This window comes from Dryobates pubescens, chromosome 36 (genome assembly GCF_014839835.1).
Source record: "Dryobates pubescens isolate bDryPub1 chromosome 36, bDryPub1.pri, whole genome shotgun sequence".
Lineage (NCBI taxonomy): Eukaryota > Metazoa > Chordata > Aves > Piciformes > Picidae > Dryobates > Dryobates pubescens.
In genome coordinates this window covers 3,138-141,823 of record NC_071647.1, presented here as the reverse complement: position 1 = coordinate 141,823, position 138,686 = coordinate 3,138, and the positions used below count along the sequence as shown (strand labels likewise).

Here is a 138,686-nt window from a genome sequence, read left to right as displayed (position 1 = left end):
TCCGTGAACAGCAAAGGTGAGCTGCTGCTTTACCGAACTGAAATCAGTAAATGAACCCCAACTGCTGTTTGTGGGTTTGGAGAAGCAGTTGAGAATGCTTGCTCTTTGATCACTCTGGATTTTGTGTGATTTGGCATAAATTCTCCCCAAAGGAAAGAGTTGTTTGATCCCTTGGAACAAACTGGGAAAGACTGTATTAATGGGATGTTGAGTCTGGGCTGTGAGAACATGTTTGCCTGTAGCCATATATACACCTGCTGCTTACAGTAGCACTGGTTTAAAAGAGTTAACAGAAAGTATGGGAGATGGCCCTTGGTTTAAGGGCCTGTAAGTACTGTGTGCTGAACTTAAATTTGCTGTTTGAGACAGGGAAAATTCACATTTCTTTCCCTTTCTCTTTAGAAGAATATGAAGAAGCTCTAAAGGTAAATGCTGTCTTTGAATTTTTTTTTGATGTATTTGTCCTTCACTGGTTCAAATTGGTATAGCTGAGAAAAAAATCAGCATTACCTGGCCCAAGGCAGTCAGACTAGCTTAGTTTTCTAGTTTTGGACACTAGATTGAATGTTCTGCTGCTTTTTCTCTTTCCATCCAGGCTGATCTTGATTTGTATAAATGAGTTCATTAGGCAGCTGTGATTCAGGGCCCTGAGCTGCCAGCTCCTTGGTTAAACAAGTGGCTTTCTCCAGCACATGAGCCTGGAGATGCTGGGCTCTAATGGGGTGCCTTTACAAACCTTTGTTTACAAAGAGTTGGCTGCCAGAGCACAGAACACTAAACCTGTGATTGGTATCGATGCTTACTTTATAAGCAGTTAATTTTGCTTAGACAAACTTGGAATTGAATTCCTTTAAACTTCAGTTGTATTAATGTTTCGAGACTTTTTGCTTTTGTAGACTGCATTTCATACTTGATAGTTTGATAACCATGTGTGTATCAACTGCTTAGTAAGCATGCTGGCAGCCTTTGAGAAAGGCAGATTGGAATGTCAGCTGGCTGCACCTTGCCGCTTCACTCAGTCTGGCTTTTGGTGCTGTTTAGCCTTCCCCCAAGCACTCCAGTGCAGCTGTGCAGGATTTTGTGTTGGTTGTAAGTAAACATGGTGTACAGATGTACTGTTTCTTTAGATTGCAGTTAAGCAAGGAAATCAACTTCAGATGAATGTGTATGAAGAAGACTCTTGTCTGAAGGAAACTTCAAGACCTTGTTCCTCTCAACTCCATGAGAAAACTGGGACAGAAAAGTTGATGCTTCTTGAAGAGAAGAAACTGCTTGTGCAGTCTACCATGCTAGCTCAGGGTTTAGAAGACGACTTAAAAAATGGGAAGCAGCTGACATTCCAGGTAGGATGCAGAGCTGGATTCTACATTAATTAAAGCAATTCATCGTTGTAATTCACTTTATAGACTGGTCACCATCTTTGCTTATACATAAACTATGGAGTTCAGAAGCTGGGTTTAAATTTCAGCTACCTGCACATGTTGAAGCTTGCAAAATTATTTGAATGTCTTCAAGAGGATATTTTGATGCTGCATTTAGAAATAGTTTTTCATGTTGACTATCCTTAAGTAGTCTGATAAATAAGCTGGTCTCCTGGAGCCCTGATTGCCACCTGGGAACTTTGACTAGATTTCCTTGGCTTTGTGTGATTACACCCAGATAGGCTGGCAAGGCAGAAATCTTTCAGGAAATGTCAGTGACTTCCATGTGCTGCTTTTCCACTGTTTGCCAAAGAACTTGAAATCTCTTCTTTGTAAAGACACTTGAGGGGAGAGCTGTTTGAACGTGATCAGCTTGCTCTGTTGAGGGTTTTTGGGTTGGGTTTTTTGCAGCTTTTCATGCTTAACATCTGTGACTTATTTCTGTGATGTGGTTTTGGTTTGGCTTTTTTCTTCAGCAAAAGTTAAATTGCACTAGAGAAGGAAGAACAAATGAAAACCCTCCAGAATGGTTTACAAGCTACTTGGAAACAGTAAGTGTATTTTCTATCTGAATTTTAGTGTTCTTAAAGGAATACGTAAGAGGCTGTGTAAGAAGAGGAGGCCTGTGATGTCAGACTCTATACATCTGATTATAGTTGCTGTCAGTAGTTGGGGCCAGGGTCTTAAATGCAGGGATCTGATTACTCTGTGGTAAATGAAAGCCAGATGTTGAACTGAGAGTGAACAGTGTAGATGTTAACTGAAGAAAAGAAGAGGAGGAGGTTTGGTACATGTTGCTTTCTTGTGAAAAGTGGATTGTTTGGCTTATGCACTTGATTGGTTTGAGTGCATTTTTAAGTAGCTCCTATGCCAGAATCCCTGTGGCACTCCAGATGGTTGCAGGAACTGCAGGGCACTCACCAGAGAGGGAGCATGAACTGTGGTTTCAGCAGGGTAATGCTTCAGATTTCCTGAGATTTCAGGTGTGGCACTCGATGACTTGCTTTTATTGACTGTTCAGTTTAAGAGAATGCTTTCAGGAGACCATTGAGTGTAACCTGTAGGTCAACAGGATGCGGGTGTTAGCTTGTTTTGCACCGCTAATAAACATCACAAGAAGCAGCTAGATGTGAATGCTAAGAGCTAACCAGCTAGTCGGTCCTTAAAAAGGACAAGGTGCAGTGCACAGCAGCAGATGTGTTTAAGTTTTCTAGAGTCTCCCTTCATTTTCCATTTCTTCGTGCAAACTAAAGGTAAGGGAGCTTGCTGGTTGTGTTGAAAACATCCCTAATGGACAAAATTGGGACTTAATGATAGAGACACCAGAGGGGTTTCTTGGGAAGCTTCTTAGTGCAGGCTAATATAAGAGCAACCTTAATATTGTAAGCATGAGTAAATGGTTTTTAACTTCTTGTTAAAAGCCATGGGCTGGCATTTTGTGCACTACACATCCTCTGAGGAGTGTGATACTTGTTTAATTTCATCTGGAAGGGACTTGAGAGATGGGAATTGGATTCTGATCTGCTTAAGGACCAATGGACTGGGAGTCTTGGGAGAAAGCAATCCGGCTTTTGAAGCTGCATTAGTGGGTCTCATCCATGACTACGTTAATTTTTTTCCAGTTCAGAGAACAAGTCGTTAAGGAAACTGTTGAGAAACTGGAGCAGAAGCTGTATGAGAAGCTTGTTCATTGCAGTCAGCCTCCAGAGCTCTCAGAAGCATCTGTCACAGCAGTACTGTCAGAGAGCCGGCTGGGGAATGGCAGCCAGTGTGACTGGCTGATCTCCTGCTGCAGCTGCCAGGCCAGGATTGTTGGAGTTCGCTACCAGTGCAGGTAGAGTGTGACGAGAGGTGGTAGTGTGGCAACGCTCCTCTGCAGGGCAGGGAGTGAGCAACTGTTCCAGTGATGTGTGCTGCTGGTTTCCAAACCTGCAGCCTGCTGTATGCCTCAGTGTCTGGTGTGTCTTGACAGCTTCTGTTCTCTGCTGTGGTGAAAGGTCCTCGTCTGCATAAGAGCAAGACTAAAGCTGTCTGCAGAAAGTGTGACTGTTAAAACAGTGAGAACTTTCTGACACTTGCTGTGTTCTCAAGCACTCTTTGCCTGTCTTGCATATAGCAGGCAGTAACTGTCAAGGTTCAGTTAAAAAGCAAAACTTCTAACTACCAGTCCTCTGCTTAGTTCTGGCAGTCAGTGAGACTAAAGCTGGCCATGCTTTTATTAATAATCTTCCTGTTGTCAGTTTAATTATGAAATAGATTGACAAGTGCCTAAAACGAGGTGCCAGATGTGAGGTTTTTATCTGATGGCGGCAGTTGCTGTGTATTTTTGGGGCTAGGCAGTGCCAATGGAGTTCTTTCTTTGGATGTTTCTTTTTCTTGCTGGGAAATGACAGACCTTTTCAGGACCAATCTGCTTTGCATCCCTCCATACTTCAGTTGACTCAGTATCATACTTGAGAAAATACAGAGGATGTATTTTCAGTGTAGTGTTTTATCCTTCATAGCAACAGTTGTGAGTCACTTGTGCTTGAGGACACAGCAGGTTTTTTCCCCATGGCTGCAAATACTGATGTAGAAGTGAGAGAAGCGGCTTTCACGTAGGCACTTCTTACAGTGGTAGCATGACACAGTTGCTTCTCTGCAGAAATATTAGGATTAATTGTGCTTCAGTGTCTCTTCCTAGTGCATTACTTCTTTGCCTCTTGGTAACCTTTTGCCTTTCCTGCTTCACAGCGTCTGCCCAGCTTACAATATCTGTGAGCGGTGTGAGGCGGGGACATACGCTCACGACCCCAACCACGTCCTGCTCAAGCTGCGCAGACCTGTGCTGGGCCCTGCTGACAGCCATGGCCCTGCCGAGGGCACTCCTCGCCTGCCTGCCACCCTGGAGCAAGTCAGGTAACTGCTAACACCTGTCATTGTCTGGTACCATTATCCTCTAGCAAAGTGGCAGCACCTGTGCTGGCTTTTGGTTTAGATTTAGAGATCAGAAATGGAAATGGTACTTGAACTTCATTGTGAGTAGCTAAAAACAACCACATGCAGTCAAGACTTGGAGCATTTTCAGTGCAGTGGAAAGGACCAAATGTCCTTGGTGCATAACAGGCTGAGAGCTCACTTGCTCTTTGAGCATGCTCTACTCTGTGAGTTAGTTCTTTAGCTGAGGCCATTCAAAATGCCCTAACAAGCAGCTCTGAAGATGTTTTTAAACTCATCTGGTATCTAGCCTGGAAGTAATGTGTTACAACAATGTGACCTGTTCTCTCTGCAGGCTTCAGAAACAGATGGACAAAAGGTTTCTGAAGGCAGAAAAGCAAAGACTGCGAGCAGAGAAGAAGCAGAGAAAAGCAGAAGTCCGAGAGCTCAAAAAGCAGCTGAAATTGAACAGGAAAATTCATCTGTGGAACTCCATCCATGTGTTGGAAGCCAGTGGCTCACCTGCTCTGAAATCTGACAGTCTCCAACCTAATGCTTTCCTGTAAGAGATGCTGTTAGTTGAGCGTTGTTCAGTTTGCTGTCCGACCTTTTGTGATGAGACCTAGTTAAACCAACAGGAGGAAGGTTATGAAATTGTTCATGTAAAGTATCATTTGCATTGGATGCTGTGGGAAACTTGTCCAAATGGAGTTTGTGAGGTGGGATGATTTTTACCCTTTTTCACAGAATCACCAAGGTTGGAAGAGACCTCAAGGATCATCAAGTCCAACCTGTCACCACAGACCTCATGACTAAACCATGGCACCAAGTGCCACATCCAATCCCCTCTTGAACACCTCTGGGGATGGTGACTCCACCACCTCCCTGGGCAGCCCATTCCAATGGCTAGTGACTCTCTCAGTGAAGAACTTTCTCCTCACCTCAAGCCTAAACTTCCCCTGGCACAGCTTGAGACTTTTAACTCAGGAGGAGAGTAAGAAAAGAAAAACAGCAACTCATGGTTGTTGTCAGTAGAAGCTTAAGAGGAAGGGCATTGCCTGCAGTGATGTCCAAGTGCAGGCATGTGCAGCCTCAGCTGGCATTGCTGCTAGCTCTGAACAAGGCTCCATCTACTTGCTGTGTTAAGGTACTCTGCAGAAAGTCAAGTACATCCTGTGCTCTTTCCTCATCTACCTTTTTTGTGGTCAGAGGCTCATTAGACAGCCTTTGCAGGCAACAGTCTGCATTTTGCATTCTCTTTGGTTTTGTGAATGTACAGGTATAAAACTTGTTCTGGTTTCTTTTAACTCATCCTACCTAGGGCTGTTAAGCAAGCATGAATCAGTTGCACTCATGGGAAACTTGAAGTGGCTGTCTTTGCTCCTTTTAGGCTGAACAGGCATACTACAGGAACAAAACCAATGCTAATTCAGGTCCAATTCTTTCTCTTCTAAAGCTGGCCTCGGTGCGAGCTGATTCACTAGTTCTGTCTGTGCACTCACATTAACAATAAAGCCTTGGATTATTTCTAGTTTTAAGCCTTTTTCAGACAAAACCTTACCTTCTGAAAAACGTTGCTTGTGAAGCCAAACTCATTGGTGTTTCCAATAGCATAATCTCCTTGATTTGGTATCACAAAGATAATGTCTTGCAGAAGAGCCTGAAGTTCTGTCAGATCAACTCAAGTGATTAGTGGCCTGAGTTCCATAGTTGTCAATAATACTCTAACTAAGCAGATCTTGTTTAGCTACATAAGTGGATCGGCTGAAGTAGCAGCTGAATATCTTCCTCAGTTTTGGTGTATTTGTTTCCTCTCCCAGTCAACCCTTCCAAGCAATTGTCCCAACCCTGAGTGCGGTGTTTGTGGATGAGAACTTGCCTGATGGGACTCACCTGCAACCAGGAACAAAGTTCATCAAACACTGGTGGATGAAGAACACTGGCAATGTGGAGTGGGGCTCAGACACAAAGGTACCTTGCCTTGGTCATTACTTCTACACACCAAGAGTTCTGGCAGGTGTCAGTTCTGGGCACTAGGAATCTGACTGCTTTGTCAGACCTGGGTTGTTATTTCCTAAGCTGGGTATTCCAGGAGTATGAGCTGTCTGGGTGCTCTTGCTGCAGACTGCAGAAGGACAGCAATTGACATCACTGAACATCTCTTCCTGTTCTGTTGCAGTTCAGCCTTGTTTACAGTAGGTGTGTTGCTCCAGAATGCCTTTCGTTGAGTGGCTGCCTTGATGTTGAAAGATAGGGATGGATAGTGATGAATGTGAAAATGTTTACTAGCAGCTTTTCTTCTCGCTGCCTCCTGCAAAGCCTTACAGCAGAGGGAGGTAGTGCTCCTTACTGCCCACACTTTGCAAAGAAGCTGGTCAAGTGAACTACCGCCTGTTTGTTTATATTTCAGCTGAAACTGATGTGGGGAAACCTGACCTTGGCATCTTCTGGAAAAAAGGATGTGTTAGTGCCATCCCTTCCCTCAGGACATGTAGGAACTGTTTCAGTTGAGTTTGTAGCTCCTAATATAGAAGGAACTTACACCTCTCACTGGAGACTGTCACACAGAGGGGAACAGTTTGGGCCCAGGATCTGGTGCAGTATTATTGTGGATCCCTCCCCACCTACTGACTCTACAGAACACAATTGGAAGGATTCTGACTCGTGTCAGAAGGAAAAAAATTCCAGCACCAAACAGGCAAGTAACTCACCTGGTGTTTGGGGCAGTTCTGAAGTGCCTGGTAGAAGGAGCAATGTAAATTGTTCAGTGCTGTGGCATGGTCTCCTTAATTACATTGATCTATTGTTTTCTTCTAGTTTTCATATTGAATAGGAAAGAAACAACTTTCATTTCACTTGTAAGTTGCTTTATTTATTGCCTGCCTAAGAGGATTCTGGGACATTACTTCTTTGCTTTTGCAGGATGCTTCCTTAAAGACAGAAGCAGGTACTCAAGTGATAGGTGAAGTCATGGAGCAGGCTGAAATACCTTTGCCACCTATTCCTTTAAATATCAAAACTCTGCCAAATGAGAGAGAATATTATATCCCATCTGTTGATCTTCTCACTGCACAGGTAAAGAGCTAAAATGCAGGTCAAGAAACCACCATCTGGGCTTGATCAGACCCTGGGTCTGGTATTGAGGCGCACCGTTTTCTGTAAAGATAAAGCTGCTTCTTTCCAGGAAGGGTGGGCTGTGTTTTGTATGGCAGCACTCTTCTTGAATTAATGTGGGGAGCTATTACTGTGTGGAAGAGTATCAAAGAAGACTTGGGTCTGTCTCTGGCCCCTAACAAGGACATAATTAGCTTTGCCTCTTGCCGCCCTAATTTGCGTGTCTCATTCTGTGATGTGGATGTTCATGATGGGGAAACTGCTCTCTAAGATCTTGCTGAGAGCAAACAAAGTAGAGTTGGTGGGGTGGATTGAAAGTCCCTCCCCCAACATTAAATTTTGCCAGACCAGCTCAGTTGGAAGCAAATGAAAGCTGTGTTTACAAGCAAAACTACCATCTGCAACAAATGTACAAACATACAATATTTACACATAAACAACAGCACAAGGACCCCCCTGGCCAAGGACCAGGGGAAGCCACTTGTCCCCTGTAGAAAAGGGGACGAGAGGCGGAAGCAGAGAAGTTAATACAGTCACAACAAACGCAGTGCAGTCAAGGTCAAGCAGAAGCAAGTTAGTATCTCCCAGCCTGAGGAAGGGAGAAGAGAGAGAAATTGCTTACATTACTATCTTAAGTCCATTCTCTTTCCAGTGGGATTGTTTAGAATTGTCATTCTTGTCCTTTTTGTACCCAATAGTGAGTTACTTACATTTTACTACTTTCTGCTCAAAATCTCTGAAAAATTTTTAGAGGCATAGCCTAAAACTACCACAGTTGGTTCATGGGATCTGATGCTGGGAAGCACAGCATAGGAGTCAACTTCAGGGTTTGCTGACGAAAGGTGTGTGCTCTTTTCTTGTAGGACTTGCTGTCTTTTGAGCTGTTGGATATCAATATTGTGCAGGAGTTAGAGCGAGTGCCACACAACACTCCTGTTGGTAAGGGTCTCCTTCTCTCTGCTGCCTTTATCCTTTGTAATTTTCAGTCTTGGCTTCCTTTCAGCTTCCCATCCCCAAGATTCTAGAAGCTCAAGCAAGCTGCCATTTTCTTAGGCGGTGTAATGCAAAGACAGTTGATTATTTCACCAGATTATCTTGTAAGATACTTGAGTTTCTTCAGTCTTGGAAGAACATCCCTTAAAAGGGTAACTCTTGAAAGATTGCCTGCTGGAGGAAGGAAGGTTCCTCTTTTCCTCAGTGACAATTATCTTTGCTACCTTTTGTTTTTCAGACATGACTCCATGCATGTCCCCTTTGCCACATGATAGCCCCTTGCTGGAGAAACCTGGCCTGGGTCAGATAGAGGAGGAGAATGAGGGGAGTGGATTTAAACCAGTGCCTGGTAAGCAGTAGTCATGGGGAGTTCGTGGCTGAGGGAAGGAGGAAGTTGTCATTTCTTCCCTGGGAAACCAAATAGTGTTTGGCTTGTAAACATGGGGTCTGATGCTGCTCTCTGTAGAGGCTGCAGTGTATCTATGGCTTGGAAACACAATTGCCTCTCTTGGTTGGTCTGGCCACTAGAATTGCCCTTTATAGACCGAGTTATACTCGGAACAGTCCAGGTGTGGCCACCATACTTCTCAATCACTTTTGCATTCAACGTGGACTGAACACCACAGTCTTTGTTTTCAAAGCTTTAACACCGTCATTATTAGCCCTGACTAGCCTGAAAAAAAACTTAGTTGTACACTTCTGGTGCTGTTTATAACCTGTTCTGTTTCCCTTCCAAAGGAGTGACAGAAGCCTGTTCTCCTGCAGATGCTCGTGTAGTGAAAGTGAAAGCTGAGCATCTACTAACCCAGGAGGAAGGAGAAGAAGATATGAGTGGGACTCAATTTGTCTGTGAAACTGTAATTCGCTCTCTAACCCTGGATGCTGCACCTGATCATAAGCCTCCACAAAAAAAGATCCCCCAGAGTAAGTGCTGCCTTTAGCTGGCTGCTGTGGCTTTACTGTTTGCAGTTAGACTGGTCACAAATGGCCCTGGGCTGCAGTTGATAATTGTCTTTCCTGATTGTTTTATCAGACTCTCTGCAAGCACTGCAAGACACCTTCAGTTGCAATGTGATAAATGAAGAATCTACTAGGATAAAAACTAATTCCACTTCCAGAAAGGAAGCAAATATTCATCAGTCAGAGCCAATGATAGAAAATGACTGTGGTAAGTAATATAGGGTTTAAATTCCACCATAAAGCCGTAATAAGGGCTATGAAACCAAAACAAAACCAACCAAACCAAAGTCCCCCAGAAAACCAGGACACAAAAAGATGTGGCACTCTTGTGGAAAACTGATCCTCATTAGATCAGGAGAGTCTTATCACATGTGAAGATTTGTCAGTACTCTGAATGAACAGGGAGATAATTTAACAGCTGCTTTGAAGTGCAATTGAGCCAAACATACCGGTGGAGAGTTCAAATAAGAACTGGTTACACCTGGCTGGTGCTTCCATGTTTTATGCATGAAGATCGAAGTTAGTGCTTTGAGCTGCCTGGTGCTTGTCACTTAGCTGAATGCTGCTGTTTAAGTTCTGTAGCTCTTGTTCCTGTGTTTTGTTAAGCAATGTACAGGCACACACCCCGGTGCCATGTCTGCGTGGATAACAGCATCTGCACCCTGACCCCCAGCAAAGAAAATGGCTCCTTTAATGCCAACACCAGAGGCCTGGTTGTTTCTGGATACTTGCCTTGCACTTGTGACAGTCCTGCCTCCTCTGGTACCTGCACAACACAGACAGTTGTTAATGCTTTGCTCTTTTTCCTGTTAGGGGACCTTCTGCTATCTGACAGAGCAAGCCCCTGCACTGATACTGGCAATTCTGATGAAGATAAAGATGATGTTCAAAGTCAAGGCTCTTCTGCCTCATCAGAGGATTATATCATTATTCTCCCTGAGTGCTTTGACACCAGTCGTCCTTTAGGAGAGTCTATGTATAGCTCAGCTCTTTCTCAGCCCAGTTTGGAAAAGAGAGGAGAGCCTGAAACGAGAGGAGAAACTCCAGAAGGGGGAAGCCAGCCACAGATCCACAGTATCAGTGATACTTTAACTTCACAGGCACTGGCTGTAGTCCCACTTGCCCCAGGGGCTACAGACACCTTACCGCAGATGCAAAGGTAAGCTTCTTGGACTAGAACCAAATGGTGGTTAGTGTTGCCATAGCATCTGCCCCCTTGCCTGACCAACCTGATCTCCTTCTATGATCAGGTGACTGCCTGGTGGATGTGGGGCAGGCTGTGGGTGGAGTCTGCCTGGACTTCAGCAAGGCCTTTGACACTGTCCCCCACAGCAAACTCCTGGCCAAGCTGTCAGCCCATGGCTTGGACAGGAGCACACTGTGCTGGGTTAGGAACTGGCTGGAGGGCTGAGCCCAAAGAGTGGTGGTGAATGGTGCCACATCCAGCTGGCAGCCAGTCACTAGTGGTGTCCCCCAGGAATCAGTGCTGGGCCCCATGCTCTTTAACATCTTTATTGATGATCTGGCTGAGGGCATTGAGTCCATCATCAGTAAACTTGCAGATGACACCAAGCTGGGGGCAGGAGTTGATCTGCTGGACAGATGGGCAGAATCCAAGGGCGTAAGATTGAACACATCTAAGTGCCAGGTTCTACACATTTGCCACAACAACCCCAGGCAGTGCTACAGGCTGGGGTCAGAGTGGCTGAGAGCAGCCAGGCAGAGAGGGACCTGGGGGTACTGGTTGATAGCTGCAGAACATGAGCCAGCAGCGTGCCCAGGCCAAGAAGGCCAATGGCATCCTGGCCTGTATCAGCAATAGTGTGGCCAGCAGGAGCAGGGAGGTCATTCTGCCCTGTGCTCAGCACTGGTTAGGCCTCATCTTGAGTACTGTGTCCAGTTCTGGGCTCCTCAGTTTAGGAAAGATGTTGAGATGCTGGAAGGTGTCCAGAGAAGGACAGCAAAGCTGGGGAGGGGTCTGGAGCACAGCCCTGTGAGGAGGGGCTGAGGCAGCTGGGGTTGCTTAGCCTGGAGAAGAGGATGCTCAGAGGAGACCTTCTTGCACTCTACAACTACCTGAAGCCAGGTGGGGGTTGGTCTCTTGTCCCAGGCAAGCAGCACCAGAACAAGAGGACACAGTCTCAAGCTGCACCAGGGGAAGTTTAGGCTGGATGTTAGGAAGAAGTTCTTCCTAGAAAGAGAGATTGCCCGTTGCGATGTGCTGCCCAGGGAGGTGGTGGAGTCACCATCACTGGAGATGTTTGAGGAGGCTGGATGGGGTGCTTGGTGCCATGGTTCAGTTGATCAGATGGTGGTGGGTGATAAGTTGGACTCGGTGATCTTGGAGGTCTTTTCTAACCTGGTTTGTTCTGTTCTATTCTGCTGAAATTCCATGTCCACACAAACTGTTGCCACAGAAGTTTTGTCATGGAATGAAGTGAATGTCCTAAACCCTGCAACTTTTAGTAAAGGCTCTGCTCACTGTTAGGTGATGGCAAAAGAGGGAGGGAAAGCAGCCTGTGAAGCTTTTTCTTTTGGTTCTTAGTCTTGACTGACTTGTGTACATGTAATCACAAATAGTCAAAGTAATTGCTTTGCTTTGCATTCTCAGCAATCTTGCATCTCTTCAGAATCCTGTCCTTCAAGAGCCAAACACTCCATCTGCAGAGACTCTCTCTTCCATTCGTAATCAGCTAAGAGAAGGTATTCACAGTGCATAATGAAGGGTGCATCCTATTGTTACCTCTTACTCTTATGCCTGGTATTGAATTTAGTGTCTTGCTCACGAGGAGAGCAGAAATCTACCAAGATTTCCCTTCCCCCCACCCCACAGGTGTTTGAAATTTTGCTGTATAGAAGATTTGAATAAAAAATAATTTGGGTTATGGCTAAGAGCATCTGTTCATTAGAAATGGTAGAAGGGCACAGCTCTGGAACTGAGCTGTGTATTCAGACAGCATTTCATCCTATGGTAAGCTGAACGCCCACTGACTAGCTGGCCGACTGACTTCTGAAATGGTTTTGATTTGTTTTGACCATAGTGAGAATCCTCTGGACCTGGTTTGTGTCTGGATAACTCAGCTCCAAAGTGTTTGCTTTGAAATGAATCCTGCTCCTTTCCATTCATGTACGAGTTGCATTTACCCAGCTTCTCGTGAACTGGATGTGAGGATATGATATTTGTCATTCATCTTTCAGAACCCAGTGGTGAAGACAGCTGTGGACCAGGGTCTTCTGGATTTGTAGCTAGTAAACAGAAGTGCTCAGAATACGCAAGGTAAGGAAGCTGTAGCTGTGACTTCCCAAGTGCTGTTCTAAACTGAGAACTGCTAAATTAGGCACCTAGGAGAAAGTTCTGTCTTACAGATTTCATGTAGTCAGTATGTTGGAGAAAGGCCTCCCCTCTGAAAGCAAACATGCTGAATTCTCTGTTTTCATCATGTGGGTTTCTACTTGGACATAAATATGAAGGGTGCAGAATTGGCAAGAGAATGTGTATGGAACAGCTCAAGCTGAATCCTTCTGAAATTCTGTGGTTCAATTGCTGCAATGATTCCTTTTGGATCATAGGTTGTTCTCCCCAGCTAGAACCAAATCTTAGCTGGGTCATCAGCAGGGAGAGACTTGTTTCATGTGCAGCAAGCACTCAGCTTTACTTACACCTGACTTTTCTGCAGATACTCTCAAGGAAGCAGCATTGCAGGAGAACTGGTTAAAGGAGCTTTGTCAGTTGCTGCTTCAGCCTACAAAGCATTGTTTGCTGGACCACCCATTATAGAACAGGTAAATGTCTTTTCTGTGAGCTTCATAGAATGCCAACCTTAAAATCGGAGCTGTATGCTTCATAAATGTATCACCGGTTGCTATGGGACTGCCTGCAACAGTAGATTAAGCTCATGGGCATCCCTTCTGCTGCTCTGCCAGCAGAGATCCATACCTTGAGGACAGCAACACATCTGTTAGTGTCATGTAAGAGCAGTAATTTCACTTTAAGTGAACAATTAAAGTGGATATAAACAGCTTAATTGTGGACAAAATAGTGTCTCTGCCTTAACATTCCAGAAAAGGGCAAGAATATGTGAAAAATAAGTGATATAGCTTCTCTTACTGTCTCTCTTCCAGCAGCCTGCAGCTGCAGAAGAGCACACAGCCACTCTTCTGTCCAGTCTGGGTGAGATGGGGTTCTGTGACAGGCAGTTAAACTTGCAGCTGCTGAAGAAACACAACAATAACATGGTTCAAGTGGTAACTGAGTTGCTTCAGATCAGTAATGGTGACTGGTACAGCAGCAGATGCTGAACCTTCCTGGTGGAAGGAGGAATCCTCTTCATTTAGTAACCTTTCTTTAAACATGGCAACAGCAGCAGATTGCTCCTCAGCTGCTTTCTTTTTGGAGGCGTGACTCCAATTTTGGCTTTTCTTTGAGCTTTTGACTTTTTTCTCATGGAAATGTCAAACAGTGCTTGTCACAGCATCTTACAGAGACCAGAATTTCAACTGCTATTTGGACCTCATAGCTAAATGAGTAGTCTTTAAGTCTCTAATTTCATACCGAATCCTTTCATCAGGGAATCCTGTAGAATTCCTTCAGCTTCCAGCCAGACAAGAACTTCCCATTTATTATGTGTAAGACTATTTTATTATTTTAGGCAGCTGGAAACTTGTTTACTTTAACAAGCTTTGGAATAGGAGCTGATGTGAAATGCTGCTGTAAAAGAGAGTGTTGCTTATGTACAAGAGATGCCCACAGTGAGCAGGTTATTTCTTCTGGTGTGGTTTAGCAATTGATTTGTCCAGTGCATGGTAGCAATATAATAGACTTAGACCTTTGCTGGAAGAAATAAAAAAGCTGTCTTGAAGTGTCAAGCTACTCCTGGAAAGTCTGAAAATGCAACCTCTGTGAAAGTGTTGAAAAGCAGGAAAGTAACTACCTGTTGTAGCTGAATGAAGCAGGAGAATGAACGTGCCAGTAAGAATTGATCCAGCTTTAGCAATGATAGGGGGATACTGTCTACAGAAAGTGTGTTGTTAGAGAGGCCTTCCTGAGAACCTTCACAGGCTCTTTGTAAAAATGTTAAATTCAATCACTATCTCTTCAGTGTAGTGAAAACCTCTTAACCTGTTTATACCACACAGAGGAACTGAAGAATGTGTTAGAAACCTGGAGTACAAATCCTGGTTGTGTGTAGGAATGGGAAGAGTGCTCGAGGTAGAGGTGGTGACTTAGGTGATAGAGAAAGTCATTAACTGAAACGCTAAGTGTAGAGTCTCCTGCGGTGGTTCTAGCTGCTCCTGCATTTCCATAGACACTTCTGTAGGATTAATTTTCCTCACAAGATTTTGCTTTAGGTGCCCATGTTGAATTTGTAAATCTAAGAATTCCTGGCTAAATGTGCTGAGAGATTTGATTCTGAAGAATCACAAGAAAAGAGCAATGTACACTGCTGTGCAGTGGGGTGTCCATAGATAACTTCTCAGAGTCCAGTCCCTCTGAAGGTGACCACAGTACCAGCAAACTTGTTGCAGTAAGAGACCATTGATCCTGAAATATTTTGTTATTGCTGCTTCATTAGAGGGTGTTCCTGTGCTGTCCCAAGGTAGCTGAAGCAGTATCAGTATTGTGACTGGCTGGGTGATCAGTGGTAATTTTTTAAAAAGGTGTGGTACCCTTAGAGATAGTTTAAAACTCAAGAAAAACATGTATCATACCACTTTTGTTCTGAACCTATTTTTATAGTGTGGGAGATTATACTCTTAAATGTTTATTTTGAAATACAGTGGAAGTATTTTGCAGTGCTTTCCATCTCCCTGTACACCAGTACAACTGTCTGCTGTGGACCACAAAGTTCTTTGTCATGTGAAGCCACTTTTTTTTTTTTTTTCCTACCTTAACTTACACATCTGTTTTGGGTAGTACTGGCTTGTGCCTGCTCTGGAATGAAGAGGAGAGGACATGGGTGAAGTGAAATGTGAGCACTGTCTGGTTATCTGCTTTGATCTGGAATGCCCATTCAGGCCACATCTTCTTTCGGAGTGTTACCCCCATACTTAGACTGTTAATGTTCTATGAATTAACAAAACACTAAAACGTTTGAGGAACACTTCATTCTAGATTGAAATGTCAAGTGCAAAATGATGTTTTCTGTAGGCTACTTTTTACTAGGGTTTAGATTGGACATACAGTAAGAGAAATATTTCTTCTGGCTTTGTATATTTTGTTAATGGATGCATGGTATAATTTATAATATATTCTATAGTGCAGATATGAGCTCTGTATCTTGTTTAGGGTGAGCACTTTAAACTCGGCTGGTGGGGAAGGAGGACCACCTCTGCCTCCACTGTTACAATAAAATTGTTGATCCCTCTGCCTCATCCTCGTGTTCTTCACACCGCGGGGCCATCCTTCCAGCAGGGTCTGTTGTGACAGGACAAGGAGTGATGGTTTTAAAGCAGAAGAGCGAGATGTTAACGCTGAGGGGGGTGAGACCCTGGCCTAGGCTGCCCGGAGCGCTGGGAGCTGCCGCTGGCCGTGCAGACTGCGGGGGTGGGGCGGGACGGGGCGGGACCGGTGCTTCCCGTGGCGCCTCCGCCTCGGCAGGCGGGCCGGGCGGCGCCTCGGGCCCTTCCCACTGCGAGCCCCGCCCCCGATGCGGATGTGACGCCGCGCGTGCGCGTGCGCGGCGCAGTCATGGCGGACCTGGCAGCGGTGGAGGAGCTTGCGAAGCTCGAGTACTTGTCGCTGGTCTCCAAGGTGTGCACCGAGCTGGACAATCACCTGGGCATCAACGATAAGGACCTGGGTGAGTGAGATGGGGTCCGGCCCCAACTGCTGGGGGTCTCTGGGGCGCCCTTGGGGTGTTCTGGGCCTGACGGCCGCTGTGGCACGGGTTGTTGTAGCCGTTTCCGTCGGCCAGGACGCATCTTGCCAAGCAGCTGTTCAAATTCAGAAAATCCCGTGGTTTTTCTGCCAAAAAGCTTGTGAGCGAGAGAACGCCTCGGTCTCGGCTCGCGCGAAAGGACTTGGAAGCGAAGCCGCTGCAGTGCTGCAGCTTTTTCTTGGGTAGCTTGCTGGGCACGGTGCTGCGGGGGAGAACAGCTTTTATCTAAATGTTAAGTACTTACACGACCTTTTCTTTGTCCTAGTTTACTTTGTTGTTGTTTGTTTGTTTTTTTTTTTTTCCTGTAGCTGAATTTGTGATAAATCTTGCTGAGAAAAATACTACGTTTGACACGTTTAAAGCAGTTCTTCTAAAGAATGGTGCTGAGTTCACTGTAAGTGAGATCTGAACGTTATTTATGTATTCTTTTTATAGCGATACATTTTATAGATCTTTTAAGAGAGAAGTGCAAGTGCTACTGCTTTTCTTCAACTGGAAAGCTATGCACTGATTAGTCTTTGAGTATTTCTTCTTCTCTCTTTTTCAAAATCTTTGTATTATATAGTTTTTGTGAAGCTTTCTTTTGGGGACTTGAACTGCTTATTTTCTTGTTGAGCAAATAACATATAGAATAAACAACCTTTATGAAAGCAAATATTATTGCAGGTCTGTTTGTGATCCCTGTATGTTGGGTTCATGAGTTCCTCAAGTGGCTGTGGTTGGGTTAAATGGCAATTTAAAATAAGTTGAAAAGTCATTTAAACAATTATCCTAATTTTCAGGTTCAACTTACTGTATTTTTTTAGGGTGTGTATGAAGTCTAGTAATACTTCATAAAAGCGGGCTTGCATTTTCAGAACTGAGGTGCTTTTGTCTGTCCAATAAACCTTCACAAGTTCTTTCTAATAATAAAAAAGTTATGCAGCTATTTCCTCTATTAAAATGTTCTTTTATTTTTTTTCAGGATTCCCTTATTAGCAATTTGCTGCGTCTCATACAGACCATGCGGCCTCCCCCAAAGCCATCCACGAGCAGAGGTACACTCCATGCTCCTACCTTTTCAGTACCGAAAGGAAGACAAAATCCTTGGTCTTTGGTAGTCTTGGGCCATGCTTATTGGTACCCATGCAGTTAATGTTCGTTCTTAGAAGGCAGGACTTTGTATGCTGTTGTTGCACTGGGAGCCTGGTGGTGGTGCTAGACCTGCTAGGCTGTTCAGGCACTAAAAGTGTACTGAGTACACTGGGTAGCCAACTATTGAGTAGCTATGTATTTTTCACAGACTTACTCAGAAGTTTATTTGTAGGAGGATAAAATTGTAATCTTTGAGTTGTGTCAAGTCTCTGTAAAATCTGTATCAACCTTTTCATTCGCGTGAAAGTTAAACTTCATATTCAGAATGTTCTCTCTCCTAAGTTTTGGGGGTTGTTTGTTGTTTGTTTTAAATTGCAAAAGCAGAGACTGTTGTCAAGCCCAAATCGGAGAAGGAAAAGCTGAAGGAATTGTTTCCAGCCCTTTGTAGGCCAGACAACCCCAACATTAGGGTAAGGTCATAATTTATCTTGTATGCCTTCTAAATAGATAAGCGGATGATTGTCCGTTCTGTGGCAGATGCTTTATCAGCCTTCTAACAGAGTGGTTCTCTTGCAGAACATGCTGGATGAAGATGATGTGAAAGTGGCAGCTGATGCACTTAAAGAACTGGAAGCTCTGATGCCTAGTGCAGACAGGCAAGACAAGCAAAGAAGCAGCGACCACCGGTAGGTTCTGCAGCATGGGTCCTGCAGTTGCTGTTGCCCTCTCACTCTGCTCTCCTGCGGGAGTTCACTGCAGGTGTGTGATGCTTGCTTGTTAGGGTAAAGAAGAAGAGGAGGAGCCGAAGTCGTAGCAGGGACAGGAAACGAAGGCACAGGTCTCGCTCCAGGTCTCATTCTAGAACGTGGGACAGGAACAGGGGCAAGTGCAGATACCGGTCACGGAGCAGAAGTCGGAGTCGCAGTAGGGACCGCAAGGATCGAGAGAAGCACCCTGAGAAGAGCAGTGAGAGGTGGAGAGACAAGCACATAGACCGTCCACCACCCGAGGAGCCTTCCATTGGAGACATCTACAATGGCAAAGTCACCAGCATCATGCAGTTTGGGTGCTTTGTACAGCTGGAGGGACTGAGGTATGTTCTGCTGTTCACAGTAAGCCTGGGAATATCTTAAAAGAGGTTGAGGCTGCAAGAAACTGTACCGGGCTCTGTTTCAGAAAAATTAATTCCACATTCCTGGAGAAAAGCAGTTTGTGGATGTACACAAGCAAGAGTTGATAAAGTATTGTTGGACCAATGATGACTTAAAACATCTCCTGCCCCTCTTCCATCTGCAGGAAGCGTTGGGAGGGCCTGGTCCACATCTCGGAGCTTCGGAGAGAGGGACGGGTTGCCAATGTTGCTGATGTTGTGAGCAAAGGACAGAGAGTCAAAGTCAAAGTGCTATCCTTTACTGGATCCAAAACCAGCCTGAGCATGAAGGTATGGAAGATGTTGTGTAGCACTTGTAGAGATTTTGGTGCATTTTTAATTGGCTGCTCCTCTCTTTTGCTCTTTTTGATGGCAACCGGTACCTAACTGTTCCAGCGGGAGTTAAACGCTCAACAGTAATTCTTAAGTGGCTTGTTGCCTTTTGTTTATTTTCCAAAGGCTCCTAGGTTTTTGGTTTTGATGTAATGTTCCTAACAGCGATCTGACCAGTCATGCTAGCTTAGTAACAAGGCAAGCCTCAAGCTCTTGCTGCTCATCTTCGCCAGTGTGAGAGGAGCACTTACAGGAAACGACTGCCAGCACCGCAGCAGAGCAGAGTGTTCCAGGCCTTGTGGTGTGCTTTCCTCACGTACCAGGCCTGCAGAATCCCATTTTTTGTGTTTGGATGTTGTCAGCAGTGGTCTCTCTGAGAAATGTACTTTGCTGTGCTCTTGTGTTATCATTCTGCCAGTGCTGATTGGTAAGAAGTACGTACAACATGGGTAGAACTGATGATTCAATTGATGAATCCAATCTGATATAGGATGTTGATCAAGACACTGGGGAAGACTTGAATCCAAACCGGAGGAGAAACTTGGTTGGAGAAACCAATGAAGAAACCTCTATGAGAAACCCAGACAGACCCAGTCACCTGTCCCTTGTGAATGCCCCGGAGGTGGAGGATGACAGCCTGGAGCGGAAGCGCCTGACTCGAATTTCAGACCCAGAGAAATGGGAGATTAAACAGGTGTGGCTTTGTGTTCAGGGCAGTGGGGAGGGGAGATCCTAGACTAGGATACAGCTCCTTATTTGTGTAACTTATTCCTTATCTCTAAATTGCTGCCTTTGTGTGAGCTGGGACTTCTGCCTTGGTTTTAACTATGAGGTTAGCCCTGCTTTGAGCAGAAGCTTGGACCAGGTAATTTCCAGAAGTACTCGGACCTGGGGGGTCATGATCCTGATCTGGTGCCATTTGGGTGACACCTGATAATCAGTGCAGTCCTGCCTTTCTTAAGCCAGCTGTCTCACTGACAGCATTTAGAAGGCCTAGAAGACTAGAGACTGGATGACCTGCAAAGAGCTGTGCCAGGATGTAGGACTAGTCCTTTGTTCTGACACCATAAAACTCCATCCACATGGTGTTCATTCTCTTCCCAGATGATTGCAGCTAATGTACTTTCCAAGGAAGAATTTCCTGACTTTGATGAAGAGACTGGGATCCTTCCTAAAGTTGATGATGAAGAAGGTAGTGTTTACAAGTAGTCTTACTATTGTAAACTCCTTGTTTCTGGATGCATTTTGATTCAAACCCAAGTGATAATGCAAGGGCACATGAAGGATTTCACAATTTGCTGTTGTCTGAAACATTTGGAACTAGGGTTCCTCTAGCCTTGTTGTCCCTTGGTTATGTCTTTGTTTGTGGTGTTTTGCTTTTAAAACTGAAGTACATCATTATCAGGAATGCCCAGAAAGCACATGGAAGATGTTTAACTTTTTTATTAAAATTGTGTTTTGTGGACTTTAGACGAGGACCTTGAGATTGAGTTAGTTGAAGAAGAGCCACCGTTCCTTCGAGGGCACACTAAACAGAGCATGGATATGAGTCCCATCAAAATAGTAAAGGTACGAGATTTCCAGGACTAAACCAAGTGTACTTGATTAATTTGATATTTGACAGTTTGCCAGGCAGCTTTCCACCCAGACATTACTGAGAGCATGAAAGGCCACCACTGAATTAAAGATCCTTTCTGTACTTCTAAAGGTCGGTTCTCGCTTAGTTGTGACAGTAAAGTGGAATAATGGAACCAGAACATACATTAGCCTACAGCCGCATCCACGTCACGTAGGTTTGTTAGAACATGCCTTCTCTGTTCTGCTTTTTCCTACCTTTTGAAAGTGGAAAGTGGTAGAGAAATACTTCTCAGGGTGTGTGACTGTAATCCTTCTGAGTGGAGAATGTAGGGGTGACCCATGCTGGTTATGACCATGGAAGTTCATGAGGTTAGGCTAAGGGAAGTATCAGGTAGATAAAAGGTGAGCATCTTTTAAAGACCCTTCTAAAGACACTTACAAAGGCCTGATGACAGAGTGATAACTGAAGGACTGGAGTGCTTGAAATCTTAGCTCTTTTCTTACTTCCCAGAATCCAGATGGTTCCTTGTCCCAGGCTGCAATGATGCAGAGTGCTTTAGCTAAAGAAAGACGAGAACTTAAACAAGCCCAGAGAGAAGCAGAGATGGATTCTATCCCCATGGGACTCAACACACACTGGGTGGATCCTCTCCCTGATGGTATGTTCAAGCACATCTCGCTGTGATCTGTGCCTTGAGATAGCTGAGCCACCCAGGAGAAATGTCTTGATACCATTTGTGTACTTGTTTTAAATGGGCAAAGGAAAAGTGCTTTGCCACTGATGTGTCAATGGGAATGTCCAGGGAACTGTGCGGGATATCCTGCTGTCCATCCAGGATCCATTGCTGAAGGTGTGATGGATGGTGAAGCAATTTTGTTTACATGGAATTGATGCCATGGTGGGGCTGTACATGTAGGAATTTAAAATACTTCACCACTCAAGTACAGAGTGCATAGCCGATGGAGCAGGAGGAGTGGGATCGTGGGGATTGAGGCTGTGTGAACCCAGCTGCAGCAGTGAAATGATTTCTCTTGTAGTGGATGGAAGACAAATAGCTGCAAACATGCGAGGAATTGGGATGATGCCCAATGATATCCCAGAGTGGAAGAAGCATGCATTTGGTGGCAACAAAGCTTCTTATGGTAAGAAGACTCAGCTTTCCATCATTGAGCAGAGAGAGAGTCTGCCAATCTTCAGACTGAAGGAGCAGCTGATACAAGTAAGACTCTTGAAACGGGGCTCTTGTTTGAGCAAGTGGGCATTCACGATAAAGATTGTTGGTTCAGCTTGCCGACAGGTGAACAGCTGTGTGATAAGTGCAGACCTGTAGCTTGGAATAATTCATTATAAAGGATTAGGTATATGCACGTTAATAAATATCCAGGTATTGATTGATGTGAGTCAGAACTGCAGCTAGGCTTGTGTTGGTAAGGGATGAGTCAGTTAAGGGATTAAGCAGTTTTGACTTGCTGAGTTAAGAGCACTGGCCTGCGTCAGCTAGGCCTCAGTCTGGTCCTGGATACACTGTAGTGATTTTGTTTGTTTGCTTTTTGGTTTTCAATTTTTACAAGTTTATCTGTTATACCCTTTTCTAGGCTGTGCATGACAACCAGATCCTGATTGTTATTGGAGAGACGGGATCTGGGAAGACAACACAGATTACCCAGTACCTGGCTGAGGCAGGGTATACGTCAAGAGGCAAGATTGGATGCACTCAGCCTCGCAGAGTGGCTGCCATGTCTGTGGCGAAGAGGGTGTCAGAGGAATTTGGTTGCTGCTTGGGACAAGAGGTGAATTTCTTTGCTGAAGAATGTGCCAAAATAAACATGAGGAAAAAGTAGGGAAGATCAGTACTGGAGCTAGCACGTTGTGTGTCTGTCTGCTCCCTCATAGTCTATAAAATGAACATATAGAGCAGTCAGACTGGGAGTTAATGGTGCTGGTAACTTAATTCTGCAGCCTCAGTTTCTGTTCAACTCCTCTGTCTAGGTTGGCTACACCATTCGGTTTGAAGACTGCACCAGCCCCGAGACTGTCATCAAATACATGACAGATGGGATGTTGTTGAGGGAGTGTCTCATAGATCCTGATCTGACCCAGTATGCCATTATCATGCTGGATGAAGCCCACGAGAGGACCATACATACAGATGTGCTCTTTGGACTGTTGAAGAAGGTAATGTAGCAGCTGATGCTTGTTGCTCCAGTGTCTCCACTGTGTGCAGAGCAATGCAGGGTCACACATGTTCATCCCTGTGCTCCTGGAGCCTTTTCTGAAGCAAAGCAAGTGCTTGTAAGGGATTGTCATCCAGATTTTCATAAAATGAGCCTCTCTATGAAGACAGGGAAGGCAAAATTCAGCAGAGACCGTAAGAATTCGCAGTCCAGGTCGATTGCAATGACAGATGAGCAGAGTTTTCATGCTTAGTTCTTCCTTCTCTCTAAGGCTTTCTGGGGTGGTACTGCTAAAAAGGGCTCAAAATGTGGCCTCAGTAGTCAATGTTTTTGAGTTTCTGGCTACTGGGGTGAGCTGCTTCTCCACTCTGATATAAAAACACATAGTACTATTGGCTGTATTTCTCTGGCTTAAGTGCCAGGTGCTAATAGTCCCAGAGACAGTAAATGACCTGAGCTTTCCATCCTGCTGCAGACGGTGCAGAAGCGGCAGGACATGAAGCTGATCGTGACGTCGGCGACCCTGGATGCTGTGAAGTTCTCTCAGTATTTCTATGAAGCACCAATCTTCACAATTCCTGGCAGAACGTACCCAGTAGAAATTCTGTACACAAAAGAGCCAGAGACAGATTATTTGGATGCCAGTCTGATTACAGTAATGCAGATCCACTTAACGGAGCCACCAGGTGAGTGGGGGGTGATCTGGGATTATTGGTGATCCAAGGGCTCCAGGACCTGCAGATGAGATCTTTCTGTAAGTCATGGATTGTGCATTAAAGCAAAACACTCTCAGCACTGTTCTCCATTGTTTGCGAGTACAGTAAGCCAAATGCTGAAAAAGTTGGGAGTAAGTGGAGTGTGATTCTTCTGGCTAAGAGTTGTTGCTTAGGGGCTAGCAAAAGTTTGAGATCCCCTCTTTAAGTAGAAAAGGTGGTGTATGGAAACATTGTAATGTAGGAGTTGTACTCAACAGAATTGATTCTGAGAGTGACTTTATTTTCTTCCTGTGTAGGTGACATTCTGGTGTTTCTGACTGGCCAGGAAGAGATTGACACTGCCTGCGAAATCCTCTATGAGAGGATGAAATCTCTAGGACCTGATGTTCCAGAGTTAATTATCCTACCAGTATATTCAGCTTTACCCAGTGAAATGCAGACCAGAATCTTTGACCCAGCCCCACCAGGGAGCAGAAAGGTAATTGCAGCTAAGTGTGGCTTCATCTTCTGCTGAGCCATTTTGCTAGTGGGTGTATTGCTTTGTGGTTCTTTATCAGTTCTGATTGTCAATTACAACTTGAGGGAAAATGATGTAGTTTTGGAGAAAAGGTGCCTTATCTGTAGCTCAGAGCACGTTTTTGGTTGTGTACACAGCTGCAGGTGATGTGTAGACAAACATCTGGTGTAGCAGACCTCTCTATGAGATGTTCTCAGTGTGTATTCAAATGCTGCCTTTAAAGGATATTAACTTCAGTGAAATCTAAATGCAGTTGTTGTTGTTGGGTGGATGAATGGACATTTCCTACCAAACAGCAGATAAATAGATTCTCTGGAAGACTATTTCTAAATATGGACTGTGAGTGATAGGCTGAAATCTTCACTGAAGTCAGTGTAGTCTGCTGTGAAACGTAGTGTTTATCTTTCACTTGCTTTTAATTACGGATTTTTATCATGCTCTTTTCCCATGATGCTCAAACCTAGCCCAAATGTAGATACTTCAAACCTGTCCATCACTGACTGCAGCTAACAGTTGTTTTGGTTCCTTTGTGAACACATTTCTCCTTTTGATGCTAATTTGATAGCAGCATTGATAACAGACTGCCTGTGTCATGTAGCATGCATCGTCTGGCTTGGCAGCCAGACACAGCTGGTGCTGAATCAGTCTCCTTTGCAGGTTGTCATTGCCACGAACATCGCTGAGACCTCTCTGACTATTGATGGGATCTATTATGTGGTGGATCCTGGCTTTGTGAAGCAGAAAGTTTATAACTCCAAGACTGGGATTGACCAGCTGGTTGTGACCCCGATTTCACAGGTAGGCGTTCTGGGTTTAACTTCTTACCTTTCTGCTGGTACTGTGTCTTGGCCATCTGGTGTCCCAAGTGCACAGAAGCAGAGGCAGATGATGATAAAACCACACTGAGAGCTTGCTGAGGTTGCTGCAGGCTGCCCTGTACTTCCCTGTCTCGTGCTGGAAATCTTTCTGTTGGTGCAAGAGAGATAGTGAATGGTTTAATCGTTTGGATGTGCTTGTTTGCACCTGGTCACCGAGGTGCCTCCTTGCCTTTAGGCTCAAGCGAAGCAGCGAGCAGGAAGGGCTGGGAGGACAGGACCAGGAAAATGCTACAGGCTGTACACAGAGCGTGCTTACCGTGATGAAATGCTGACCACCAACGTGCCTGAAATCCAGAGGACAAATCTGGCCAGTACAGTGCTTTCCCTGAAGGTGAGCATTTCATCAACTTGTAGCAAGCCCCCATGATCTCAAGAGTTTCAGTAAATGAGTCTCCAGCTTTACGAGCCTATTAACTACTACTTCTGAAATTTCAGATCTCTCTAGTGGGCAGAGGTGTTTTGGGAGGGAAACTGCCCCAAATGCAATTCTTGGGTGCTGAGTTGCTCCTCCATTTTTCTGTTGAGGGTTATAGTGTTAAATATCCAACTAAATAACAAGTCTCGGCTGCACAGAACAGGTGCTTGCAGGAGACTTGAGGAACAGGAGTCTGTGGGCAGTACACTCTTGCTACATGATGTGTGTTTCTGTTCTGAACAGATAAAGAACACTGCTTTAGAGTGGATTTTTGATCTCCGAACACACCTGTCTTCTAAGGAAGCGCTATCCCTCTGGGAGTCCACAAACGAATCTAACCCAGCACGTTACAGCTGGGGAAGCTGCTGCCTTTCCCCCTTTTTGGGAATGGGGAGAGGTGGAAATGTATTAGGTCTGTGTATTCAGACCATTTGAGCTGTTCACAAGGCAGGAAGTCCTCAAACCCAGCGTTCAGCCTGTGTGTCTGCTTGCCTGAATAATCTTGCTTGAAAGATGTGTGTGACAGTACCAAAGAAACAGGCTGGGAAACTTGCTGGTGGGTGAAAGCCATGGGCCAGTGCAGAGTATCTCGAGAGCAGAAACACAGCCATGTGTTCTGGCTGTGGTTACAGCCAGGGTTAAGGACATGAGGCTCTGGGGTTGCTTAGAGTTCTGCAGTGCCTCATTGATGGTGTTAAGTTGGACTTTCTCCCTCCCTCTGTTCAGGCCATGGGCATCAATGATCTGCTCTCCTTTGACTTTATGGATGCTCCCCCAATGGAAACTCTTATAACTGCCATGGAGCAGCTGTACACTCTGGGGGCTCTGGATGATGAGGGGCTGCTCACTCGACTTGGGCGCAGGGTAAGCAAACCAGAACACTACTTAGTGCTGGCTGGGCTGCAGGCACTGACATGAGAGCAGCTGCACAAGGTCTCGCCCAGCACTGCTGGGTTTCTGTTCCTGTTCGCGGTGTTACTGGTAGCTCTTCACTTACGGCGGTTATGTACCTTCTGTGTTGCAAGGAGCAGCTGCTATTTCCCCTTATAAAGTTACTTTTTAATGGTTTAAAACTTTTCTCTAAGTATTGGGATATTGTTGTGATAGTGAATACAGACAATTTGTTTCACATGGAGTAAAGTTATCCTGGGCACAGCACACTGCTCTGGAAAGGAAGAAAGGGCATTGCTCTCTTTTGCTCTGAGAGAACTCAAGAATGTTTTCCAAAAGATGGTGCAGAATGCCCTGAAACAGATTTCTTGCAGATGGCAGAATTCCCTTTGGAGCCAATGTTGTGTAAGATGCTGATCATGTCTGTACACCTGGGATGCAGCGAGGAAATGCTGACCATAGTCTCCATGTTGTCTGTGCAGAATGTGTTCTACAGGCCAAAGGTAAGGGATGCAGCAAGCTGCAGCGGGGTCACAGTTGGAGTGCCTGCCTCAGGTGCTTGAAAGTCAGCATGTTTGCCAAAAGAAGCTTGGAGCTTGGTTAGACTCCTTGTTCATGTATTTCTGATGGTAACTTTTGGTCCCAGTGACCTTTAGAGTCTCATTGCTTGGACCTCACTGCTCAGAATTTGGTGTCTGTTTCTTGGTAGACTTCAAGGGTCAGGGAGTGAGTGAGAAGCAGCTCACATCCTTCCTGTTGTGTGAGGATTGTTTCTACAACATAAATACCTGGTGATACATGTTTCTGTGTTAGGATAAACAAGCACTTGCTGATCAAAAGAAGGCCAAGTTCCATCAGACAGAAGGTGACCACCTCACTCTGCTGGCCGTTTACAACTCCTGGAAGAATAACAAGTTTTCAAATCCTTGGTGCTATGAAAACTTCATCCAGGCCCGATCCTTACGCAGGGCTCAGGACATCCGCAAGCAGATGCTGGGCATCATGGACAGGTGAGCACACTGAGAGGCTAGCAGTGGCTTTTGGCAGTGTCCTGACACGACAGCAGCTAAACTGTTTGCTACTCTGATGTTGGTAGCCGCACCCAAATGTGGGGGTCTGTCGTTTATTTTTCCACTCTCACTGCTGTCTGGCAGGCACAAGCTGGATGTGGTCTCCTGCGGGAAGGCAACAGTGCGAGTCCAGAAAGCCATCTGCAGCGGCTTCTTCCGAAATGCAGCAAAGAAGGATCCCCAGGAGGGTTATCGGACACTCATCGATCAACAGGTGGTCTACATCCACCCCTCCAGTGCTCTCTTCAACAGGCAGCCAGAGTGGTAAGGAAGGCAACGTTCTGTGCTTTTGTTCCAGTTCTGACTTGACAACTGAAAGGGTTGTGGTGTGCACTCCTTGTGCAGCACAGATTGAAGTATAGCTGCTGATTTCTTAATGAGCAGAATGAGAGGTTTCAAGTCTGCTTTTGCCTGTTCAGAGATGAGCCTGATCTCTGAGCCAAGACCTGGCCTGAAGCCTGCAGCTCTGCGTTTCTGTGTTGTGGAAGTTAGTTAAAACTGTGAGAGTTCCTGGGGATGGGAGAGGAGAGAGTGAGACATTGTTTTAAATGGAATGAAGCCATTCTGAAGAGGAGTTAGAATAGTTGTGAAGTAGGAGAGGAAAAGGAGGATAGCTCTTCTGGGGGGGTGGTTTGGAGCACGTCTTGGAGGTCTCGTGTGGAAAACCATCCCCCAAAGCTGTTGTCCTCTTTCGCAGGGTGGTATACCACGAGCTGGTGCTGACCACCAAGGAGTACATGCGTGAAGTGACCACTATTGATCCTCGCTGGCTGGTGGAGTTTGCTCCAGCTTTCTTCAAGGTTTCTGACCCAACCAAGCTGAGCAAACAGAAGAAGCAGCAGCGGCTGGAGCCTCTGTACAATCGCTACGAGGAGCCCAACGCCTGGAGGATCTCACGAGCCTTCAGGCGGCGCTGAGCCTGCTTCTTACCCTGATTTCTGCACTGTTGAAAGTGCTTCCTCGAAGGACTCTGTCGAAGGTGTCTACCCAAGGAACAAGCAGGTGCTCTCAAGCAAAAGCACAGGGGGGCGATGCCTGGTCATGTCTGCTGCCTCTTGGATTCCACAGCTGCCTGACAAATGTCCTGGGTCTCCTGGCCACTGTCCTGGGTTTCCTCCATGTATTGCATCATTTTGTAGGTGGTTCTTGAAGTGCTTCTTTAGTCATTCCGCTCTTAAGAGACAAAACCAAAGACTCAGAAATCTGAGCACTGAGCTGAACAACAGAAAGATAATGAATAAAAAATGGTTATCAGTTTAACCATGTTCTGAATTACCAGACAAATAGGGGATGGAATAGTTTGTTTCTTTACCTTGCTAAAAGGGGACTGTTTCTATTTATACTCTTGAACAGTGGCTGGGTTTTGGGAGCTGCTTGTTCTCCATTTTTCCTATTTCATGCATTTTCCTGCTTAGTGTAGCTACTTTGTCTTTTCTGTGAGTCATCTGTGGTTAGATGTTTAGTATCTGGGGCTTTGTATAAGGCAGGAGAGCCTTACTGGGCAATAGCACAGGTCAGACTGCAAGTCCTGTCCTTCCTCACCATCTCCTGTGTGCTGAAGGCTCCTGGATCAAACGGTAATTAACCACATTGAGGCTCTGGCATGGCTCTCTCTCTGGACACAAGTGGGTGCAGATGTTTAGACTTCCTGTGCACTGTCTTTTGTTTTATTTCCATTCAGGATGCTTGGTCACATCCCAGCTGGTGAAGGTTTTTGTTTTTTTAATAGATCATGCTCCTACAGCTGAAATGTCTGTAAAGCATTGTCTAAGAGTTCTTTGACCAGACAGTCTGTGCTATGTCATGCTGCAGCTATCTGTAAATGAGTTGTTTTCTGCTGCAAACAGATGAAACTAACTTGACTCCATAGCAGTAGATACATATTTATTTTTTCCCCTCAAAGCTGAGGCATTTGTTGGAGTTGTTGAGGAGAATAGAGTGGGATGCTTGGTCTGTGGAGGAGCTATAGTGGAAATATGGCTGTGTACAGAGGTTGGCAGGGCTGTTGTATATATTGGTTTATTATGTTCTATAAGTGCTCTGAGCTGTCCCCTGGCTTCCTATCTTCAGAGTTAAATAGAACTAGAAAGTTTCTGAGTTTGAAGCTGTGGGGTTTTTTATGGCATTAGAGAAGGTTGTCCTGCTGATTACTTTTCCAGGCACACAAACTTTTCCTTCCACAAACTCTGCAGATGTATCTGTTACTATTTTCTATGAAAATTTGCACTTGACTTTGAAAGGTCAGATGAAGATGTGGGATGTGGACAGTGGAAGTCCCAGCTGTACAGCACCTTGAGATATTTCTGCTTGAAATTAATTTTGGTTTTACATCTCCAGTGTAGCCTTTTTCTCATTTGTGGTAGGGGAAAATGCATCAACAGAGAGGATTTTCTTTAAGTGACTTCTTTGGTGTGTGTTTCTTTCCTTGGTAGTGTTTTTCAGTAATATCCTTTAATTTGCAGAGACTTTCCCCTGTCCCCCTCAGCTGCTTGCTTTGGGAATGCCCCCATCCAAAACCAGCCTGCGGAAGGAGGAGATGGGTATGGCAAGCTCAGAAGGTAGAAAGGAGCAGCCAGGGGCTGAATGAAGATGCACTGTCCAAAGACATAGACCAATTTATTAAAGATACTGTTTTTACACTCATAAATAGTAAAGGCAGCTTATAGTAATGGGTGAGTTCCCCACCACCCTCACTTCTGGGACACCAAAGGAAGTGTGCTAGCTGCCAAGGGAGCAGGGCAAAGCAGGAGGGGCTGCCAGAACACCAAGTCTCTGGACCACACAGGGCATGCACAGGCATCGGCAGAGCAGGCTGCTCTCAATATCTGGCCTCTCCTCAGGCAGGGAGAGCTCATGCCTCGGGCCAAGGGTGGGAGGGTTGGCATTAGCCATGCAGGGGAGAGTCAACAGAGGAAATCAGACTTTCACTCAGCAGGTACAGAATTTCCTCTCCAGCCTGCCACATTGGTTTGAGCTGCTGGTTGAAAATGTTAACTATTGTAGAAAAGCAGTCAAAGTCTAGTTAAGTTGCACTGGGCTGCAGAGGTGGCTGTAGAGAGAGCTGCCTTTCCCTCAACCATGCAGGTAGCAGGGGAGGTTAAGGCTAAATTCAGATATCAAGAACCATATATAGTTTAGATAATTCTGTAAAGCATTTCCTTAACACACCTCCACCAGGTTCTATTCTTGCCTCAGATCATTTTCTAGTGAAGCCCAGAATGGGAACATTAAAGTGCCTGACAGGTCTTGAGATCCCAAGGGTGTTGAAGAAGCTGTTCAGTGCAGAAAAGCCACACTACTATGACCTACTGGCTCAGGCCTTGCTCCCTCCTGCAATCCTCCTTCCTCAAGGGGATAATTGCTTTGACCTGTGTCCCAGATCAATGCAGTCAGGCAGCTCTCCTAAATTATGTCTTGGGCCATGTACTCCAGGACTGCTCTAATCCTGGCCCATCCCTCCAGCTACCCTGCTCAGACAGAATGCCTAAATACCAGATGTCTCTGGCACACTGTTACAAACAGGAGATAGGACAGGAGCATGCACATACAAGTATTCCCTGTTCACAGGGAAGGTGGATGATCTGTGGCCACTGTTCCAGCAGTTCTGGGAATAAGGCACAACTGGCCTTGCAGAGGTGGTCCATGTGGGTTAGAGGCATCCCTTGCTGAGAGCAGGCTGCACAGAGGTTCAGTACATGTGTTGGAGAAATGGAGCCAGCAGCAGCATTGTAGCATCCTCACACCTGGACAAAAGCCCAGTAGGACAGCATGTCCATCGCCACAGAGGGGGACTGGGACAGGCCCATCTGTGGTGACTGGAGGCAGCATTGCCTGATGTGCTGCTGGAGCTGCAGCAGTGGTGCCCAGATGTCTGCATTGCTGAGAACAAGTCCTACCCTTATCACAAGCACATGCAAGCCTTGTCAACTGTCAGGTGATTATCCAGATGTGTACCTGAGCACTTCTGATCAGAGCAGTCAGCTGTAGTTCAGTGCTGCTCTAGGCTGTCCTGGATCAATGCTTGCCCTGAGCAGACTCAGCAGAGTCCAGGCACAGTCTGCTCCCAGCACTGCTAGTACATGTAGCCTTTGCTGTAAAGCTGTGGAGGAAGGCTCCTGGGGTCCATCTGGTAAGTGGCACTCTCATCCAGGTGAGAAAGAGGCACTGTGTCCTCCTCGCTGAGCTGGCAGTCGGGGTCTGCCCTCGGCGCCAGCCGCTCGGGGCAGGCCAGGGAGAACAAGGCCTGGGGCTCGCAGACGAACTTGTACACGTAACGCTCACCGGCCACCTGCAGGAAGAGGGGAGAGGAGTGCTGCAGCCACATGAGCACCACCGGGCCTTGCTGCAGCCTGCAAAAGCATCTGCTGCTCTAGCCCTGAGACACGTCTGAGCTGTAAACTACTTGAGCTGTCCTCCTGTTGCTGTACTGCCCTGCTTTTCCCTGGAACCACTCCTGGGAAATGGGATGCTGCCAGCTGACTCTTTGACCAGGTAGCAACAGCATCAACGGTCCCTGACCAACCTCTACTGTGAAATAATCACGGTGAACTTTTCCAGAGCCCTGGACTTGGAAGAGACTGCCCCTGCCCCATAGTACCAGCTCCCAGGTAGCCTTTCTCTCACCAACAGCAAGTCTGGACTGATTACATACTCTTGCATAAATTCCTACTCTCCTGTCTGCAGACATAAACATAAAAAGAAAGAAAGAGATCACAATTCCTTTTGGTTTAGATTCAGCTCCTTTACAGCTTCCTCGTGTTACTGCTGCAAAGAGCAGGTATGGGGAAAGCAATCTCAGGAGGCCTGGCTCACTCAAGTACATTCTGCACCTGTAAGACTTCCTGTCTCAAACAAGAGAAGCATCACCACAGGCATAAAAAACTCCATCTGCTTTACAAACTGACCTTCTGCATGATGCCTTTCTCATAATAGTAGCGAAGAGAGCGGCTCAGCTTGTCATAGTTCATGGCTGGACGGTTCTTTTGGATGCCCCACAGCCTGGCCACCTGTAGAATGAAGCATTGAAGTATGAATGCCTGTGAACCCAACCCAAGGGCAAAGCAGCATTCTCCAGCCCATTCTCTTCTGAGGAATGGTGCCACAACGTACAGACACCGTGCTGAAGCAACAAACCCAAGCAGTAGTACAGCTTTTCAGCAGAGTAGAACCTAAGCTGCAGCACCTCTGTCACAGACAGGCCTTCTCCTTGCCTCTGCAGAGCTCATTTGCTGTCACTTCTCACTCTGCAGTACTCAGAGCTTGAGGATGCTAAAGGACTGCTTCATTCTTTGCTCCACTTTATCTTCAAGGATCACACATCTGCCAGGAGTCCGAGTATGAGGGAACCTCCCTCTTCCTATTACATGCTTTTCATCTCTCTGTGATGCAGAAGTCTGTTGTAAGCAGATGCCAGCCCACCAAAACAACTCCTCTGTGCCACAACTGCTGGTAAAGGTTTGATGTATAGCCAGAACAGTGCTAAATGGAGCTCTACGTGGAGCAAGATAAGAACTGGACTTACAGACATGTCAAGGAATATTGTCAAGTGTCACTGGGGTTTTTGGAGTAGGGCAGCATTAGAAATTACACCTTAGTTATGTCATTTTGCTATCAAAATGGATTCAGTCTAGGACATACTTTCTTCTAGATTTTTATGAAAGCTTCTACAATCAGTAGGGTTCAAAACTCCAGACCTCACTGTCAGCCTCAAGCAATGAGTATGACAAGACAGCACAGGTCACGGCCAGCTTGAGTGTGAAGCAGGGAAGAGGATAAATGGAGGCAGTGGGTAATGTGACTCTGTGGGAAATGTGCTCTGATGAGACTTTACACTTGCAAGCAGCCTTTCTTAAACCTGATATTTGTGCCACCCAAGTGTTTTGACCTCTTCTAAAACTTTGACTTGATGCAGGGTCTAGCAAGTACCACTGGCAGGCAGGAGCCTTCACAGGACAGAGGAAAATCCGCTTGGGACTTTGTGGCCTCAGAAACAGTGACTGCTCCTTCTGAGCCTGTAGAGAAGCTAAATGGTTTCACCTCTTCTGGCTCAATGAGCTTGAACTCCATCCCTCTACCAGTCCAGGCAATGAAGTGGGAATTGGTCGGATTGTCCAATAAAGCCACAAGGAATTGCCAGAGCTGGAGAGATCCTCGTCTCTGGTATGGAGGCCCTTCCCGGTACCCTCCAGCTTCTTGTTTGATGTCTTCTGCTGACAAGAAGAAACAAGGCAACAGTGCAAAAACAGTTGCAAAAGAAGACCACATTTCATAAGTTTACCTGGAATGTTTCAGTTCACATAAAACCAAGCAGCCAGTTCACCAGTAGCTCTTCCAAGAGGAGCTCTCATGAACCTCACAGTTATGCCTTTTATGCTAGAGGGCTGTTTGCTGCTAAAAGACCATAAGAAATAGGATACCAAAAAGCTAGACATGAACCACAGCTAAGACATCCCCAAGAACACAGTGCAACAAACTATGCAGACAGTGCTCAAGTGGCTAGCAGAGGTTCTGGATAACCTCATTTTACACTCAACCTCTGAACCCTTCGTTCTCCCACCTTCACATTTTTCTGGAACAACACAGATGTCATCAGTAAAGGACCTCAGCTGTTTCTCATAGCTGCAGCCTGGAAGGGAACAACACAGGCAGTCATAAAAAAGGACAGGAATGTGCTAGAGGGCTAAGCAGGGAGGAGTCGCTGAGATTCTTACCTAATGTATCTTCTGTATTGGAATGGCTTGGATAACTCTCAACATTTATGTACATGGAAGGACATCCAGGAACATCTACAGAACAATTAACAAACTCATGGAATCAAAAGTTACAGGAGTTAGAATGGTCTTGCTCTCCAGAGGTGAATGCAGCTGTCTAACTAATGTCCACTTAGGGCTCCCTAAAGGGTTAGCGGCAGACTGAGAACTTTTTAGGTCTCCCACCCTAACTTTGTCTTCATGCTTCCAGTCATGAATTAAACTCAAACTTTTGTGGTCCCATCACAGGGCATCCCCAAGAGGAGCCAGGATAGCAAAGCAATTGCCTGTGCACCACTCAGTACAGAATCTTGGATAGCAGGCTCTTTTTGTGTGACAGCTCTCCCTCAGGTTAAGCTCGCCAGGTGCTGTGCGCCTGTTTGCACAGGGCAGAAGGCATTGTGGCTTTCTAGGGGGACTGTGACGGAGAGCAGCAGCATCTGAATGTTTACTACAGACCGGATCTCACAAATGTCACAGCAGGTGCCTGGCATCTCCCTGGCTTTCTCACAGGATAGCGCACTCTCACAAACAGTTGAGAAACACAAAGAAGAAAACAGCCTGAGTTTAGAAACAAGCATATCTTCCGTTCTCTCTGTGCAGCCTGGGAACTGCAGCTTCTATCTTTTCTATCTTGTGTTTTCTGAATCTTCCTTCCACAGTTGCAATGGAAACTGTACCTGGAAGCTTTGGAAATATTTCTCTCCCGTTTCCTTACATCCCTGTGTTCAGCCCTTGCTTTCAGCAGATGTTCTGCTGATGCTAAGGGCAGAAGGGTTCTCTGAGCTGACAGGCTGTGCGTTATGACAGTCACAAACTACTCACAAAAAGCATTCTTTTGGCTTTGCACATTTGTTTTCTCCAACTGCACCCAATGAAACGAACATCAGCACAGTCAACAGCAGTGGATTCTACACCCTTACAGAAGCCTTTTCTGTATTTGTTTCTGCTGAGGAAACAATTCAGAATGGCCACTAAAATATCTGAATAGTGAGAAGAAACATTCCTCCTAGAAGAGAACGTTGTGATGTCAGAGGAGCAAGTCTTTGGACAGGTCTGCTGAAAAAATAAGATCTATGCCTTGGGGAAAAATGAGAGGATTTGCTGGCATCTAGAGAATTTTTTCTCTTGTGATGCTCTGGAATCCCTATCTGCTGAGTGCCCCTTTCCATGGGAAGTAGCAGGTGGAGGTTGACATGAGATGCTGAGCAGCACACTTGACCAAGTCAGCCCAGACTTCACTCTCTGCTCATGCTTGTCCTTGGGGTTGGCCAGTTTATTTCTAGCCACCCAAGTCTCTTGGACCATTTTGATATTAGACTTTCAGAACTGTTTTGTCAGAACAAAGCTGGTTTATCCTGCACAGTAAGCTCCAAAATGGGGCATCAGTGCCCTCTGTGACCTGGAGCAGTGAGATTCTGGTAGGTGGCAGCTGCTGGTGAGAGGTCCCAGCAGCAAGAGCTGACCCCCACCAGCTGAGCGAGAAGAGCTCTGTCTTGTCTCCATTTTGTGAATGAAATATTTCAGGGCAAGGGCACAGGGCCAGCACTGTAAGGGGCAGCTCAGGGTTGCGCAGGGCAGACCCTGCACCCAGAGCAGTTTTCCTCTTGCTGGCGCTTGAAGGTCCCTTTCTGCTGCAGGGATCTGAGATGGTTTTTCTGTCTCCAGGTTAATTGAGTCCTTCCTTTCTGCTGCCATTTGCAGAACATTTCCTGTATAATTTCTTCTTTCCCTTTCTTCAACCTACCAGTTCACACATCCTCATGAAGACAAGAACGCCCTGTGATACTGGGAACAACCTTTTTCTATTTCTGATGGTGTAAGTTGGTTAATTACAAACCTTGAGTCTCCCCCAAGACTATGTATACCCCCTGGAAAAAAACAGCACACCTTCAATCTAGTCTGATGGGGTTTAACATCACTGTCTAGGTCCTGTATCTTGTTAGCTTTCCATTATCTACCATAAAGCCCTTCTCAGACCATGATACAGATGGTGAACGTCCCAGCCTTCTCTTGGATGCAGTTAACAGACAGAAGTCTTTGCACTGCCTGCTGCACAGCCGGTTTCCCAAACCACACATGCTCCTGAGGATGAAGTAGTACCACTTCAAAGCCAAAAGACCCACAGTGGTGGATGTTCACCCAGGAGCTTGCTCACTCCCACTGAAGCCTAGCTCTGCCCACCTGAATCATACATGTAGTCCACCTGCTCCTGCTTGATCACTGCAGCTCCTGGGTACTGGTGCCTTGCTTGCTCATACTGTGGGTCATGGCACTCCTGTTTGAATCCCTGAGGAGGGTACTGGAGGCAGGACTTGGACATCTGGTGCTGGTAGGCAGGGGGGTCTTCCTGGGCCATGCTCTGGGAGGAGAGGAAAGAAGGGCCGATCCCCACAGCTGGCTGGTACAAAGAGCTAGAAGAGGGAAGAGGACACAGGCTGGCTGCTTTCTTGGCTTTCTGATCTTGGCCACTGATGCAGGACTAGGCTGAGGGCCAGAAAGATCTTTGTCTTGAGCCTGTTACTAGGGCTGTAGAAGCTACATATGTAGGGACCCCAAGGAAAGATGTTTTCAAGGGCAGTTACACAGCTCATCATTCCTAGAATCTGGCAGTCTTAAGGTTATAGACTTCTTCAGCAGTGGTGGGTCCTATGTACTTTGGGTGGGGAAATGCTGTTATTGCTGGAAACTGAGCACTGTGACTGTATCAGGGTTCCTGGGCTGGGGGACTTGATTCCAACTTTTCTGGGGTGTTCATAGGCACTTGGGCAGTCAAACAGATATTGGAGCATTACAGTTCTCTGAGGACTTGTGGCAGCATGTGGAAAGAACATTCCCCAGGTGGAGATGCTACCCTCTGTGCAGCTCCCTAGGCCCAGTACAAACTCCTTCCTTTCTGACCACTGGTTCCCCCCATGCACAATAACCCTTGAAGCAGGGAACTGGAGGTGTCTGTACTGAGGAAGCCATACATCAGCAAGCAGCTAGGGACAGATATTTGAGAAGCATAAGACAGAAGTCAAGACTGCTCTCAGCATCAGGACAGCTGAAGAACAGCACAAGTGAAAAGAGACAAGACCAGATCTGCTCCATGCAGGTCTGAGCTCTAGTGCAATAAATGCTGGCCTGAACAGCTGCCAGGAGCTGCCCCAGGCGTTAATTTGTGTGGCAGCACTGCCCTTGGCCAGCAGGCAGAGGCTGCTGCCCTAACACTTTGTTACCGGACAGCATAGCAGCCTTGCTCCTGTCCCATCCCATCCCCCTGCCCTGGGAGCCGTTACCTGCCATAAAGGCCCTGCTGGCCATTGTGGTACTGGAAGGGCTGCTTGTGGATGCAGGACAGCACGGGGTCCGAGGAGGGACTCTCTGGCTCCTTTTTAACCTTAGCAGGACTGTGAAAAGCTACTGTGGGAGAGAAAGGAAAGGTCGAGCTGACACACGTGTTTATGGAGAGATACTTTCAGTCAGTTGTCCTTGTCTGGCTTGCTCCAAGAGAAACAGCGCTCTGGTATGCACAGCTGTTCCCTGGAGGCCCCTGAGCTCTGTCTTTGGTTCAGTTAGGTCTGTGTGATACATCAGCCTTAGACAAGCAAATCTAACAGTTATGATATTCCAGAGCACTTTGGAAAGGATTTGGAATGGGTATTTCCTAAGATATTCAGGGCTAGGAGAAACATTTTCTACTGTGTCCTAAGGGGGAACAGGCACATACTCTTATTTTCCAACACTTGGAAGCAAAGTTTTGATTTGCACCATGCAAAATGCATTTCCACTGGCACTCCAGGTGAGCATCCTGTGAGACAGGACAGCATAGTGCTGAGGTCAGTGGTAACCCACTTCCAGCATGGCACACTGGGGATTTCCTGACAGCATCATTTGTCCTGTAGGACAAAAAATGTAAATGGTTTGTAGTCACAGCTACAAAGCCTGAAGGTTTTCTGTGAGAAAACAGTGTTAGAGGTACTGCATGCAGGCTCTCACTAGGCTAAGTTGCTCACAGACACCTTAGGCAAGTAATGTGTTCAGAAGCACCTAACCAGTTTAGAGAGCTAAAATTATTATTCCAAAGGAATGGCATCAATGCCAGGGCAGAGTACAAACCAGAAATCTGACTTCCAAGTCTTTGAATTCACTGTAATATATCTCAAAGTTTGGAGAGCAGCTCCCAGTCCTCTCAGTAGCTTCCCTTTGAAACCTCTACCTTAAGAAATGGTATCAGCACTCAGGAAAGAGGCCAGGCCTTTCTACAGCATACCGGGACTCCTGGGCAGGAGGTGCTGCGCTGGCACTCAGCAGCTACCCATACAATTCCCAAATGAAGGTTTCCATTGTTGAATCTCTTCTGTGCTAATAGTCCAAGGTGGCTGAATGTAGCACTGGGGCCTCTCATACCTGTGCTGCTTACCCAGAACAGCAGTGGCAGCCCAGGAAAAAAGTAAAAAGGTTCCTTTTCATTTTCAGTGTGCTGCTCTGTGGTCATGGCCTGATGCAGATGAGGAGGGATATTTCTGGGCTGGTTAGAATTTAATGAATAACAAATGTGGTTTGCAGTTTACAGCACCAGGAAGTAGGATGTGGCTATTGTTACTTCTTATGCTTAATTAAATCCAGCAAGAGCATAACTTCCTTCAGTAGCTCCTCAGGAAAACCTTATCCTGGCTGAAAACCTTATCCTTTGGCCTCTACTGCTGCCGTTAGGAGGTCACTGGCACTTAGAAAGGAAAGAAAAGTAACTGCCAAAAGGTACACAGGTTTGTTTTCCAACAAGGGGAAGATCTGCCCTCCAAATGGAAACTGTAGGCTTGTAGTAAGGCTGGCTCCAGTCCTTCTTCATGAGCTTACTCCCAATGTTTCAAGCTGACATGATGCTGCTTACAAAGCCTAACGTGTCCAGAGCTGTGATTACAATCTTAAGGATGGAAAGTAACATCCTGAGCCCCTATTTTTGCTGAGTTTATTTCAGGGCTGATTTGAACTGCGTAACACCGGTTACCCTCAAGCCAGTTTTCCTTCACATGAAGGACTAATTGTCCTTTGGGAAGGACTGAGTGCCCTGTCAAAAGGGCTGGAGAAAGGGCTGCTACTGTCTCTCTTAGCACAAGCCATTAGGGCTATTTTATATTGTGAACATCCTTCCCTAAAATTACCCAAACCTGAATCCTTTTACCTTCCTTTGGTTTCAGCCTACAACAGAAAAGTCCAGGCTTACATTTTACATTACACCAGCACCCAAAGGGATCCAAACAGCTTGACACAATCAATATAAATAAATAAATCTGTGAGATACCAGGGCCTTATACCGTTTCTGGCTCCTCTTCCTTCAGGGAGGCCTGGCTCCCACAGCCAATGCTAGGACTGCCATCAAGCATAGTCGAGGGGCCTGTTCACAGCCAGCTCTTGGCACAGCCCCAGCTGAGCCAGCAGGCCTGCCCCACACCTGGGATGGATTCAGTATCCTGAGCATGACACTCCTGCATCTGTACAAATGCCCCCAGAAAGCTTTTGAAAGAGAAAAGGGCCTTTCTATGCCTGGGGCATCCATTTCCCTTTTGTCTGCAGCAGCTGGAGTAAATCCAGAGAACCCATCTGAACATGCCGAGGCATCAGCTGAGTCTCGAGCAGGGCAGGTAATTGCTCTGTCCTGGACACAGAACTCCACTGAAATTTCAAGCAGCTAGATGCACTAAAGCAGTCAATTCTTTCTGGCCTCTCGTAGCTGGAACAGGCTATTGCATTACAAATGACTCATTCATTCACTCAGTGAAATATGGGACCAGCCCTCTCCTCAGTTCTAGGTCAGTAAGAGGAAGAAACAAGATCTACGACTCAGAGCAAGCCCAGCTATGCTGCAGGGCCAAGTCCAGGGAAAACAGGTAGACAAAAACAAGCAGCAAAAGTGCTTCATTTTAATTTTCATGAGGAAAACTGTCCTGGGCAGAGAGGGGCATGAGCATACCAAAGCTTACTGCCTCAGATTTAAATGGACATTGCTGCTCTTGTTGGCAGCCAACGTGCCTGTGCTCAGGGAGTGGCAAGGAAGCTTCTGGGAGCCCTGCTGTGCCTGTCAGAAGTCAAGCTGTGGTTCCCATGGCTGCTTGCAGCACAGCTACTCATCATCCTCTGTATTCGCTTCAGGCAGGCAGCCTTAGCCCAGCATCAGCTTCTTGTGGCACACTGTGAGGAGCAGCTGAGCAGGCCAGATGCTGGAAGAGCAGGAGGAGTTGCACGGACATTGTGTGGAAGGTTCCTATAGGTACAGTTGTACCTGTGCCGCATCCGGCAGCTCTGTAAGGGGAAGTGCTTTGGCCAGCTCTCAGAGCAAACATCTGTGGTGCAGTTTGTGGCCTCCTCTGCAAACAGGTGCAGTCTGTTCAGTGGACAGTTCCTAAGAGCAGAGCAGGCAAGCTAGTGAGCATCTCTTCAGGGATACAATGCCCTCAAGCTGTGCAGACAGCAGACAGTGCCATCGTCTCACAGAGGCCATGCTGGCACCAGATGATCAACCAGAGGCCACGAGGGGAGCAGAGTCCCAAAAAACACCTGCAGGATACAGCAGCCATAATTCCATGTACAGCCAAATTTCTTTTGCTTTCAGAGGAGCAACAGAACAAATTGATTGTCACATACATTTTCTCATCAGCTAAGGAATGCTAAATTACACATAGACCAACTAGAATACACATCTGCTGAAACTGCTCAGCATAAGGGACTATGGAAGTCACCATCACAGAAAGATACTTTTGCATTGCCCAAATGTGGACACTTAGCCTCTTTTTGCTTTCTTCTTCTTCCCTACCCCCCACCCCGTCACAACAGCACAGAACCAAACCCAGGATGTTGCATTCATGTATGTGTTTGGGTTAAGTGCGTTCTGCCCTTCCCTGAGATGTGTGATTGTCCCCACGCTACTTACAGTTTTCTGAATGAAAGTCAGGCACAAATTGCTCATCACTGTCTGGAACCTGAGCTGCCGAGGGAGGAAGGGAGGGAAGGAAGGACAGAGTGGGTAGGAGAGGGAAGAGAGAGAGAGAATTAGAGTTGGCACTTTGTGTGGTATAATTAACAGTAAGGCAGAAATAAGTCTGTGCAGGAAAGATCTCTACTGGGATGCACTTTAGTGACTAAAGATAGTTTCCCTTTGGATTACTGAATACTCTTCTGCCTGTAGATTTAGCCATTTAATAGTCTGCCAGTTTCTTTCTCCCTTGCCCTAGAAATAGGACAGTACCACATTTATTAGCTCAGGATTCACAGGTTTCCTTAGAAACAGCATGCAGAGGTTTTTAAGCATTTAGCATAGGAAAAACAACTACCAACTGATAAATTTGGAAAGGCTATGCCAAAGTGATGAGCAGAACAGGAAACTTCAATGTTTTCAGTAGCTCCAGCAGCAGTGGATAGCTCAGCATGACTCGAATTGGCTACAACCTCTAACAGTTACTTTTGTGTTCCTTTTACTGCAGGGAAGGGAGAGCTTGCAGCAGATTGTTATTTCACAAAATCTCTTGCTACTTTATCCTCCTGCTAGGAGTTTTTGTAATTGCAGAGTGGTCAAAAGATTGCATTCTCTCAGCTCTAAAGCAAAGGTGATGTAGTCAAAGTAAATGGAGATGAGGAATGAAAGTCTGCTAATTGTAAACCTTTGGGAATAACACTGTGTCAACAACAGGCAGCAGATTAGAATGGAACTGCAATCACTGTCCCTTAAAACAATCCATGTGACATCAAACTGGAAATACAAATGACAAAAGATGGAAACAAACAAACAAACAAATCTACAAAATAAATGTTATGAATTATCTTTTAAAAGCAACACTGTAACAGGAGAAGTAGGAAGGATCACGTTTTATGAACTGAGTGTGGATTTCAGACTACTGCCTTGACAGGGGTGGCAATCTTGCTAAGACAACTGCGTACTAAAACAGACCACAGAAAGATGTGAAATGAAGGGCATGGCTGGAGTGAGATCAGGTATCATCACTGTCCAGACAGCTACAGTCTTGTATTTGGAGGCTAAAGTGCCAGTTTCCAAAAGGGAAAAAAAAACAACCACAAAACCAAAACAAAAAACCCTCAACAAGCACTTTTTAATATTCATTGTCTACTTCATTGTAGCTGCAATACAGACAGGCACTTTCTTGTTCTTCCCAAACCAGCATTTCTACTTAAAATAACTAGGATAGCTAATCAGACATTGAAAGCCCAACCCCAGGCTTATTTCAGTCACTCCAACAGCATGCATCAACACGTGCCTCACATCTCCCACACAGCTTTCAAGATCTGGAGCACCGTAACTAAAACTTCCTGGCTAAAGATACACAAAGAAGTGCTTTTCTCTCCTACTTGTAGTCAGCACAACCACCATTACCTGTGAGACTTTTCTCCAAAGAAGATTTTTTGCATTCAGAAAAAAAAATAAGTAAGTGAATTTAAATCATTCTGTACAGTTCTGCCAGCTTCACATCACTTCATTCTAACAGATCCTGACAAAGATGGCACTGAGGAAAACTTCAGATTGAAAGTCTACCATAATTCAATGCTGAGCTAAACTTCTCTTCTCGGCAGCTCAGTGTTTTTGAAGATGTAAGAGGAACTGGTCTCCAGCATGTGTGGACATCCAGCAAGTCTATTAGATGACCAGATATTAACACCTATTTTCTGCTCCGAGGTAAGTTGAGTGAGTGTTTAATCCTGGAGCAGCCTCCAGGCAATTCCTTTTGTATCCTCACAATCCTCACACTCCTGATCAGTGACGTTTCAGCTTGAAATGCACATGAAATATTTGATTTTTTTTTACCCTTAATCTTACTTGGCTAACACCTTTTTGGTGGCTTAACAAGAGAAAGAACTGTTTGACAGAGTTGTGCTTCACTTGTGGCAATATCAGGGGAAATAACCCTGCTTAAGATGCCATGCATATTTTTATATTCTTAAATATGTATTAAGCATCTATTATCAGAGTAAGTAGTTTTCTATTTGTCAGGAGTCTGTATTTGAGGATGTTTTGAATATTCTAGAAAATGGATAATTTGTAGTACTGGAATTAGAACAAATTCACCACACTGTTTAAAACTAGTTTCACTTGGAATTAATGGGACTCCATGAGATTTGAAATTGCTCTTCCTCGAAGTCAAAGGGCAAAACAATGTAGGCAGTAATGGAACAGTGTTTAAATGCCAGTAAGGTCACTTCAAATAATTATCTTAGAAAGGAAACATAAATAGTTAAGAGGAGCACTTGTTCTGCAGATTAGAAGAATAGTTTGCTTATAAAAAGCACCAAGGTTCTGGCAACCAATAAAGATAAGTGGCAAATTAGCATAAAATCGATGCAGCTACAAGTAGCCTGTAACAAAACTCCCAACTCCATTCATAGCAAACACCCAGCACAGCAGCGCGGTTCAGGGACACGAACAAAACACTGAATGCTTGCAGCCAGGTAAAGAAAGCGAAGGAGCAGCTCAACAATCAAAGGACAAACAACTGAAAGACGAACATAGTCAAAGAGAGCAAGAGAAAGGAGCCTACCTTCCGTCAGCCAAGTTTCCTGGAACTGGCTCAAGTCCTGGAAGAGGTCTGCAAGAAAAGTGAGAGGGTTCCTCAGTGGAGCTCTGGGGAGGGACGGCGGGATGCTCCAGCGACAGATACCGGGCGGAACAAGGAGGTGTGGGGCGAAAGGCGCAGGGGGAGGACCTGGTCCCTGCCCAGCGGCCTTTCCTGTCTCCATCCATCTCCCTCACCCCCCAGCTGCCCTTTACCTTCAGAGTGTTGCGCCGGCTGCAAGCCCGAGTCCCCAGCTCCCTTCCTGGAGCCCAGCACAGCTCCGGCAGCCGGAGCCGTCTGGCTTGAAGGCTGCTGCGGAAGGAGTAGATCAACGCGAGTTACCCCCGGGAGCGGACTCCGTCCCAGAGCCCCCCGCCCGGCACTCACCCGCGGGAGGGTGAACGGCACCTGCTGATCTGGGTACCCCTTCATCTCACCGACCGTGCGTTACCTCCGCGGACGCGGGGATGTCGGCACTAGGCGCACACCTGCGGAAGGCACAGAGAGAGCTTCGCGGCGGGCCGAGACGGCTCTCACAGGAAGGGAAGCGAAGCGAAGCACCAGCGGAGCGGCAATCCCGCCGCGGCTTCCGAAACTTGGAAGACGAGGCGGGACCGAGCCCCACCCCTCGGCAGGTCCTGTTCTGTCGCAGTTCGTGAGTCCCGTTCGCGGCCCCAGAGCCTTGCCTTGCCTCCCCCTTCCTTCCCTTCCCTTCCCCTCCCCTGCCCTCCCCTCACACCCGTCCGGGCCCAGTAACGGCCTCCCATTGGCGCAGCGCTGCGCGCACAAACCCAGCTCACGCGCGCTCCTTTGTTTCACCGAATTTGTGAATGAGGCTCTGGGCTAGGGTGCGCCCACCAATCCCAGCTCGATCTGGCTCCTTCCCGGTGGAAGTGGGCGTAGCTTTAGCTTTCAGAGCCAATCAGATCGCAGCACCGTGGCATTCATTCAGAAGTTGAGCTCCCATTCACTAAATGGGAGTTCATTCACGAGGGGAAGCTGCGGGCTCAGCCCGGCTCCCCGAGAGGTGGCACCCGGCCGTGCCGGCCTCTTCCCACGCGCGCTTCAGCCTTTAGGCCTAGGTCTCTGCTGAGAAATTTAATTACATTTCAACAATACTTGGAGAAAATTTCATTCATGCATCTGCAGTGAAAAGAATTCAAGCCCTGGCTGCCGAAATCGATTTGCTCTTCCAAAAGTTAGGGGTAAAGAACGTAAAATATAAACCTAGTCCTGACAATTGCACAGAAAAGTGCTCGCGTGTGCTTTTGTGCATATCATGTTCTGTCTCCTGGGCCAGGTGCATGCATCCTGATATCCGCCCCCCCCCCCCCCCCGATTTCTCCTTTAAAGTTCCATGACCTATTTAACACTTACTGATCCTATTTATCCTATCAAAACTGTCAGTAACTTCTGGAGCATAAACAAACCCGCAGGGTTGTTTTTTGGTTGTTGGTTTTTTTTTTTTTAATTTAATTTTAAAAAATTAATAATAAAGAAATAGCTGGATGAAGAGCTCAGGCTTTGTAACGTAAGGTACGAAGTCAGCCTAGCCATTCTTCAGTGCCCTGGGGTCCCTTCTACCCGAATATCATGAACAAGGTTCTGAGTCTAGTCATTGCCTAATGATATCAGGCATCTTTACCCACTCAGATGAAGCAATACCTAAGAAAGTCCAGAAATCCTGACCCTTGAGATGCCTGCCAAACAACTGCGCTCAGTTCCAACTCCATCTCACGAATGACAGTATACAAAGCGACTAAGGAGAAAGAGCATGTTTCCTGTCCTAGTCCTCTTCTGCTGGTCACTGCTTCTCTCTCTCTTGCTGACTGGCATGAGAAACATCAAGCTGGTTTTGTGCTGTAGAGTAACAAAATACAAAATGCTGCTAACTGAAGGAAACATCATTTAAAGAATGCTCTTAGGGAGAATGTAGCTGCTTGTGTTTTAATAAACAGCCAGCCAGCCAGGCACTACATGTACAGATTCTGTTGCTGGTTGTTTCACTGGGGGAAAATACCTTGTCTGTATTTCTCGCTACTTTTCTCCTGTAGCATGCATTTTGATGTGAAAGGTCTGAGGGTCAAGCTCTTGCAAGCTACTAATCACAATCTTGTTGCGTTCTGCTGTCACTACAGCAGCCTCTTGTTAATGCTGTTCAGGCTATGGAAGTCTGAGCCTATGCAGCTGATGAGTCTGCAGGCAAAGACATTTACTTCTGGAGCATATGTGACCTTCCCTCCAGTCAGAATGACTTAGGCCAGAATCTTAATGAGGATTTCCCAACTAACATATTTGGCAAGGAACTGGTAAAAAACATTACTTTTGTTCAGTCTCTTTTTGCAGTCTGCAAGACGATCTATGGTAGCATGAGTTGTTTACATATAACTAGAAAGTCAGGTTTTAATTTCAGGGTGTCATAGGAGGACCATAAGACAGGAGGTCTCTGCAAGAACTTCTCTTATGGGCCATGCCTTGCTTTTCATCTCTAGATGACATACTATAGTGAGGGTAGTCCCAATGTATAAGGAAGAGTCTGGGTAGGTTTCTTGCACCTTTCTGGTTGTCTTAGGCACAGCATAGAGTGAAAAATATACCCCTTTTAAGTATTCATGGCAGCAACTTTTTATAATGTTCTGAATGAGAGAAGATGGTTCAGACACTTTGTCTGCAGGAAGGAAGCAATTAAATTATTAGCACTTTTGAGAAATTAAATGATGTAAGTTATGGCAGAGTGAGTTTAGCAAAATGTTATAAGGTAAGAAAACAATTAAAAAGAGTTATGTAAGGTTGGGTGGCTTCTTTATTGTGATAGAGTGAGCAGCTAATTGATTGTCATATTGCTATAATGTATCAGGGCACCCATGAGAGCAAATAGAGAATTCTGTGCTCAGGATGTATGGAGATAAAGTGCAGAGCAAGGGATATATATTGTAGGTGAATGGGAGTGAGCAGCAGTCAATATGCTGCTCAAGTCCTTTTCCCTGTGTCCTGTGAAGAGACATGATGTACAGAGATAGTCTCTATCGTTCTCTTCAGCTTTCAAGGCCTGAAGCTCTCCCCACAACAGTTATGTGGGAAGCAGAAGTGTTTCAGAACTGAATCTGAAAAATGGGGGAAGCACAGAGATTGCTCTATCAGCACTGGCAATGGAGCCACTGGCCCTGCTGCCAGCATCCTGCTCCTTTCTGAGAGTATTCATGAATCTGCAAATCTAGGCTGTTAGTCAGATGTTTTGTGGAAGAAGCTGGAAGAAAATTGTATCATTTCTTATCAGCCCTTTGCACTTTGTTTAGCACAAAGAGAAGCATGTAGATTCTGGACAGGAAAACAGCTCTATTAGACTTAAGGAAATTAAGCTGGAAGTAGGAAAGTTGCAAATCATTCATATTGTTGCTCTGAAGAATCAGTTTCTTATTGCATATAATTCCATGGGTTTTTGCACAGAGTTTTTACACTGCACAGGCAGTACCATCTGCTCTGTTTCCTTTTTTTTCCAGCACAGCTCATAAATCTGCTGTGGTCCTTTGTAAAGCTCGGAAAAAAAAGTGAAAAACCCAACCTAGTATCAGGTCATAGATGACATCTGCCAGGGCCTCTGAGGAGCATGCATACATTCAGGCAAACCACCACCCTAGTCGTTGCTTTCTTATAACACAGTCTGGCATGTTGTACTGGAATGAAAAAGGAAAAAAGTAACTCAGGTAGTCAGGAGGTAAAGAAGGTGCTAGTAATTACCAAGCACTCAAGGCAGATGAGAGGAACCCAGGCTTCACTTGTAGATGTACAGAGTCTGGGTAGCAAAGCAAAACAACAGCCGTTAGCAGGTACCAGCAACTTAGTCCATTATGGTTGAAGTAACCACCAATAAAACCTAATCAATGAAATCCCTTTTAAGCTGGTTGGATCAGTGACCCAGAAAATAGCTCCCCTGCAGAAAAGGAAATGATAGTCTATAAAGTGAGGAGTCAATAGGAAAAATCTATTAAAGAAAGTAAGCTGTAAGGAGACCTTTGGTGTTAACGGAAACCTTTTGGAAAGAAGCCACAAAAAGACCAGACTTTTAACCCCCCAAACGCCGTCACGCCAGAACGGGGACGTCTGTCCTGCTGCAGCCCAGCAGAGGGCCCCGCAGGCAGCTCTTACCTGGGGGAGCCGCACAAGGGCGAGGAGACGCCTTCGGGTGTAGAGAGATGCAGAAGAAATACCGGGGCAGTCAGGCAAGTTCACAACACGGAATTGCAGAGTACCCAGTAGTGGGGATGGTGATAACGTTGATCGCTGTTACAGTGATAGGTTTTTCACGCAGGACTTTGTACTACTTCTTCCCCTGCCGCCGCACGGTCAGCTATCACTCAGCCTTTTTTGTACTACAGAAGTCAGCCAGAAGCCTAGCAATCAGCATGGCATTTTGGGCCTGGGACAGTAGAAAAGATGAATCTAATGGACTCGAGAGTGCATGATGAAGGAAGGGGATTTTTAGCACTCAAATTCAAAATAACTCACCTAACAAAAGAATTTTAAAAAATAAATCATTTCTCATAGAATTCTCCTTTCAGTCCCAAGAGCAGCTTTCTGTTGTCTGGCTTTAGACAGTATTGATTGATTGTTAAGGACAGAAGACAAAAAGCAGAGTTTCAGCCTTGCTACTGCCTCTTCTCAGGAAATTGCTCTGTTATGTCAGAAACTGAAAAGGGATCCAACAGGCATGGGAACATAATTAAATCACAACAAAACTAGGAAAAGCATCTTTAAAGAAGTTATTGGCACAGACCTCCTGAAAAATCTAGCAGTTCAGGCTATGCTATGAATTCAATTACAGCTAAGCTCAATTTGGCTCAGTTAACTTGTAAAATATTTTCACAAAGTGCTAGATCATCTTTCATTCCCACTCACTGCATAAAATGAAAATACCGGCAGCAGCCCTGACCACTCCAGTACCAACACATCTTAGGCAGCCAACACAGCAGCTGAGACTCAAAAGCTTTGTGGTTCTCTCCCAGCTTGTGGCATCCATGTTGGTCTGACAAGTGAAGTTATAGTATGCCTGAGATCTGAAAAACAATACAGTCCTCGCCTCAGTGTGTCAGAGGCCTTCATGGAAAGGGGCACTCACTGCTTTGTGCTTAGAGACAGAAATAAAATCCTCACCCAAATCCCTGGGCAATCCCTTGCTCCTCTGACATAAATCAGACAGGAACAGGACACAGCTGATCCACACTCTGTATGATAGGAAACACTTCCCATGTTGCGTGCAGCACACGGTATATCAGTCAAGACACTGCTTGATCTGTTGGGAGGGACAGAAGCAGTTGTTTGGATGATTGCTTAATCCTGTTTTGCATTGCCTTTGTCATCTGTAGCTCATCTTTCCCTCCTTTCAGTGAAGGAACTTTGTGCTCTTTTAGTGAGGGTATCTCTTTCAACAAACTCTATGCATAGCAGAACCTCCTGAGCAAAGACAACCCCCCGTGGCTCCTCCCATTGACTCCATCAAAGTATGAGGTGATTAATGAGGCCAGAATATATCTTTTCTCCCCAGGATCCACAAGAGAAACACAGCTGAATAAATACCCCATGTTATTGCAGTCTGCTTGGTTGGGAATTAAACTGCAAGTAGCAAAGAGCACTGCCAAATGTACCTGTTGCCACACTGCATCCACCCATAATCTTGCAGAGGAGAATGAGTCAGAAAGATTTATAAGGACAAAGTTATGTTCCTAGCTCTTCCTGGAGCACTCTGGGCTTCCACTGCTGACCAGGCTCACGTTCTTACACTCTTTCAGCATGTGCTTTGAGATGAAGTCTCTGAGATACAGCATTCATTGTAGGCTAGTTTTCATGTTGTTTGCCATCTCTGACCTTATACATCATTTCTCACCCCTCTGTGGTGATAATGAATTTTTCTAAGAAGCTTTATGTGTTTGGAACTCGTATCTCTGCAGAACAGTATACAAAGACTCTCTTAGGGCACAGGAAGGTAAAGTGTTAATGCACTCTCCACTCAGCCAGCAGGTGAAGCTATATGCAAGCAAGATTGGGTTCCATAAGAAACACAAGGTTCTAGGAGAATTCCTGTTAACACCGGGCCTGGGCTTGGAATTACGTTACTTTTTTCCCCTTCTCTTTCCCTTCCTTTGCCTATTTTGATAGACATTAGCACTTTTATTTAAATAACACCAAAAGAGGCAAAGATAACTACAAAATCCACAGTATGACATCTTATTTCTGCTGGCTGGGAGGTATGCGATTGTTGGAAGGAACATGAAAGCATTGTCTGTGGTATTCTGAGTCTTAGTGCTCCGAACAACCTCCACAGGTTGTTTTATAGACTTCCATGTGAATGCCAACAAAATATGGATGTTAAAAAAACTAAACCAAACCAAAGGAACAAACCAATGCTTTCAGGATGTGTACAGAGAACAGTAATAACATTATCAGGAGACAACTGCTTCCTCTTTGGTCTTTTAGAAAAGCGGAACACAGAAGGCTGATTCCTGCTGGTTGCAGTCTTGATGCACCACATGTTGGCAAACTTTCACAGACTCCATTAAGGCTAAGCTTGCAATAAGGTCTGGAGGAATCTAGGGGAGCAGATGGAGCAATCTGAACAACGCCCCTGGCTGTTTACAGAATCCAATCATTGTCAGTCTTACACAGACCTTTCTTCTGGCACATGTCAAGGCATAGCTGTTTGTAGGTGCTCTAGTGGCAAGGTTGTGTGTTTGCTGAAGTAAGATATTTTCAGAATTGATTGTAACACTTGGGCTCCTTGCTGGGCTTTCCAGTCTTGTGACGTACTCCTTGGTATTGGAGTCCAAAAAGGTATGCCTAGCTTTTGTGTTCAGTCTCTGGTTTCACTGGGCTCCTGAATGGCTGTATCTTGTTTAATTAAGAACAGGGTGTAAAGTTAGCAACAATGGAGGTGTAGAGGCATAACTAGGAAAGACAAGGCCAGTGGATTGTGTTGGGTTTTTTCCCCTCTGAAGAAAATCAGTATTGAATGAATTAATTTTCATGTTGTACTTAATTTATGAAGTGTGTTGATGTCCTGGAACTTGAAAATAGATTAATTCTTTGTGATAGTTTTAGGCTGTGCCTTTAAGGAAAAGACAGAATACTCTAGTGAATGTTTTGGTGTAAAAAGGAAAGCAAAGATAATTCTAAACGAATGTCATTGGTAGATCAGTAGGAAGGTAACTTTAAGCATTTAGTCTGAGTTCAGTCTGTTCAGCTGTGTCTGTCTGTGCAGCTGCTTGCTTTCTTCTGTTCTTGGCAGTGCTGACCTTGGACTTCTGAGATAAGAAAACTAACTTTCCCCCCCCTTAACAGCTGCTTTGAACTAACAAAATTTCCTTTAATATCCATTTTCTCTCCTTAGTCCTCTTTGGGAAAAGGGGAGGAAGGGGGAAAAGGGGTTTTGGGGGGAGCCCTCTTCCGGAGGGAGTTTTCTGTGTTACATTCTTTCTTGTATATTTTTGTATACACTGTATATTTTGAATATATTCATTGCATTTCAGTCTGCTTGTAAAATACAGCCTTTTTCATGCACTTCTCTGAGTTAGCTGTGGTTTGTGTGTGGTGGAGGATTGCCCTTCCACACTACCACATTCTTCCATAATCCTTTACTCATCAAGAGAAGAAAGCTCATCAAGAAAAGAAAGATGTTGGTTTAAGATACATAGCAAACAGCATGGGGGAAACTGCTGGAGGCACCTGCTGTTTAGGGTCATGGGTTACAGTGCACAGCTCACTGACTTGGGTTCAAGCGCAAGGTTCTCAAGTGGTGGGCAAACATTTGACACTGTTTCAGTGAGCCTAACTGGCTAACACCAGCTGGCTGAGTGAACACGGAGACATTAAAAGTAAGACAAGTCCCACCTTCCTCTGAATTTTGTTTTTCTTGTCACATTCCAGACAGATGAAGTTTTCTTGGCATAGACCCATTCTTGGCAATCTCTCCTCTGAATTATGATACATCAGGACTTCAAGATTAACAGTGTGGGAAGAGAAGATGCCTGAATTTGTAGATCAAATATGGCCTCATCTGCCCAGTACTCTGCTTTCTCCCTCAAGTCTTCCATGTGCTATTTCTAAATTTCTGGAAAATCATGATTTTAGTTTGAATCTAAAGGTTGCTGAGCCCAGGTGATACTGTTGTCTGTATGATAGTGTCAAGAGTACATTCCTCAGATCATAAATCATCTCAACCTGACCCCAATTATCTACAGACTTTGGATTTAGTTTCTCTCAGCTCTTACCAGCCGTAACAAATTAGGTCATTTCATGTCAGTAAGACATTGGAGCAGACACTACTGGGAAAGTCACAGTGGACTCTGTGATCCCTTTATGTTGCAGAAAGAGTCAAGGAGATAGAATGGGTAATATCGTCTTAGAGTTTCCTAAATAGGAGCCGCGGGATAACTGGCTGCATAGTGATACAGCCAAACCAGGTGTCTGTAAGTGTTATTTAAATTTTGGTCATCTTTGACACCTCTGGCTACCTATCTTACATGAAATTACTTAGTTGTATCTGTTCAGGCTCTTGGGCAAAAGTCCATCCAGCTGTTCAGATGTCCATTATAGACATTGGAATGTTCTTTGTTGAAGACACCATCATTTTGATGCAGCATGATGCAAAGCTTGCATGGGGCTTGTACCAGAGACTGCACCTTTCAGTTTCTTAGAAAATGCACTGTTGGAGAGCTGATGGTTGATAGATCTCTGAGCTTTGAGAGATGCTTCTGAACTAGTACAGCACCCTTGAGAAGGATTCATTGTTCTGTGGAATAAAAGCTTTTTGAGCTCAGTGCAACAAAGAAATCAACAAGGTGTGACAGAAAGAATTGCGAATAATTATCAAGGAGAGTGATACTTCTTTTCCCTGGAAAATAACTTCCTGGCCAGGTTTTTTACTGACACTGGCAGTGGGACCAGAGGACTGTCTTCCTCCTTCCCTGCAGCTAAGGAAAGTGGATGGAACAATGAAATGAGATCTGACAGAGTGTTTTGTTTTCTTTTCTTTCCTTCCTCCCCCCACCCCGGAATTAGAAACTGTGCACCAATCCTCATCAGATCTTTTCTTGATCATCTCTTATGAGAGAAAAGTGGAAGGGCTGAAGGGACAAAATGCAGCTATATAGAAAAGGGTCAAAATATAGAATGAAAAGTAGATGAAAATATGAAACCGTAAGGATATTTGTGGTGAGCATGGAAAGGAAGAAACAATCCTTTTGTTCTGCTGTCTCTCCCGTCATTGACGTCACTGTGGCATTGCCGGGCTAATGTCACTTGGTGATCAATTTCCACACGTAGGAAATACTCTGCAAGTGACATTCCACGTGACTGATTATTGTGGGGTATGAGTGCAGGGCATCAGAATCTTTCTCTGAACTGAAAAAGGCTGTGAGAAAGACTAAGTGTCACTTTACATGTCTGTTTCCTTCTTCAAAGCCAAGGACCTGTGGCAAGATTGAGGAAAGTTTGGAAAATGTTTTCTTTAAAAAAAGAGAGAAACAAGACTCAGACCTTCAGAGTATGAAGTCACCATCCTCTCTGTTACTGCCTCCTGTTATCTCTTTGCAATCTGTTCACAAAGGAGCTTCCAGACATCCAGCTGCTTACCCTTGTCTAAAAAGGATTTTGAAAAATAATACCCCCCCCCAGTGCAGTATAGAGAGGGAATAGAGGTGGAAAACTCTGGTCCTGTATGGGAAGCCTTCCTTCATGTGAAAGTTACACCATGTGGGTGGGTGGGGGGGAAATAAAAAGCCACAAGGCTCTGCAGTAGAAGCTGCCCCATAATAATTCACAGATATAGCCTGAATAGCCATAGCCTGATGCTGAGATTATTTTGCAGCTATACCAGGCAAGTGCCAGTCAGACAGAAGCCCATCTACTCGAATTACTGGAAGAAAATGTTTTTCCTGTCTGTTTCTCTAAAAGTGCTGCATAGATCCAGTATTCAGAGTCCAGTCACTGACACAGACATATAATATTTCTTGAAGGGGCTGTACACATTCCTCAAGGGAAGGGAAGTATCCAAAACACGAGATAGTAGCTGATAAAACTTAATATGATCATTGCTAGAGGCAGGGGAAAAAAGTGGGGTAATGGAAAAACTGTGTGTCTGTTCTGTCAGCTACCCTGATCTGTTGTGTGTGCTTGTCTCAGTGCAGAGGAAATTTTACTGCAAGTGGGATTTATGAGCTTTGGTCACGTAGAATGAGCCAGGCAAAAGCTCTGGCCGTGAAGTGTTTTCCTAAATGGGCTCCCTTGTTTTCCAGGCAGTGGGAATGAAAGTCTTTGGTTCGCTAGCCACACCATGCTACTCCAGTTCAGGAAGGCAATGTGGGGACTGTAAGGATCCATTCTCTGGCACTAAGTGGGGGGTTGGAGGAGAAACCTCCATTCCTGTACCACCTATGTGCTCTGAGTGCAGCTGTCTTTCTTGCCAGATGGGATGTGTGCCAAGCAGGGAGCAGCCAGACTTCTCTGTGCCCCTAGACCTGTCTCACCTGTGAATGGGAAGAAATGGGTAATTTCCCAGTGTCTGGAATGTGAGAACATGGAAAAGTGGGAGCAAAGGAGTTCTTGGCTAGGAAGAGAAGAAGTCTGGTTGACAATCAGAAACAGGAGATAAAGATGAGCTCTGACCACCTCCCAGGTCCATTGCTCTTGTGCCTCTTTGTAAAGCTAGAATGGCTGTGTGTGAGCTCAGCAGCTAGCACAGTATCCAAAGTGAGAGCTTTACATGCCCCCACAGTGCCTCAGACACATCCAAATTCTCAAGCTGCCCTAGACCAATGTGTTATGCTCCATGAGATATGTGGGCTCCAGAGACCTTTAAAAAGCAGAAGGATTCCAGTGGTTTGCATTCAAACCAGTTCTGGTTTTTGGGTGGCCTTCTCTCCCCCTCCCCCTCATCTGTGTGTGTTAATTTTTTTAAAAATTTATTTATTTCCCCCCTGAATAAAATGCTAAGATTTCCAGCCTAATGCATTTGCAGCTGAGCACTTCTCCAGCTTCTACAGAAATGTTTTCTGCCATCTGGTGTGCATTAACCTTTGCACTCGTTAAAAAAACAGGCTTTTCTAGCCATGTGATCAGGTGTAACCAGTGAAAAAACAGCAGGCTAAGGTTCCCCCCCCACATTACACTGACAGAGCCTTTTGTTTCTACAGCAAAGCAGAATCTCAGCAGAGATTAATGTTTGGTGTCACTCCTCTAGACCCAGGAAGACATGATTATGCTTGGGTTTAGGAGGTGGAAAAGGCTATCTTCTAATTCTGAAAGAAGCTGCAGGGTTGTTTTCATAACTGGTAAGAAGGAAACTCCAGCCAGGGGAATTGCAGGGCAATGCTGTCACATGACATGGCTGGACACATCATGTCTGGCCTTGCAGCATCTGGTTTGGCATGATGTGAAGGGGTTATAGCCAAACACAGCAGCAGTTTGGCACATGTTTTAGATCCAGCTTTGGTCTCTGGATCCAGGATACAGTAGGTTCCTTCTACAAATTCTTTTATTGCTTTTAATTGATAAAAGTAATATGATAAGATAAACGTAGTAAGGTAAGATAAACATGCAGAGGAAATGTACCAGAGTGCTCTTCCACGTGGAGGGATTACTTTTCCTAACTGTTTCTGTGCAATATTCATTGTACTTGTATTTCTAATTAAACGAGAATTTCTTTTTAATTGGATATTCTGAATGTAAGTTTGCCTCAGGTGTTTAAAGACAACCTGTATTGTTCAGCTCTAGTAAAGGAGTAACAGATAAGGCCAGCATGAAAACTTCTACAGGGGATTGTCATTTAATAGTGTGGTAGTTCCCAGATTCAGCTGTACTGACAGATAACTGTTACTAGTGTCACATCTATTTTATTGATACTAGTGATTATTGTCAAATTTCACGAAAGCACTGGGTAAGAGACTAATCTTGGTTTATGGTGGTATCCAAGAACCCAAAAGTTTTCATCACAAAATAAGCTGCTTCTGCAGCTTGCAAACTTTGTAAGCACTGTGGGGAGGAGGCAGTGAGGTGATGTGCAGAGTGCAATTGGCTTAAGAGCTTAAAAGGAGCTCAGTTACAAAGAACTTCCACCCCATGGTGTTTTGTGTTCCTGAAGATGAGAGTAGGATATCTGAGTTCTTCGCAAAATCAGCTTTCTTTGGTTGTTTGCCAAGAGCTCATCTAGTGAGTTTAGGCGGAAGTTTAATCAGAAGGCACCAGGGTTTAAGCACAGCCATACGTGGTTTCTGCTCTTAAAGTTACAGTAAACTCTAGCTTCTCATCTGTGCACAGGCAATTTTTTTGCCAACTAGTCTTATGTAACCTGAATAGTGATATTATTAACCTGCTACTGATATCAGGTTTGTAACCCAAATAATACTGCTCTGTCATGGCACAGCTCATCTTACTGCTGCTGGAGTAACTGGGATCTGGCCATAACTTCATGCCTGCGAGACTGATCTCCCACCAAAATGTTGTACTATTAACACACAAATCAAATGTTCTAGGAGGAAACTGATCTGAAGAGACATCTATAGATCTAGCTCAGAGAAAAACAAAGGACATGCATACTTCTAATTATTTAAGTGATTATTTATTAAATATTAATTTGCAGTAATTGCAGAATTCATTTAAGCTTAAGGTGACAAAGTGCACATTTTTTTCCCTCCCCCCCTGCAGAGAGATGGGTGGAAATCTCCTTCTGCAAATTCCTACCATCAACAAGGCACCTATCCTTACCTGCCAGCGTGAAAGCTGAAACCGGTAAGCAGAATTCTGTGTGCATAGTTTCAGAGTCAAAGATTGCATTGAGTTGGAGGTCATCTTGTCCAAGCCCTGTGCAGCCATCAGGGACACCTTCAACTAGAGCAGGCTGCTCAGGGACACACTGAGTCTGATTTTGAATGTCTCCAGGGATGGGACCTCAACCACATCTGTGGGCAGCCTATGCCAGTGTCTCGCTGCTCTCATTGTGAAGAATTCTTCCTGATGTCCAACCTAAATCTACCCTGCCCCAATTTCAAACCATTGCCCTTCATCCTATTGCTGCAGGCCTAGTTTTACTCTCAAGTTTTTATTTTGTAATCTCACTGTCTAGCCATACAGGTGTTCAATTCCTATTTCAAGAGAAATCAGCCACTATCAGCAACTGTTTTTTCTCTTTAAGTAAGACACAAGGAACATGTGCCTCGTCAAGTCCTAATGCAGAATGACCAGATGTGACCAGGGAAAGGTTGGATAAAAATGCAGTTGCATTATCACTCACCGACTGCCAATCTGTATTTTCTGAATGTTTGAGAGTCTTGAGAACATCACTCCTGATTTATATTCAGTATTTGTTAGCTTTTATTTGGAAGACACATTTGTGGTAGTATGACAATCCCACAGAGTTAAATTAATTCAGAAAAAAAATCAAAGTTATGCCCCATTGTGTTCTTTAATTGTCTCTGTAATCTTAAGCACCATACACCTTTTCAAGAGTCAGGGATGTGTTTTTCACAAGCTGGATTGCAATGTAGTTGACTGGGAGCAGTGTTGCATCCATTATCTGATCAATTACTTTCTTCATCCTTTCCCCCCGTTGCTGCTAGGGCTAGTCAGAGCTGGGGGAGGCAGCAGAGTCCACATCTTCTGTGTCATGGTCATGTGGGGACACTGCTTGCCCACCTTTAACACGTTTCCACTTCATCCTTCTGTTTTGAAACCATACTTTGACCTAGGTGGTAAAAAGGAAATAGTTACTTACTGCCTCCACCTGAGCTGCACAATCAGACCTATGCATTAACAGACAGATCTTTTGTGGAGTTCTAGAAGAAAAGGTGAAAGGTACCTCACAAGTTTAAGCAGTCCACCTCTCTAACAAAGACAGAAACAATTCTTTCCAAACTCTTCCAGGCAGGTGTTTCTCTGAGACCCATAATGGTAGTGCAAGTCCTTTACTTAGAGTCTATCTTTATGTCATAGAATCATAGACTTGTTAGGGTTGTAAGGGGCCTAAAGGATCGTCTTGTTCCAACCCCCCTACCATGGGCAGAGACACCTCACACTAGATCAGGTTGCCCAGAGCCACATCCAGCCTGGCCTTAAAAATCTCCAGGGATGTCAACTAAGCATGCCAATTTGATGGGCACAGTGCCTCTAATGTCTTTTATCAACTTGTCCGTCCAATCTAATGCTTCAGGAACTGTAATTTGCTTCACTTTAACAATTGCTCTGTTGTCCACTAAACTTTGAGAATGAAACCCTGGCAGATCACGAGAGGACAAAAATATGTCTTTTTGCAGAACTCTGCATTTTTGTCCTCCCTTATCCCCTCAAAATGCTACCTGACCCAGGAAGAATGTGTGCATCAAGCATGCTTAATTCTATTAATTTCCTGATAATTGCAGTCCAAGATGATAGCCATGAACCATCTGTAAGCCTTGACATACCAGTATGTAGCAATCAGTGATGGTAAACAAGAGCTCGGTAGATAGCAGTTGTTCTCAAACACAATTACATTTATTTTTACAGACATTTGTAACAAATGTGTTTTAAAAGAGTATGGAGGCTTTGTATTAGCCTCTGTGACTGCAAAAGTACACCCTTGAGTATCATATTTAGGATGTAGCTTTAGGGAGAAGCTGTGGGGGAGAAAGAAGGAGCTGGGGAGGCAGGGATTCAGGAGGTACTTGTCTCTCAGTGAGATCCAGGTTCACAGCTATCTCGTATCTCCTGAGCCTTGTCAGGTAGTTATGATGGGCAAATTCGGCTTCCAGCTCACGTAGCTGCTCCTTTGTGAAAGCTGTCCTTTCCTTCCGTGATTTGCTGCTTGTTTCTGCCTTGCTGCTTGAGCTGTGGTTTTCTAAGAGGCAGGAAACACATTGTGTAATTTGCAGTTACATTGATCTGTGGGAACTTGTATATTGCAGAGGTCTGATGTAAACTACTAATTGAAGTGCTCAGGGAAAATCTGAAGTTTGTGTTATGCCACCTCAAGATGGGCATGACTTATCAGTGCTGTCAGCCTGGGTTACCACGGAGCCAAACGTGGGACAGCTTAGAGTCAAGAAGGGGAGTGTGTTGTCAAAACTGCGTTAGCACAGGCCTACGTCTGCAAGGTCAGAAAAGGCACCTATGGGAAGGAAGCTCTCATTCCTTGCTACCATTGCATTGATACAGTTTCCTTCCCAACATCTTTACTTCCATTCCTTGTGTGCCTCTTATCACTGTGCCCTGATCTCCCATTCAACAGGCAGCAAAGCTCATGCTTTGTGTATGTGATGATGTGTAATGTGTCACGAGTGCATGGTGATGGGTGCAAGGTAAAGTCACCGAGTGAGCACCCTGAGCTGCATATGGCCTAGAATTGCTGGGGGGGGTGTGTGTGTGTGTAGGAGCATGGTAGAACAAGCAACGCCAGAGAACCAGAGTACTTTGAACTGGCACACAATACTCCAGACTTGAAGCTTCTCGTAGTCCTTGCTAACTGAAAGCTACAAGGAGATCTGGGATCTGCATGCTTGTCCTCTGTATCATCCTGGTTGCTGTGCTGTGACACATGCTAAAATGCAAATACACGTTGACTTTCCCTTTCCCCTTTTTTGGACCTCTTCCCTTTCCTCCTAGGTTTTTAAAGGGGTCACTTGTGAAGACTCTCCAAGTAGTGCAAGGAAAACTACCCTTGTTTCAGTGAACAAAGCACAAACTGCCAGTCTCTCAGGGAGTCAGCCTTACAAGTACTTTGACTCTTTCTCCCTTCTTGCTCGTGGAGCTGGCTAGGTTTCCTGAATTGAAGGTGCTGGTAGTTTTGTTTGGGTGTTTGTTTGTTTGTTCCCCCCACCATGTTGAGGCTTAATTAACTTGTGTCTGCAACCAGTGTGCAGTGCAATGAGGTTCCATCTGTCCCAGCATAGTATTTCTACATGGACATTATATACAAAATGGTAGCAATAGCACAACACAGAGCATCATCTCCTAGGCGTCCCTTTGGTTGCCAAAATAATAAAGCTGTAAAAATCCATCAGATGTGACTGTGGTCTTCATGACTGATCTGATCATAATGTTGTCCATCAGGAACAGTGAAAGCAAATGTAGCTCCTATTAGTGATAATGTGAGCAGGGACCAGCATACCACATGCTGCAACCGTACTGCTTTCCATTTCAAGGAAATTAGTCTTATTTCCAGCAACATTTTTCTTGCTACTTGTAGTTCCAAAATTCCCAAATAAAGTAGGGGAAAGTATAAAACCAATCGCAGAAGTTTCTCCCCATGCCTTTGCTCATAGTTGTGCATTCCCCATTTAATATTCAGGGAGGCCAAACAGAATTTATATCTAAAGGGAGCCTTTGCATCTTGTACTTCTTATAAACTGAGAAGTCAAAATCCCAGTATAACATTTCTAGCTAGCTCAGGCAGCTCAAGATAAGGTCTTTCTGACCCCCATTCTCTTAGATTTAGACAAATATATAGCTGTGTGCAAAAATATAGCTCAACATTCTAGGACTTTCAACTCAGTGTATACGTGCCATGTGATTTCTGTTTAGTTACAGCAACATGCATTGTGCTGGTGAGTAAAATGCCTGGTTCAGTAAGATCAGTGGGGGTGAAACACAAACACCAGAGGTCATCAAACAATCATCTGTCTAGTTTCAGTGTTGTTATTGTGTGAGTTTCTGCAGTCAAGAATTACAGAATGTTTTCCTCATCAGCTTTATTTTGTAATTCCTAATCTTACAAGTACTCCCATTCTACAGCCTGTACTGTGCCACAACCCTGGTTTCATGTCACCTACCTGAGTTCTCCTTTTTTCCTTTGGATGACTTTTTCTCAGTCTCATTTGTAGTATTTACTGGTACCTCATCATCTTCATTTATACCTGCTGCCGCACTGACTAGATTTGGGCTGCTGCCTTCTGACTCCCCAGAACCCAAGGCCAGTCCTGGATTTAGTTGTCTTCCAGCCTCAGTTGCTGCAAAATGCCAGTCAGAGTGTTGGGAAGAGGGATGCTGCTCCACAAATTCCTGATTCTCACGTGGAAAGCTATGGCAAGTAGTCCCCAGGCAGGAGGTTGAAAAATCCGAATAAGTAGAAAAATCTGATTTTTGATGGAAGGAGAAAGGTGATGGTGTGTAGTGGTTCAGCCCCGAAGCTGTGGTGACATCCACGTGAGTGCTCCGCAGACATCCCCAAAGCCGGGCAGGAGGCTGTGGACTCCGCATGCAGCTGCTGCTGGTAGGATCCATTTGCTTCCAATCCTGTCCGTGCTCCAGTATTTGTGACTGGTTATAGCTCAGACTTCAAAAACACAAGAGGAGCAGAGGGGATATCTTCCAAAGTTTACAGAACAGATTTCCTCCCTAAACAGCAGCTTGTTTGTGGGGTTTAAGCTGCTGCAGGTTGGCTACTTTGGGAACTTTCCTAAACATCTTCATGATCCCAATTGGAAAATGATAAGCAGACTAATGCAGCGATTGCCCTGAGCTGCTTCCCAAGGCCTGCAGCCTGCTTCCTTGTGAAGTGCTGGGCATGAGCGAAACACTTTTTAAATACTGTGCTGGAGAGAGAGTGACAAGTTTGTGAAGTGAAATGTGAGAGAAGGGAGGGAGAGGTTAACATGCATACCCTCAGTCCCTCCAACCAAAGCAAAGCAGGCAACTATTAATCATCCGAAACCTTATATGCACATCTAATGGGATTTGCAGATGGAGTCTTTTAAAGAAACAATGTCTGGGGTTTGGTGTTGGGGGGTGGGGTTTTATGTGTGGGTTTGCTTTTTTTTTTTTAAGGGAAGGATCAGCACAGAAAATGGCTTTAATGCTTCCCAGTAACACTATGAAGCTTTTTCTTTTCTTTTTTTTTTTTTTTTCCCTTCCCTTCCCTTCCCTTCCCTTCCCTTCCCTTCCCTTCCCTTCCCTTCCCTTCCCTTCCCTTCCCTTCCCTTCCCTTCCCTTCCCTTCCCTTCCCTTCCCTTCCCTTCCCTTCCCTTCCCTTCCCTTCCCTTCCCTTCCCTTCCCTTCCCTTCCCTTCCCTTCCCTTCCCTTCCCTTCCCTTCCCTTCCCTTCCCTTCCCTTCCCTTCCCTTCCCTTCCCTTCCCTTCCCTTCCCTTCCCTTCCCATACAAAATGTGGAGTGCCATTTGTTTTGCTGGCTTTGTAAAAGAGTTTTGTGGAGAGTTGGTGTTTGCTGCCAGTGGCAGTTATTCTTTCTGTATTCTGCTTTCCAGGGAATTTTCAGTATGACAGTCCTTCCTGCAAGGAAGTCTCCTGCTTTTATGCCAATGGAAGACATGGTTTTCATTTTATCTTGAAAGTTTTTCCTAACAGAAAGCAGATACCTAGACCCTAGAGCAATCAGAGTTGAAAGGATGTTAACAGGGAATCTGTTCTAAATCTCTTTTTCATAGAAGTCTGGCAGCTGGGAATACCCAAAACCCCAGTTATGCCAGGATTACTGCAGCTCCTCTTGAGGTTGTTCTCCACATGTTCCTCTCGAGCTTGCTCTCGCAGATTATGTACCCATAATCTGTTTGCAACTGTTTCCAATGCTTAATTCCCTCGGTCTTGCTATCTGTTGTGTGTACAACAACCATTTGTGCTGGGTTTTGTGTTCTCTCATAGACACAGAGATTTATGAGATGGACACGGACCATTCATTTGCCACAGAGGCTTCTGTTTAATTCAGAATTGTAACGATATATTGGTTCTTAGAGTTTAGCCTTTTCCAGGAAATTAAGTGGGTTTAGTAGAGATCTTTCTGAGCACAAACGTAATATTCTGTTGTATCACGTGAATCCTGACTTTCTTGGAAAATACTAAATATCTGGTAGCTAATTCATTCTCTAGGAAGAACTCTCCTCAGTATTTATATCTGCTCCTGTGCTGTATTAGAGAATAAATATTAAAATAAGCTTCTTACTCATTGGCAGGAGGAAAACCCCTAGAGTGCTCTTTTCCTCAAGTTCCAGGTTATAATGAATTTGTGAACCCTTCAAATGTTCCAGGCACTGGTAGAATCTAAGACAGAGTCCAGAACGTTTTGCCAATACAAAATGTTTAACTGACGTGCTCTGTGTGCGCTGTCATGTGTGTAACACTCACTCACTTCAGTCACACAGGTTACTAAGGGTTTGTATGAATCCAAGCCCACATCTGTTGTTTTTCAGTCCTGCTTTCTGTCTACAAAATGATCTAGCTAATTATGGAAACATTTATGTCTTTGTGCATATAACTGGGGCAGCAGGGACGGAAGGGAGGATCTCTGTAAGTCTAGCATTCACTTCATCCAGGAGCTGCTTTAGACCCTTGTTGATGAATCCCAGTGAGTGCTGAGCAGAGGTCTGTCTGTAGGGCATGACTCCATTTCTGCACATTGTATTCTGAATTAAACTGCTTGGACCCTGTTTTCCCAGTGGACCTCTTGCTGTTATTCCTCTAGCTTCAGATGTGGGAAAAGGAGCTGGCATACCCTTCCCAAATGTGAGAACACTCCGGTCCTGCATTGCTCCAGCACCCTCTACAGCTGGTGCTGTCACTCAGCTGCTCAGCAGGAGCCTGTTTGGCCTCTACATCTTCCTGACACTTCAGTACTGAAAGAAGAAAGAACAACAACCCTCCCCTCTTGATAAATCCCATTTGTTAGTTAAGGCAGCCACCTTTAACCTTTATAAAGTCAACATCTCTTAGGCAGTGCTTGTGTAGGGTGGAAAAAAAATGGCATGGATGGAAGCCAGTTTTTGTAATGAATGCTCCCATAATGACCTGAAGGCTGGAAAGTGGGGAACTCTCTGCTGCTCTCTCTGACACCCACCCCCACCCCCCCACCAGCTGATCTGCTGTCTTACTTTATGCAAACATTTTTCATAGCGCTTCTATTTCCTGTTTCTTCATTTCTCCTTTGGGTATATTTATTCATGCAACAAAAATGGATGCTGTATTTTTTAGCAGACTAGTGTGACACCAATGCCTTATTAAATGCCAAAAGCTAGAACAAAGGATGATGATGTGAAGTTAGTAACAGGAAGACTTAATAACCAGTAGGACATATGTTCAACCCCATGTTACAATCAGTTTCTGTGCTCTGGAAAGCCTGGTTTTAGCTACCCTAAACTTGAGCAAATGGTGGATGATCACCTAATAGCCTGAGAAAACTGAGCCACTCTGATCATTGACTCTTTTTATATCTGTTGATAAACTATTACTTGATCATGAGAATTACAATTACAAAACCCAGACCACAATTTATAGATCAGGCAAAGGAATGTGCCAAACAAGAATTTTGTTATAAACTGAGAGCTTACCAGCTAGAAACAATAAAAGAGACAGAGCAGGGGAACAGGATCGGAGTATGTCAGATTATTCTAAGATGGTTATGAGTTGTCCAGCATATGGTTATGAAAAATCATATAATTCCATAATTGCAGAGAGTTATTCAGGCTCTGCTTGTAAGTACTTTTTAAAAGCATAAATGCTTAAGTGACTCACGTTGAGGGTTTTGGCCTTGTTTTCTGTATTAAGTTAGAAAGAAGTGTCCTAAACACTTAAAAAACCCCAAAAACCAACCACAAAACAAAACCAAACCCCAAAACAACACACCAACGAAAAACCTTCCAATAAATGAAACAATTAAAAGACAAGAATCCTTTAAACCTGGCATCAGAAAGCTATTCATGCTGTGCAGGACATGGATCAATGTACAGGGAAAACAAAGAAACAGAGGGTACCATGCTTGTGTTATATGATGCACCATTGTGTGATCATGATACATGATCAATTCTCCATAAGCCCGTAAGCACTCACAGTTGTCCTTGGAAAATAATTTACAAAGGTGAAGTTAAAATGCTGCTTTGGTGTAAAACAGCCTTTCACAATTTTACTAATGATACTTGAATCTCGCACCACGAGGGGGAGACATCTGCCTGCAGCTCTTGAGACAATTGTCGTTAACTGTCAAGTTGTAGCTAAGGTTTAAATAAAATGCTACCTCCCCTCTCCCTTCCTTCCATTTAAATAAATAAAATGAAATAATAAAATAAAACACAATTTAAAATGCAGTTGGCTCATCAAGAAGCTCTATTATTATTCTGTTTTGCATTCTGAAAAAAATCACTGAATTGTAGCAACTGTGCACCACTGCTGGGTGGATGTGAGCACTTTCATGTGATTTTGCAGTGTTCATTCCATAAAGCCGCTGGTAAGATTTGATTCCATAGCCTCCAAGCTGTAATTGAGAACCTGAGAGCATGTTTTCTAGCTGAGTGGTAAGGAAAAATGGTGAGGAGCTCCTTTCTGTGAAGCAGGCTCACACCTAAGCATGTGAGGTAGTTATAAATTTTCACGTGGGACCAATTTATTTAGGAAAGATCAACACCTTAGTGTTCAGTTAGCAAAAACAAACCTGACCCTACAGCTAATGGCAAATCACTACTCTAGACAGGGCAGTTGTTCTGGATTACTCAAAAGAGAATAGTGGAGTCTTATTTTTGCAGCAGGAAAACAAGGTCAAGCTCAGGAGCTAGTGTACTTTCAGGTTCCTTGTGTTGTGTGTGATCACTGGGTCCAGGGATAGGGTTCTCCACAGCTTTGCTGAATTTGTGCTCCCTTCTTCCCAGCTACAACCTTTGCCTTGTGTATTCTCATTTGGGTTTGTTATATGTTTATAACTTATACACTCCAATGCCTTTCAGCAAATTGCGTGTGTTTGCTGGATCGTTGTCTGGGAGTAAGGGAAGAAGGTATTTTTTCATCATCATTGGACTGTTGCTGTTGTGGGATCTATGTGGCTGAGGGACAAAATCCTTTGCTAGAAGGTGGCTGCAACAATCACTCCTATGGTTCATTGCTTTAAGCCAGTGAGGCACCATAGGTCCTGCTGTGACTCAGACTGCAAAAGTTCGGGCTTATAGAAGGGGAAAAAAAAAATGATTTCCCCATTGCCATGGGTTAGTTGTTTAGGTGGTGTTGGATTGGTTGATGGGTTGGACGCGATGATCTTGAAGGTCTCTTCCAACCTGGTTTATTCTATGTATTCTATTCTATGTATGTATTTTCTTGTCTTGCTCTTCTCAGTGCTATGTATGAAAAAAAGGAGAGAAGTTTCTGGTGGATGCTTTGTTTTTTAAAGTGTCTAGCAACTGTCTCCCCCCCCAAACATGTACATTTTAGGGTAAGAGAAACTGAAACAACATTTGTTAACACATGCACTAACTGCTTACATACACAAGGTGATATGCTGAAGAAGCAGAAGTGCATAGGAGAATGATGCTACAGTTTAGTTTAGAAGAGAGAATCTGTGTTACACCAGAGTATGGCTAATCAATTGCAGAAGATGGGCTGGAACAAAGAATGGCCAAGGAATGGTGTATTGCAATCATCAGCAGCAGGTGCTAAGAAAGGCTTGTCTAAGCAGGAGGGTATCATTTCTGGAAGGGTAGGGACTGGCTCTTTGTTCAGTCTTTCCCATCAGTTGCATCTCTCTGCATCCAGATTTGTCTTTGAGGAAACTGCTATCCTTTCCAGCTTGGGTTGGTTTATATGTTTGGTTTTACTTATAGAAAATTTACAAGCAGTTATCATGCAAAGTTCCCACCCTTGCTCTGCAGTCTCCTCCACAGAACTGTAGCTCAATAGCAGGGATTCCCAGCTGGCACGCTCCCTCCTAATCGCCAAGGCAGTTTGTTGGAATGGCCTCTGTGGTTGCCATGACAGTGGCTAGCAGGATCATAACACAAAGGTGAGGAGCCTGTAACTTGAAGGAGGCCTCATGTAGGGTTTGATTGATAGAAGAAGTGATTTTTAGCTTGGTAAGAAAGAGTGTGAGCAGCTCCTCCACTTGCCCCTCACTGAGTTCCCAGGGCCCTAAGCCCTCTTGCAAATAAGGAGGTATTTGCTGAGAAGCTTATTGAAAAAAAAAAGACCAAGAAATTCTTCAGTTTCTCTCTGAAGAATTTCAGTTTGCAAAAGAAGACCTAAAAATGGGGCAAAGAGGAGCTATTGATCCATCCATTCCAAAATACATATTGTACTGTGACTGTTTCTGGCAGGTTTAAACATCCTGATGCTTGCTTTTTCCTGTATAGTTGGATAAGCTTAGAAGTCTGAGAGCTCTCTTATTTTTGTAAAGAGTAGCATGCTATTATAGTAAATATTTTAGACTGTACAAAGGACAAACTTTAGGGACAGGATTTGACAAGGTTTTTTGTCTTTTGGCCAGCCTTGCAGTCAATATTCCTCATTATGAAGGGCTACAAGGTTCCAGGTGGCCACAGTTTCCACAGTTTCCTCTTGGTCATTTACTCTTTAGGGGACTCATAAGATATAAAGCTACTGCTACTGTACCTACTGCAAATCACAAACTTTCTGTTCCTCACTGGTAATCAGTAGACTGCGAAAGAATGATGAGTTTCACCAGACATGAAAAATCTTTCACTATGTTTCCATGGCCTGAATAGTCTAATTCTCAAATCAGCTCTAACACAACATTCCTGTTATCAACTAGTGAAGTTCCTAGAGAGAAAAAAGGAAGGGAAAATGTCAGAAATAAATACTTTCATAATGTTTTCTTCATTCTTGATAGTGTTGCTTCAGGCCTGCAAGAGTATGTCAGGTATTTAGGTCAGTAGACTGGGGGAAAAAATCTTGGAAAATATGCTTGCATTGTACCTGTGCTAAATGTTGGATATACAGTTGTGGTTAGCTTATCAGTATGTCATAATGATAATTCTTCTTTTTACTTGGTGTCAGCCATGAATTACCCAAATAGTAAAATATAAAATTTTTAAGGAAGGAGTGTGGTTTCATTAGGAAAGGTGAAGAACAGGGACCTTAAAGTCAAAAGAATATTTCCATATGGTGATTCAGTTACCACACAGCTGTAGGCAATTAATTTTGAACCAAATTTTCTGTGTGTTGTACCTATAGCTGGAAGCAGATCTTCAAAGGAACACAACATTCAACATACAGCTACAGGTTGCTTTATCAAGTCCTCTATTTCACCAGGGGTCTATGCCACTGGAATCTAATAGCGGTAGAAAACTTGGAGGACTTAGAGACTTCTGTTTAGTTCTATGCTGCAGTCAGCCTAATGTAAGTAGGAAATGGCCAAAACTGAACACAAATTGACATTAAATTCATACTTTCAAATAGTTCCCATTTGAGAATACTCTAAGCTAGATCAAATTAGCAATTACCCCTTAATTATTGTGAACAAGTAGAATTCTAATTAGGCTGATTTGAGCCTCAGCTACCCCCTCAGATTGGATGGGCAATTAAGGTGCTGCTTGTACTAGTAATTATGGTTTACCATGAAATTACCCTCCCTTCTCTCCTCTCCCCCTCCCCAAAGCATCGAATTATCCGTGAGTGGAATTATATTTATCACAGGACTCTGTGCAATAGAGACTTTGCAAACAAGTACAAGCAATTAGAAAACCACTAAGAATGCTGTGCCAGCACAGCAAGCATAAACTAAACCTGAATTGTTTTCACTTGCCCAGGGAATGAAAACCAAACTTCCCCTGCTAATATTTGAATTCTAGTCCTTATAGTTGCAGTCTGTTCTCATTGTTTCTGTGAGAATTTCCAAGTGTGGTACAGTTGTTTGTGTGTATCATCAGGGGGATCATGGACTAAATATTGTTGTGCATACATTTTAAGAGTTTCTTTCATTTTTTATTTTTTCTTTTAATGGAGTAGCTTTGCCCCACCCAATGGCCAGAAATGTTGAAAATGTTATTTTCCAGCTCTTTTAACCATCCAAATAAGCATAAACATATTGAATTTCCTTTAGAACACTACAAGTCGTTGCTAGTTTAGAGTCAGTGTAAAGTTGCTTTTAAGCAAGCAAAGAGAAAAATATTTTGTTTACAAACTGTTACATCTTAATCATCTTTAGATCAATGTTTGACTTCTTCTCAAAGAAGACCATCGTATCACCAAAGCAGGCCTTCAAATACAGGGGACTTTTCATCAGTTAGGATCGGTCATGGTATATTTTCCAGTCTCCTATGTTTCCAACACAGTTAATGCTGCACAAGTTCTTCCTCTTACAAATTTCCCTCAGACTCTCTGGTATTGTTTCTGCCTAGGCAATTAGCACATCTGAAAACTTGTCTCACTTTGGAGGCCAGGCTGTTGTGCGTTACTCCAAGGCAGATTTCCCATTTCAGTAACAATCTAGGATGCAGACAGCACAGAATAGAACATTTGTATCATAGTAATTCAAACTACCTGTTTAAGTTAGACAAATGAAAAAAATAGACTCCAGCCCACACATTGTGGCCTGGCACGGAGTAGCATCCAAAGATGAATACAGCTGATGAGATTAATTTGTCGGGCCCTTACTTATCACCTACAGACTGAGGCTTCATATATTATGAGATCATTTCCTGATGCATGCACAACATGCTATTTCAGCTTGGCTCCATCTAAACAGGGCAATTTACTGTGGCCAGAAGGGGCCAGAATTATCACCAGATTACATTATTATTATTACATTACTTAGTCCAGCCATTTGACTCCTGAGTAGTAGGTCTACCACGGTCTTCTAAGGATGGCACATGAAAAGTCTCTTTTCGGTCAGTCTTATGTCTGTCACTTTCTTTCTCTGGCATTTTAAGTATGGGAAATTCACAAGCTCTGGTGCAGATTTTTCTTATTTGCACTTATCTATCTGTATGCTGGAGTCTGTTTTAGTGTAATCTATAGTCTGTCTGTAAGAAAAAGGTGTTATCCAATGCTACCCAAACTGTCTTGCGTGTAGGGGCATCCCCACATGAAGGCAGTACAAGGAACACAGCTAGGACACTCAGTATGGTCAAGCTCCCATATGCCACAATTTGCTTAACTATGTTTCTGAGGAAGGTGAAAGTATGGCCTGGGTTGTGTCAGTGGCTTTAACAAGTACTTTACTGAGTAGCAGACTCTCTTAAGGACAACCAGCATTCTCCTTTTGGAAAGAACATTCGGGCAGTCCTTGCAGGAATCTCCAGCACATCCTGCTGATCCTCAGTAGCCAGTCAGTCAGATGTACCTGCAAAGCCTGCTTCATCATTTGTCTACAGCAGGCACAGGAAGCTCTATCTGCATCTATTAATTAGCAGGAAAAATTCTTACAATTAAGAGTTCAGTTTACTGTTTTTAACTTAAAGGGTAAGCTCTGCGGGGCTTCTGGCATACTGTGCCTCTGAAGACAGAGCAGCATCTCTAATGAACAGTTTATTTACCAACAGTGGATTGTGTTTGGAAGTGCGTAACTCACAACACTGCTCTGGCTATGTCCACCTTCTCTTTTCAGGTGCAGTTCATCTTTCCTGTAAAATGCTACGAGGAATGAAGGCATTTGCAGAGAGAAAGTTTTTCTTCATGACTGTTAGGATCAAGATTGTGTCTAGTATCCAGAGAGCCAGTCTGAGTATGCTTAAGGCACATTTAGAATGGTAATCTGATTTCAAAGAAAGATGAGCAATTTGCATGTACCAAACTCCTTAGTATTTGGCTACGAATAGAAGATATTGCACTAATTATGGTTGAAGTTGAAAAATATTGGATTGATGTTATTATCTGACTGCAGCATATTCCCAATATCCTAAGGACCCATTTCTAGGCATGTCTTTGCTCGTGAAACATTTTTCTCTGACACACATTTCAAAACTAGTAGTAAATGTTTTCTTGTGAACTCAGTAACTGAACTCTCTACAACAATATTAACCGAGGCTGATTATCCACCAGTCTTACATGTGCATATGTTTTTGGTTTACCTTATATAAATAGCTGCCTGGCCCTGAGAGCAAGATAAGATGCAAGTCTTTGAACTGCAGGAAGGACAGCAGGAATGACTGACAGCAGCAAACCCGTGAGACTGGTTGAGACAACTTTAATTTATTTGCAGAGCATGCATATGGAAGGGTCCTCACCTCCTGTTTTGGTAATGATAAATGACAAGATGTCGACAGTTATTAATTAAAGTGCCCGACATAGCAATGTACACGATGATAAGACCTAAGAAATGTGTAGCATTCCTTCTACCCCATCATGAGAATGAGGCCCCTCCACTGTTCTCTGGCACCGCAGAGATTACACTAAAACATCAATATTCCAGTACAAGCTGGCTACCTAGTAACTGCCTGAACACAGGACCCTAAAAATTGAAATCCTCTCACTTGTGATGTGCAGTAATTAAACCTCAGCATTCTTTCTGCAGCAAATGTTTCTCCTGTGTTGTTCCCACAGATTGTGCTACAACAACATTTTTAGCCCCATGAACTATTAACCAATCATAAAGGGATTTTCTCAGTCTGCTTTAACTAAGGATCAAAGGCAAAAATGGTTTTTTTGTGCCAGATATTGTAATTTAGGGTACAAAACACCAAGTGTACCAAGGCAAGTCAGTCAAACAGAATGGACTTGGGGTAGGGGCTTTACTCATAACCCGTTGCAGCTTTTCTCATTTGACGTGCCAGTATTCCAGCTGCCCCACATTTTCATTTCCCTGCAACTGCAGTGCAGCTAATTCTATTCTACTTCAATTCATATCTTTCGTATTGATATTCTTTGTATATGTGCTACTTGGAGCGAATTATGCCTAGATACTGCTTAATTACTCAGAATTTAACATATACCAAATTCTCACCAGATTACTTGCCTAATGAAGGCTTAGTTTTCTTTTTAGAGTACCTTTTGAATTTTATGTTGTGTAAGAATAGCCTGCTGAGCTAATTCAGTTGGCTAATACAGACTGTGATTCTTGGTTGTAGTTCTGATATGAAGGGGGTGACAATGTAAGCCAGCATGGAGAAGGTTAGACATAGCTGTAATAGGAATCTTTTGTATACCTGCCATTGCCCCAGAAACCGCCCCTAAACTTCCTGTAATAAATGAGATGGTTTTGCACAAATGCCCTTAGGCTCGTGTCATTTTCACTGCTCGTGGGCCTTCTGCTTGCCTTCTACATAGCAGAGCATTCTATATATGTCTAGGATTTAATTTCACTGTTTGCAGAGAAATACAAGTAAATTCAAATTCATGGGGTATAATCTCTGTGTGTAACATGTACCTCAAAATGACAGTGCTGTATTTCAGTAACTAGAGGGTGACTACTACTGCTGTGACTGCTGGCCAATACAGAATTATATATTTGAGAGCTGTGTAAATGGGATGTGAACTGAGCTTATTGCTCATATGTAGATTGCTCAGACTGTGCTATAAATCATTGCATATGCATTTGATGGCCGCTCTGAGGTTTAAAGCATCCTAAAATAATGAAGAACTAACTAAAATCCTTAAATTCTAGACAGGCAACATTTCCAGCTATAAGAAAGGGACACGTATAAACATACAGTCCTTAAATTCTGAAACTACGCCAATTTTTCAGTAGGGATATCCTAGTCACTAATTCTTGTCACCAAACTATATGCATTTATTAACACTTTTCACTCCCCAAAGTACCACTGCTCTGTTCTTCTTGCAAGTACAACTCCAAGGAATAATCCTTATGAGTAACTGTTAGCTCTAGGCTAACAAGAGGATCCCAGACACCTCTGATTTGAAGATTAATTTATTCAGAGACCCATATTAACTGATGACCAGGCTGAAATTCCATATGCATTTTATCAGTCCACTGGAATTCTGTGAATGTGTCTGTCCTCTCTCTCTCCTAAATAATGATTTCCTGATAGTGTTACTTTTGTTTCTAGACATGCAGAAATTAATCATAGAATCAAAGAATTGCCAGGCTGGAAAAAAAAAAAAAAAAAGATCTTTGAGTCCAACCATGACCCAAGATGTCCCTTTAAACAACTGCATGGATGGCAACCCACCATTTCCTTGGTCAGCCCGTTCCAGAGCCCAGTGACCCTTTGGGTGAAGAAATGTTTCCTAATATCCCATCTAAACCTCCCCTGGCATGGCATAAGGCCATTTCCTCTCATCCTGTCACTTGTTACCTGGGGAAATGAATGAAGAGTTTTGGGTTCTTAGCACCACTCTTAATCTGAAGAACAATTTTAGAAGAAAATGATCACTTTTAAAACTATCTTCTTGTGCTAATTTGACTAGAAGAAAATAAGGCCCTGCAAATAGCAAAACCCTCCAAATGGGAGAGTAATTACCTTAAATTAAGCCTCATTTCTGGTTATAAAAAGACCCAACACACAACAGCCACCACCCAATTCTAAAAGCATGTTGTGCAGACTGGAAACATTGGAGTTAAATACTGTTCATATTATAGTGAAAGGGAAGGAAATAGGCAGGAGGAAGGAAGGAAGAAGAGATTAGAGAATCTGGCAGATGTAAATAGCCTCAGAGGAGCCACTGTGTCCCAAGCCCTCTCCTAAGGGGAGTTTTTACACCAAAGAATCTGGTAGCTTGAATGAAGAATGACATAACTTATTTATCTAGCCAGAACTGAGCTGTTTGCTTAAGACATTGAAATAACTTCATGCCACAAGCATTAAGTTGTTGGTGAAGTGATAAAGATGTCTGTTTAATTTAGGGGCTTGGTAACCACAAAATAAATACACTTTTATTTCTCAGTTTGAGAGTATATTTAAATTGCCTGGAAAGCTGTGAACAAGAAAGCTTGAGTCTGAATGTAGGAGTCTTCAGGAGGAAGATGCAGGACTTTGGACTTTTAACTCAGAGTCAGAGCTGCTACCCTTTGAGATGAAATGAACCTATTCCACTTATGAACACCAAGCACAGACCACATCTTGGATGTGTGGGACAATTTACATCTGAAGTACTAATGCTGAAGTACTGTTACAGCCCCACTAATATTGGTTGGAATCTGAGTGACAAAAACATGGCAAAAAAGTGATTCGCATCACACACACACTGACCTGCCTGTGATGGCTAAAATGGATCTTCGTGGCATCGGCATGAACTAGTCAGCCCTTGGTAGCTTCAGAGAGAAGCAGGGCTGAAATAGACTACAAGCTTGGATAGTAAAGTGTGCAACGACACCAACCTGCGTGGTGTGGTTGATGCTCTTCGGGGAAGGGATGCCAACCAGCGTGACCTTGACAGGCTAGAGAGGTAAGGCCAAATGCAAGGTCTTGCACCTGTGTCGAGGCAATTCCAAACACAGGTGTGTAGGTCAGGCAATGACTGGATTGCCAGCAGCCCTGCAGGGAAGGACTTGAGGGTACTAGTGGACAAAAAGAAAAAAAAGTGCACTTGCAGTCCAGAAAGCCAACCACATTCTGGGCTGCATCAAAAGAAGTGTGACCAGCAGGTTGAAGCAGGGAATTCTCCTCCTCCACTCTGCTCTTGTGAGACCCTCACCTGCAGTACTAAGTTAATCTCTGAGGGCCCCTATGTAAGACACACGTGGACCTGCTTGAAAGGCTCCAGAGGAGGGACTCGAAGGTGATCAGAGGGCTGGAACACCTCTGCTATGAGGACAGGCTGAGAGAGCTGGGGTTGTTTAGCCTAGAGAAGAAAAGTTGTGGGAAGACCTTACAGCTTGCCAGTACTTACTGGGGGTCTGCAGAAAACATGGGGAGGGTTTCTCAGGGACTGCAGTGATAGGATGAAGGCTGATGGTTTTAAGTGGAAGGAGGGTAGGCTTAGGTTAGATATTAAGAAGAAATTCTTTACTGTGAGAGTGATGAGACAGTAGAACAGGTTTCCCAGAGCAGCTGTGGATGCCCCATCCCTAAAACTGATCAATTTAGCCATACACCGTGACATAGTAGAGGTGAAATAATGGTTTCAGGGTTGTTTTTGGGTTCCTTATACTTTTATTTCAGAATTATCAGGGCTTGTGCTGATAAGTTTTACCTCTACTGACATTTTACTGATTAGTTTTATTATCCTGGAAACAATTCTGTGTGAACTACCCTAGGTGATCCTGCTTTTGGCAGCAGGGTTGGGCTCGGTGACTCTGGAGGTCCCTTCCAACTGCTAATATTCTGTGATTCTGTGATCCTATTTTCACAATAGTAACTTATCCCCACAATAGAGGGAGTGAGAATTTTTAGGATTTCATGGCCCAGTATCAGGAGTGGTTAACAGAGACAGAAGAAACAACGGTCCTTCACTTCGATCTCCAGCCACAGTAAGAATAAAATTCATTTTGGCACCCAAAAAAAAAAAAATAAAATCAGAAAAGCACCGTATTCCTAATTCAATGGAAAGACAAGATGACATCATGGCCCTCGTCCATGAAACACTGCAGCCTGACATTACACCTCTCTAACAGCCAGTGTAAAAGCTGTTCTCACAGTTCTGGGAACAGAAATGTCCAGCCCCTTGTATGTAACTGGAAAAAACCTTTGTGCAGGATTGTTCTCTGGTGGCTTTAAGACCGAAAGTTGCCCTGCTTTGTGTCACTGAGTAACACCAGCTGCATTTGCAGGTTCTGCAGCCTGTACTGCCTTTAGTTTAAACAGTGAGTTATTTTAAAGGCGGGCTTCCATTACTTGCCTATGGAGGAGAGTTTCAATTCGTTGGAATTTCAGGTTACAGCTGCACAGTATGTTCAATCCAAACTCGAGCTACATATAAATATGTCCTATGTTAAGACCTTTGAGCCTGTTTACTATAGAAAAGTTGTTCTCCATGCCCATATACTGCACTAATTTGAGTGAAACGAGCTAATTATAAGTTGATGTCATATGGCTAAAAAAATACATGTTTATTCCTTCTGTGTTTCACAATGCTGATTTTCTCAACCACATTTGCAGAACACATGCATAATGTGTTTTCTGTGCCTAGGACCTCCCTGGATAAAGTGAAGTTCTTTATTGTGCAACTTGTAATCAAAAAGTTGAACCTCATGCAAAATCTTTGGGACCTGGTGGATACCAGCAGGCTGTTTGTGCTGCCTGTGAATATATCTTTCCCTGAATGATAGCAGAATTGTATTTTTGCCAGAAAAGGAAATCAAGCAGGCTGACTATTTATAGTAGGTCATGGAGAGAATACAGTATGGTTTGTCATCTACACAAGTTGGAGATAAAAATAGGGGACAAATGAATGTTCAAAGCTGATTTGGGGAAATCGTGAATACTGTCTGAAAAAACCCAACTTGATTGTTTTTTCTGTGGACTACCCATTATGACAGTTGTTCAGCTGCTGGCAGGCAGCTGTCTCCAGCCACGTGAAGGTAAATTTAGTTCAGTAGCACCTAAATTACATACCATTATGATATTTTATTGCAAAAATTACAATGAGGAAATTCTCTCTTGCCTGAAAAGTTTATAGTCCTGAAGAAAAGCTGTTTAATGTGTCCGTAAAAGTATTTTCAGAGCAGGTCTCTGCCCATTACAAAGCCCCACTGGAGTATTTGTTACTCTTAAAAAGCCCATCCCATGTATGTCTTGTGCCCAGTAATGTTTCATTGATGCAAGGACCATCTAAGGTCGCTGTGGTTTCAGTTATTTCCTCTCGGTACTGGATCAAGGTTTTTTTCTCTGAAAAGAATTGGAAGTGTATAGATTTGGTGTGAAAGAGACTTGAATTTCCTGTGGATGCTCATCCTCAACCCCCCACTTAGAGATGGTTTCTCCTCTGTACAGCATGTCCCTTAAGTCATGATTAATGCTTCCAGCCAGCACTGACACAGATCAGCAAGTCACTCTCTAAACCTTTGTTTTGTTCTGGAGCCCTGCTAACAGCTGTAAGCAATGTGTACTAATGTGTACTGAGGCTAACATCATGTGCACTTTTATTAGAGATTTTTGGGTTTTTCCCCTCAAATCCCAGAGCACCTGAGGTCTGTTGGAGTCTCCTCCCACCCCAGGTGTGGCCACTTTGTTGTCCCCACCCACTCCCCTTTTTAATCCCGCCCAGGAAAAGCAGAAGCCCCAAGCTGAGCCCATCTGGGCTGAGGGATCCTCCTCTCATCGCTGGTGAGTCCCCGTGGTGCACACTGGGTGATGGTGGTGGTGACAAAGGCCGGGGGGCCTGGTGGCCCCCCGGTTAGGTAGGAGTAGTGTTGATGGCTCCTCCAGTATCATCCACGGGTGCTGTCTAGGCCTCCTTACTGGGGCTGAGCTCCTCCGTGTGGTGTCTTGGCTGGTGAGAGTCTTGTCCCTGGCTCTGGGATGGGTGCACAAATGGTGGTGGTGGAGCAGGAGCTGCTTAGTCAGATGATATTATGCTAATTACACTCTTTTTACCTGGAGGACCCTTGAATCTGCTCTCATCATCCAATAAGTCTCTGCTTTTGTGCCTCATTACTGAGAAAATCAATGAGTCTTCCTCTAATTAATCATTGTTTCTACTTTATTCACAATATAGTTAAAAGTAACAGACTAGTATTTTTAAGCAGTATTGCTTTCAATTCTCTATGTGGAAAAACATTGCATAAATAATTTCTGAGAAAATAAATAAATAGGTAATTTGCTCTCCAAAACACCTTTTTTTTTAGGTTCTGGTCCCACATAAAATAGCTGCAAAATCTATCCACAATGCAAATTTCTGTAGTTTACATGATTTCCACATAAAACAGAAAATAAGAACATTAAGGAACTGTTTTCATTTCAAACTGTGCTCATCTGCTATGAGGCTTAGCACTTCTACAGGACATATACAGCATGTGGTGATTCTCTTTCTAATAATATTCTTTAATGTAACTACACAAATATTAGTCTGAATGTTGAGAAGATGACTAAAGGAAAGTTGCTGTCAAACTAATGACTTACCAAAGTTGTACATACCAAAGACTTTTCTAGAGGAATTAATGACTTTTAAATTAGCAGAGGCTCACTTTTAATGCAGGGCCAGCACTTTGCTCCCAGAGGTTGGCTTGTACAGTCTTTAGTGCCATGAAGTGTGTGGCCAGATAATTCAAACTCTACAGAATAGAAAATGTAAATTGAGACATCTAAACTGATACTGAAGTCAATTATGTTCTAGGAGATAAAGAATAATCAGTATCTTTTATGTTAAATTTTCAGGACAAACATCAGTGAGGTTATCTGGTTTGAGAGAAGCATCCATTTCCTAAATCTCCTCCTCTTAGTAGAATTTAAGTGTTCCTAAAGAAAGTCATTGTCCTTAAAACAAACATAGTTTCAGCTGGGAAAATCTGCTTTGACTCTGATATTACAGTCTTTTAATTCAAAATACGAAAAAGATTTGTCACATTTCTGTTTTGAGGGCGCGATTGTCACATTTTGATTCTTGCGTTCTAGGGGAAACAACTGGGGCCTGAGGACATCTGACAGGCGGTTAAGTTCCCAACAGTTTGCATCCTTAACTGTGAAATCCCTGCTCTCACTGACTTCCTACAACTCCTTTAGAGAGCGGTAGCTCTCCTGGTGCTTCCCTAATCACGTGCTTGTCGTGTGTCATGGCACTTGTAAAAGTGGGAAAGAGATCTCAGTTTTTCTCCTCACCTGAAGTGAGTAGAATGGCTTGTAACAAAGCATGACTGCCACCATAACAGCTTTGCTTTCCTCTGCCTTCCTAATTGTACAAAGCACATGATCTCAAGTGAATATCCAAGTGCTATCTCTCCTCTCATACTGAATTTAGGTGTTGCAACCTCCACCTCAGTCTATCTCGTTCTCTTATCAGACCATAACTGCTATAATCTGGCAGATTTTTGACTATGTGAGACTTTGACCCAGTTTAGCAGAAGGAATTGGAACCTGCTGCAGTCAGAACATCATGCTGTGGCCTTTGAGTGCCATTTGATGTTTAGTAAAATAGCCAGAGCTGCGAGGCTGTAGCTCTCAGAGCTGCCTTCTAGTATGAATTTTCTAACTCATGCTGGTTAGATTTGCTGCTTCTGGCTCTGGAGAGACGGGGCTTCTTGTTCTTCTGAGGCCTGACAGTTTCCTTTCCAAAGTCCTTCAGCTCAGACTGGTTGTGGTAGCGAGTGTAGCGCTTGCATTTACAGGATGTGACAGCTCGGAATTTGTAAGTCCGAGTCTCTTCCTCGGGACAAGTCATCTGGATGCGTTGCGTGCGAGTGTGAGCCGGAATGCAGCGAAAATCCAGCGCGTTCTGCCGCCACCACTTCCCTCTTCCGATCGAATTGGGGAGGAGGTGTGAGGGGACACACTGACCAGAGCAAACCAGTTCCTTGACAGGCTTGATGCTGCGGCAAGGCCCTTCTGTGATGTAGCGGGTGGTTCGCATCTCTCTGCAGCTGAAGTCAGAAGCATCTGCAAACAAGAAACAGTTTAATTACTGACTGTTTTCTTCCCTATCCTTCAAAAAGCACTTCTGTTTTGTTTTTTGTCTTTTTGTAGCTGCTACCTAGCTCTGAGCTAGATACAAGCCAGCTGTCTTGAATGGCAGCTTTTGGGAAAAGCATCTGCAAAGGCTCACTCGTGCAGCTTCTGAATTTGGCTGCTCTAGTTATGAGGCCCTTATAAATAACAATGTACAAACTGATGAATAAAATCCTTCTCCTGCTACTACGTTGATTTCCATATAAGGGTTTTGCAGATGGGCAGCAGGGCTTCTGAAGTGTAACCCTGGAAGTAGTGGTTACTTCAGGGGAAATTTTGATGGGATTTTCCTGTCTTCATTTACTTGTGGGCAAACCCCTTCCCCCATTTTTCATGCCTGGTGCAATGTCATCTGTCCTGGGAAGGTCTAGCCACTTTGGAGGTTCATTTTGATTCCTTGTGTTAAACATATTAAAACAAGCATGCAAGAGCATTGCAGATCTTGAGTAACTGTCCAAACTTCTGCACTCTCTTAGGTCCTATGCACTTCAAAACACATGCATGCATCAGTGGGCCTAATTCCCCTCAGTTGATATCAGAGTAGTAAGAGGCTAAAAGAATGAGGTGTTCAGGTACCACATCAAAACCAACCTGCCTTGACCTGGTGATTGGTGAGGCTGTCTGTGAGAAGCAAAGCACTTCCCTTTTTAGGGATTTAAGACCCTTATAAACTTACACTCTCAGAACCTTCATATTTTTCTTTCAAAATATTGTTAATGCTATGGTTTTAATCAACTTAACTGATAGCTGCAGCAGAAAAACACAATTCCCTTGCAGTTGTTCCCAGAAAAAGGTAAAAGAAGGCTAGCTCAGATCTGCAATGCACAATAGAAACTGATTCTAACATTACACACCTCCGCAGAAATAGAATCCCTTCCAAGTCATCTGGACATGTATTCCCCTTGGCATTGCTTCAGCTGTTCATAAGAGCTCTTTTGGCTGCTGGAATCTGACTGAAAAGCTGTTTGCTGGCAAAGCACAGTGCAGCACACCTTTCTCACCTAGCTGAATGCACCCTCCATGTGTAACTGTTACAGTGGGACTCTTTCTAAATATTTAGAATTTATATTATCTGCACTGTCAACCCAGTGCTTCATGCTAACATCAGAGAGAAAGATGATTTCTGATACTTCCTCACAGCGCTTGTAAGCACAAGACAGAGAAACTGAAATCGTATCTTCTATAGATTTAATGCCTTGGACTTTGGTCAGCAGAGAGCAGCTGCACAGAATTGGATGCATGTTGTAGCACCTAAGGATTACTAAATAGAGCACATCTTTCATCAGTAGACTCTGGTATATCCCTTCTCACATTTACATTGATACTTCTTCAACAGTAGATGTAAATCCTTATCTCTTATAGCACTAAGTCCACACCTAAAAGTTTTAATAAGCAAACATACACCCTATGTTTTTGGGGTTTTTTTGGAGATATATATATATTTATTAAATAAATGGTCTGTTAGGGTCCAAGATAGTAATAATCATGCTGTTTTTCTTACCATTAGGGTCTGGAGCTTGTTGTATGTGTCTTCCTCCATGCTTTGCCTGGTTCATTGTATTGTTGCTGAAGGTCTGCTCCATCGGTGGTTCTGTATTTTCAGTGATCTCAGGAATGATTTCTGTAGCATCATTTTTAAACATCTGCCACCCTTCCACAGATTGAAATGCAATCTGTATTAAGACACAGAGAGAGCACACAGCCCAAGAGACCTGCATGGTGGCAGCTCACAGTTTAGCTTTTCAGCACCCTGACAGTCTCAGATCCCAGGCAAAGGCACATTATTCCCCTTTTTAAAATCCTTTTTAGAACCAAGCCAGCCAATGGCTATACAAGGTGGGAAGGGCCAAACAACTCATTCATCTTGGCTTTTGTCAGAGTGAGTGGGGGTGGGTTGGTGACGATATTCTACAATTTCTGAGTAGAAACTTCTCATCTGTGCTTCATTTTTGTGCCTGGTAACAATGGTGACTGACAAGACTAGCATTAATTGCAACCTGACAAGTCTTTCTGCTTCTACCTCTATATCTGAATCTTTTGCTATTGTCTTTTACAAGGGTTTCTCAGACTTTTTATTTTTATCGATGTTCTTCCTCTACCCCCTCCTTTCTCCCCCTTCCCCTCAGGTATAAAATAACCAATCTATAAGCTGTAGCTCAGTAGTTTTTTCAGACTCTGCAGGCAAATGATGGGGGGGGGGGGGAGGGGGGGAAGATGGAGTGGTAGAGCTTTTTTTGCCTTCGCAAAACAAGGAGCTTACATTTTGTTTCACAAGTACACTTGAAGAAACAAGAAAGAGCTGTGCTTTTCAAAATGAGCAGTTGTTTCGCTTAACTTCCACTCCAAAATAGGCTATTTGGAAGGTGTTAGGGTAAACAGCCAGGACGTTGTATGTCATGCTTTTTGATGTGCCCTTTCTCATGCTTGTATCACTTAATAAAAATCCACCCAAAAAATATTTGCATGTGCTTTAAATTCTCCTGCTGATATTCTGCACAAGTGTTGAATATAGGACACGTTCTCATTTTCAGCAGAACGTGACCAGACTGATTTCCATTCTTCCATTAATGACCTTGTGTCTAGGACATTTATGCCCAAAATGTATTCATAGGTCATGTTTTAAAAAGCTCACCTAGGATATTCTTCTTCTGTGTAAGAATAAGATGGCAGTGGTGACAGCTGCTTCATTTTTTTGTCTCAAGACCATGTACACTTTGAAGTTATTTGTGGATGATGCCAGGCTAAATACATTAAGTGGAAAGCATCTCAGCTTTTAGTTGGGTCATATATTAAACATCATAGCTGATGAAAGCAAAACTTAAAGCAAGAGAGGGACACCCACATGTGTAACTGCAATGTTTTTCATATCCCTCCTCGTGAAAATATTTAATTCAGAAGAGTCTGAACTGCTTCATTGCCTTACTTTTCCTTGCTACTGCAAGACTCATTACCTAAAGCTTGCATTCTATTCTGACAGTTCCCCTGACCTGGCACAGAAGACACAAAGTGCATGGTGCTTTCTGTGCAACTTCCTCAGTCCACACCTAGGCTGAGAGTGTTCTGTTAGGTATCCAGACCCTAAGACACATGTGCAGTTCAAGCTTATCTGTGGACAGCAACTCGTAATTTATATGCTGCCCAGAAATTCAGTTTCTGACATGTTCAAGAAGAATTTGTTTGCTTCTCAAACGGTTCTATTCCTAAGATAGTGCTAAGCCACCCGTGCCCAAGCACCTTTCATCTGTCTCCTAAGAATTTTGCCGATTCACATACCACCTTGAGAATTTATCAGTCTGAATGCTATGATGTGATCTCCACGTAGTCAAGAATAAATGGCATCTTAGTCCTCTCCCACCATAGAGCAGCAAATGCTCTGATAAAACAGTCTAGTGGCTGCCATTTTCAGTAATCAGAATATATGAGATTCACACAATAGCATTGTTCAGGAATGGAATGACAACTATCTGGTGAAGAATTATAAGCCTGCAGCTCCATCTGGTGAACCAGCTGGCCAGCAACCTCGGCATACTGGAATTAAAACTTAAGAAAAGCCCTCAACAATCGATTTCCAGGATTTATTTGCAAAACAAATTGAATTCTCCCAAACAGATCCTTACAAGATACCTCTCGAATCTGTTCAGTTTTACTTACTGGCAAACCCCAGAAACTAATTTTAGCAGAAACCTTTGTGCTGTACGAAGTGAAAGTCTGTTAGATAATCCCTCTGTGCTAAAAATGTTTTTAGTATCTGGACAGAACTAAATTTTAAAAGAAGGGGAAAAAAAATAATCCTGCTTCCATTAGTTCTAGAACCAGAAATTTCCTTAGTTCTGGATGACAGAAGACAGTTCAATGAAAAATATTTAAATGATGAAAACAGACACTGCCAATTGCTCAGCAGGAAGAAGCTGTATTTGGTACAAGTTTTTCAACGTAGAGAGCATGTAGTGTTCTTCTACACTGTGCTTTTCAGCTTCAAAGCCTTTTATGAAGATTAATTCTTTCTCACATCATCAAGAGAGGAAAGTCAGGCATACTCAAATAGGAGAAAAATGTGTCCAGTCCTAACCCAGGCTGAACACCCAAAAATGCTGTTAGTCCTTCCAACTCTGAAATAACTTCATAGAATACCTGCTTTTCAGCAGTAACACTCCACAGCATTCTTTCTCAAAGTATTTGATGTCAGTACCCATGGGTCAGAGTTAGCATGCTAGATGGAACACTTGTCAACCTTGCAGTTCTAGTTGCAAGGATGAAAATCACTCAGAAGTTATTTTTGCTTTGAAACTTTATTTTCAGTTACAGATGTCTCTCCTCTGCTTATACAGTGGTTGGGAAAGATTTAGTTCAGCATGAGCAGAAAGAAGGTGAATTTAGTTTTACAAACATTTTATCTGTCTGGACTTATTCCCATGCTACATAATGCTAGCAGCTTCTAGCCTCCACTTCCCCTCCCTTTCCAGCCTCACTAACTCTTTAAGTAACAAAACCCCAAGCTATTGCTCCTTTCTTCCTTCTTTGTACAGGATTCGGCATGGTAGATTTCCTTGGTCTCTGTTTCACAGATACCCCATCCCTCCTCCAGAGTGCTACCTACGCAGAAAGTACTCCCTCACTATTCATGACCAACATATCAACGTGAAATCCAGATCACACTATTTTAGACATAATTAAGAGGCTTCAACTCAAAAAATGCAGTGTTGCTATTTGCAATAAAGAATGGCTTAAAAAAAGATCTTCCCCAATTAGCATGCCTGTAAGCAACACCTCACAGCAAAGGGCAAGCATGCAGTAAATTCAGAACAAAAAGTATTTCTTCCAATACTTTCTCAATTTTATATTACATGGAAAGAAGCTCTCATTCCTGTTTCTATAAAGCCTTTCCTTCCACAATAAAAAAAAAAAAAAAAAAAAAGTATACAGCATGTAATTAACAATGAGAAGCACAGCAGCTCTTCTTGGCCAGCTAACATAGGCAGAGGAATTTGTAATGTTACTGTACTTAAGCAGCAAGGGAAGCCTAAAACATGAAGGATATGATCCAGTACTGGAGCTGTGTTCTCACATTCTAACTATTTTTAGCCTACTCTAAAAGCAGAGCTAAAAATGGTTTCCACACTGAGTCACCTATCAGTAACTCCTAACAGGATAGACCATCTTAAGAGCTCAATTTAAAAAATCAATTTAGAGCATTGCCCTGTTTATTCCTCTTCACTTTTCTGTTATAAAGTATTTGTTGAATCACTTTTTTACACTAAGATAAACAGGCCCGAGTACCACTGAAGCAAGCAGTGTCCTAGGAGTTAAAAGACTATCTTGAATGCAGGACCAAATTCCTGCATCTCTTGACTTCTTTCTATTTCTGGGTACTGACAAATGCAAAACTGTCACCGTAGGGTAAGCAGACTCAATTTTAATAAACCATCCTGGGTTTAATCTGACAACTGCTACCCTTCTCACAATCTATGGAAGAGTAACAGAAAAAGCTAATGGCCACTGGTTTCTTAGCTCTTTAATGAACTGGAATAGTTGACTTCTAAGAAACAGGTCAAAGTGCATGCCAATGAATCTCCATTTTTTGTTGATTTGTTTTCTTGCAGTGCGGGTTGGTATCATAAATAAATGGTATTCCTATTCCCCAAGCTACACTGCTTGAAAGTAGTAACTAAGAATGTTGAAGAAATCATTCATTTAATATTAACAGGAGAAAGCAAACAGGTATGAAACCAGCCAGTGAAACTGACTACTGCTCTGGATTACTGAACCATCCTGATTGAAAGCAAACACTAGATACTGCCTGTAGAGAGGTGAAAGGAAGCCGCTCCCCAGTTGTTCCTTTAAAGTATACAAACCAGAAAAGGCTACTTTATTTGGCTGTTCCCATCCTGTGCAAGGAAACAGAAGTAAGCCTTGTCTTCACCTGCAATAGTCACCCCTGGAATTTAATTTGAAGAAAGTTATCTAGCTATGCAGAATTTCCTCGTGCCACTCTCACCCCACTGAAACACAAAATGTACACCCTTTATGATTTCTGATTAGTGCAGAGAATGCAAAAAACTAGTTCTAGGCTTACACATTTTCCTAATCCAACAGTGTTTCTGTTTAAAGTAATGTTAAGATTTTCAATCTAGAACTACATTAAAGAAGAGCTGAAAAGGGAACACATACATCTCAGGCTCTGATAACCAACAATTTCAAGTTTGCAGTAGAAGATCCTTTGTGTTAATACATTGTTATAACTCGCAAGTACACATTTAAACACTCAGGCATACTGCAAACAAAGCTCCTTCTCCCAACGTTTGCAATGAGTAATTTAATCTGCACGTCAAACAGAATCAATACATTGTTTATTTTAATAGAAAGGAAATGTTTCCTGCTCTGTGTGGTATGTAGCAATGTTCATTTCTCTTTAATGACACCATGCAAGCAATCCAAGAAGAGCATACTTCTGCAAAATGCATTGTAAGCACACCTGTGCTGCCCTTCTGAAGTAATCTATGTGCACTCATTCCACTCTGTTCACCAACAGTGGTAGTAAAGAAGGGCGAGAGACACCGCAAGTCAAAACAAGCCTCAGAAGTCACCATATTCTGATACTTAGGACTTTATCACACATCCAGTACAAGCACTCCTAAAACCAGACATTATTTCTTCCTCAATGTTATTTTTTTGCCTCGGCATTTGCTCGACATTTTTTTGGGGTTTGATTTCCAAACAAAGGTAAAAGAGCATTTAATGTCAGAGTGTTTCATACCAATTTCAACAGCAAGGGGTACAACTATTCTTGGAAATAGTGTGCATTGAGACTGGGATCTGAAAGGCTTTGCCACACACTGTATTGCATAAATCTGCACTAAACACAACACTGCAGTGTTACATGTGAATGCATCTGTGCATTTCTACTTAGGTTTCTCTACTCCTTGAAGCTCAACCACTTGGACTTTAGGCACCTGTGTGCACGAAAAAGAAGCTGTAGAAAATACAGTACTTCAGTTATGAGTGATGTGAAGCGGGTCTCAGAAAATGATGCTTTGGCAGGATGCAAGACAAGGCTTTAATGAATCACACTCATGCCAATGCAAACCACATATGCTAGGGAGTCTGCAGGGGGCTCTGAAACATGTGAAGACAGCTGTTATCCCTGGAGTTATGCCCCCTAAAAACACCTCTTTTTTGCAGCAGCTCTAAATAGTGACACAATTTTGTGCCACCTTGAAAGAAAGATACAGAGTTTGAGGAAGATACTTTCACTAGACAAAAGAAGGAACTCTGTCTCAATTACATAAGTGATTTAGCTTGGTTGGGGTTTGGGAATCTAAACCTCCTAAGATGTCCTCTGATGGTATGAGCAACTTGAAAAAATACAGTGGTGCTCTGTTCTAGGGCTTCAGTTTGCCCTCCTTCACTAATTGCTCATTGAGCTGGCAAAGCTGCCTTAGAAAGCCATCATTGGGGCCAATCTCTCGCTTCTGCCGGACAGCGCTCAGCGCAGACTTGACATCCATCTTCTGGCGAAGCATGAGGTAGGCGATGACCAAGGTAGGAGAGCGGCTGTAGCCCTCACGGCAATGCACAAACACTTGTCCTGCAGGGAAGACAGGTCATAATTTGGGTTATACCGGGACATATTTGAAAAGCAACACCTAACAGCTGGGATATGAAGGGTACTTCTGAAGGCTATGCAAGACATCTAGGACTTAGCAGAAAGCTGTGAGTAGCTATGCAGTTTGTCACCAAGGGTAGTGCAGAAGAAAAAAAAGGTCGTATGTAAAAAATTCACACTAAACCAGGTTTGCTACTCTATTACAAAGACTCAAATTGTCTATTTACTGCATATCTCCAGTCTTTCACGATTTAGAGTAAACCTTGCCCCTAAAGATAACCAGCACCAAAGAGCACAAACAAATGATGAAAAGTTTAAAATACACAGAAGACAGAAATATGCCCGATGTCACACACTGCATCTCTTCAAAGATACCCAATCTTTTTGCTGCACTGCTGGCAGTTCCTATGCTAACTCCATGTTGGATCGTACCTGCCTACTTCTCTGGCTATTTATGAAGCCATACTACCACCTGACTATGCAATGAGAACCAGAAATGCCAGCACAAATAAAATGCTTCCAGCTAACTGATCAGGGAGTTCATTCTATGCTCTTCCTGGGTCGTACTGAGTTTGTGCGGCAAACTACAGCGATGGCTTCTGTGAGATGCCAGAAGCTTCCCTCGTGTCTGTTGTAGCCAGTGCCAGATAGCTTCAAGATGGACCTGCCACTGGCCAAACCTGAACCCAACAGCAGCAGTGGTAGCCTCTATGCTAACATAAGAAGGGGATAAACAAACATCTGCACAACAGCCTTTGGGAGAGAGGAATGAGAGTATGTGAGCGAAACAACTCTGCAGACACCAAAGACTGGGAGAAGGTACTCCAGATGTTGGAGCAGAGATTCCCTGGCAGCCTGTGGTGAACACCATTGTGAAGCAAGCTGTTCCCCTACAGCCACTGGAGGCTAATGGTGGAGCAGATATCCACCTGCAGCTTGTGGAGGACCCCGCACTGGAGGAAGTGGATGTGTCCAAAGAAGGCTGTTAAACTGTGGGAAGCCCGTGCTGCAGCAGGTTCCTGGGAAGGAACTGTGGAAATATAAAGAGGACCACATGCTGGAGCAGGTTTGCTAGCAGGACTTGTGACCTCGTCGGGGACCCATGCTGGAGCAATTTGCTCTTGAAAGACTACAGCCCATGGAAAGGACCCATGCTAGAGCAATTCATAATGAACTACACCCATGCTGGAGAAGTTCGTGGAGGAGTATCTCCTGTAGGTGGGATGTCACACTGGAGCGGAGGTAAAGAATGAGGAGGAGGGAGCAGCAGAGACCAAGTGTGATGAACTGACTGCAATCTCCATTCCCTCTCCCCTTGCGCTACTCAGGGGTAGGAAGCAGAGCACATCAGAAGTGAAGCTGAACCTGGGAGGAAGGGAGGGGTGGACAGAAGTGGGCAGAAGGTGTTTTCAGGGTTGGATATATTTCTCATTATCCTGCTCTAATTTGATTGGTAATAAATTATTGGTAATAAATTTCCCCAAGTTGAGTCTCTCTTGCCTACAACGATAACCAGTGAGCGATCTCATCTTTATCTTGACCCACCAGCCTTTTACTGTTTTTGTCTCCCCATGTCCAGCTGAAGAGGGGGAGTGATAGAGCAGTTTGGTGGGCACCGAGCAAGCAGCCAGGGTTAACCCACCACATGGGTAAAACCAACAACAGTAAAGCAGGCCACTGCTCCCTGTGAGAAATCTAACTCAATTTTATTGCTTCCTAGTTGCTTCCTCTTTGACCTGCTTTACCGGACACAAAAATTTTCCTCTTCCCAAATGCAGAGGGAGAAATGGCCTCAGGCTACTCTCCCAGGTCAATTTTTTTCTAAGACAAGAGAGCAGATGAGAGCAGATGAACCATACACACACATTTTCATCATGACCACAACTTGCTTTGAGCCATAGCAACAGAAAGCCTATAGCCACATTGCCCTCAGCTGCAGAGGCTTCTCAGTTCAAGACAAATATCTTAAAAGAGCTAAAACAATTAGTTGTCAACCTCTGGAGAGCCCGTAGCCATAAATTAGCAATATTTAGAGAGTCTTAATCATACATACGGAAGAAAATTGACTTGCCCTCTGCAAATGGTCAGAGGCAAAAGGGTCTCTATCCTTCCTTTGTGAAAAGCAATCTTTAAGGGCTGTCTTCCAGACCTTTGACATACTGGACCTGCCTTCCAGAATTTCATGCGACTAAACACTAAAATGGAATTGAAGGAAAACACTGCTGCATCTCTCTTCACTGTCTTTGCTCTGTACTTCAGTGTCAAGCAGAATGATCAAATTTCCACAGCAAGTTAATCTTAAAACTGGCTCCAGCATCACCCAGCTCCTCTTTGTTTACCACAGTAAGAAGACAGTGCCAGGCATAGTAGACAACTGCTAAGGCTGGAAGAAGCAGCAAACAGAACTGTTACTGTGAATCGAGAATGGCTATGCCGCTGATGAGGGACAGCCATGGCACAGCTGGCACTGTTACACTCTTCTTTCCTACTGCAAGCAAGTTGTTAAGAAACATATGCAGTGCACAGAAAATATGCTAGGAGGATATTTCAGTTTGCCTTACCATCCTTCTGCGAAAGAGCTTTCTCAATAAAATCAGCTGCCTCCTCAAAGTAGCGACTGAGGTTAAATTCTGGTGTATCGTTAGCTTTAATGCCATGGTATCTGATGCCTGTGCCTTCGTAGAACTCTGCATTAGTGTTCACATGCATGAATGACTTGCCCTCTGCTGCATTCAGAACATGGGTTATCCCCAGACGCTGCAGCCTCATAATGTTCTTGGCTATGAACCTGCATGGTAAAAAAGAGTCAAGAAAACAGTTAGAACTTGGTGACTCATCTAGGTATCTATGATGTCCACAGAAAGTACTGTAAACCAAACCCTTAGATTTTTCATTTAATAGATGCTAATATACTGTACCCACAAGTGAATAAACTATAGATCAAAAATTCACAGAAATATTTAGAGCCATGGCCGCTACGTGGGCATGACAGCACGCTACTGTCTTGGCTGACAACCGAACAGAGCATGCATGAAACTTCATCTGCTAGAGCCTGTTATGGCATAAAATTGTAACTCTTCCTGAATAGAAAATACTGGAGATAACAACAAGCCCAGTCACTTCTAAGATTAGCTGTTATCTACATAACATGATTTAAAACCCAGTTACAAAAAGCCTCTACCTCAGCCACCAGTGTTGCAAGGCTAGGTAAGCAGCACTCGCGATTTGAGTGGACGGCCAGAGAGGTATTTCAGGGGGCAAATTTAACCACTGTGAAACAGCACTGGCTCGTTCTCATGCCACAGGAAGATGGGAAGTAACTGTGAGTAAATGTTCCTGCATCTTCAAAGGTCTCACGTGAAAACTCCTCTGTCTCTGTGTTATTTGACATCTGTGAAGTCATAGAAGGATCTGGCAAGGCTATCTAAAGGCCAGCAATGCAGTGATATAATTCAGCCTTTGCTATTCACTGCTTCCATCACAAGAATTAGAACTTTTACTGTTTTAGTTGAAATCAGTATCCGAATGGAAAAGAATCCAGATGAGCGGTGTTTAGGATGCTTAAGTAAGCGTTTAAGAAGGCATTTAGTACTTTTAGGGCAGCTCCATCCTTTCCAATTCCTCAGTTTTATCAAATAACTGCAGCTCACAATTCCCACATAGTTCAAGACTGCATGAACATCTAGAGCATTCCTTTTCTCCTAATGACTATTCACCCCGTAAACTGTCATGTAAGCGATGAATCCTTACGAAGCTTCCACATTTTCTGATGTCTGTGCCAAGTCACTATGTCAATGAGCCAAATATTTTTAAAGACTTCATTACCCAAACAAATGTTGACAGATTTTCCATTTGGCAGGACATCATCTGTGCCAGGGGACAAGTGGCAGTGCCTGGGGAACTCTGCTTGCAACACAGAAGTAAATCCTACAGTGCAAGGCCAAAACAAAAAAAAGGTCAATTCAGCTGTGAGTTCCTGTGCTTAGTGGGGTGAGGGTATGGTTCATGTAATAGTATATAGGTAAGTGTGTATCTGATAGTGGTCAGGATCAACAGCAACTTGTGTTCTGGAACTGTGTTTGAATCTGGCAACACAGACTGCCCCCCTTGGAAGCACACTCATTCCAGTGAAGGATTTTTGCAGATTTTATAGATGGATGTCTTATATAGCTAGAGGTGAAAGAGAGCAGTTGTATGCCATTTTTGATCCCTCTACAAATAGCCCTTGGATCTCTCCCATCCGTAACATTTCATTGCAGCTGTATCACATTTAGCATTGAAATGCTAGCTCCTGCTCCACTTCCTTCCTAGACTTCCCTGTAGCCCAGTGCAAAGCGCTTAACAATGTTGTGCCACTGAGTTATGAAGTGAGAGCCAGTCAGATGCACTGCACCAAGACAGCTTCAAATATGAGATATATTCCACCATCTGCATAGACGCTAGAACAAGACAGGCTAGTGAACTGCAAATACAGGTCCCAAGCAAAGCTTCGGCTAATTTCCTGCACATGGTAGTAAAAGCTTTACTGAGGCCTTGCATACTGTTGGACCCACTTATGCATAAAGCCAGACAGGCTGAGTGCAAAAGAGGTTCACTTACACAGTTTGTAGGAGAAGGAGTCAAGTCAGGAAAAGGTATCTCCTTTCAGCCTTATCTTTACACGAGGGAAGTACAAAAGAGGGACCTGCAGCTGGAAGTGGCACGGGACAAGATCCGCAAAAGTTCATATTCTTTCAGAATGGTAACTAATCTTGCAAATGCTACTTACAGTGCAGTATCACCACAACCCCACTCGACAACAAAGATGGAAAAAAAAGAAATCCACCAAAGAATTAGTATTATCTCCAGTTTGAGAGTATCAGAGATATTATTGCCTACTAAGTCTTGACAAATTGTTTTCTGTTCCCACTCTGAAAGTGCTTTTTCAGCACACAAAGTTATTTCTTACCTCTGTAGCTGTCCTTCGCAAATGTTCTCTTGACAACACTGACAGTAGAACTGCACTTTGTCTGTTAGTACAGCTAAGGTAAACTGTTCTTATGCTACAAACTGCACTGGTGCTCCAAATATTACCAGTTGTCAATTATCATATAAAAGGCGCTTCTCAGTGGCAAAGCTCTCCACAGGACAGGTATTTTCCATCCTGCAATGCCCACGTGCACTCTCTGTTCCTAGACAACCCTGCATGTGAAGTCCATATTGTATAATTAAAATCAATTACTGAACAATGAAAACTGTTCTGTGCTAGTTATCTTCACATAACTATTGACTGCACAAATCACTTCCCAGGCTATCATGTAATTTCTTCCAGGTAACTGATAAAAATATGAAGGAAGAAGTGGCTGTCAGATGTCAGACTGGCCACTGAGACAACTTCGGTGTTATCTCTAGATGTGAATGCCTTGCATCAACCGGCAGTGACACTCATCATTTGGCTTGGGTTAGGGGAAAGGTAATGAAAACCTGTGGGCTTGACTTACATTGCTTTAGGATTAACGATCTTCAGCTAAGAACAGCACACTCCATATGTATCACAATGTCCCAGATTTCACAGATAAAAAGTGCACAAAGATCGATAAAAAAGGGGATAGGTATCAGAAGGGTATGGTAGGATTGGAATGGGTAATGTAGATCATAATCTTGGTGCGAAGAATAAATGTCATGCATCTGAGAACACAAGTCATATTGGTGAACCCTGAACTCTCTTCCCCATTTAAGGGCTTTTATCCTAGCCATATGCCTATCACCCTGCCTCCCATCATGTGCATAAATACTTAGGATGGATAATTTGGATGAGGTCTTTTAGTGCAAGCAGGAGTGGCGACTTCTATTTAAGCCTTGCTATCCTTAGGTCATTTTGCACGTGGTTAAACTGAGATTTAATACCTGTATTGCTACTTCTTCATGTTCCAGCTTATTCCACTCATCTGACACACAGTTATTACAGCAGTGCTGTGAACAGGCTCCTGCAGATGATACTGTACATACACTTCATGGCATCTTGTCTCTCCTCCCTATTCTGTGTGGATGACCATAACTTGTCAGCAAGAAATACCAGGAGAAAGTAAAACCCCAGGTCTGCCACAACTGAGAGCAGGCGAGTTTCATTCCTAAGCAACTTAGTTTCAACCTTGTTTCTACTCTATTTTAGCTTAGGTTTGGGACTTCAACAAGGTGCGGAATATTTTAGATGTCGTTTATGAGCTGCGGCTCGTCATCTGCCGTGTTAGGTACCAGCAGAGGCCGCAGGCTGCCTGTCTGCCAGGCCTGGGCGCCACAGGCCTCCCGGCTGACAGCTCGAGGCCTTCTGGCATCACAGCCCGGACCGGGCTCCGCACAGGGCCTCCCGGGGCCCACACGGATCCAGCCTGACTTCCTCCGGCTCAAACTCCCGCTCGAGTGGACTACCCAGTGAGCGCCCTGCGTTCACGGCCTACTCGAACCTTTGCGATCAGGCGCCCGCAGGCTGCCGAGAAGGGACCCTCCTCCCCCTCGGCCGCACCTCTCGGCCCCGCTCCGGCGCACTCACGCGTTCCCCACGTGGATGCGCGGCACCACTTCGTTGCTGTGCGCGCTCGGCAGGCTGTAGCAGCCGCTCCCGTTAGCCAGGAGGTCGTTCAGCTCCTCCACCGAGATCTCGTACTCGGACATGGCCGGGCTCTCGCCAATCGCCGCCGGCCAGCCAGAAGCCCCTTGGCACAGCAGCTCGGTCCTGCCCCGCTCCCGCCCCGCCCCGTCCGGCACCGGCCGCCGCCTGCTGGGCGGAGCAGCGTCAGCTGGCTCTGGCGGCGGCAGCCGGCGGCCTTGGGGCGGCCGCGGCGGCGAAAGGCGTTTGCGTTTTTTTTCGGGCTGCTCTAGTCCGACCGCCTCTGCCGCGCTCCTCGGCCGCGGGTGGTTTCTGCGGCGCAGGGGATGGACGCTGCAGGCCTCACCCTGAAGCTGCTTTTAGTCGGGGACAGCGCCGTGGGGAAGTCCAGGTGCGGGCTGCGCGGGCCGGGCCGGGCCGGGCCGGCGGGGCGCGCTCGACACTCAGCTGAGGTCTCGGTTTCTTTCCCCACAGCCTCCTGCTGAGGTTCACTGACGGTGCCTTTGAGCCGTGTCTGAAACCCACCATCGGTGAGCCCGGAATCCGTCCGTCCCCGAGCCGGGAACATTTTCGCTTGTTTTTGTCTGGGTCCCGTCGGCGAGAGGCAGCGGCGGGGAACGGGACCGGGCCGTCGCTTGGTGGGAGGGGGGCCGGCTGCCAATTCCTTCTGACAAGCCCCCTCTTTTTCTGACGTCTTAGGTGTTGATTTTAAAGTGAAGAAAATGGTGGTAGGAGGTCACGCAGTGCAGCTCGCAATATGGGTAGGTTTTATTTCGGACAAATAGGGGTAACGTTGTTGTCGACTAGATGTGAAGCCTTGCAGGAAAGGCATTTCATTCCCATATAACCCCAAAGCACTCCCAGGACAGCGCTCCAGTAACCTGCAGAACAGTGAAGTTCTGCGTGAGGAGTTGCACGATTTCTTGTAGGGGTTATGCGTATAGGCTACCAGAAACAGTCCATGTGTTTTATTCTGGCTAAAATCATGGGGAGAAAAAAATATCCTTGAGCCACAACTACTGAAAAGTTGCTTTAGATTTACTGGCAGACTTGAGCGTTTGTCCTGAACTTCTTGATGTTCTATTTCCACCACTTGCACACTGGGAAATCACATTGCAACTATCTGATCAGGATTATTTACAATATTAAATCACCACCTGTATCATTATAAATAGAATGAAAGAGCCCTAGAAGGCAGAGAATTTTCGTTTGTAGTAACAGGTATTGAGAAAGAACATGCCATTACTATTTAAGTAATTGGGAATATTGGAAGGAGAGCACATGTGTACCTTGGGTTGGTATTAACAAAAGTAATAGAAATGCTGAAACTTGAATTGTTTTCTTGTTTTTGTTTACACTTTGTGTACAGAATGTAGAGCAAGAGGCTATAGGCAGCACTGCTCTAGCCAGTGAGGAGTATTTATTGGCTGTATTGTGAGCATGCTGGGCTCTAGCAGAAGCTTTGCTCACAGTAACCAAGACCCGTTTGTCTTAATAATTGTATGGGGTGTGTCTCCTTGCTGTGAAATCAAAAGCAAGGCCAGAACTTAGACAAGCTGTATATCTGGAAAAGGCACCATTGCAGCACTCTATAAAGCACCGTCAGGAGAAACTGCTGATTGTGGTGGAAGACACAGTGCAGTCGTACCATGCTAAAGACAAACTTTAATGCACGTAAGGTGCATCAAGGTCAAAAAGAGACTTCTCCTGTAGTGTCAGTGTGTGCATAGATGCCTAGGAGTACACTTGCCTCGGTAATGATAACCTGAATTAAGGAAACACTGTCAATTTTAGCTTCTTTCAACAAAGAAGAAATAAATCACAAATGTAGCTGTTACTCTCTCTATTGTAGCCTGTACATAAATGTAAGTATATTTTATTGGTGGAATTAATTTACTTCTTTAGTGTTTGTTCTGAGGGGTTTTGAATTTCATGTTGCTCTCAGGAGAAGATTCTTGAGAATGTGTGACGTACTGCTGAAATGTTAAATGCCTTATCTGCTTAGAGTCCTAGCAAACTTAAAGTCGTTCTTTGTAACTGGATTCTCCTTTGCTGTTGTGGAGGAGCAAATGAACATTTTGGGAACCACTGTGTCTCATTTCCTGCAGAGTCTCTCACTGGAAAACCAGTTATTTTCTCCCTCTGATTATTAAGCCTAGCTGGCTGGATTGCAGCCCTTTATGTGTTTCCCTTGAGTCTGGTTGACTTTCTTGTAGTCTCACTTACGTTACAAATATCTGCACGTACCTCTTGAACCTTCAATCGAGACTTCTGCATGCTTTTCTGCCCCTTCTTACGCGTTTGCTGCTGCTGCTCATGTTTTCTGACTGCTGCTCTCATTCTGCTGTTGGTTTCACGTATCTTTACTGGTCCTGTGTAGTTTAGAATACCTTGTTTTGTTCTAAAGATATTTGATTTGGTGTGTGTGGGGGGGTTGTTTTTGTTGTGGTTTTGTTTGTTTGTTTTGTTTTGTTTTGTTTTCTCCTCTGTAGGACACAGCAGGACAGGAGCGCTTTAGAACGCTGACTCCCAGTTATTACCGAGGAGCACAGGGGGTTGTTTTAGGTAGGAGGTATATGGTAGAAAAACATTACAAAAAGTGTGGTTTTCATTACTCCTGAATGCACATGTCATTACAAAAGGAGGTTGTCTGAGAAAATCCCAGGAGCAAGTATAGTTTTTACAACATTACTCATCATTAGCTCAAATGCTGAGTATACAGAACCAGTGGCAGGAAATAATGCTTCTTCCAATTATTTTAAATGAAAAATGCAAGTTGTCACACTGCAAGCTGTTGAGTGGCTGAATTATTAGCTTTGTAGTTATTTGTAGTTATTTATTTGGTGAGCTTTTGGTAATAAGGCAGATTAGAGTCTCTGTGGGGTTTTTAAAAAAATCTTTTTTCTCCCCAGAAACTATTGCTGTAACTACTGCAAGACATGAAGTTTGTATCCCAAGCAGTGGGTGGCTATTCACTTTCTGTCTGACAGTGCCAATTAGAAGAAGGGATTCTTGCTCTTAGGGTTGTGAAGGCTGAACGCCTTGCTGTGCAGAATGTTCTTTCTGCGATGTGACGTTTTTAACCTTCGCAGTTACAAGGTTGCCAGTCACCCCGTGGCATTTTGCTCGGAACAGGTGTTTTTAGCAGCAGTGCGTGTACGTAGTTACACATTAAGTGAGGTGACAGGTATTTTTTGTGATCCAATTCCAAACTAGTAATGGGTATGAGACGGGTAAGTACGATTTTTCTCTCACAGATCTATGGCAGAGATGCTTGTGTTGCATTATCCTTAGTGACTCTAGGTGAGCACAGCCAATGTGTCTCAGCTCTGGGAAGAGGATATGGTTGATTCATCTTTCTGAAATTCCCTAATACTGCGCTTTACTTTTGGGGGGCGGGGGTGTGCATGTGTGTCAGCTAGTGAGGACCCAAGTTCTGCCATAATGAAGTAACCATTGTTCAAGACTCTACAGGTGTTAAGCACCTTTTCCTCTGTTACAGTGTATGATGTTACAAGAAAAGATACGTTCGCTGGACTAGAGAGCTGGCTAAATGAGCTGGAAATGTATACCACCAAAAGCAACACTGTGAAGATGTTAGTTGGCAATAAAACTGACAAGGTCAGTGTGAAAAATGCATTCTGTTGTACTCTTTGACAGGTAGGTTGGTCATGATGGAGTACAAATGTGAAGTAAGCGCTGAAATGAACACAACTGCAGTGTGGGGAGGCGTTATGTTCCGTAACTGAGCAACCTAGGCTGGGCCGCTGCCACTGTGTCATTTTAGCAGCAGATCTTGTTAAAGATTTTTATGGAAGTTTTCTGGAGAGATGCAACTGATTGGACATTCTCTTAGGATAGTGTGAGGTTCTGCCTAAAAACTGCTGTATACAATTGAAGCTCAGTGCAGTGCAACAGCACAGCTTTCTTTTGGGCCAGACTGTGGCCAGTCTGTGTGGGTGCTAGATGCAGTCATGGATGTATGTTTCTGGGACGTTTTGACATATCTTAGATGTATGTTGCAGAGTGAGATATTTCACTCTTGCTCTGCTACAAGAAGTTTGCCATATGGGGCTATTCTCTTCTGCCCCTTTCCCATTCTGTCAATTTTCAGATCCTTTGATGACTTTTCAGCTTTTTGACTAGCAGAACTACCTTTCTGGTATGTGTCTTGGTCCTAGTTGATTCAGAAGATAGCAACACATTCGTTTCCTACTGATTTGATGTTGCTACTGTTCGGTTTGACCCCCTGACAACCTGCCTAGCAGCGAGCTATCTGCAGAGCTGGAAGATCCAGTTGCTGATGACTACAAAGTTTTATAGACATTCTTTCAGCAGAACACCAGTGCTTTTCCAGGGACTTCCTTAAAGTGGAAAGTGTAACTTATTTCAGTCATGTTCTTCATTCATCTCTGCAGCCCGATCGTGAGGTAGAGAGAACAGAAGGACTCCAGTTTGCTAGGAAACGCTCTCTGCTTTTCATAGGTATGTAACCCTTGTGCCAAAAGCTCGTACCTCATTGGCATCAGCTCCTTTTGCTGCGTTAGTTCATCAGCATAGCTGTGGGTTTTGTTTTTCGGAGGTGCTCTGCACTGACTGCAATCGGAGGTACCTTTCTCTGAGATCCAGCAATTTACTTTCTAGAATGTGTAGGCATGCATTTTATATTTTGAAACTAGCAGGATTGTTTTTGAGTCAGAGCCTGTAGGATTGGCATTTTTCTCCTGACTGATGTCAGCAAGGACCTTGGGGAATCTTTTTTTTATTTCCAAGTTGCTGCTGCAGCCACACAAGACAGTATTGTCAGACCAATCAAGTATACAATATGAAGGCATAAAGATGGTGCACAAATTGTGTGGGTACTTTGTTTAGTTGGACTTTGTTCTTCAATAGGAAGTGCCTTTTAAGTGGAGCTTCCTGAGGAGGTTTTTCAGAAGGAACCAAAAGAAATACGTAGCGAAAAACACATCATTCCCTCTGCACGCTTTGCTTCCCAGCTTAGTCGTCATTACAGTGTAAATTTACTGTCACAACCTGGGAGCCATTTCTGTTTCTCCCTTACAGAGACAAGGGGCAGTTGTGGAAATTTCTTAGGTGGAAAAATTAGGTGCTTCAGACTGGGACACATTTCTGTTTGTCATAGTTAAGTATGCCTTTAAGGGAGAATGGAGAGGAGGTGAATTCATTAAAAACAATTTTAAAAAGTATCTTCTCTCTGGCCCCAAAGAATGTATTACAAAGTGGGATAGTCCCTGCAAATAAGGTAAATTTTTTTCCCTTCCCTTTCTTCCCCCTCCACCAGAGACCAGTGCCAAGACACAGGATGGAGTGCAACATGCCTTTGAGGAACTAGTCCTAAAGATCCTGCAGACACCAGGTCTTTGGGAAAACAGCGCAGCGAAGCGGGGAGTCCAGCTGGTGACATCTTCAGCACAGCAGGATGAAAGCTCATGTGGTGCCTACTGTCCACTTTCTTAAATCTACAGGTGGCTGTTCTGAATGAACTTTTTAAAAGGGGGTGGGTTTCCAAGGAACTAGTCTGTGCCTTGCAGTGTGTTACCATTGCTTGCCCTTACTTAATCACGGTAGCTGTTCTGTTGCTACTTTCTTTCCTCATAGTTACACTTTTACATCTTGAGCCAAGAGATCGCTTTACCTATGTGGTAGTGCCTGCCGTGAAAGAGTAATTGAGGTAGGCGCAAGTTTGACTTAAGACAGGACTACCTTAAGTCATACTTAAGGGAAAGGGTATGGCCATAAGCTCTGATAAAGGTACATCCCTTAACATGCTCTTCTGGAAATGCTGACCAAAGCCAATGTCTGATTGCAGCATTCACCAAAAGGCGGTGGAGGGGATCTGTGTGTATGGGGGGGGAAGACAACACCAATTTATGCAGCTTGGGCATTTGCAACTACGTATGTACGTGTGCCTTACACATACAAAATTTCAACAGCCACAAAAAAGGTGTTCATTCTGTTTATAGATCAGAGGCAAGCAGAACAGCAAAAACAATGTTGGGAAACCAAGGTATGTCTGAGGAGGCTTGCGGACTGAAAACCTACCTAAGAGCTAAAGAATTCTGAGAGTGGTTGGAAAGAATGGAAAAAATCCAACTATTAGGAAGTTATAAAAGGGAGCACGGGAAGCATTTTCTGGAACAAAATGAAGTTAGAAGTCTGGGTTGAAGGGCTAACCCTGTGGTCTTAATGCTAGTGGCTGCTTTGCTGAACTTGTATTTTGTTGCTACTCTATTCTGATAATCTCACTAAACAGTGCCAATATTTTAGCATAAAGAAAATTCAAGACAATCTAAGCAGAAACACTCATTTCAGTTAGGGCACAACAATAAACCTCAATGTTCTGTTTCTTAGTAAGACTATCAGAAGAACCACCTTGCTTTTACATTACAGAAGTGGAACCCGATTTCAGGAAGTCTCTACCAACTTTTCACTGCAAGTTTTGGAAGCCACTGAATCCTAGGCAGGCTTTTCTGCTGTCTAGGAATTTCAGATGTTCACAGGCTCTACTGTGTGTAATTGTACCCTTTTTTCCCCCTCTGAGACATAGCTTCTTGTGGGTTGTACTTAGCAGAAACAGCTGAGCGAGGAAAGCATCTTTGTATCTGTCTGCTCCTCTTAAGTTCTCAATACTGTCTGAAAGGGCAAAATAAAGTAATATTTTAGCACATTCTTAATACATGGGTATCTGTTTGGAGAAGGCAGCCAACAGTGGGCATTTTTTAAACTTTACACAGTTTCTATCCCATTCCAGACAAATTAAGGTATTTATTACAACAAAACCAAAACACACAAACCCTAGCCTTTATTGCTTAGAAAAAGGCAACACTGACTGATCATGCACGTACTATATAGATTAAAAACATCTAAGTACCACCAAGCTAACCCAGAGAAAGGTGATGCAGGTGACTGTCCTACACAACTTTTTGCACTTCAGTTAGTGTAGACTCAGTGACACTTGTGTGTTAGAAATGTGTTTTTAATATGCAATATTGTTACTTTTGCTAAATGCCTTGCAAAAAGAGTAACAGCCTACTCTAAACACCATTAAGGTGCAAGGAGACTGGTGCCCCGAAAGGGAGAGTTAACAGGCAGAGTACATAGGAAAGATTTGATCTCAGCAGGCAGTGGCAAACAAAACGCTGTAAGCTAACTTGCACATGCACAATACGGCTTTTTTTTCCAAATAAGTATAAAGCATAGGCACTTCCAGAATCATCTCTCTGCATTTTCTCATTGACACCCATCTGAAACATCCTGTATATTCAACTCCTGAAACACACACACATTGTTCTGATAGTCAAGATTCCTTCAAGACAATGTGGCCTAGCAGATGCTCTGGAAACTTTTACCCCATTTGGTAAAAGTAGTCATAGATGCTGGCAGGATGATGATATGAACCTTTGGCTCAGCTACTTGGTACTTCAGCCTTCTTTCAGCAGGAGGGGTTATTTTCAGGCAGACTGACCAAAAAAAAAAAAAAAAAGTCTCCTGCTCACAGGGTAACATTTGTCCTGTATCAGGAGGAAGAGATTGGGAAAGTGAGCACAAGCTACAGCTGCTCAGCTTGATAGCTGTGCAAGACATCGCGGCAGCGCTGGGAAATGCGGGGACAAACGTAAGAAGAGAACCGTATCTCAGCCACTAGGAGACCTACAGCTTACACTGGCCTAGTTTTAGGGTCTAATTGTAAAGGATTTGCAACTGAAGATCCTGAGTGAAGGGATCTGTTCTGCCGGCCTGACAGCCAGTTGAACTTTTGAGGAACTGAGGTGGAGTAAGCACTCTTCCAAGGTCATCCCTCCCACCTAGCCGAAGCAGCTTATTCTGTAGGCACACTGGTTTCTAAAAAGTACCTTTTTTTGGCTGCCTCAACTCTAGCTACAAAATTTGTGGTGAAAAGATGAAAATCCCAGCTGGTTAGTGCTCTAGCACTACTTAAACACTTTGAAACGTAGGCCCTCTGTGACCCTTCACTGTGTAAAATGCACTATTTACAGTCTAAAAGTTACTCCAGTATTCTACTGGTCTGTTTAGTCTGAAGATTCACTTTGAAATGACAGCTGCTTATTTAAGATTTTTATTCAGGAAGGTAATGCCACATTTTGACTGTGTTGTTTTCCTTTTCAGTCTTTACCACCTTCTAGATAGACCAGCAGTTTGGAAGAGAATTTGACATATTTCCCTTTTCATATATACCCACCCACCCACCCACCCACAAGATACTTTTATACAATCTTTCCCTTAAACAGATAAGCTATGACCTAACCCAGTTGACTGGCACCCAAAATGCATCCTTGTTTAGTTTCTCTAACACAGATTTCAGCTGATTGCATGCACTCTGAAGATCTTCTTTCACCAGTACAGTGTCAATTAAATGACCATATTGCTCTTCAATGAAAGCTGCTGAATTAATAATTTCCTGCTGTTCTTCATCCTGCTGATCAATGCAAGAAGAGGGCATGAAACTTACAGCATCTATTTTAAAGTTACTAGCACTTTTCTATATTAGCACAGTAAGGAATTACTTTGAAAGGAGAGCTGATACCATTAAGAAAAGGTAGGTAAGAGATTACAACACAGAGTGGTGTGCTACTGCTGGAACGTGGCAGGCTGTTTCAGAAATTCAGGATAGGGAAGGGGAAAAGCAAAACGTTGTAAGAGTGATAGAAGATGGTGGTGCTCCATGCTGCCCAAGCTAACACTTGGAAATCACTCAAAAATTGAGAATGAATGCCGGAACCACCGTCCTCAAGCTCACTAATTTGAAGGGCCTGCACAAAAACTTACCAAATGAACAAAGCTCTGTTAAATATCAATTTCAGTTCAGGTTAATGACATGATGCACTCCTGGTATTTCTCTTTGCATTTACACAGCGCCAATTTGCAGTTGGTCTAGGTTTGGTCCTCCTAAGACATCCACATGCTGTCTTTTGTATGTACCTGAGCGGGTGTTACTCTGAAGGCATCAGGAAAAGGTGGGCATAAAATGGCCTTACCATTTGATGGCGTTGCTCATCAGAAATGTTAAATAATTAAGTTTATCTGAGCTCAGCAGCAGCTTCCTCTGCTGCAGCCTCTGAATGATGTACAGGTAGAAGACACACACTTTGCTTTGTATTAGAGTCATGTTTTAGGAGTCAGAAAATCTTAATCTGCAGTTCCAGCTAAAGTTCCTTTCGCTATACGCACACAGGACCCGCTTAGTGCCACACACTGATCCTTGCTAGCACGGAAAGAGAGCTCTTCCATATTGCAGAAATGCCACTCTAAACACTTTCCTCATATCTAGAAAGACATTAAGGTTAGAATACTTACAAGGGGGGCTGAGATTTCTTCTGACACGGGAGATTTTAAGACCTGTTTTTTCTTTTCTGGAATGAGAGGCTTCACAAAGATAACATATGGCTTAAACTCAGGAGTCCTCAAGTGCTTTACTGCCTGTGAACAGATTATTATTATTTTTTTTTTTTTTTTTTTTTTTCCTGGTTATACATCAATGATCTACTCAAGCTGGGTTCAACACCAGTTTCACTAGTATGCACTCTGGTGTAAAGTCCTGTGCAATATACACTGACCACATTAACTTTTTGCTCGCAAAAGGAAATCTTTTCCTAGTCCGCCTACAAAATATGAATCAAAAAATTCAAAGATAAACTCAGAGTATGGAGAGATTAAGAGCGGATATACTGGCACTAGTTACACCACTTCCTTTTGCTTCAGAAGCAATAGGAAGAAATAAGAATGAAAACCCTCATTTATGCTTTAGGCACCCAGGAACTGTAAACACTGCTGTGCTTTCCAAAGACCCTATTCCACTTAGCTAGCAATAAAACCGTCTGTTAGAAACAGGTTCTGAGAGCATCATTGTTCTTTGCAAGGCAGGCGACCACAAGCGGTGACCAACATCAGCTACTTAGGCTGGTAGCCTACTTAAGAAATATTTGCTTTCTTTAAAAACAGCAGAACTTACTTCAGGTACCACATCCACCAAACAAACCTTCTTTTTAGCCATCACAGACCGGATCGCCTCGAGACTTGTACCATACAGATTTTCTTTGTATTCTCCATGTTCCACAAATCTAAAAAGTCGATATAAATACCATCCATAAAGAATATATAACTAAAAAGTCTTCCTGAAATCACAGTAGTCAAATGGAAGAAGGGGCGGGAAGAGGGTGGAAAATCAGGGGAAGGAAAAAAGGAAAAAAAGAGGACCTTCTTTTTTCTGCTTATTTTTTCCCCCTCTTGGTTATTTAGCAGCAATGCCACTAACGGCCCTTCAGCACTACTGACCAAGAGGGGAAGAAGCTGCATTGATTCAGCTGACTGATGTTTAAGCCTAATAGAAGACACAGGAGGTTTTTCTCTGAGAACAGAACAAAGCTGGCAAGGAAATGGATGCAAATGCTTCCATCTTCTGGGAAACTAGCCAAAAAAAAAAAATAAATAAAAAAATCTATGCTTTCAGGAAACACATTCAATATTAAAGGCTCTTCATAGCCATTGATTCAGTCTCCAACACACTGAAAGTGGACTTCTGAATAAAACTTGTTACGCATCATATTAAATGATGATTAAGTAGGCCCAGCTAAATGTTACTTTCACCAGATTCAATTCTGACTAATCATACTACTAAATTTTAACTTGTGATCCTACCAGTTCTATGTTGTTTCTAAGTTGCTTATTACTGAATCTGAGTTAATGCCAACAGTCCAGAGTAAGGAGGTTTTTACTTAAAAAGTCAAACCCTTCTGATACAGCTAGCCACTGATTTTAGTAGTCAAATAACATACAACGTAACTAGCAGTACTTTTGAAACACAGTCAAGCATGCCAGTATTTTAAAATCAACTCACTTGTTTTGCTGCACATCTGTCTCAAATGATTGCTTAGAGACAAAATTGTATTCTACTCCCTCCTTCTCATGACTTTTCTTTGACCTGGTTGTATCTAGAAAAAAGTGCACACGTGCCAAGTTATGTGGTGATCTATTCTGCTATTAAGGGCAAATACGGTGTAGGAAAAAAAAACCAATCTAAAGTACTTCTGAGATACTTAGATAAACAATAGTCAAATTACCATCCATCGGTGCAGCTAGCAACACACTCAGCATTTATGGAGTTTATCTGCAGCATGCAAAAGTCAGTAAATTTTACTCACGTGGAACTGCAACACCATACTCCTGTGGGTTCTCTGACACAACTTTCTGCTTGAGCTCACTTAATTTGGCCCCCAAGCAACCTGATAAAATAAAACTGACTGACAGATTTCTCTGTGGAATGAAATACTGCACAGAGAATTTCACACAAGCATCAATTTCACACAAACTATGATACAGAAGTGTGCTTAAATACACTGGCACATAAAGAAACCTTATAACCTGCCACGTGTTTGAGCAACATCATCATCAAAGAAGCCCGAGCCCCTGAACAGCCTGCAAAGCTGCGTCGGCACCAAGTCAGAAAATCCGTGACGTTAGCAGGCAGCTTTATGAGCTATTCTCGAGACAGCTCGGGAAACTGCCTTGACACAAACCTGCTAAGCATACCGACTTAAAATTGCATGCAAAATTTTGTTAGGTATTTCTAACTACCTTTTCATTAATTACTCTGACAGTATAAGCACGCATGTATTTGAGTGAGAACCAATAGGAAATGAATCAGAACGCTGAGGAGGAGTCCTACATGACTAGTGTTACAAGGATTTGGTAAGTTAGTTGGTTTGGTTTGGTTTTGTTGTTAATAAAATGCAAAACTGTGGTGTGTTTGTTGTTGTTTGGGTTTTGTAAACAAAAACACCAAACAAAAACAATCAAACAAAACAACAACAACAAAACACGAACTAAACACCCCCAAAGGCACCAGAACCAGAAAAACAACTCCAAACTAAACATCAGTGGAACACCTCCCAGAGTGCGAGCGATAAGGGAAAAGTGAGAGATGTGAAAAATACTGAACCTACTGCATAGCTTACCAATCAAAACCACCAGCCTCTGCTGTTCACCAGGCTGGTGCTGGTATTTTGTGACTTCTTCGTATGTTAGGAACTCTGCTGCATCTGCCTGCTCTGCTTGCTTTCCTTCATTCAGATTGTTCTTCTCTTTACGACTTAATCTAAAGCTCCTTCGTAAGCCAGCTGTAGACGAAACCAAAAGATGCTAAACCCTCTTCCCTTGTCTAAGTTTTCAAGCTTGTTCAGTTTTAAGTCACTGTGGTTCTGAACAGGATTTACGCACAATTTTTTAAAATAATCAAATCAGTGCCCACATGCTGATCTTACAGATGAAAAATTTGCATCTCACATAGAAAGCCAAGCACCCCTTCCTGCCACCCTGACTTGCCAAGTGTTGGCTATGCCAAAGTCCAATTACACTTCAGCATAGAGGTAATCTAGTTAACATTAATCTAATTAATGTAAACAAGCTATTTTGTTTTTTAAACTGAGAGTGCTTTTTTTAGTGTGTGAGGTTTTGGTTTTGTTTTCTCCATGCCCCCTCCCCCGCCCCCAGGAGGTATTAGGGAATAAGAGAGGGATTTTTGTTTCTCACCTATGTACTGTCCATTGAAGTATCCTTCACAGTCACAATCTTCTGTAAATTAGAAGCAGAGTTGGGGGGCGGGGAAGGTGAAGCAGGAAGGAAGGGCACAGGGGAAAGGGCAAGGAGAGGAGAGGAAGGAGGCATCTTAAACTCTGCCTGCACTACCAGTCTGGCTCACCAGTGGGAAAAGGGGAAATTTTATATCCCGTGTTATGTTCACAAGTATTAATGACATACAACTTACGTGCCTTGCTAGCAGTGTTTTTAATGACTTCCTGAGTGGGTATGATTGTCTAAGCATCTCTTCTGAGATTTCAATACCGTTCAGTCTTGAAAGAAGGGAATTAGAGATGACCGAAATACGCTTTCTAAATACTATCATTTTGACTAACTTATTGCTTATTAATCCTTTATTAGCAAGGTAAGGATCTGGTGCTTCTGTTGTACGCATGTTTAGAAAAGAATATACAAATCTATGTTAAAAAAGGGAACCCACCTCCTCAATCTGCATGTTAAAATTTAGGCACCTGTGCCATGCCCTGCAATAACCAAACAACTCTACTCATTTTAAGAACTAAGTGGATGGCTCTGGGACAAGCCTACCCCCAGACAAAAATATACATGCAGCCTAAATCTTTTAACAAACTGTAGCAATCCAGAGAAAGCGCTTTGTTTAATGAACAGTTTGATGAAGGTTGGACTCGATGATCCTCGAGGTCTCTTCCAACCTTAGTGATGCTGTGATCAAGCAATGTTAATCTATACTCATTAAACATTGCGCCTCGGTTAACGGAAGATACTAGCAGCAATACACGCCTATCCATAGCTAAGGTCAGAGCTGTTCTCTGCGGATGAAAGGTAGGCTTTAGTTTCACACTCGTACTTGGATAGGGTACGAGTCACAGTCAGCTAATTACAGAGTAGGATGAGAACCTTCACTGGAGTTGATGGAACACTGGTACTTGGAATATTATTCCCAAGAATTAAGTCTAATGTGAGAAAAAGAAATTAACAGCATGCAGAATTGAACAGAAAATACAGGATATGTGAAAAGGCTTGTGGTACAGTCGCAAACTGCAGGAGTTCACAGTTGCTCATAACGGAAGTCACACATAAACCGGTCCAAACAACAGTGAAGAAAAATTAATTTGGATCCATGCAGGTGCTCTAAAATGTTAAACCCCAATATTTCTGTATTAAAAGCAAGCAGAAGAACAAAGAAAACACAGATACAAAGACTACATTTAACTTGCAACTTTTTTAATGTATAGAACATGTCAGTGCACATCAGAAGCCAGTCTCTTCTCTTGAATCGGGAGTAAACTTGCCATTTATTACCTCTGTCAGAAATCCAAATTAGAGTAGATTAAATAATGAGTTGGGAAGAAACTGCTGTAGGAACAAGCTACATCTACTATTCCCTTTGATCGTGGGCTTAGCAAGTATTATAGGAAATGCATTGTTTGTTTATATTGAGACAGAAAATTTGTTAGGAGGGTACCTACCTTTATCAGAAGACTGATCATCTGTAGTTAGCATGAAAGGCAGAGTTGGTGTGATATTAAAAGACTGGCAAATGATACAGTACAATTAGAGGGAACGGAAAGAAGCCAATCGGCCCAGATGAACATTTAACAGGCTTTTCCTATCTTAAGAAAATATACAGCAACGTACCCTTATCAACCAAATAAAGACTTTCTTGCTAAAATTCAGTATTTTAACCAGTTATCAGCCCAACTGTCTTCAGAACACCTGAGAAAATGCCTCAGTAGCACTCCTAATTATCTGCCTCCTAACACCGAATGTAATGGAACCTACTTTGGAAAAGCTTCGTTACATGAGCAATGCTGTTTTATGATTTGGTTGCACATCTTCCCTGCTCTTTGCAGTGTAAGAACACCTGAACCTTTTCATGAGATGTGGAATGCACTACAGGTCAGCAGCTCACTGATAGCAGGACAGACTGTCTTCCAGACAGCTGGCCTCCAGAGCTGGCAGATGGAGCCAGGGAGCTGTATAGTTCCCCTGTGTTCCAGGAGGAGGTAGTTAAGAGATCTCCTCAGCCGCTTGGATCCCCAGAAGTCCATGGGACCGGACGGGATCCATCCCAGGGCGCTGAGAGAGCTGGCAGATGAGCTGGCCGGGCCGCTCTCCATTTTTCAGCAGTCCTGGCTGACCAGATAGGTCCCAGATGACTGGAAGCTGCCAGCGTGATGCCCATCCACAAGAAGGGACGGTTGGATGAGCCAGGGAATTACAAGCCTGTCGGCCTGACCTCGGTGCCAGGCAAGATTATGGAACAGGTCATCCTGAGTGCAATCACACAGCACTTACAGGATGGCCAAGGGATCAGGCCCAGCCAGCACAGATTTAGGAAGGGCAGGTCCTGCCTGACCAACCTGATCTCCTTCTATGATCAGGTGACCCGCGTGGTGGATGTGGGGAGGCCTGCGGATGTAGTCTACCTGGACTTCAGCAAGGCCTTTGACACTGTCCCCCACAGCAAACTCCTGGCCAAGCTGCCAGCCCATGGCTTGGACGGGAGCACACTGCGTTGGGTTAGGAACTGGCTGGAGGGCCGAGCCCAGAGAGTGATGGTGAATGGTGCCACATCCAGCTGGCAGCCAGTCAGTAGCGGTGTCCCCCAGGGATCAGTGCTGGGCCCCATGCTCTTTAACATCTTTATTGATGATCTGGATGAGGGCATCGAGTCCATCATCAGTAAATTCGCAGATGACACCAAGCTGGGGGCAGGAGTTGATCTGCTGGAGGGTAGAGAGGCTCTGCAGAGGGACCTGGACAGGCTGGACAGATGGGCAGAGTCCAACGGCATAAGATTGAACACATCCAAGTGCTGGGTTTTGCACATTGGCCACACCAACCCCATGCAGTGCTACAGGTGGGGGTCAGAGTGGCTGGAGCGCGGCCAGGTAGACAGGGACCTGGGGGTACTGGTTGATAGTAGGCTGAACATGAGCCTGCAGTGTGCCCAGGCAGCCAAGAGGGCCATTGGCATCCTGGCCTGCATCAGGAACAGTGTGGCCAGCAGGAGCAGGGAGGTCATTCTGCCCCTGTGCTCAGCACTGGTTAGGCCACACCTCGAGTCCTGTGTCCAGTTCTGGGCCCCTCAGTTTAGGAAAGATGTTGAGATGCTGGAACGTGTCCAGAGAAGGGCAACAAAGTTGGTGAGGGGTTTGGAACACAAGCCCTATGGAGAGAGGCTAAGGGAGCTGGGGTTGCTTGGCCTGGAGAAGAGAAGGCTCAGGGGAGACCTTGCTCTCTACAACTACCCGAAGGGAGGCAGGGGCTGGTCTCTTTTGCCAGGCAACCAGCACCAGAACAAGAGGACACAGTCTCAAGCTGCACCAGGGGAGGTTCAGACTGGATGTTAGGAGGAAGTTCTACACAGAGAGAGTGATTGCCCATTGGAATGGGCTGCCCGGGGAGGCGGGGGAATCACCATCACCGGAGGTGTTCGGGAGGAGAGTGGATGGGGTGCTTGGTTGAGCGGCTTAGTTAATTAGGTGGTGTTGGATGACAGGTTGGACACGACGATCTTGAAGGTCTCTTCCAACCTGGTTTATTCTATTCTATTCTGATGTCACTCAAGATGGACAATTCCCAGATTTCTAGCCTGTGCAAGGGCAGCACACCTGGCACAGTGTCTGATTGCAGAGTCACAAGGCTGCCCTCCACACATTAATAATAGATGTGCTGAAATACCCAAGAGCAAGAGGAACGAGCCAGTCTAAGATAATGCAGGTCTTCTGCCTTTTAGCTGAATAGCAGCCTCATCATAAGTAGCAGTTTGTGAGAGTAACTCATTGACAGACGTTTCAGAATTGTAAATAACAAAGGCCAGCTCCATCACTAAATGCAAATGGTGTTCCCAGCTCCAGTTTGTTTTCATGTAAGCATAGTAATTTCATGTACCCCTGTAAGAATTTCGAGAAGTGTGCAGTGGGCTACTTTTGCAGCTTTCAAGTTTCAAATCATAGGAAGGGGAAATAAAAGAAAGGAAAAAAAAAACAAAACACCGAACACTAAGCAGTGTGTGAGGCCTTGCATCCTTTAAGGTGAGGAGAGGGACAGTCATGCTTTTTGAAAGAGCATTAGGCACTAGCATCACTTGATAAAGTTCAAACCCAAATCCTCTCATGTGGCAGCTCGCATCCATGCAAATCAATCAGTGACAAATGACACACAAGCATATTCAAACACATTATTGAAGTAACAGAAAAATACTGAAAGAGTGGCATCCACTGAGACATCACACTGAGACATCACTGAAGGAACAGAGCAGACTTACATAACGGCTTTGTCACAGCCCTGGGATGCTGCAGAGTGCCCACTGTCCTTCTGTAAGTCAATCGTCTACACAGAAAATAATGATATTTTAGCCACATAAACTCTGAACTTTAAAGAATTTGGAGCACGTAACAGCATTGAAAATGCTTTCCCTTAAACTACAAAATCTCTGATGCAGCATTTTAAAATACTTTCTTTAAAACTACGACCATCCCAGATTGCTCCTGATAAGCCACCAAGATGGCTTTGATCCATCACAGCACAGAAGTCAGTAACACGTTACTTTTATCAGTCTCTTCCCCCCGCAATTTCCTTTTCCTCGTCCTACCTTTTTTCTTCCCACAAGATTACGAAAGCAACAACTATTCTACTCTACTCTGTTCTAAGTCTGCTGAGAATCCAATTTTTATTTGCCATTTTTACAAAAGAGAGGCAAAATTCCTGTCTGCCACAATCCTAAAACTACTAATCTCAAGAAGAACTCAAAAGTAGGTAACCTTTGTCCAAAATGATCATTGCAGCTATGCATATTGAGAAATCATCTACTGAATTCCAGATCATTTTGAAGTCCTCTGTTACTTACGGCTAAACAAATGAATTGACACAGCTTCTGAAGTGCTAAAATCATAAACCAGAGCTCAAATCTTAATCTCCTGGGCTTGCATTTGCTCAAAATCCCCACCTGCTCTGCCTCAAAAACACACCACCAAAAAAAGCCCCAACCACCCAGCACAAAATCCAGACTTCAAAAACACCTGACTGTTGGCAAAGGAAACTACATTTTCTTCCCAGGTGCGTTTACCACCCACCCACCCCCCGCTTTTTTCGTCCTCCAACATTTGTAACAGGATAAAAAAGATGCTCAGCCATTCACACAGTCACTCAGGGGAAACAAGACACCAAAACAATTTCTGTATTCTTGCACACATTGAAACACAGTTTATAAACTGAAAAAGGAAAAAAAAAAAAAAAGATAAAAAGGCCCGAAGTACAGAAGCATCTGTTGGTACCTACATGATGCGTGCACAGGAAGAAGGATACGGCTGTTCAGGCAGGGTTTTCCAAGTATTGCAAAGAAACACTCATTTAGTGGAGCAAGTCCATCAGAGGACTAATGCACATATTGGAGGCGAGCAACAGAATCAGACCTGTTTAATTCTTAGGTACCCCACCTTTAACACCTGCAATCCTATAAAGGCACATCCAGTAATCTGGAGGGAGAATCACATGAGACCCTTTGCCTAATTTAGATTCCTTCTTAAAGTTTCTCTACTGTCAATGTAAGAACACTTGAGAGATATTTTTGCTTTATAATATACAGTTATGAAAATAGAGAAACTGCAGGCTCCAGAGGGCATCCAGGCCCAAAGTAAATACTCTTAGGAGCCATAAGCAAGAGCCGATACACTTTTTCACTACTACTCCACGTATACATTGAAAGTCGTTAACATAACTCAGCATTCCCTCTCATACAATGGAAGTACACGTCTGCGAAATACAGTGTCTCCGTAAACCAAGAGGATCGAGAGACTGGCATTTCACTTCACATGTGTTTAAGCCACGGCTTCTGTCCTCATTCTACAAAGTATTGAGTCAGTGGCAATCCATCCGAGGAAAGCTACGAGGTTTATTATATAGTTTGAGAAGATGCAGCTTTTTAGCACCCTCCTCTAAGCACCTGGTTTTCACCCTGGCGTGATCCTGCCCTTCAGTTCCCGTGGAAAAAAAAAAAAGCAGCATAAAATCAGTGTGACACTGTGTGTGAAAAGAGACAAAATCTGTAATCTCCATTGACAAACCTCTCTTGGAACTGTTTTGAGGGGATCAGTCCTGCTCTGAGGTTGGTATCTCCGACACGCTTTGCTTGCCACCACGTGGGATCATCTTGGCTTACAACTTCTAGGACGTGTCGTCTCTTAAATGGCAGCCCAGCCTCCTGGCAAGGAATGGCTCTGTCTTCTTTGGGATTATAGCAGAAAAGCGCCCTCATGAACACCTTGAAGGAGAGTAACACATCCTTTCTTGTCCCATTTGGCATTCCAAACTGTCCTTAAAAGTCTTCTTCCCAGTGCTTACACTGTTACCAATGTATACTCTTAATCTCATTTTTTATGCTTTATGGCACTCAAAAAATACTGAAACCTAGCAAGATGCATCTGTATTTTGACAGAAACATGCACTTAAGCAGAAAAACAAATTAACTTCCAAGAGTATACCCCGTCACTGTGTATGGACATTGTGGAATAAATATGGGCCTCAAAGATCCAAGTCCCAAGAAACAAACTTCACTGTCTATGTAACTTCAAAATGCAACAAAGGGAGAAAAAAGGAGGGAGGAAACAATAAAAGGACTTCTGGCAAAGTTGCTTAATTCTATAGACTGTCCTCAAAATGTTCCTTTAATGTATGAAAATGTACTGTTATTCAGCTTTGGATTTGTATCTTACCACTGTTTAACACACCACAGTGGGACTACTTTTCAAAGTGATTTATGTTGCTTCAAGGGAAAATTCAGCAACTGAGAGCAGAGGAGCAGAGAGAGGTTGACAGAGGGATCCTGGAAGGAACCAGTTGAATGGTAGGTCACTGCGAGTGGCAAAATGCCCAGCAATAAGGGAGAGACAGCAGATGTCGCAGTGAGAGGGCAATGCCAGAACACCGGTTTTAGTTGTGTGAGCAGAAATAAGAAGCTGTATTTCAGAACTGTTGTGAAAGAACACGTGCCAAGATGGCGGAGAAGTCATCTAAGTAATTTCACTGAGTAAGGGGGCACTGCATTTTTCAAGAGATCATTCTATTATTCACTCACGAGTCTGTGACACTCCTCACTCAAACAGCAGGAATTTTGCATTTCCCGAGATGCCAGAATTGTGTAAATATCAAAATGCGTGCTTCAGTATTTCAGTAAGTTGCATACCTTGCTGTCTTTTAGACGACCTTCTTCTTTGATAGCTGGAATTATTTTTAATGTTATTGATCCCTGAGACTGAGCCTGAGAAAGATAGAAATACTTTTTACTTTGAGAGCAGAACAAAGACACAATGCAGAATATTCAACTTCCAGACTAGAGGCTAGCGTCTGTTTCTTCTGCTCAGAAGACGTTGAGTAAATCCACCGTTAACGTCACAGCAGCAACAGTTCTGCTGTTCCATGAATCATCCACAACATCGTTCTCCCCACAGTAACTACCCGACTCGAACATACGAAGACCTGCGTTAAAATTCCTTCATTTGCTTTTAGCAATTGCAGTTATTTCCAGATTGCAGTTCACAGGGCACTAAATACTTCTGTGGCCTTTAGTACAACACGCTTGCAGACCGAGCATTTTAAAGAGCTCCTTTGAAAAAGATTGTTGCATTTTTTCCACACGGTGGCTAATGGGCTAGGCTGAAATGTAAACATCTGCTTTCATTCTAAAAATCTGCCCTAGTAAATCTCAACTATAGTAAATTAGGTGCTTTGGTAGTCTGCAAGAGGTTTATCTGATACATTTTAGATGCTTTACTTTGGATTAGATGAACCAAGTCCCTATACACATGTATAGCTCTTGCTCAAAAACAAACTGTGAAAAGGAAATCCTTACGTTGCAGGCATTTACAATGGGAAAGATGAATAGCACCCCAAGGTCCCCACAGAAAAAACTGTACACAATATTTCAAAAGATGTTTATCACACCCCGCCCCCCACCTGCCAGACCAAAGCAGTTATTCTCCTCATTAAAGATTATTTTCACCTACGATTAAAGGAGGTGATGCCAGATACTTCAGTTTCCTAGTGCTGCCACTCTTACTGCGTTCCTACCTGCACTCCACACCAAGGCATGGGAAAACCAAGCCTCAAGATGGGATTCAGAGACCAATAAGCCTTAAGAGCTACACTACTTTCTACCAAAATTTGTAGGCATTGATGTTAAAAGAATGTTGAAGCAAGAATTTGCTTACATTGCACTGAATCTGCTGGTAAAGAACAGGCTGACAGCTCTATTGAACACACGGCTGAGACTTTCTTCAGGTGGCTAACACATGATACGAATAAACTGCTTATCTTCTAGGAATGCACTTTTCATTTGCAATTTGTTTGTCAAACAAAGCATGAAAGGGAAATTCTTGACAGAGCAACATATAACTTTGTATTTCTATCTTCCTTGGTACCAATTCAATTCACAGATGTTTCTGAAGTCAAAAGCAGAAGGCTAATGCACAGGGAGAAGGAAAACTCTCAAAATGTAAAGACAAGAGGGATGACATCTTTTAGCTCTAAACGTATTTTAAGATCATGGTTCAGCGTCATCATCTGTTATAATTACTCCATCACCCAACAAACACGATCTTGAAAAGAAAATGAGCGCAGACCAAAATCTGACTTATCTCTTCCGGTCGTTTGTGAAGCACAGCAATGCCATTGACTTCTCTCAGTTCATCTCCAACATGGACAAGACCTGAAAAGGTGGTATGTAAATCAAAACAAGTCTACAAACTGGAAAGCACCACTTCTCTGATATTTGCCCTAAATCATTAGCATGTACCTTATCTCCCTGCTCCCCTAGCTTAATGGACTTCCTGCTAGAGCCTAATGCCTTCTCCTGCTCTTTTTCCACACGGCTTTTTTTCGTGCGTGCAGCACAATTTCCTAAGAGATCTCTGTGGAGATAAAGAGCACGTGGCAAGATGCTCTGGAAAATCACTGCCTCTGTATTTGCATCAGCACCAAGAACACAAAACTGGAATAGCTTCGTGAGGGTGGTCAGATCACCAGGAGACATGCTACTGACTACGCAGGCAGGGATGACGCGGCCATCAACTGATATGTCAACGCTCACATGGTCCCTTTTAACAAGGCCCAAAGAGGCCCTTTCAGGTTTTTAGGTTTGTTTGTCCAGTTCAGTAAGAAATGTTGTACTCCTGCTATTTAACTACTGTTACTGACAAATTCTCAGCAAAGCAAACAGGAAACACCACATGATACATGGAATGAAGCCAAATACTATATTAAAAGTTAAGTTCTGTGTTTTCTTTCTTCTAAAGCTTAGACTGCATCCATCCGTCTTGGCATTTTTTTCCTATCAGCTATTTTAGTGAAAAACATGCCTAATTAAATTAGCAGATTAATGATGAAATAGAAAAATGCTAAATGCACACTAGTCATTTCATATTACATTTATCAGGTTACACCAAGTTTGAAAATAATAATGATCAAGAAGAAAGCTGTAATTAGAAAAATTACTTTTCCTTACAGTAATTCATTCATTTGGGGGCTGAATTACTTGTATACATGCAGGCATGCAGCCCGCACTCTAAATCTCATAGAAGGTCAGTTCACCTTCGTTAATAAAATCTGGATAATCACGTTCTAGAAAATGGAAGGTCAAATAATGTGTGAATTAACCCGGTGGATCCTGAAGGCATGCTGACTGACAATATACACACAGAAGTCTCCCCCACCACTAGACACCAGAAATTCAGTAGTCAAATGACTGTATCGTGCAGGCTTCCCTTCATAGCCAAGACAGGCAATTCCAGCATCGATCTACCCCATTCTAAAGTTTGTTGGTGTGATTTTTCTCCAGCAATATTCATCTCCCTCCATCTCCACAGGAAGCCTGCATTCTTGTTCAGACTTGATACGTAACAGCTGTCTGTTAAGATTTCAATAGGCTGCTACCTTCCTTTTTTTAAAATCAAAGCTGAATATACGTACACAAACGCCTGTGCCAAAAGGGCTGGTTTGGGAACAAACAGCCACCAGATTTAGTTTGAGAGTAGCGCTCTAGGTATGCGCATACAGTCTGCGTGTGCTTGCACAGTTCTGGGAGTTTAAGAAGTTTACAAACGCAATTTTAAATCCTCCTCAGAAATTTACCACTGCGATCAGCTGCACCACCTCTCATGATCCTTGCTACAATCACAGCTCCTGTGTGTTCATCTCTTCTGATGGTAGCTCCCTGAAATAAAAGAAGTAAAACATAACCCCCAAACATACACACTGTGTACTCCACCCGCTCGAGAAACGACCAGAAAAAATTTGGTGAGACTGCAGCGAGTTGTGCAATAACATGCAAGGTGGAACGTGTCTTTCAAACTGGAAACTATCTGTTCTATAAATTTTGCCTTCCTCGTTGACAATTTTCACCATTACCAAGCTTTTCCCTTTCACGTGCCTGTGAAAGATGCACACACCTTCCTTGCCGCCAGCTCCGCCCAGTGCTTACGCTGCCTGCGTTACTGCGGCGATCAGAAATCACTCAAGCGTGCACAAGAGAAGGTCTCACAGGACACCTTCTGTGTTCGGAATCTTCATACAATATACTAAAAAAGCGCTTTGGCAGATTTCTTCCCCAACACAGTTGTTTTCCTTAGGAAATCAACACCTGCGTTCATATAAAATTAGCACCTTGTCAATACGTTTACCTACAGCTATCAAACATACTCTAACCATCTGTCACTGACTTCCGTGCCAATGAAGGCATTCATTAATTTAATGCTAGCTACGATTTAGCTGTATAAGAAGCATACACATTCCCTACGTCAGCTGGCCTTAGAAACCCATGCCTATCAAGCATCTCACCCAAAACTGTGAAGGTGTATTTGCCAAAGTTTTCTTTTTATGGAACTTTTATTAGCTTCAGAACACTCCTAGGTTTTTTTTTCCCAGACTATTTGATGACATGGCCACGCATCTCCTCCATACTTACAGCAACCATTTTGTACTAGTTTTACAACAGGGATGGTTTATCTTATACGTACCAGAGGTTCTTTATTTTTCACTAGCCGAACAATTTTCACCGATTCCTCATCGAAATCATCATCGAAGTTATGAGGCAGAGGTGGAAGGGCTGGGTCAAAGTTCTTCTGTGCTACAGTGTCATGTACTACAAGCATTGCCTGCACAAAGGAAGTTAAAACCAGTAATGTATCACTGTGCTACTACGGTTTCCAGTTCTCACATTTCCAACATGACAGCAAACTTAAACCTCTCCCTTCCCACCCTCACCATACCCTGCTCATCATGTAAAATGTGTACCGGTCCACATCAATGTTTAAAGTCAACGCAGGCAATAGCAAAGCTTGACCTGAATACACTTAAGAGAGAGAATAGACTAATACAATAAACCAGGTTGGAAGAGCCCTTCAAGATCGTCGCATCCAACCTATTATCCAACACCACCTAATCAAGCAAACCATGCAACCGAGCACCCTAGCAAGCTTCCTCCTAAACACCTCCAACGATGGTGACTCCACCACCTCCCTGGGCAGCACATTCCAACGTGCAATCACTCACTCTGTAGAATTTCTTCCCAGGATTATGGAAAGCAAAAAGTTCAGAAATTATATCCTTTTCTGTTCCCTCAGAAAATATTAAGGAGGGGAGGGAAGACACCGTCGTGTAATACGCACGAGAAGTCCACACCGTCTCTGTCCCTTTTATATCCTAAAGCTTGTGCAAGAATATCGTAGTGAAACGTAACTATAGTTTGTAGGAGGTTTTTCCTTCTCTTTAGGGATTCTGATGTAGCTCTTCCATTACAAGACAGACTGTTGGAAGTTTGCAAAGGAATTTCTCTAGGGTCTCTGTTGTATTTTTTTACCCTGAGATGTGGTGTTGACAACAGCTGAAGTAGCTCTTTTTCTTCATCATTTACTGGAGCAGTCTGCAATTCTTCTATTACCTTTAAAATAAAAATTAACAACCTCAAAAATTATGACCTTGACTGGTGGACTCCTTTTACTTGCAAGGGAGTGTTTCTGGCAACTGTTTGCTAACTTCTGTCGTCCTTCAAAGTACTGTGTGCAGACCAAACCCAATCCTAATCAATAGCACACAAATACTAAAAGAAAGGAAAGCTTCTTCGTCTATTTTGTTTTTCAGATAGTGCAGGAAGACATCATTGGGAATCAGGACCCTAGCCTTTAAGCATTTCGTTTAAAAGTGACTGCACCAATAGAATTTCAGGAACAAGGCATTTTTGAGCTCTTATTTCCTTTACCAATCATGAGTGAAACCAGCCAAGGGATTCCAGTGACAGCTGGGGAAGACAAGAACACATACAGTGCAATTGCAATGTTTGGATTTGGTAGAAAAGCCAACTATTACAGGAAACCAAGGAGACAAGAGTTTGAACTCACATCTTCAACTAATCCTGCTGCACTATGTAAAACAGGAGTCGGACTCTGTCTTTCGTAATGATGAAGTTTTTCATGAATCTGAAAAAAAGATCAGATACATTACTACAAGGAGACAGACAGCTTCATAAATACACTCACATCGGAATGTGTCTGAGGTAAGCATCAGAAAATAGCCTCTCTTTGGGTTATGTTTTTAGGAGTCTCCTCTTTTTGCTTGCAGCCATAAAATCTGTTAAGACTTTAGCAGCATAAGGGAAAAAGTGAAGGCATTTCACACTGGGGCATTTTATCTGCATTTCGGCAGTCAAGGCAGAAACGTTTTCCCTAAACACAATGTTAATTCTCAGTGAAAGTCCCTAATGTTTTTGTTTAACTAAACGGATGCTTTGGTGAGCATATAATTGAAATAAAAAAAGAAATGAAAAAGATTTAACAAATTAAAGAGAGTAAGTAACCTGCAAGGAAAATACACGTTCACAAAAGAACTTTTACCTTCATCAGGTAGCTGAGACTTCTCTCACTGAAGACATCCCTAAGGAATCCAATTTCCTCTTTATGATTTGAATCGGGTCTTAGCTGGGACGTCAAAAGGGCCAAAGTTTCATGCAATCCTAAATTTAAATTCAAGTCAGAACAACAGCTTCGTAGATAGCACGTCTCACTTCTACTGCATACTTATCAACTACATTTACTTGGGTGCCATCTTGCAGATCACTAAGGTCACAAAGATTCGTGCTTATCTTCTACTCGTCCATACACTAAGTCAAAAACTACCAAAGCAATCTATTATTTGATGACATTACTTTCAAAGTTTTCCCCTTCATGTAAATTACTCGATGTTTCAAGAACAGCTAGCATCAGAGCCACCAGAGTGCCACGGCAAGACTGGAAAAACGACACAACTACTACTTTTGTTGCACAGCTACCAGCTCTACTTCCCTAGCAACTTTGCTTTACAAGCATTATCCTGCCCTCGCCTCCTCTAAGGCACCTATTAGGTGCCTTAGTCAGGTTTGACCAGAGAAGAAAAGGACTGGTGTAGACTTCCACTTCAGTGGAAGCAGACCTTGCGGTTAGTTATCGATACCCCAATTTTGCAACACAGAGGGCCAGATACACGTTCCACAACTGGGAAAGCAATACCAAACCCAGTCATAATTACAAAACCCACACCACAAAACCAAACCAAATAACCCAGCAACAAACAAAACCAAACAAAAAAAATGGGGAGAGTTGCAAAAACCTGCTCCGTTGACTATCGTCTCCATGATTTTTAATGCGCATCTGGCTTCAAAGCTCAGCATCATCGGTGTATACAGTTTCACCGAGGGTAGCGTACCAGAGAGGCTGGTAAGCAAGCCTTCAACAGAGCAACTGTGTTTTTAAGTTAAACAGAAGAATATTAATAAAGCTTTCCAATAATTATTCTGAAAATATTAAGTGGCACAGGAAGCCGCAGAGATATTAGAGCTGATCTCTAATAGACACACGTTACACCGAGAGGCGCAAGTTTTCGCACAGAAGTCTCTCTACCGGCATATACTCAGGAGCTCCGGGGTTCTTATGAAACTAGGCGCTAGCTGACTAACCCGAATTTTCACCTCTTATACTCCACCCTCTTTGCATTCTTTTAGGTAATTGTTTGGGGGGGGGAAGTCTAGTTCAACTGTCTTAATTCCCTTCTATTTAACTTCAGTTTGAATGAATTTCCTGCATGAAACACGAACAGCGAGGTTTCAGTCACTGGACTGCAGAAAGCATGCAGTTACCCGAGTCTTCTGAAAGCACTGGCATGGCTTTGCTGTTAATCTTGCAGACAAACGTTCAACTTAACGCGATTGTTTCCTCCCTCTGGACTGTGAATCAGAGGCAGACCTGAAACAAGCAAAGACAATACCTAAGCTCAAGTGTGCAAGCAAAATGGCAACCAGGCAAAAATAGTAAATTCTTAGTACACATCTCTTTCAAGTGCTCAGTTTAACCTCAATCAGGCAAACTTCTGCAAGTGACTACATGAAAAATATTGTATTATATAATAACCATATGGTGTCTTGGGTGAAGCCGAAGAGAGCTGGTGATTCCCTACTCTGTTCTCAAGTTATGCAGGCCTTTCAGATCGGTCTAAAAGCAGCAACACCACATGCACGGCAATAGCACGCAGAAAGATGCTTCTGCCTAGAAGACCGCTTCACTTCTGTGTACAAAACCTGTCCAAATCTTACTACAGCAGTATCTTGCTAGGTACTGCACCTGCTTCAGCACTAGAAAAGCCACTGCGCTTACGAACGAACGAAACACGGAGAACGCCGCACACCGGCACCACGGGGACAGCCTCTCCGTCCGAGCTACCGCAGCTGGCGCACGACTCCACGGCCCCGCGCCGGGAGCGGAGGCCGGCGCCCTGGGCTCAAGGGGAGGGGTGGAACGAGATCGGGGCCAGGTTATGCCCCGCACCCAACTTTCCGCCGGTCGGCTGCGAGACATCTTTTGTCCCCAGCCGCAAGCCCGGACCCTGCGAGCACTTCTGCGGCCCCGTATCCATCATCCGGAGGACTCCGTAGGGCTTTCGCCAAGCACGACCCCGAGTCCTCGGCCAGAGCCCCCACTAAGCAAACCCCCAGGGAGCCACGGGCTCCCGCCACACCGAGGCCCGCACCTCAAAGGGAGCATCAGAACCCGGCCCGGCCCGGCCCGGCCCCGCCCGGCTACCTAAAATGGCGTCGCCCTGGCCGCCACTGCCGGTATCCTGAACGCACCTGCAGCGAGCCCGCCGCCGGGCGACCGTTACCTGCGGGTACGTGCCTAAGTCCGGGCCCGTGCGGCGCCGACTGGCTGCCCAGATATACCGCAGAACGGCTCCTCAGCGCTCACGTCGCCGTAGCCCGCTGCACTCATGCCTCTTTGAGAGCCGTTCTACGCACTACCTCTCTCCATCTCCTTCCGGGCCCGACGGCATGCCGCCCCTAATCCTAGACCGGCGCCGTAACGGCAGCCCTGCACCTGAGCCCGTTCCCGTACCGAGGCACGCCGGGAACCTTGCGGACGTTATCGGATCGCGGATTCTGCGCATGCGCTGTAGGTCATCCCGTTGCCATGGCAGTGGCGCCTCCCGTCGCTCTGGATGCGGCACAGTCGTTACAGAGCCGTACGTTTTCAGGTGCGGGGAGCAGCCTCCGCCCCGCCGAGACCGATCGGTGTTGCGTAGCTAGGATCTCCGCCAGGGAATTCTTTCCTTCGGAGAAATCACTTTACAGTCAGTGAGTAGCAAGCAAGAAAAGCTGTCTGGCTCTGGCTGTTGTGGTGGCCAAAGCAGTTCAGCTCTTCAGATGAGCCTGCTGCTTGCTGGTCAGGGCCGTCACTGGGAGGATCACTGTTTGTGCGAGCAGCCTCTGTCACAGATGTAGCTTTTATTTGTGGAGTCAAGCCTTTCATTCTTGTTTGTTAAATCATGGAAGTGGAGAAAAAAAAAACCAAAAAAACCCACAACAGCGCCAGGGGATTTTTGCCTGTGCTGGGTTAAAGGTCAAGGCTGTGTTTGCTGTAAAAGGCTTTTGTGTGTGCCGTGTTTCTGTGGTATTTTTCATGTTGTTTTACTCCTGGGATGAATTTAATGTACTTTGTGCTTCCCAGCGGAAGAAGCGGAGAGCTGTCGCTTCTCACGTGCAGCACGCTCTTAAAGGAGAGGTGAGTGAACATCGTTGCTGGTCTACTGGTCCGTCGTTGCTGCGGGAAGCTGTGGGCCGCACAGCCCAGGCCCGGGCATCTGGCAGGCTGCTGAGCAGCCTCGGGTGCCCGCGAGCCGCTGTCCGCTCTGGGGGCAAGGAGATGCTCTCGCTTTCCCCGACAAAGGCTTGTTCTCTTTCTCGCTCGCACAAGGAGAGCGGATCAGCGGATCGGTCGATGAGGCGAGATGGATCTGAGGCACGTTTTAGAGCGACTTGTGTCAGCATCTTGAGTATTGCAGAGAAGTTGGTGCTTGTTCCTGCAGAGAAAGAAGTGCTGGGTGTGTTGCGTTGCATCTTCCATCCAGCTGCACTCAAAAATCTCTCTGGGAACAAGTGTTGGCTCTGCGGAGTGCATCTGGTGGGAGGGGTGAGGGGCACCGGGAGTCTCGTGTTCCCAGCGAGAGAAAACTCAGCTGTCTTTCTGCTCCGTACAAGTCCAGAAAGTAGCTTTTGGGGTAGCCTGTAGGGCACTGGAGCACCACAGTAGGCTGCATCGCTGCAGGAGGACCAAAGGATGCACGTGTCTGAGAGGCAGAGACAGCAGCGTGGAACCCGCCCACAACGTGCAACGTGCGCCTCAAGGCGACCAGTGCTGCCAAAGGGTCCAACCGAAACAGGGTGTGAGAGACGTGGTGCCGAACTCTGGCACGTTCCCCACCGTGGGGCAGCCACCAGCCGGTGGCGCAGGGGCTGGGGTAGCTGCAGCTGTTTGTGGGGGACCCTCCCCCCCTCTCTATTTCTTCAGCACAGCTCCCCTTTTGGGGGAGGGGGGATGTGTACACATTTAACTATGAAAGGAATGAGCTGCTGCCTGTGCAGTTTGCTTTATTTTCTGCCGTTTTGGGGGTGAATCAAAAGGAGCGGGGGGGATTCTGGGCGGAATGATTACGCCACGTGGTGCAGGGGGATGATGCGGCAGAGGAGGTGAGTGGGCAGAGGGGGCACATCCTCAAAATGCTGAAATTCTTGGAGGGGATCACAAAATATTTACACACGTAAGTAGTGGTGTGAGGCAAGATGAAGGACAAAAGCCTTTCATTTTCAGCAAGAGACCGATGAACTGTATTAATTTATATGTAAAAACTACTTTGAAAAGCCCCCCCTGTATCTCCTCTCTTTTGTAAAGGCTCTTGGAATAAAAAAATAAAAAAGTCCCAGGGCACCCCAGATGCCCCCAAATCCATCAGGCCCCCACCAGGCCAGTTCCCTGCCTATGCTTTTTGCCTCTCTTTGCTCAGAGTCCGGCCCCTCCAGTAGACCCCCAAAACCCTGACACCCCCAGACAAAGCCCTCCCAAATGCTAGGGACCCTTCTGCGCAACCTAAAGCCGTTTGTAGCCTGTCTGGACCCCCGCAGAGGCCCCCAGCCCCCGAAATCCATGCTCCCCCCTCCCTCCGCCCCGTTCCCAGCTCGTTCTTTCAGGCCAGCTATGATCCACTTCAGCAGCCCCCCCCACCCCCCCAAAACCCTGACACCCCCAGACGATCCCCTATGGAATTCTCAGGACCTTTCTGCACACCCTCCCTCAAACGCATTGGACTCTGCCTGGACCCCCCAGTCATCCCCCAGAGCCCCCCAAATCATTGCCCCCCGCCCAACCCAGAACCCAGCTCGGTCTGAGTTCTTCCCAGTACCTCCCAGTTATCCCTTAGGAATTCCCCAGTGCCCCACTCACTCCCCCCCCCAGTAATCCTCCCCCCCCAGAGTCCTTCCACAGCCTCCCAGTAACCCCCAGTACCTCCCAATAACCCCCAGTGCCCTCCGATCCCCCCCACTTCCTCCCCAGTGTCCTTCCACAGCCTCCCAGTACCTCCCAGGACCTTCTAGTACTTCCCAGTAGCTGCGCTCTCATCGGTCGGTGAAGTTTAGGTGGGAAGTGCTTCCACTGGCTCCATTGGTCCAGATGACCCCAGTTTGGGCTCTGTTTACTTTGGGGCCATTTGGGCCAATTTAGGGTCCTGTTTGGGACTTTTTTCCCAGTTGTTCCCAGTCCCTTCCAGTTCCCTCGGAGCTCTCTCACAGTTCTTCCCAGTGCCTCCCACCTGAGCCTCCACTACCTCTTAGTCTCTACCAGTTTCCTCCCAGTTTTCTTTCAGTCTCTGACAGTTTCCTCCTCCTTCCCTCCCAGATTCCACCTAGCGCCCTCCCAGTCACTCCCAGTTTCTTCCCAGTCGCTTTCAGTTCTCTCCCGGTCCTTCGGTGGGAGGAAACTGTTGGGACTGGGAGGGCACTGGGAGGAGGCCATTACTCTGTAGTTTGGTAATGCTGAGAGCTGCAGCTGGTGCTGAGCTAAACAGAATGATCACAGAAAGCTTTTGCTCTGAAGCTCTGCCTGCTGGGGGAATGAACGTTTTTCTGACAGCTCTCGGAGGAACATTTCTGTACAGGTGTTCCCCAGGGCTCAGCTGCTCAGAACTCAACAGTCTTGAAGGGGAATAAAACCCATGGAAAGCTGTGCCTGTGAGGTGACAAAGGGGGTCTGGAGACACGTGAACGGGTCGGGGGGCACCAAGACAGCGCCGCCCTCCGCACGACGGCGACCTTCCTATCCCAGCTGCCGGCGGCGCTCCCCAAAAGGTTGCCGCCCTGCCCAAGATCGCCCCCGCCCTCTCGAGCCGGCACCGCCCTCCCGAGCCGGCACCGCCCTACCCAAGCAGGCACCGCCCTACCCAAGCAGGCACCGCCCTCTCCACGGTGGCACCGCCCTCAACAACATGGCGCCGGATGCTTTAAAACGCGTGAGTGCAGGGCTGTGGCTGGTACAGCTCGTTGCTTCTTCGCTGTGTCGCAGGTCAGTGCTAGCCTCTGCTGCTTTCTGGGGTTTCTCTATAGGTGTCTCGCCGCTGGCGCGGGCTGGCTGGGGGGCGCTGGGGGTGTCTCGCCGCTGGCGCGGGCTGGCTGGGGGGCGCTGGGGGTGTCTCGCCGCTGGCGCGGGCTGGCTGGGGGGCGCTGGGGGTGTCTCGCCGCTGGCGCGGGCTGGCTGGGGGGCGCTGGGGGTGTCTCGCCGCTGGCGCGGGCAGGCTGGGGGTGTCTCGCCGCTGGCGCGGGCAGGCTGGGGGTGTCTGCTTTCTGGTACACCCAGTGTTTCCCCACTCCTTTTAGGAGTTTCGTCTGCAGGACTCTTGCTGTTCTATACACGTTGTATTTGTGTGTGTGTTTACCTCAGGAGCAGCCTGTACGGTGTGCTTTGGAGAACAAGACCACAAGTAAGTCTGCTTTGTGTTACACTCACGAGGAATGCGCTGCCCTGGGAAGGTGATGGAGTCACCATCGCTGCAAGTATTTAAACTAAGACTGGGTGAGGCACTTAATACCATGGTTTGGTTGCACTGACTGAGCAAGTGAGACGCGCAGCAGCGACACGCTCGGCACGAGGGCCGCGGCTGCCGCGACGGTGCAGCCTCGCCCTGCAGCCTAGCAGGGGATCTCCTTCTGCTTGGCTTGTGTGGGCTCCAGGTAGGGTTTGATCTGTCAGTCAGGAGGGAAAGGCTGAAAAGGAAATTGTTCAGTCCACGCTTTTACCGAGGAGATGAAATTTCTGCCAGTGTCGACTCCAACCGAGCAGGTAGGCAAGCAGAAGTCCTCTGATGGGTATAATGGGGGTGGCAAAGAGACTTCCCTTGTTTCCATTGTGGAAAACCTCTTGTTTGTCCCCTGACCCCAGGAGCTTCTCACAGGGGCCGCGTTCCACTCCAACAGGCTAACGGCGAGGCTGCGCTTGGCACCTGGGGATGCTGCAACCGGAGCAGAGAAGTTGTGTTCCTGGCAGTTCTCTCTCCACCTGGATCAGGACGAAGGTGCAGGGCGTTGCTCTGCAGCTGGGCACCGCTGAGAGCTGCAGCCGGTGCCCAGATCAAAGACAGCTTTGTCTCCAAGGCCAGCGCTTCTCCACAGAGGAACCAAGATTTCTCTGCAGGTATTCCCCAGGGTTCCTCATCTGCTCAGAATGCCCAGCTCCAGTGCCAGGCTGATGTCACCTCACAGCTGTCACTCTGTTGCTGCTTGCCTAGGGGTGCTGGAAATCTTCCTGGAACTATTGGAGAATAGGAGGCTTTGTCTCTCTCTGTTTGTGGTGCCCTGAGAAGCACTTGTACCGACACGGGCTCAGAAAGCAGAAACAAAATAACGAGAGCAACAGATGGAAGAGATGGGTTGATTGCCAGCAAGAAATGCACGGACTGCAAGGTGACTTTTGGGGTAGTAAATCCCAGAACGTGTAATGCGCTTGGAGATGCGGACCCGCACAGCAGCGCTCGCAGAGAAGCGCAGCAAAAACTCAGCTGTGTGCCGAAGGTGCAAATCCTACTGAGAAGGGCGCCCGTGGGTCGGGGTGATAAAAAGCAGGGCAGCCCCTCAGCTGTCTCTCTTTCCTTCCACGATGGGGGTGGGTGATGCAGGAGAGGAGCAGGTGAGCGAGAGGTGGGGGAAGCTGCCCAGAAAAGCTGCTTGAAGGCCGGAATGCTCTCAGAGGGGATGAAAACCCATGGAAAAATGTATTAGTGTGAGGTATTCCAGCAGAGAAAAAGCTGTGCTCTTAATCGAGAGATTGCAGAGCAGTAGTAATGTGGATGCAAAAAGGCTTTGAAATTACTCTTATTTATAAATTAACACCCCCCCCAAGACACACACAAAGGAACCATCCCTGGTTTTATTTGTAGTTTTTTAATTTGAATGGGAAGTCAAGGGGAATTTAGAGGCATATAGAGGCTTGTGGGGGCCCATGGAGGGTCTCCTGTGGGTATTTTAGTTGGATGGTAAGGGGTGGTGGTGATGGCGGTAAGCTTTGCAGTAGTGGCCTTTGGTGGGGGGTGGTGTGTCCAAATAACCCTAAACATCCAACTAAAAGATCCTTTGGGAGACTCTCCAGGGGCCCTCCTGATCCCTCTATGTGCCCCCAAATTCCCCTTGGAATACCCCCAGGTGCACCTTAGGTGTCAACTGATCCCCTTAAGAGGGATGGCATCACTGACCAGTTATGGGCTTCTCTTGCCCCTGTGTGTGGGGAGCAGCCGAGTGGGGCCCTCTTTGAAGGTTTTTCCATTTGTATTGAAAACAAAGAAACAAAAAGAAAAAAACCCAAAGAAACCAAGAAGGGCAACCCCCCCCTCCCATGGCAGACAAAAAGGAAGGTCCACTGTTTTTACTTGATACACCTGTTATATTTATGCTTTGAAACCCTCTTTTGCTCTCCCTAGAATTTGCTTTTACATTCTAGAAGCTCTCCTGTGTAACCGGATGTAGAGGAATAGTATTACGTGGGAAGATGTTTTGGCATAGCTTTGGAAGACGATAGGGAAGATTTGCCTTTGCTCGAGTTAGAGAAAGCTGTGTTTTGTCTTTGACTCTGAGAGTAGTGCAAACCCTTGGGAACTGAAGGAGAGAAACTGGGCAGAATTTGGTTGGATGTGTTAAAATAGTTATTATGACCTATTGTATGCCTTAATTACGTGTATGCCAGTAGAAAATGCCCAACTGAGATGTGCCACGTGTGCCTTCTGATAGGCTATATTAACTTTGCTGTATAATGTAATAAATGTCTTCAGCTGCTTGCATCTGGCCCAGAAAGCGCCGCTGGAAGTAATTAAAACATCGATACCTCAACAAATGGTCACTCCGGACCGAGGTAAGCGACTGGGGAAACTGAGGGTTGGTGCCTCCTTTTGATGAGCACGTATGGGTAATCAAATAACAAAAGATAAGTTGATACTGGGAGTCATTACTTACATCTGGGAGGAAAAAAAAGGGCAACAACGTAGGATGAAAAGACACGGGAGCGGGGAGGGATGGTGTCGTTCAGGGCGGCAACAAAAGTTAACAACATTGTTACATCTTCCCTTATGGCATGGGGACTAATTAAAGATTCTTTAGATCAATTAGCAGAGCCTTACAAAGCTGTTACAATAGTAATCGATGCCATTTCACCAGAACAAAGCTGCTCTTTGACTTCTATGCCCCCCCAGCCCCCCTCCCCTACCACGGCCACTAAGCTCACCCGCACCCTTGGAGCTGCAGTCGCTGGTGCCTGGCCGATAGCAACAGCGGCCCACTCCCCCCCTGCTGCTGGACACCCCCTCTCCCCCACTAACTCTTAAAAGTTCTTCCATGTGTTTTAATTGTGGACAGAAGGGACACTTTAGGCAAAAAGCATGACTTGGGAGAGGATGACTGTCCTAGAAGCCTGTAAGAAACACTGATTGGCAGATAGTTTTGTGTACTTTAGGAACTGCTGCTGTAAGTTGTACACACTAACATCCAGCGATACGGAGTGGAGAAGAAACAATGGCATCTGGCACCTCGAGTTTTAGGCTCAAAAACATCAATTAAGCTCAAAACTGCTGCTATCACGTCCCATGGAACTCTCCGTGCCTTCAGGGGATCCTACATTTGACCTGGAGGCTGCCTGAAAGGGCAGCTGCTGTGAATTCGGTGGCCTTCTCCCCACCCTCCTTTTCCCCCCTGCCCCTGTCTGTACTTACGGTGCCTTTGCTAGCCAGCCACCTCCCCCACCGCCCCTTTTCTGATAACCTCTCTAGTCTATGAAAGCTGTGTTCTGATTTAAAGCAGCAATGATTATTTCATTATTTCTGATTGTGATGTTTTAGACATTTGGGTTTTTTTCATGTTTTCAATAGTTAAGTTTTACCAGTAAGCATAAGGAATAGTAAGTATTTAGTGTTTATAAGTATTAAGTATTTAGTAATTGTAGTCAGGTATAACCATTTAGTAATGAGTTCAAACTTTCATTTTTCTGAGTTCAAATTTTAACTTCCTTTTGCTTCAAACTTTTTTTTTTTGGTGCCATGGCATTTTGAAAGAGCTCTAAGTTTTTATTTGTTTCTTTTTAAGACATTGATTTGATAATTTAACACGGTTCTTTCAGTTCTGTAGAGATTTTTGGTGTTAGCATAAGAGTTTGATATAGGGATATTATAGAATGATTTTTTTTGTTTTCTTTGTATTCAATTCTTTTAAGATAGGGATTATATATACTAAAAAAACAAAAAGGATGCATATCTTGTAACTAAGGCTTTTAGTAATACCAGCAAGAAATAGCTAACCCATGTCAACACCTGGAAACATCACTTCTGCAACGCAGTACTGCGATCATCTTAAGAAACAGCAGCACAAGAATCAAGAGGATGGGACAAATAGCATTTCACATGAAGGTGAAAATCGGCAGATCTGCCTGACACCGATCACAATGTCTGTTAAGATAATCTGAGATCAAAAGCATCAATCAGAAGAATGTACCCAAAAACTATGTCTATTAGGACTGAATATCACGATCGCTTAATTGCTGTGTGATTAGAGAATATGTTGACATGGCCTTGTATGTTAACTCACCGGTTTGTCATAATTTTAAATAGTTAAAGTTTCATTGTAACACAAAATACATTTGCATTTTGGGTTATAAAAAAAAAATAGGGAGAATTCGGGTGTTACATCACCAAAAAAAAGGCTAAAGTATATTATGTTTTCAAACTTCCATTTTATGTGCGGTTTCAAGTGCGATTTAACAAAGTTTATGGAGGATATAAGAATTCTGAAGTTTTACCTAGGAGAAATTTGAAAGAAGAACAAACAACCTTAGGCCAAAGATAGTATCAGTAGGGCTCAGTGCCTTAGCAAAAACAAAGTATCAGAAGATCAGCGTTGTTAGGATGAGTAAGGATGGATCGTTATGTTACGGTCAATTTTATATCGGGCAGAACCGTGAATATTCAAGGCGTCATCTTTGACCCGGCAAAGAAACCTTTTCACTTTTGCCGTTTACCTGCAAGATTCTTCTTTACTTATGGAGATGGAGCCTGGCCAGCTTTATCTTTACGGATCAAGGAGAATCTTGCTAACATAAAACAACTTAGGATTTTTGAGCGTCTTAGACAAGAGAGGATGTAACATACCTTTAAAGCGTATTGTAAAAGACAGGGGTGAGGATAGGGTTTGCTGTGTTTTTAAGTCATCGCGTCTTGACGTGTACGATGTATTCGGGCCTAAGCGAGTCATCTCTGTTGGTAAGAGGAGTGAAGTGTGAGAACTTGAACTAGTAAGATCTAAGTTCTTTGACAGATTAAGCAGGTGACAAAGAAGTGAGTTCTTTGAAGTAAGGGAGTAAGTAGGATGCAGCTTTGTCTGAAAAAAGCAACTGTTCTGTTTGTGTTCTGACCTTGTAAGAGAAATGGAAAAGAATGTGAACTAATTGCTGAGGTGTTGCTGGGAGTTTTGTTATGTTTAACCATATATTACACCAGTTCTGTTAGAATGTTCTAATTAACTCGATTAGCTGAGCATCGCGTCTTTTATGGGTTACATCAGTCTGTTAGACACGCTGCGTTCATAGAACTGTAGCTTTTGCTATATGGTTTTTAACTTGCTCGCTTCTATGTATGCGAAGAATTTTGGACAGGTCTATCAAAAGCGGTGTTCTATTAGTACACAGAAAAGGGGAGATGTGGGAAGAGGGTGTTTTCGGGTAGCTTTAGATTATGGGGAAGATTTGCCTTTGCTCGAGTTAGAGAAAGCTATGTTTTGTCTTGGAGAGCGTGATCTCAGGAGTACAGTTCAGTGAAATCGCCAAGCAGGGATAAAGAGGTACCCTATCCTATGAAATAACAAGGTGGCTTTTCAATGAAGGAGGACAAATAGAGGGCTTGATGTCATCTAGCAGTTGTGCAGTGTTCTGCAGTTCCCTTTTTCTCTCAGGTGCTGCTGGTTTGTGAGTCACAGGGATATTGGCCTAAGGTGTTACCTTTTTTGTGATTGCGATTTTATGCTTTTACGTAATGTAAACACTTGGGAACGGAAGAAGAGAAACCGGGCAGAATTTGGTTGGATGTGTTAAAATAGTTTTGTTATTACGAGCTATTGTATGCCTTAATTACGCGTACGCCTGTAGAAAATGGCCAATTGAGATGTGCCACATGTGCCTTCTGATAGACTATATAACTTTGCTGTATAATGTAATAAACGTCTTCAGCTGCTTACCTCTGGTCCAGAAAGCGCTGCTTGAAGTAATTAAAACATCTCTACTACAACTGTATTATTTGTATGAAAGGAGGCTTTGAAATGGGGTACATGGGGTTCTCAAATGTATAAATGGACAATGTGTATCTATAATATGCGAAGAGCGGCTTTTTGAAATGTATTGATTTTGTTGATCGGTTGTTTTTTATCTGAATGGAAACCCTCTGAACAGAGGCTGGCTGAGCCTGATATGGGAAAAATTAACCTTTTTGTATAAAATAAGAATTAACATGGGAAAAGATTAACCTTTTATATGAAATAAGAATGTTAAACTGTGAGTGTCAAAGGAGCAAAATAACCACAATGGGTAGCTAAGTGGCTGATTTAAAACAAAGTATGAAAAACATATGCCATAACCCACAGAAAATGGGGAAAAAAGGCAATAGATTTCTGGCACTAAACCAGTGCCACTTCCCGTATTACGGAAATAAACCGAGTTTGTGAAGTTGTTTGGCACACAGGGCTTCAGGCGCCAAAAGCATTAGAAGCATTGTTTCTTTTATTGTTCTTTTATTACAGGTACTGCTTAACTTGAAGTATTACAGGTGTTATTTCTGTTTGAAGTGTATGGGGTCGGGGGATCCTCTAAGAACTTAAGGTATTGTAGGCATTGTCTGTGGGGAACCAGGGATAGTCCCCAAAGGAACTTAATGTTAGAAACCTTGTTTGTTTAGAGCGCGTGGCTGAGCGCGCACGATCGAGACGCGGGAGAACAAAAAATCTATGAAGCGAGAGGGAGTCTCAATCCAACTCCATAGCTCTCCTGTTCAAGTAGATGTAGAAGAACAGTATTAATTTGTATGAAAGGAGGCTTTGAAATGAGTTACGTGGGGTTCTGAAATACGTAAGTATACAGTGTGCTTCTGTAACACAGAGTGGATTTTCCTTTGTGTGTAATGGGGTTTTTTGTGGCGTATTCTGTACGGTGAGAAGGCGGTACGGTGTTGCATTATAGAAAATGGAAACTGGGGCCAAGCGTATGGGATCGGGGGGGATCCCCCAAGAACTTCAGGTATTGTAGCGTTGTCTGTGTAGAACCAGGGGAAGTTCCTCAAAGACCTTAAGACATTAGAAACGTAGTTTGTTTGGAGCATGCAGCTGAGCGTGGGCACGATTGAGATGTAGGAAAAAAATCTACGAAGCGAGTCGGAGCCCCGATCTGCGGTTCTGTGACGAGCGTGGCCAGAGACGCACGAAGCGAAAATTGTAAATGTGAGCGTGGCCAGTAACTGCATGCTTAGGACCGGTCCGCAAAGCGAGAGAATTTTCTCTCCCTAAAGGGACGGTGGCTCCGTCAAGCCGGGCTACTTAAGACCGGGCTCGGCGGTGCCCGGCTCTGCCGAGGATGGCTCTTTGCTCAGCTTTTTTCTGGCTTCCTTGGGCTCCCCTCCAGGTAAGTGCCAGCCTCTTCTGCTCTCTGGGGTTCCTCCGTATCAGCTTGGAACGTTTGAAATGCCTGCATGTTCTTGGGGAGGTTTAAGACCCCCTAGGAGGCCAGCTAACCCTGACCCCTCTCCTCCAACACCATAGCTCTCTTGTTTAACTAGGTGTAGAAGTGTGGTATTCATCTGACTTAAAAAAAGGCTTTGAAATGGGGTTCTGAAAGATGTAAACTTACAGTGTGTATGTCTGATACACAAAGAATGGTTTTTCCTTTTGTGTGTGTTCTAGGGGTTTTTAAATATTCATTGATTTTGGGGGGGGTGAGGGGGGTGTAGGTTTTTTTTCCGGGGCATTGTGTGTGTGTTTTTTTTTTTTTAATTTGAATGGGAAACCTTCTGAACAGAGGCTGGCTGAGCTCCTTCCCATGCACAGCGGTAAGAGACACCCCCCTAACCGGTCACTGTTGCACCCCTCCTAAGGGGCTCTGTTTGCATCTGTGATGGGCGTGGGGCCGCCCAGAGGGAATTTAGGGGCGTGCGGATGCCAACGGAGGGTCTCCTCTCGGCGTTTTGGTTGGACAGTTAGGGTTAGTTGCGGGTGGCCGGTGGCAGGCACCGTAGTAGTCGGCGGTAGTGGCTGGTGGCGGGTGCCATAGTAGGTGTTGGCTCCAACTAACCCTGAGCGTCCAACTAAAAGATCCGTTTGGGGCCCTGTAGAGGCTCCCCGCATCCCTCCATATGCCCCCTATTCTCCTCTGATAACCCCCAGACCCACCTCGGATGTCATCAGAACCCCTTGAAAGGTGTGCTAACAGCCCTGTTAGGGGCCTCTCTTGCCCTTGTGCACGGGGGAAGCAGCTTTGCTAGGCTCTGAGAGGGTTTTCCATTCAAATTACAACCAAAGAAACAAAGACCAAATAATTCCACAACGAATTAAACAATAAAGGATGATAAATGTTTCCTGATACACACAATGGAAGATCACCTGTTTATAATTGACATACTCTCTATAGGTTTGTTTTCAAAATCTGTTTTGCGCTCTCAACAGTGACCAGTCAGGGGCTTCTCTTGCCCCTGTGCATGGGAAGCGGTTTAGCCGGGCGCTCTTCAGAGGCTTTGCCGTGCGTATCGAGAACAAAGAAACAAAAAACCCCAGATGAAACTGTGACAGTTGAGGCTGTGCCTTTAGGCTCGGAGCTACAGTTGGTGTAAAAGGGAAAACAAGAGAGCAATAACTCTAGACAAATGTCACCGGTAGATGACGGTGTCTCTTTCCGCTGGAACGCACCCACGCTGCCCTTGGATGGACGCCGCTCATCGGCAGACTTGAGATAAGCAAAACTAACTTCTTAACAACACTTTGAGCTAACTGAAATTTCCTCTAGCATTTCTTCTTTTCTCTTTTCCTCTAATTAACTAGAGGGAAAAGGGAGGGAGGTGTTGGGGGGGGGGCGGCAAGGTGTTTTTTGTCCCCCTTTGTAAATCCTTGTATAATATTGCAAGTACTGTATATTCTGTACATATTCATTGCATTCTATTTTTGCTTGTAAAATACAGCTTCATTCGCTTGTCTGACCAGAGTCAGCTGAGTTCTCATCGATGTCCGTGCGTTAAACCATCACACTGCAAGAGAAATGCAAAGCCCTACAGAAGGACAACTGGTTTTAAGTAAGCGATAGAGATTTTATATTTATGCTTTCAAACCCGGTTTTGCTGTACCTAGAACTTGCTTTTACATTCTAGAAGCCTTTGCATGTAACAGAGATACAGTAGGGGTGATTTCAAAGCCTTTTGACTTATGAATTAATACTGTTCTTCAATATCTAGGTTACCAGAAGAGATTTTTAGTCTTAGGGTGAGTTGGCTTAGCTCTCTCAGCGAATCGAGAGGATTTCCGTCCCGTGAAAGGGCGTGGCTCGGCTCCCCCTAACCCCTCTCCTCCAACTCCATAGATTTCCTGTTTAACTATGTGTAAAAGTATGGTATTAATTTTTCTGAAAAGAAAGGTTTTGAAATAAGCTACATGGGGTTCTCAAATATGTAAGCTTAATGTGTAGCTATAATACACAAAGAATGGATTTTTCCTTTGTGTGCGGGGTAGGGTTTTTTAATACTGATCGGTTTGGCGTTTGGGCTATCCATAGGGAATTTAGGGGCATGTGGGTGCCAATGGAGGGTCTCCTGTGGGTATCTTAGCGGGATGGTTAGGGTTAGGTGGTGTTGGCTGGCTTCATGAAATGATGGCGCTCTCTGTGAAATGAAATGAAGTGCAATGCAATGATGGTGCTCTCTGTGAAATGAAATGAAGTGCAATGCAATGCAATGATGGTGCTCTCTGTGAAATGAAATGAAGTGCAATGCAATGATGGTGCTCTCTGTGAAATGAAATGAAGTGCAATGCAATGATGGTGCTCTCTGTGAAATGAAATGAAGTGCAATGCAATGATGGTGCTCTCTGTGAAATGAAATGAAATGAAGTGCAATGCAATGATGGTGCTCTCTGTGAAATGAAATGAAGTGCAGTGCAATGCAATGATTCTCTGTGAAATGAAATGAAATGAAGTGCAATGCAATGATTCTCTCTGAAATGAAATGAAATGAAGTGCAATGCAATGATTCTCTCTGAAATGAAATGAAATGAAGTGCAATGCAATGATTCTCTCTGAAATGAAATGAAATGAAGTGCAATGCAATGATTCTCTCTGAAATGAAATGAAATGAAGTGCAATGCAATGATTCTCTCTGAAATGAAATGAAATGAAGTGCAATGCAATGATTCTCTCTGAAATGAAATGAAATGAAGTGCAATGCAATGATTCTCTCTGAAATGAAATGAAATGAAGTGCAATGCAATGATTCTCTCTGAAATGAAATGAAATGAAGTGCAATGCAATGATTCTCTCTGAAATGAAATGAAATGAAGTGCAATGCAATGATGGTGCTCTCTGTGAAATGAAATGAAATGAAGTGCAATGCAATGATGGTGCTCTCTGTGAAATGAAATGAAATGAAGTGCAATGCAATGATGGTGCTCTCTGTGAAATGAAATGAAATGAAGTGCAATGCAATGATGGTGCTCTCTGTGAAATGAAATGAAATGAAGTGCAATGCAATGATGGTGCTCTCTGTGAAATGAAATGAAATGAAGTGCAGTGCAATGATGGTGCTCTCTGTGAAATGAAATGAAATGAAGTGCAATGCAATGATGGTGCTCTCTGTGAAATGAAATGAAGTGCAGTGCAATGCAATGCAATGATGGTGCTCTCTGTGAAATGAAATGAAGTGCAGTGCAATGCAATGCAATGATGGTGCTCTCTGTGAAATGAAATGAAGTGCAGTGCAATGCAATGCAATGATGGTGCTCTCTGTGAAATGAAATGAAGTGCAGTGCAATGCAATGCAATGGTGGTGCTCTCTGTGAAATGAAATGAAGTGCAGTGCAATGCAATGATGGTGCTCTCTGTGAAGTCATGGACTTAATGAATTGTAGGATGGTTTGTGTGGGATCAGGGGAAGTTCCTCACAGAATTTTAAATGTTTGACACCCTGTTGATGTTTTGAGTGTGTGGGTGAGTGTGTGCACGACTGAGACGTAGAAAATATCTACGAAGCGAGCGGGAGTCCCGATCTGCGGTTCCGTGTCTCCGCGAGGGGAGCGGCCAGAGACGGACGAAGCGCAAGTTGCGAATGGGTGTGTGGCCAGTCATGGAATGTTTAGGACCGGTCATTGTTATTGCAATTACATTTGGTATGCGTTCTGTACCTTGCAAAAAGATGGTATTATGTTATATTATGTGAATTGTAAAAGGAGAAAAAGTGGCAATATGTAACGGATGAGGGGGATCACTTAGGAACTTACAGAATGTAGTATTGTCTGTGTGGAAGCAGGGGAAGCTCCTGCAAGAACTGAAAATGTTAGAAACCTTGCTGATCTTCTGAGTGTGTGGGGAGCATGGGCACGACTGAGACGTAGAAAACATCTACGAAGCGAGTGGGAGTCCCGATCTGCGGTTCCGTGTCTCCGCGAGGGGAGCGGCCAGAGACGGACGAAGCGCAAGTTGTGAACGGGAGCGTGGCTAGTAACTGTACGTTTAGAACGGGTCAGCAAAGCGAGAGAATTTCCTTTCCCGAAAAGGACGGTGGCTCCATCAAGCCTGGTTACTTCAGCCTGGGCTTGGTGGGGCTTGTCTCAGCTGAGGTTGGCTCTTTGCTCAGCTTTTTCCTCATTTCCTTTGGGCTCCTCTCAAGGTAAGTCCAAGCCTGTTTTTCTCTCTGGGGTTCTTCTGCATCAACTTAGAACATTTGAAATGCCTGCATGTTCTTGGAGGGGATTAAGACCCCTAGGAGGCCAGCTAACCCTGACCCCTCTGCTCCAACTCCATAGCTCTCCTGTTTAAGTAGGAGTAGAAGTGTGGTTTTAATCTGTGTGAAAAGAGGCTTTGAAATGAGCCACATGGGGTTCTGAAATATGTAAACTTAGTGTGCATCTGTAATACACAACGAATGGATTTTCCTTTGTGTGTTGTGGGGTTTTAAAATATTCATTGGTTTGGGGGTGTGTGTATGTTTGTTTTTAAATTTGCATGGAAAACTGGAACAGTGGCTGGCTGAGCTCCTTCCCACGCACAGGGGCAAGAGACATCCCTCCTAAGCGGTAAGTGTTGCCACCCCTCCTAAGGGGCTCTGTTTGCATCTGTGATGGATGTGGGGCTGCCCAAAGGGAATTTAGGGGCGTGTGGGTGCCAACAAAGGGTCTCCTCTCGGTGTTTTAGTTGGACGGTTAGGGTTAGTTGAGGGTGGCTGGTGGCAGACACTGTAGTAGTTGGCGGTGGTGGCTGGTGGCGGGTGCCATAGTAGTTGTTGGCTCTAACTAACCCTGAGTGTCCAACTAAAAGATCCATTTGGGGCCCTGTAGAGGCTCCCCACATCCCTCCATATGCCCCCTATTCTCCTCTGATACCCCCAGACCCACCTCGGATGTCATCAGAACCCCTTGAAAGGTGTGCTAACAGCCCTGTTAGGGGCCTCTCTTGCCCTTGTGCATGGGGAAGCAGATTTGCGAGGCTCTGAGAGGGTTTTCCATTCAAATTAAAATCAAAGAAACAAAGACCAAATAATTCCACATCAAATTAAAAAATAAACAAAGAATGATAAATGTCTCCTGATACATACGAGAGAAGGTCACCTGTTTGTAATCAATACAGTCTCTATAGATTTGTTTCCAAAATTTGTTTTGCTTTAATTACAATGTGCTGCTCAACTCTGTGAAACGGGCGGGGGTTTGCTGTGCTACTCAACTCTGTGAAACGGGGGGGTTTGCTGTGCTGCTCAACTGTGTGAAACGGGGGGGGTTTGGTGTGCTGCACAACTCTGTGAAACGGGGGGGGTTTTGCTGTGCTGCTCAACTCTGTCAAAACGGGGGGGGTTTGCTGTGCTGCTCAACTCTGAAACGGGGGGGGGTTTGCTGTGCTGCTCAACTCTGAAACGGGGGGGGTTTGCTGTGCTGCTCAACTCTGTGAAACGGGGGGGGCTTGCTGTGCTGCTCAACTCTGTGAAACGGGGGGGCTTGCTGTGCTGCTCGACTCTGTCGAAACGGGGGGGGCTTGCTGTGCTGCTCGACTCTGTGAAACGGGGGGGGGTTTGCTGTGCTGCTCGACTCTGTGAAACGGGGGGGGGTTGCTGTGCTGCTCGACTCTGTGAAACGGGGGGGGGTTGCTGTGCTGCTCGACTCTGTGAAACGGGGGGGGCTTGCTGTGCTGCTCGACTCTGTGAAACGGGGGGGGCTTGCTGTGCTGCTCGACTCTGTGAAACGGGGGGGGCTTGCTGTGCTGCTCGACTCTGTGAAACGGGGAGGGGTTGCTGTGCTGCTCGACTCTGTGAAACGGGCGGGGGTTTGCTGTGCTGCTCGACTCTGTGAAACGGGCGGGGGTTTGCTGTGCTGCTCGACTCTGTGAAACGGGCGGGGGTTTGCTGTGCTGCTCGACTCTGTGAAACGGGCGGGGGTTTGCTGTGCTGCTCGACTCTGTGAAACGGGCGGGGGTTTGCTGTGCTGCTCGACTCTGTGAAACGGGCGGGGGTTTGCTGTGCTGCTCGACTCTGTGAAACGGGGGGGGTTGCTGTGCTGCTCGACTCTGTGAAACGGGGGGGGTTGCTGTGCTGCTCGACTCTGTGAAACGGGGGGGGTTGCTGTGCTGCTCGACTCTGTCGAAACGGGGGGGGGTTGCTGTGCTGCTCGACTCTGTCGAAACGGGGGGGGTTGCTGTGCTGCTCGACTCTGTCGAAACGGGGGGGGTTGCTGTGCTGCTCGACTCTGTCGAAACGGGGGGGGCTTGCTGTGCTGCTCGACTCTGTGAAACGGGGAGGGGTTGCTGTGCTGCTCGACTCTGTGAAACGGGGGGGGCTTGCTGTGCTGCTCGACTCTGTGAAACGGGGGGGGCTTGCTGTGCTGCTCGACTCTGTGAAACGGGGGGGCTTGCTGTGCTGCTCGACTCTGTGAAACGGGGGGGGCTTGCTGTGCTGCTCGACTCTGTGAAACGGGGGGGGCTTGCTGTGCTGCTCGACTCTGTGAAACGGGCGGGGGCTTGCTGTGCTGCTCGACTCTGTGAAACGGGCGGGGGTTTGCTGTGCTGCTCGACTCTGTGAAACGGGCGGGGGTTTGCTGTGCTGCTCGACTCTGTGAAACGGGCGGGGGTTTGCTGTGCTGCTCGACTCTGTGAAAGGGGGGGTTTTGCTGTGCTGCTCGACTCAGTGAAACGGGGGGGTTTTGCTGTGCTGCTCGACTCTGTCGAAACGGGGGGGGTTGCTGTGCTGCTCGACTCTGTCGAAACGGGGGGG

At 44.5% G+C, this 138,686-nt stretch overlaps 8 protein-coding genes across 13 annotated transcripts in view; 3 read left to right on the top strand and 5 right to left on the bottom strand.

Moving 5' to 3' along the window:
- Positions 1-13,959, top strand: part of NBR1 (NBR1 autophagy cargo receptor) — a 17,246-nt gene extending 3,287 nt beyond the window's left edge. Inside the window, exons 3-21 of one of the 3 annotated variants that reach the window (XM_054176967.1) lie at positions 1-16; positions 403-425; positions 1,128-1,343; positions 1,898-1,972; positions 3,044-3,255; positions 4,155-4,319; positions 4,693-4,899; positions 6,158-6,308; positions 6,748-7,035; positions 7,260-7,412; positions 8,315-8,390; positions 8,683-8,793; positions 9,183-9,368; positions 9,478-9,612; positions 10,218-10,563; positions 12,016-12,107; positions 12,603-12,681; positions 13,082-13,187; positions 13,527-13,959. The exon at positions 1-16 is cut by the window's left edge and continues 3 nt beyond it. In XM_054176967.1, coding sequence (XP_054032942.1) covers positions 1-16; positions 403-425; positions 1,128-1,343; positions 1,898-1,972; positions 3,044-3,255; positions 4,155-4,319; positions 4,693-4,899; positions 6,158-6,308; positions 6,748-7,035; positions 7,260-7,412; positions 8,315-8,390; positions 8,683-8,793; positions 9,183-9,368; positions 9,478-9,612; positions 10,218-10,563; positions 12,016-12,107; positions 12,603-12,681; positions 13,082-13,187; positions 13,527-13,703 — 2,814 coding nt within the window. In that variant the 3' untranslated portion in view covers positions 13,704-13,959. Of the gene's footprint in view, positions 17-402; positions 426-1,127; positions 1,344-1,897; positions 1,973-3,043; positions 3,256-4,154; positions 4,320-4,692; positions 4,900-6,157; positions 6,309-6,747; positions 7,036-7,259; positions 7,413-8,314; positions 8,391-8,682; positions 8,794-9,182; positions 9,369-9,477; positions 9,613-10,217; positions 10,583-12,015; positions 12,108-12,602; positions 12,682-13,081; positions 13,188-13,526 lie in introns of those variants that run through there. The other 2 variants (XM_054176966.1, XM_054176965.1) reach the window with 2 other exon arrangements.
- Positions 13,960-16,082: 2,123 nt separating this feature from the next.
- On the top strand, positions 16,083-28,751 carry DHX8 (DEAH-box helicase 8). Of its 3 annotated transcripts, none has more exons than XM_009900853.2 (23): positions 16,083-16,204; positions 16,591-16,676; positions 17,247-17,319; positions 17,741-17,826; positions 17,933-18,042; positions 18,138-18,449; positions 18,653-18,797; positions 19,330-19,533; positions 19,944-20,031; positions 20,311-20,408; positions 20,929-21,076; positions 21,456-21,637; positions 22,014-22,208; positions 22,408-22,593; positions 23,068-23,278; positions 23,605-23,786; positions 24,483-24,623; positions 24,879-25,034; positions 25,845-25,982; positions 26,384-26,512; positions 26,823-27,019; positions 27,164-27,343; positions 27,777-28,751. In XM_009900853.2, exons 1-23 carry the CDS (start codon positions 16,093-16,095, stop codon positions 27,994-27,996), a joined length of 3,579 nt encoding a protein of 1,192 aa, XP_009899155.2. In that variant the 5' UTR covers positions 16,083-16,092; the 3' UTR covers positions 27,997-28,751. The 3 variants fall into 3 exon arrangements, with proteins under 3 accessions (XP_009899155.2, XP_054032937.1, XP_054032939.1); XM_054176962.1 differs by having other exon boundaries at positions 17,738-17,826; XM_054176964.1 differs by lacking the exon at positions 16,083-16,204 and adding an exon at positions 16,496-16,514 and having other exon boundaries at positions 17,738-17,826.
- A 1,627-nt stretch (positions 28,752-30,378) lies between these two features.
- ETV4 (ETS variant transcription factor 4) lies at positions 30,379-43,802 on the bottom strand. The gene is made up of 11 exons (XM_054176695.1): positions 43,758-43,802; positions 43,586-43,667; positions 43,356-43,403; positions 40,742-40,795; positions 37,110-37,233; positions 36,013-36,242; positions 33,790-33,864; positions 33,636-33,704; positions 33,116-33,288; positions 31,984-32,085; positions 30,379-31,367 (listed from the first exon to the last, which is right to left on the bottom strand). The coding sequence occupies exons 1-11, from the start codon at positions 43,800-43,802 to the stop codon at positions 31,152-31,154; spliced, it is 1,218 nt and encodes a 405-aa protein (XP_054032670.1). The 3' UTR covers positions 30,379-31,151.
- Positions 43,803-56,937: 13,135 nt separating this feature from the next.
- MEOX1 (mesenchyme homeobox 1) lies at positions 56,938-60,608 on the bottom strand. Its single transcript, XM_009900852.2, has 3 exons — positions 60,158-60,608; positions 58,055-58,227; positions 56,938-57,099 (listed from the first exon to the last, which is right to left on the bottom strand). The coding sequence occupies exons 1-3, from the start codon at positions 60,606-60,608 to the stop codon at positions 56,977-56,979; spliced, it is 747 nt and encodes a 248-aa protein (XP_009899154.1). The 3' UTR covers positions 56,938-56,976.
- Positions 60,609-77,646: 17,038 nt separating this feature from the next.
- Positions 77,647-80,488, bottom strand: SOST (sclerostin). The gene is made up of 2 exons (XM_009900851.2): positions 80,045-80,488; positions 77,647-78,474 (listed from the first exon to the last, which is right to left on the bottom strand). The coding sequence occupies exons 1-2, from the start codon at positions 80,259-80,261 to the stop codon at positions 78,053-78,055; spliced, it is 639 nt and encodes a 212-aa protein (XP_009899153.2). The 5' UTR covers positions 80,262-80,488; the 3' UTR covers positions 77,647-78,052.
- Positions 80,489-85,229: 4,741 nt separating this feature from the next.
- On the bottom strand, positions 85,230-92,884 carry DUSP3 (dual specificity phosphatase 3). Its single transcript, XM_009900858.2, has 3 exons — positions 92,676-92,884; positions 88,708-88,934; positions 85,230-86,128 (listed from the first exon to the last, which is right to left on the bottom strand). The coding sequence occupies exons 1-3, from the start codon at positions 92,795-92,797 to the stop codon at positions 85,923-85,925; spliced, it is 555 nt and encodes a 184-aa protein (XP_009899160.2). The 5' UTR covers positions 92,798-92,884; the 3' UTR covers positions 85,230-85,922.
- Positions 92,885-92,982: 98 nt separating this feature from the next.
- LOC104300562 (ras-related protein Rab-18-B) lies at positions 92,983-98,609 on the top strand. The gene is made up of 7 exons (XM_054176955.1): positions 92,983-93,123; positions 93,207-93,262; positions 93,432-93,493; positions 95,225-95,297; positions 96,235-96,353; positions 97,151-97,217; positions 98,035-98,609. The coding sequence occupies exons 1-7, from the start codon at positions 93,059-93,061 to the stop codon at positions 98,208-98,210; spliced, it is 618 nt and encodes a 205-aa protein (XP_054032930.1). The 5' UTR covers positions 92,983-93,058; the 3' UTR covers positions 98,211-98,609.
- Positions 98,610-100,971: 2,362 nt separating this feature from the next.
- Positions 100,972-119,594, bottom strand: MPP3 (MAGUK p55 scaffold protein 3). Of its 2 annotated transcripts, none has more exons than XM_054176833.1 (18): positions 119,491-119,594; positions 118,214-118,332; positions 117,722-117,799; positions 117,184-117,264; positions 116,342-116,479; positions 115,458-115,539; positions 113,951-114,036; positions 112,516-112,590; positions 111,398-111,594; positions 109,600-109,664; positions 106,796-106,816; positions 105,300-105,341; positions 104,726-104,887; positions 103,913-103,993; positions 103,609-103,702; positions 102,724-102,832; positions 102,069-102,191; positions 100,972-101,190 (listed from the first exon to the last, which is right to left on the bottom strand). In XM_054176833.1, exons 1-18 carry the CDS (start codon positions 119,513-119,515, stop codon positions 101,008-101,010), a joined length of 1,761 nt encoding a protein of 586 aa, XP_054032808.1. In that variant the 5' UTR covers positions 119,516-119,594; the 3' UTR covers positions 100,972-101,007. The 2 variants fall into 2 exon arrangements, with proteins under 2 accessions (XP_054032808.1, XP_009899152.1); XM_009900850.2 differs by having other exon boundaries at positions 100,972-101,187.
- Between the last annotated feature and the right edge of the window lie 19,092 nt (positions 119,595-138,686).

Coding starts and splice junctions, on each gene's coding strand:
- SOST (XM_009900851.2), bottom strand. CDS start 80,261: ATGCAGGTCTCTTGGGCTGTGTGCTCTCTCTGTGTCTTAATACAGATT. Junction 78,475..80,044: donor ACAAGCTCCAGACCCTAATG/GTAAGAAAAACA, acceptor TCTTGTTTGCAG/ATGCTTCTGACTTCAGCTGC.
- DUSP3 (XM_009900858.2), bottom strand. CDS start 92,797: ATGTCCGAGTACGAGATCTCGGTGGAGGAGCTGAACGACCTCCTGGCT. Junction 88,935..92,675: donor CGCATCCACGTGGGGAACGC/GTGAGTGCGCCG, acceptor TTTACCATGCAG/GTTCATAGCCAAGAACATTA. Junction 86,129..88,707: donor AGCTCTTTCGCAGAAGGATG/GTAAGGCAAACT, acceptor TCTTCCCTGCAG/GACAAGTGTTTGTGCATTGC.
- MEOX1 (XM_009900852.2), bottom strand. CDS start 60,608: ATGGATCCTACCAGCAGCAGCTGCATGCGGAGTCCACAGCCTCCTGCC. Junction 58,228..60,157: donor AGGAAAAAAGGAGAACTCAG/GTAGGTGACATG, acceptor CCTGCCTCTTAG/AAAACCACAGCTCAAGCAGC. Junction 57,100..58,054: donor TGGATCTCACTGAGAGACAA/GTACCTCCTGAA, acceptor TTTACCACCTAG/GTCAAAGTATGGTTTCAAAA.
- ETV4 (XM_054176695.1), bottom strand. CDS start 43,802: ATGAAGGGGTACCCAGATCAGCAGGTGCCGTTCACCCTCCCGCGG. Junction 43,668..43,757: donor TGCCGTTCACCCTCCCGCGG/GTGAGTGCCGGG, acceptor CCTTCAAGCCAG/ACGGCTCCGGCTGCCGGAGC. Junction 43,404..43,585: donor GCCGGCGCAACACTCTGAAG/GTAAAGGGCAGC, acceptor CTTTTCTTGCAG/ACCTCTTCCAGGACTTGAGC.
- MPP3 (XM_054176833.1), bottom strand. CDS start 119,515: ATGCCAGTGCTTTCAGAAGACTCGG. Junction 118,333..119,490: donor AGTGCTTTCAGAAGACTCGG/GTAACTGCATGC, acceptor ATTTAAATTTAG/GATTGCATGAAACTTTGGCC. Junction 117,265..117,721: donor CAGCAGGATTAGTTGAAGAT/GTGAGTTCAAAC, acceptor TTTATTTTAAAG/GTAATAGAAGAATTGCAGAC.
- DHX8 (XM_054176962.1), top strand. CDS start 16,093: ATGGCGGACCTGGCAGCGGTGGAGGAGCTTGCGAAGCTCGAGTACTTG. Junction 20,409..20,928: donor GTCCCATCAAAATAGTAAAG/GTACGAGATTTC, acceptor CTTACTTCCCAG/AATCCAGATGGTTCCTTGTC. Junction 22,209..22,407: donor GTTGCTGCTTGGGACAAGAG/GTGAATTTCTTT, acceptor TCCTCTGTCTAG/GTTGGCTACACCATTCGGTT.
- LOC104300562 (XM_054176955.1), top strand. CDS start 93,059: ATGGACGCTGCAGGCCTCACCCTGAAGCTGCTTTTAGTCGGGGACAGC. Junction 96,354..97,150: donor TTGGCAATAAAACTGACAAG/GTCAGTGTGAAA, acceptor TCATCTCTGCAG/CCCGATCGTGAGGTAGAGAG. Junction 97,218..98,034: donor ACGCTCTCTGCTTTTCATAG/GTATGTAACCCT, acceptor CCCCTCCACCAG/AGACCAGTGCCAAGACACAG.